Below are 142,965 nucleotides of genomic sequence, written 5' to 3'. Positions count from 1 at the left end.
ATGGAACCACCTGTAAAACAACAAGTGAGTTAAATAATGTTATAATTAGAGGTAAACAAAAAATTGTTCAATTAAGACCAGTAAAACTAATTTCAGGTGAATAAATATTCAATAAACACAAGCTTACTTCATATGAAAATAAATCCTACTTTGTTAAAATTTGACATGAACTTTTCGTGTAAAAGATTTATCTAAACAATTCATGAATGTTCATAAAGAAATAGATTGAAACACATTTCACACGACCTTATCATGTCAAATCTCACAAGAAGGACCCGTTCACATCTCACTGTACGATTAAGGGAATCACACAGGAAGTATCTGTGTAAGTGAAGTGTCTCATATTTTCCAGAGATGCATAGAAATAGTGATATCTCTGAAAATAAATGGAAGCAAAATGCAAGCCTTCCTCTTAAGACAAGATCAAGACATCAAGTACATACAATTTTTCCTGAATTGATTGTGACTGTTAGAAGACGACTGACCTTAACAGAATTGGGCACCAGACCCTTGTATAATGCACCGAATCCCTCGTGCCGAACAGTTTTCCTAAATGCATCAACCATTCCAGTATATTCAAGTGGGACTTTGCCTACTCCATCCCCAGTTATAACAGAAGCAGCATTGTGCCAACCGGTCATCTGCATTCTTCGACGAATGACATCAAGAGGGTAAGCAACAGTTTGTCCAATAGTTCCGGCAGCAGCACCACAGGCAAGGCGTGTTGTCACACTCAACTCAGAATCTTGGGCTAGACCAAATGGTTTAGTTTTAATCAAATAATCTTTCAGAGACTCATAGACAGCAAAGTTGAGACCTACATAAGGAATCTGCGGAAGAGAGAAAGAAAAAACAATAACAGTCAATTATAAATATAATCATGAAACATGCAAAGAATGTTGCATAACAGTAACCTTGCATGTGATCATATCTCATAGTTTAATTTTAATTGCACCAATATCAGGTAAAGGTTGATACAATTAACCACATTTTTGTTCCAAATTATAGGAATGTTAATGACACACTCACGTTAACAGTCTCATCCATTGAAGCACGTCATCCAATTTGTCAACCTCTTACTTGATTACCGGTTATTCACCTTTTAACATGTTTAATTTTGTTTTTTTTTAGCCCCTTTGGTCAGAAAAATCGTCATACCCTACAAATCTTGAATGCCCCATTTGACGTGAACATATGGTATTGTACTGCTTTTATTTTGCTTTTGAAATTTTTCCTTCTAAAAATCATAAAACAAAGACAAACTATTCTATCTATCTCTAAATTCTTGACTACGTACAGAAGCCAAAACCACCAACAGGTCCATATCGACTTTTCTGTTCTCTTCAAACTCCTTGACGTCCTCATCAATGATCTTGAGAATCACTGGATGTCTCATTTTTCAGTGGAATGAAACATTTGGGAACTGTACATGCTCTATGCTTCTCGAAAATCCCAACAACTTCACTCTATTGTACAACCCCCGTGTCTATCCCACTTGCTCCTCCCTCTGTGTTGGCTAAGATTGAGAAACCGATGGAGACATTTGTGTCATTAGCCCCTCGTGTTGAGGGGTCATGCAGGGTAATTGGCAATGCAGACCGTGGAGAGGGAGCAATAATCGTAAAATAAAATAGAAATAAGGCCAACTTGTTTAACGGGTTAACAGGTAAGGGGTTGGTAAACATAGATGATGTGGCCCAATAGATTAAAGTGTGTACGAGGTTAAGCTGCATGGTAGTCCTAACAACAAACTTATGGTAGTCCTAACAATAATCAGAATTTACTAAAAATCGTGTTGAAAAATTGTAAAATTGTGATACTAAATGTAGAGAACATGTAATGTAATGCATTAGCTTTTCACTTTTGGGCCGGTAGGGAATCATGCAATCTGCCTTTCCCTGGATACAGTTTTGAGGTAAGTACTATCCAATGGTATAACATGACTAATTGAATATGTGTATCTACCAATAGATCCTACCATAAACAGCCAAGAACAGAGAACCTAGGGATGCACCCTGCCTAAAATCCTACACCCATTGTTAGAAATTAAAGATCCGGTTTTAAAAAATTAAATGAATAAAAAAGGCTCAACCCACTTATTAAGCCATTTAACAGAGAAACAAGACCAAGCATGTAAATGTTTGCAATAATGAAGGCTAATGAAGGAACATAAGATGGCATAGAACTACACATCCAAGCAACCTTAGCAGGAATTCAGTTTTATATTTCAGAGTTTTTTTTCTCATTCTTGGGATCAACGTCGCTCCCACAAACAAATGTTCTATGTTGCTTTAAAATGCAGTATCAACTTCTCATGAAGATTGTAAATAAAGCATGATTACATAATTGTACCCAAAAAAAGTATGTTCCATAATGGATTCATGGTCATAATTATCATAAAAGAGATATTCAGGAAAGATTACTCACAACTCCAATTACTGAAGGAAGCCAGCCCTTATATAAAGCACGTGGTCCTTCTTCCCTGAGCACAGTACTCAAAGCATGGAACATTCCTCTGTACTGATAAGGGGATTTCTCAGTCTGCCAATACAAGGCAAAAAACTTTCTGTCAAACTTTCTGGCAAAAAACTTTTTTCCAATTAATATTACAACCCCCTTTATATAATCCACAACAACAAAAGCAATCATTTGGTAAAAAGAAAATGGACCTGAACGGTTATCCTGCCTCGGACCATATCCATCGGATAAGTTGCAGACATAGCAATTATTCCAGCACATGCTCCAGCTCCAAGACGTAAAACAGGAGTCAGCTGAGCATCCTCTGCAGAAAGTACAAGGGAATATACTTAAGGTCAGAATATTATCTACTAATTTTTTTACAATTATATACGCATATCTTTTCAGCCAATGTTGCCATATGAAAACTGGAGTTGTTTGATGATTTTAAAATAAAAATGTAAAAGATTACTGAAATAATGTATTTAAGAAACACCAATAAATCATTTGTATTAAAAATATTCACTTTCAGCACTGTATTAGTGTATTGGATATTCAAGCTGGCCCCTAGCCATCACATAGCTTCAGTATTTATGATGCATGAGTATGACTACTATTAAATGGTAGCCATTCCTATACAACCATCCTAGTACTGGTTAGATACACGTGCTTGCATACTCAAGTACTTTTTCCTTTTCATTTACTATGTACACTTAAGGCGGTGGAGCATTTTATTAAGTTGCTAACTTGGTATCACTCAAATACAAGCCAACCCTCACAAAAGACCGCCATGTTTCGCTACAAAGTTCTATTTTAATTTGCCACTTAATAAAACAAACTACTATTTATTGAAAAGTTGATTTATGCCAGCTTTAGGTATGTTGGCTTGCTTGATATATTGTATGAAGTTTTGATGAAAACATTACATTTGTTGTATGATTCAAATACAGCTAATGCAGCGCAATTACTGTCTCAATTTGCAAAGCCATTGAAAACACTGACACTGCAATTGCAGTCCATTTTTAAAAATCTGGAGCAAAGCCGGCTGGTCAAATTCATTAACATTCAAATATAATCTAACATTGCCCTTCATCAATTTTAAAAAATAAATCCAAGCCAACACAAATTAACCACAATAAAGAAGGTAGACGTACCATTTCCAGTTTGCTGCCGATACAAATGCAGTATACCTCTGTCAAAATAAGAAGGAATTGTCAGGGAAATAAAGAGGAGAAAAACAGTTAAATATAAAGGATGTATGAAATGATTGAAAACATTTAGCCACTAGAGTGCCCCTAAAGAAAAATGACAAAAGAGGATTGCAGTAGCCAATTTGCCATCACATATTGCACCTGAATGATAAGTAAAAAAATAGCTTCTAGACAAAGATACAATTAATGCTTCATTTTGTATACATGTAAAACTTACTTAGAAGCTTGCTCATAACTGAAGAACTTCACAGCAGAATTTGGGACAATTCTAGCACAATTAGTACCATTTCCCTTGAAAAGTCCACGGAATCCTTCAGTTCTCCATATATATTTCAGGCCTTGTATTGTTCCACTGTATTTTATGTTATGAGGATTCTGGACCTGCAGGGGGAAAGACCAAGTGACATGCAATTTGTAGAAATTAGGATACATCATAACAAGCATGCTGATATACAGTCTAATGTTGTCGCGGCATATAAACATACAAGTCTAATGTTCGTCGCGGCATATAAAAGCAAGAAGAGATGATACCAGTGTAAATCTAAACAACCAAACAAACTAACCTGTAGCAAAATTTTCATTCGTTCGAGCGGAGCAACAGCAGTTCGTGATCTGCAAGATACAAAAAAAATAATTGGTTTGATACGAATTCATTATAACACCAAAGAAACTATTTTGGAATTATCAAAAAGAAATAGGTTCCAGTCAAATTGGATTATAGGTCGTTGTAATTTTAATTATACCACAGCTGACTGAAATCTAAAAGCAACCCACAGCATACATTCATGCATTGGCAGGATTTGTAATGTTAGCAAGGAATTTACTATCAAGATATGAAGGGAATGGAAATCTTCTAGTTACATTTATAAAACACATACAATCACAAGAAGCCAAATCTAGTTCCAGAGCCCCAAAAAAATTGAAGGTTTTCTTCACAAGTGATTCCATCCAAAGCAAATAATAATCATACACGTGAAAATGCTCAAAAACAGAAGAATACACAATTAAAGACATTCATAACTAACAATCAAATTTCATTGCTACAAATATGCAAGCCCAATACAAAGCAAATAAGTTTTAGAGCGAAATAACCAAAAAGTCCAAAAACATACAGCATGACTATAATGAGGGTTCATTCCACTTTTACAGGAGCTTCACTGTCGGGCTGCTAGAGCCCATATATGGCCACTTCTCAAACGCAACACAGTAGGGTTTTGAATAACAACTAGGGGCTACTTCACAACACAGTGTCTCTATAGCAGCCACTACGACTGCTACTGACTACAGAACCCAAGCGTATCTTACTTTTAATGCAAACAATAGTTGCAGTTTTGCCAATTGGCTAAGCGTTCCTTAATTTTCTGATTTCCTCACCGGGAAAATAATGTAATCAAGGTGGTATAACATTAGTGGGCCCGTTTGGATTGGCTTCTTGTTGAGTTTATGCAAATAAATTAACTTTTTTGTATCATTCATAAGCTTGTCAAGGTAGTTTATGAAAAAACAGCTTATGAAGATACAATTTTTGTTAATGAGAACTTATGAATTAACATAAAAGCTATCTATTTGCATAAGCTATTATTCATAAGCTCAAAAATAAGCCAATCCAAACGGGCTCTTGTAAACATAGACAAAATCCAGACCTAACAAATAAGCTTTTACATTTAAAAGATCAGTTTTTTCGGGGGGTTACATTTAATTTAACAGCTCATGAATCACAATACTTCACCAAATAGAAAAGCCAAATCAACAATTATTCATATCAATCACCAATTACTCTACAAAATCAACCCAAATTCAAAACAAAATTGTTTTTTTTTTAAATAAAAACTGCATGCTTCAGTCTTCATTATTACCAAACAATGAAAACATACACCAATCTCAAGCATCAAAATTATACTATATAATAAATGAATATAACCTCAAATACATCCAATTAATCAATCATTTTTATATAACAAATAAATATTAAATTCACAAATACGTTTCTTCAAATATTCAAAAAATTCTGAGAAATGAGAAACGGAACTGACACTCCTCCGGCGACACCACCAGCAACGAGAGATTTGCAGATGCTACCAAACGCATAGTTAGGCTTCGCTTTAACAACACCTTCTCTAGCGAGCTTAGCTTCCTCCGCCAAATTCACGATCTTCGTCACCGCTGATTCGCCACTCTTCACATCCTCCGAAGCCATGCTTTCCGAAGCCATAATCAAAATCAATAATTTATGATAAAATCAATAAACCCTAAACTAATCGGAAGTGAATAAATTAAGAAAAAGAGAGTAATTTAGGTTGTCGGAGATTGAGAGATCTCCGATTTTCCGGTGATGGTGAATTGCTCCGGTGATTATGCGATCATTTCTAGAGAGAGAAAGGGAGTGGTGGCTGCGGAAAGGTTTAGAGAGAGAGTGTGTGAGAGCTCACAGAGACCACTAATACTGGAGTGTGTGAGTGAAGGAGAGTGACGGCGTTTGGTTATTGTTAAGCTATTTATATGGAGCTTTAGAGAGAGAAGCCTTTAAGTGAGAGAAACAAAAAACATAGAGATAATCAAAATAAATGGATTATAACAAACTCAAACACTTGTCAAAAAAAAAAATTCAAACAAAATCATGTTTATCTATTTTAATAACATCACCCATAAAAATTTGTTTAACATATATTCGATTAAATGAAAAAGCAAGCATAAAATTTCTTATCCTTTAATCTTTTTATATACTGCAGAAATGGTTTTTTTTTTGTGGTGGCTGGGGTTTGAACCCCGGACCTTGCACATTGTCCATACCAACTGAGCTAAGCTCACGAGTAGGCATGGTAACAAAAACCCATGCCCATGGGTACCCGCCCAAACCAATCCTGATTTGACGGGTTTTCCCTGATTTTATTGGGTTTGGATGTGAATTTGGGTTTTCCCCGATTTCAAAATACGGGGACGGGACAGGTAACGGGGATATATGTACCTACCCTGAACCCATACCAAAACCCTACCCCCAATGTAGAAAGGTCATACTTTTGTTTTTGTTGAGGGGATTGATAATGATATGCCATGTTATTTGGTTTGATGACTGTGATGATATAAGAACTTTCACTGATAGTTAAAGGAGAAACCGAATTATTCGGTAAGAAAATGTTAAAATGAATGCAAATTGTTGGATAATGCATTACAACATCATCCTTGAAGCTTAAAAAAATTGATTCTTTGCGGGGATGGAGATGGGGTGGGAATACCCCCGATCCCATTGGGGACGTGTGTCAGATTTAATTTCTCATCCTCGTTGGATATGGGTAGTGTAACGGGTAAGTACATGGGAGTAGGGGATGGGGATGGAGAAGGCAAAACCCATCTCCACCCGGCCCCATTGCCATGCGTACTCACGAGGACAAACACAAATGGGTATTATGTGTTCGTCTGTTTGTTTTGTATTAATGCGTATAAATTATGATGAGGGGAGATATTTTGACTCCAAGAGTAAGTGTAATAACTTACTCCAAATCTTGACCTTTAATTACAATTTTGATTAATAGCTAGGATTAATTGATATGGTAGGCTTTAATTCCATTTTCTACTGTAGTCAACACTTATTACCGCAAAATAACAAAACAATAAATGTCATTCAATTGATTGATTTTTTTTCTTATCCCATTGTTTTTTTCACGTTAAAAGAATTTTTTAGGGTTAGTGGTAAAATAAGCATCAAAGTTTTTTATTTGATCACAATTTTCTTTTTCTTCTCCCTTTAATTTTTTTTACGCTAAAAAAAATTGTATATATATTTTTTTTAAAGAAAACAATAGTAAAATTTAAAGAATTGTATATTTATTTTTCTCCCTTTACTATTTTTTATACGACATATTTTATTTGGTTTCTTCAATATAATCATGATCTTTTCTTATATTGTTTGTAAACACACATTTTTGTACTAATCTATCACGAAAAGAAAATATGATAGATGAAGTAATCCTGGTCTTTTCTTATATCCAATTTATTTACAATAATTGCATAAAAAATAAATAAATTGGTGTATTTTCTTATATAAATAACGACAAATTAAAATAATCATCTCCGTTTTAATTAGTTTTTGTTGTCATTTTTTGAAGAGCTCATGATCGTAAAAAAAAGTGTATACATAGGAAAAACATACATCTAAAAAAAAGGATTAAAATGCTTATTTTACCATTAACCCTCACAAACTCTTTTAACGTGAAAACAAAAAACAAACAATGGGAAAAGAAAAAAAAAATCAATCAATTAAATGACATTTATTGTTTTGTTATTTTGTAGTGATAAGTGCTGATTACAATAGAAAATAAAATTAAACTCTACCATATCAATTATTCTAAACCATTAATCAAAATTGCAATTAAAGGTCAAAATTTGAAGTAAATTATTACACTTACTCTTGGAGTCAAAATATCTCCCCTCAATTATGACTGTGGTTAATTTTGAATGTTTCAAATTAAAAGTATGTATATTTCTCTATTTTCGAATTGTAAGAAATCATACTTATTTCTTTCAATGAAACAAAAAATATAGCAAATACAATTTGCATTTTTATTTTTCTTTTCTTTTTGTTAGTTTCTTTTCCAAAAAAGAAATATATTTTTATCTTTTTGAATGACATCATCGATATAATATTCTTATACACAAATTCGTTTAAAAGTATAGTTAGAAATGAAGGGATATTGCATATCTTATGCAGGGGTCGGAGTTCGAACCCCAAAGACTCCACTTCTCCACAATTAGGGAGATGTATTGGATTAGGATTCTATGGGATTTTAAAAGAGTTTTTAATTATGAAAAAGTCTTGTGGTATTCAATCAAGACTTTTTGCAACTTAAGAAAAGTCTTCTGGCATTCAATCAAGACTCTTCGTCACTTAAAAAAAGTCTTGAGGTATTCAATCAAGACTTTTCATCACTTAAAAAAAGTCTTGTGGTATTCAAAATCATTCAAATTTCGAAGGATTGTTTAATAAATTGGATTTTGATGGATTTTTGTGGGATTTTGTAGTGTAATTTTAACAAGAAAAAGTCTTTCATGAAAAGATGAGATTTCTTGAGATTGTTTTTTTTTTAAAAGTTAATGTCACTTTCTTCTCCTTTCTCTCACCCTCCCCCTCCCTATTCTCTCCTTTCTCTCACCCTCCCCCTCTCTATTATCTCCTTTCTCTCTTCGTTTCTCAATTTCTCCATTCTCACTCTCTCTCTCTCTCTCTCTCTCTCTCTCTCTCTCTCATCCCTCCTATCTCCCTCTCTCTATCTCATAAAAAAAAAGTGTATTGAGAATATTATTATAGAGAGTATGTCGCAATCAATGTTCCGTAAATCGAGTGTTAACTCTCCGAGATTACCGAGTTTACGTTTTTAGGTACAACAATCGTGTTAACTCTGAGGTAAACTCGGTTTCTGGTAAAATCGGAAGGTTTAACGAGTTTGACTGAGTTAACACTCGGTAAACTCGACCGATTTGTAATGGCTGACACAATTTTTTTTTTGAAAGATTTGTAAGTGCTGGCATAATTTTAAATATGTACAATTGAATTTTGTGGGAATAACATTTTTAACAAATAAAAAATGTGTATTGAGAATAATGTGTTAGAGTGTTTTTTAGTTCCTTAAAATCTTATAAAATTCTTAAAATTTGAAAATCAATAGTAAAAGAATTTTTTTATTTGTTTTATTTTTCTTTATTCAAACGCTAGAATTTATTTGTTCATTATTTTTATCATTCACGCTTGTAAGTTTGTTTGTTTTTCCCTAAAATTCATTGAATCCTTTGAAATCCGTAAAAGTCAGTGTGATAAATCCTTTAAAATCTTGAGTGTATAAAGTCTTTTAAAATCTCACAGAATCAATACAATCTCACACAGTCTTTTAAAGACTTTTTTTTTTATTAAAATAGTGTTTTAAAATCCTAATCCAATACATCCTCCTTAAATTGTGTGAATTCTAGTCATTAGACTACTTAATAAAAAAAATAAAAAATGAAGAAGTCAACCCAAATTCTTGTATTTCCTTTTATATATATACTAGACGTCCGCTTTTTTTTTTTTACTGTGCCAACTCCTGAAAATTATAAACAATATTTCTTTTTTCTGAAACAAAACAATATTTTTTTATGAAAATTGGTTTTTATTCAAACTGTATGTAATTTGTGATTTTTAAAATAGTTATAAACTATGATTTTTTTTACCAACAATATAACAAATATAATAAAAATTATTATTTTTCAATAACACTAATAATATACTAGCATTCTTCAAAGCAAATTTGAGACAAAAAATTCAGACTAAAGAAAAATTTGAGACAAAAAAAAAATTCACGTATTCCCTTTATATATTTTATAGATAATACAGCAATATATATATATATATATATATATATATATATATATATATATAATAAATGGATCCTCATAAAAAAAAATGGATATATCTCCCCCTAAAAAAATAGATGGATCCTCGTAAAAAAAATGGATGGATATGAAAAATGGGAATGCCTGAAAAAGTAAGATTCTTATGTTTTCGTATTCATATCTTAGAAGAAAGATTCAATTACAATATTCATGTTTTTGGTCTCTGCAAATATAGTGAATTTAAGTTTTGGTCACTGGTAAAATAAAATTTTGAAATTCATCATTATAGAAAATTTTGTTTTTTAAAATAGTCCTTAAACCCATTTTCTTGCTGATTTGTCTCATTTATGCATATGTGACAGATTTGACCGTGAAATTATGCACACGTGGCATTGACATTGCAATTATCATATTTTATAAATCATTTAAAATGTTTTTATTTATTTTTAAATTAATTTCCTATATTGCCTTTCTTCTTCTCACGTGTTGCTGCACTCCTCTTATTCCTCTTCCCCTTTCTTCATCTTCATTCTATTGTTATTTGGATAAAAGAAAAAAAATTAAGTTCATAATTTCGTAGCCCAGCAACAACAAATCCATGGCAAAATCTTCTTCCCTCACACTCACCCACCTACATAAAATACCCAGAAACTTGCCTCTCTTCAACCCTTTTATTCAAAGTTTCTATCTTTAGAGGTGTAGGATTCAGGATTTTTAGAGGTGTAGGATTCAGTTCTGTCATTTATTTAAGAAATTGTTTGGAGATTGGTTCACAAGTGAATTTGATTATGACTTAGAAATGCAAAATGAGTATCTTTTTGTGAGTCAGATTCATTTTTTCTTGGAGTGGTTTTGAGGGAGATGAATGTATGTGTGAATGGATGAATGCATGTGGGAATTGAAATATGGGAGAGTGGAGGATGAATTTTTTATGCTGCAGATTCTGGGCAGCAAAGATATGGATGAATTTCTATTTCTTATAAACTTTGTTTATTTGTTTTAAATTATTTATTAATTTTTTAATTTTGGAAAAACAATTTATTTTTATTAAAATGATTTATAAAATATTTAAAATATATGTAAATGCCATGTGTACATAATTGCACATTCAGCATGCATACGCAGAAATGAGACAAATCAGCAAGAAAGTGGATCCAAGGATTATTTTAAAAAACAAAATTTTTTGCAGGGATGAATTTCAAAAATTTTTTTATCAAGGATCAAAACGCAAATTCGCTATATTTGAAGGGACCAAAATCATATTTTAGCCTTCATAATATGGTGGCATCTAGCCTACCAAAGTACATCTTCTTTGGTATGGTGCAAAAATAGCCATATCATCATTGATTTAATATTAAAAAATTCAATGATCAAGATTGAAGAAGGGCCACTTATATAGTCGGTTTCTTAATATAGTTTTGGTATTTTCAAAACAAGTCACATTCATAATGCAATTGCAAATTGTATTTATTTATTTTAATGGGAATTCAATTGTATTTATTATGTTATCAAAAACTTAAAAAAAGTAATTTTAGATTTCTGTCCAACTTCATCACGAGAGATACATATATGAGAATATCTTCATCACCATGAACCCATTTTTTTTTTTTTTTTTGTCAGGTAGTCTAGTGGCTAGAAATTCACTTTTAAAGTGAATAAGTGGGGTGTCCGAGGTTCGAATCTCAGCCCCTGCATATAATAATGCATTGTCCCTGCCAACTGAGCTATGCTCACGGGGACTTTTTCATCTTCTACAACGGTATCAGACTGAAGAAAACCATAAATTCCTACATAAACCTCTCTGAGTTCTTCTTTTTTTTTTATTTTTAAAAACTCGGTATTCGATCCAAGAATCAACTAATCCGAAGGGACCAATCCCACCGCCCACTTGTGGGGGCCCCGTTTAAAGCCAGAGCAATCTCTGATGGACTCAGCCCACTGAAATTGGCATCAGAGGGAATCGAACCTGAGACCTCTCTGAGTTCTTAATTCTTATTTTTTGATTTGTCCACCTTACTGTCCAGATCGATGTTTTCGTCTTTGATTCCAACTCCATTCTTCAATTTTATTCTTCAGCAGGGATACCAATTTGTGTGTTCTTCTTGTGATTGTTTGTTACTGATGTGGATTTATTTGGAGTTGGAAGATGAATTTTGTTCCAGATCTACAAATTTTTCTTTCTCAAACTCAGATCTGCTTTAGTTGATCAAATTGAAAAGTTAACTATGTCAATTGTGGAAACATCTATATATGGTGGTTCCAAGTCCAAATAAATACTATGTTTATCGTTAACATTGCTATATAACAACCCTTATCACAATTTCGTTTCACCTTCCAATCTCCGCCGTCGTTATCTCGCCGCGCCACCGCTGTTCGGTAGATTTCCGCCGTCAAACATTCCTCCAACATTTCAAAGATGTAACTTTCGTCAACAATCAAATGTTTTAACCCCGTTTGTTTTTGTAAGAACCTTAAAAAAATTAACTGCGATTGGGTTGTCGTGTATGTTCTTTCTCTTTGCCATTCAAATCCGATCAAAACTACATAAAAATTGTTGAACATAATTGGGGTAAAAAAAGCAAAAAAAAATCTGGAAAGTGCACCCCGCAAGTCTATTTTGCGGGGCCCAAGAACACAATAGGACAAAAAACAGGGTCTTCCTTCCAAAATAAAATTGCTGGGAAAGACACCCCCCAAACCTGTTTTGCGGGGAATAAAGAGAGAGAGAGAGAAAAAAAGTAGGGTAGTTTTGGACTTTCTTTTTCATGTAGGGCAGATTTGATTTTTTTTTTTTTCATTATAGGGCAGACAAAAAAAATTTCGTCATACTCACATGATGTTTTTATCCTCTCTCTTTATTTTTATCTCTCAATTGTTTTTGATCAATAAAAAGGGAGAAAAACATGATTGTCACTAAAGTTGTCATGAAATAGATGTACATTTTTTTTTTGAAAGGATGAAATGGATCTACATATATCATTGCTCTTATGTTTTTACATATAATATGTATTCATTTTGAAAAAAAAATATTTATTATTTTGTATCTGTGTTTGAACCGGATGTTGTTTTATCCCTATGTTTGGATTCAAATTATAACCTATAATTAAATTAGAAAATATCTAAGTTTGGATTAGAATCATAACCTATGATTAAACTTAAAAAGATATGTCATCGTGAGCTTAGCTCAATTGGTAAAAAAAGATATGTCATTATGAGCTTAGGGTAAAAACAATACAAAATATATGCAGGGTCTGAGGTTCGAATTCCAAACACCATCAAAAATACTAGAAAAGATCTATTACCTTTTTTTCCCGTCAAATCACAAATGTTAGTATTAGTTTTTATCCTTTATTCGATTTTAAATCATGATCTCCAACTTCTTATTATTATTTTTTTTTTTAAAGTAAGCTTAACCTACTAAAATTGACATTGTGCGGATCGTACTTGAAACCTTATAACCAAATTTTAATGTCTTAAACTAACACCAAATCAAACTCAAGTGAGCTCAACTTCTTTTTCATTGGTTTGGTTCAATACCAATCTCTGTTGTCAAAGCGGAAACGCGGCGCGACGCGGCCACCTCAAAAATTGACGTGGCGCGGTATGCGGGCGCGACGCGGGCGCGATTACATGACGCATACACTAATATATTTAATACTAAAATACTATAATGTTGAAAAAGAAATACTAAAACAACTTAAATATTACTCAATTCATAATTTGAAATAAAACATGTCTTAGGCAAAACATAAGAACATACTTGCAAGAAATACTAAACATGAAATAAAACTTCGAATTCAATAATCATGAAAATCTTCATCATAACTTCCACTTCCACCATCATTCATGTGCTCTGCCTCATCCTCTTTCTCTTCATTTTCTTCCTCTTCATCCTTTTTTTCTTCATCCCCCAATCAGTAACAAACTCAGGATCATATTCGTCAACTACAAACAGTAGGACTATAGGATATATACAAAAATTGGAATTAAAAAAGAACAAAAACAAAAACAAAAAAAGATGAAAAAGATTGAACAAAAACGAAAAAAAAAAAAACAGAAAGAAAGAAAGATGGATGGAAGAACAAACCTAATAGAGGTGAAGAGATGAGCAGCTGAGATATGGAATGATGGATGAGGTGAAAGATCTGAGCAGCTGAGAGATGAAGTGAAGAGATGATGGAATGAAGTGAAGATCTAATAGTGTTGTACGATTGAATTGGGAGAAGAGGAGAAGAACTTTGTGCTGTACGATTGAATTGGGAGAAGAGGAGAAGAAGCGGCTGTTCTTGTACGATGGAATGAAGTGAAGAAATAGGGCTTTGAAAATTACAAAATTAACCCTTCTAATGTCACTTAAGTGAGGGGTAATTTTGTAATTTTGTTTCGACCCGGAAAAGCGGGCGATTTGACCCGCTCCCGCTCCATGAAAAGCGGCCGCAAAACCCGGTTTAGGACCGCTTTTGCCTAACGCGCGTTGCGGTCGCGTTCTAACGCGCTAGGCTGTTTTCAACCGCTCCGCGCCGTGTTAGACCGCTATTGACAACAGAGATACCAATACCAATTGAACACAACCCCATGAATAAAAGTACTCCAATATAATTTGGGGAATTAGTCACTTTAATCCCTAAATGGAAAATGAGTAGTCACTTAGTTCCTAAATGCAGAGAAATTGTAAAACAGTTCCTGAATGTAGACTCTAGTGGTCAATTTTAAGGGCTAAAGTGACTAACGAAGTTTGCATTCAAAGACTAAATTGATTAAGAGTCTACATTCAAGATTAAATTGACTAAGAGAGTTTGCATTCAAATTAAATAAACTATTTTACAATTTATCTATATTCAGAGACTAAAATAACGACTCCTTTTCTATTGGAATAAATTGACTAATCTTCCAATATAATTTCTACTAGAGAATATTACTCCAATGTACAAGTCAGGTGTTTTGTTTGTTTTCACTTTTCATTGCGACCATTTTCACAGTCCACGGAACAGTGTGGTGTCAGTGGATGATTGCGTAGTGCAGCATCGCACGCACGGTCCCGAAATTGGAAGAAGGGGAATAAAACGATAAAAAAGAGAAAAAATGTATCCTAGTTTTGTTTTGCCAATTCTGATGGAAACCTAGAAATATTTGACGGCGTTTATTATGTTGTGGTGGCTCGACCTCGTTGGCTAATAGCTAGGTCACGTGTACTGTGTAGCGTGTCATTCACCTTAGTTGTAACATGTATGTCACCTAATTTTATCTTATTTTTTTTATGGAACATGTCACCTAATTGCTCCTATTTTTTAAGATTTTTTTTTATTCTTCAAACAACCCAAATTACAAAAATGATCTTGTTAACATGTGTTCCAGAACTATAGTTAAGAAATTTAAAAATAAATATTTTATCTTAAGAATATAAGTTATTATTAAAAAAAATTACATTATTTTTTTAATGAAACTTACCTTTTTTATTTGCTTAACCACCTCTGAGATACTATTTAACATTATCCAAAGTTTTTTTTTTTTTTTTTTATATCAAGATCTGGCTAATGAATATCTCAAAATGTTTTAAGGATTACAAATTTAAAAAATTATTAAAAAAATTAATTTCTAATGTATTGAATACATAATTTTAATAAAAACTTGCCATTTTAAATCATTAAAGAGTATTGGAGAAAATCGTTAGTATCTCTTATATCAAACAATCTTATTTTTTGTCTTCGTCAAAATGCTCTATTTTTGGGTCAAAATGTGGGGCCTCATTAGTCTAAATTGTTAGGCAGACTATTTAGATTGAATAACAATATTTTCTACTTTGGCAATTCACTATTTCAAGTAGCAAGGTAAGACCTCTTAAATTGCACTAAGAGCATCTACAATAAAGACCCTCACATTTGAGGTCTTAAACGGGTCTCACATGGACACATTATTTTTTATTTTATTTTTTAATAATAGTACCTAATAGGTACTCAACCACTCCAATGAAGATCCTCTATCAAAAGGTCTAAATAAATTCCACAAATAACTATTTATTAATGCAAAACAATTAAAAGCAACTCAAATAATAATTATTTTATTGAAAAGTGGTGTGGGGTCCATTTAAGATTGGGGTCTTAAGTAAGATCCTGGATCTTAAGAGACCCCAAATTTTTCTCTCACATTGAGATACTTATTAGGTACCACCGAATCTTAAATGGTAAGACCCTACCAATGTGGATGTTCTAACAAGGCTCCATGTGTTGACCCCAAAAGTTTGATGTTTTGACAATTTTTAAGTAGGGTAAGTTAATATAAAACTTTTTAAAATAGGTTTTTTTTTATCCTGAATCATTTTTATTTTTTTTGGAAGTTATATATTTTGAAAAAAAAAATTCGGATGAGAATATATATTTGGTTTGGCTAGACTAGAATATAAGATGCCTCAGTCTCAAGTTTATAGCCATTTATCTAATTTATATTTATATTAGAGTTAACTTAAACATTTTAATGAATTTGTTCTAATTTTTTTTAAGAAGATAAATTAGCCCACCTAAATTGATATAAAGGAGAATTGAACCTGAGACCTCGAGGAGAAGCACACTTCCAGATTTCAAGCCAATACTACCAGACCAACCCCAATGAGTTTTTGTTCTAATCTTAAATATTTGATTCGTCTTTTCATTTATGTTATCATGATTGGTGGCAACACCCGTGCATTGTATGGGTGTTTGCTTGTAATTATCTTGATTTTGGTGGTGCCTCAGCTTTATTTGACCTTTCCTATGTACACTTTTGAGCGTTGTTTTTCTTTAGCACACCTTGTGCGGGAATTGCAACGTCTTTGCTTATATTAATATCGTTTTGATTTGTTAAATTTTTTTTATTTGATTCGTAATAAAAAGAAAGTGTTGTTGGATTTTCAAAATTTTATACATTTACGAAATAAGTATCCATAACTAAAAATTGGTGCCTCAAAATTGAGGTCATGTGTTGTTGGCTCCTTGCACACACTGATATCTCTCTCTCTCTATTATTAAACTTTAACTAGCAATGAATTGTTTAAGATAATATAAGTTTAATTTGGATCATGATCGGAACAACGATTGAACAATGATTGCAACCAACTCAGGTTTTGGTCAATGGTTGTTTCAAATGACTTGTTAAATTTCAAATGAATTCAATTTAGTCAATATGATGTTAAATTATAATTAAAAATTATATATTAAAGTGTTTTAAAAAAAATTATAAACTGTTCTAAATTCATGAATCAATTTTTCTCTAATTCGTTGGTCAAAACTTTTTTTTTCTTTAATTCTATATTACTATTTATTTTAAAATGGTATATAACTCAAAATAGAAAAACATAAAATTGTTATGTATATTAATACAATTATAAATTTAGCAAATATAATTTTAAAAAAGACCAAAGGATAAGAATCAATTTTTTGGTAATGGTACTAATTATCCACAAACTATGTCAAACTAATCTCTACAAATAAACTTTTTTTTTCCCGAAGGAATCTCCATCCAGAAGTCCTAGCTCAACTGGCAAAATGTCAAAATTGTTAGACCGAATACCGTGATTGGGATTCGAACCCCGGTATCTCCACTTGTATGTGTGAGTTTATAATGACTTTGTCATTTCGTCTATCCTTCTCGTTGTCTTGTCTCGGACAAACAAATTTGTGTACGTCTCTCTCTCTCTCTCTCACACACTTTTCTCTACATGAACTTGATTTGATTGTTAATTATTTTATTGTTGATTTAATCAGAAGTCTCGAATTTATCGGGTTTTGATTTCAACTTCAATAGTCTTTGACTTTTATAAAATAAAAATATTAATTACTTTAATAATAATTCCAAACTGAAAAAACTTGCTAACTGATTCACTGTATAATTGAGTAATATTTTTTATTTTAATATCTTGGTTCATAATAGGTGCAATTGAAGGAGTGTGAAGATGAAGGAAAAAGTTGAAGTATATGACTTGGAAAAGGTGGTAGAAGAATTTGAGAGGCTAACAAAGGATGCTGAAAATGTTCAAAAGGAAACATTGAAAAAGATTTTGGAAGAAAATGCATCATCTGAATATTTGCAAAGTTTAGGGCTGAATGGTAGAACTGATCTTGAAAGTTTCAAGGGTTGTGTTCCATTGGTCATTTACAAAGATTTGGAGACTTATATCGATAGAATGGTTGATGGTGATGTTTCTCCTATTCTCACCGGAAAACCAATCACAACTTTTTCCATAAGGTATGGGACACATTTTTTGTTTTCTTTTTTACTAGTTTGAATGTGGAAAAGTTAAATCTGAATAAAATGTTGTGTTTTTGTAGTTCTGGCACTAGCCAAGGGAAGAGAAAATATTTACCATGGAGTGATGAATTTTTTGCAATCTCGCTGCAAGTATATAAAACCTCTTTTGCTTATAGGAACAGGTATTAATATTCATTATTATTATTATATAACGTCCAACATACTTCATAGTCCGACGCCGATACGATACTGATCTATATGGTTACGCTCAATCAATTTTTTAGAAATACTATCCGTGTCTAATTGTCAATGTCAATGCTTTATTGATTTTTTCTGTATATATAAAGTAGGCTTAATTACACTTTTGACCCCCTAACTAATTAAAATACAAAACAGCCTCCTATGTATTGGATCTTTGGCAGTTTTGGACCCCAAGGTCAATTTTAACTTGGTCTTCACTGATGTGGCAATTTAAAATAAATAAATAAATTTTTTAAAAAAAAAGTAATTTTTTTAATTAAAAAAATATACTTTTTTAAATACTTAAAAAAAATTTATTTTATTAATTAAAAAAATATTTTTTTAATTACAAAAAAAAAAAATACATGTGGCGTCCATGTGTGCGTTGACCGAGTCAAAATTGGTCTTGGGGGTTAAAACTGCCAAAGATCCAATACATAGGGGCTATTTTGCATTTTAATTAGTTAGGGGGTCAAAATCGCAACTTTTAGAAAGATAGGGGCCAAAAATGCAATTAAGCCTATAAAGTATTGACAAAATTAAATACACTATCGCATATAAATAACATTAATAGCTTGACGAAAAAAATAAAGATAACATTAATAGTTTGAGAAAATTAAAGTAATTGAACTTAATAACGTGTCGGTGCATGTAGGTGTCAAACACCAACGTGTGTATGATACGAGACACAAGTTCAATCTGAAGTGTGTGGTGTCTAACACACGTAAATATTTGACATTGACACGACACTAACACATGAGATTACATTCAATCACTTTCAGTTTTCAAATATTATTGGTATTTACATGTTGGTATCCATGCTTCATTGATTTTTTCTGCATGTGAAGCATTGATAATGACACGTCTGACGCTAGTAGTAATTCAATCTAAAGAGTTATGATACATAGACACCCTTAAGTGACAATACACTCTTTGACACCCACACAAAAATTTGACACGTAGTCACGTGGACCCCGCACAAGCACACTTTCTCTTTCCTTTCATCTTCTCTCTTCCTAGTGCATGGGGTGTACAAGGTTGTATAAGAATAAAAGGTGTCTATGTAACATTTTCCCAATCTAAATTGTAGTTGCTTCAAAATTTTCTACTAGTTAGAATGGACAAAAACTAACACAATTCCATTGTGTAGAGAGTTTCCTATCCAAAATGGAAAGGGCTTAAACTTTATCTACAGTAGCAAGTCATCACAAACAGAAAATGGTGTAACATTAGCAACAGCCACAACAAATCTATTCACAAATCCAGGATACAATCATATGATGGAAGCACTTCAAATTCCAAACTGCAGTCCAGATGATGTAACATTCAGTCCTGATTTTCAACAAACACTCTACTGCCACCTCTTATGTGGACTACTTTTCAGAGAAGAAGTTCAATTGGTTTCGTCCACATTTGCACATAGCATTGTGAATGCTTTCAGAACATTTGAACAAATTTGGGAAGAACTTGTTACTGATATCAAAGAAGGTGTTCTTAGCAGTAGAATCACACATCCATCCATTAGAACTGCTATGTCAAAATTGCTGAAACCAAATCCTGAACTAGCTAACTTGATCCACAAGAAATGCTCAGGATTAAGCAACTGGTATGGATTGATACCAGAGCTTTTTCCAAATGCTAAGTATGTTCTAGGGATCATGACAGGTGCAATGGAACCTTATATGAAAAAGCTGAGACATTATGCAGGAGAAGTTCCTTTGTTAACTTCTGATTATGGTGCTTCTGAAGGTTGGATTGGTTCAAATTTGAATCCTAAAGTGGCTCCTGAGTTTGCTACTTATGCTATTCTTCCTCAAATTGCTTACTTCGAATTCATTCCTTTTGCACAAATTGATGGAACCGAGGTAGAGCTTGAGCCAGTGGGATTAACTGATGTGAAGATTGGTGAGGAGTATGAACTTGTTATGACCAATCCTGCAGGTACTACAATTCCTTTTGCACTTGTCGCTTTTACTAAAGTCTAATTATGTTAGTGACAATTGATCTTGGACAATTTGTAGGCTTATATAGGTATAGGCTCGGAGATGTGGTGAAGGTTATGGGATTCCATAACTCAACTCCAGAAATCAGGTTTCTTCGCAGGAACAATCTTATGCTTACGATCAACATTGACAAGAACTCAGAAGCTGATCTGCAACTATCGGTGGAAACAGCATCCGAGTTGTTAGCTAAGGAGAAAATAGAAGTGATTGACTACACTAGCTACATTGATTTATCTAAACAACCAGGACACTATGTTATCTTTTGGGAAATCAATGGCGAAGCAAGCGATGAAGTGCTTGGTGAGTGTTGCAGCTGTTTAGACAAGACTTTTGCTGATATTGGATATGTTGGTTCTAGAAGAGCCAAAGCTATCGAAGCCCTTGAACTCCGAGTTGTTAGGAGAGGAACATTCATGAAGATTCTTGAGCATTATGTTGGATTAGGTGCATCTGTGAGTCAATTCAAGACACCTAGGTGTGTTGCTCCCACAAACACAACTGTGTTGCAAATGCTGTTGGAAAATGTTGTCAAGAATTGTTTTAGTTCTGCTTACAATTGATTTAAATTCAGTTAGAGAATAATAAAATAAAATCAGCAATCTAATAAATAGTTTAAAGAAGATGCACAAATATGTAGAAATATTTTACTTATTCATCTAATCAAATCTCATCACATAGATGTTTTGTGAGGTATTTTAAGAACAAAAAATAGCATAAAGTGATGTCTTGGTAAAATATGATTGAATAACTTTGTAACACTATTTTTACAATATTAATGCATTATCTTTAAACTCTTTAGTTTTAAGCATTTTTGAGCTCTTTTCTACCTTTCTTGCATTGCCCAATTCTTGCATTCACTACATTTTTTTTTTCGTCAGAATAAGATCCGATGGGTCAAATTTAAAATTCGTATTTTTAGTTAGATTTAATAAAAAGAACAATTTTTTTTTATATACAACAAGCAAGCAAACTCATTTATGATAAAAGAAAAATAAAAGACTGGAGGACATAAATCTATATTCACGAATATAGTCATTTTCCGTCACTACATCACTTCAGGCGTCAACAAGATACATATCAGAAAATGTATTACCTTGCCGATCCTCTATTTGTTTCTTGGTTTGATTCTATTTCTATGTCAAACCTGCAACATATATTGTACTGGAGCATGTAAAGGAATATCTTTCTATTTGTTGTGAATGCTGATTGACAAGTAGATATAACATAAATTTATTGAGTAAAGATCTATTGAGTTCGACAAAAGAAATTTACAACTACTAAGTATTCACTTTGTTGAATAAAAAAACTTGGTTTGTTGGTGCATGCAACTCAATTGATAGTTGCAAAGATAAGAGGCTCGAACTCTGACTCCACATTTTTTACATTTAAAATGCGCGAACACTACCACTAGATTACTTTACCAATGTTTTTTGGATTACCATGATATATTGGTACGAAGTTATCACCGCCGTTTAAAAGTGATTAATCTCTATCGAAAAACCTATAGGGCACACATATATGGTGGGTTCTTCCCTGACAATCAGATTTTTCCATAGACATGAGTAAGCAATCGAACCCGCTTACCACATGTTTAAAGGGCACAAATCCATCACTATTTGGAACAATCCATTGTTGGTAACTTAATTTATTTTGAGCTTGTTAACAACACCTAATATATATATTGACAAATTAATTTTCAAATAACTAGAGATACTACCATTTTTAACTCAATGAATAGATCAAAAGCTTTTCGAACACCTATATATGAAAGTAATGACACTAATAAAAACAAACTTTAAACCATGTCAACAAACAGTCAAAGCAAAATCAACACACAAGACACAACTAAATAATTTAAAAATTCCTCAATGTAATTATTATATATTTGAGGCATAACATGAAGCTATTTTGGCCGGTGTAGCGGTGATCGGTTGAAGATACTAACTACTATTCATATAGTGTACTAATTTTGTTGTTTTCCTAGAATTGCATTTGCTTTAATGGATCCAACGAAACAAACTGAAAAGATCTTATCATGGATAAAAGCGGCTACTTTGCTTTTGATGTTAAATGACAACATTTTTCATATTCATATAATAATAATATAGTATTTATATGTTGACTTTTGTTAGATGACGTGATCATTGATTTCAGTATAGTTTTATTACACATGGTTTAATTTAAGTATATTGATGAGTGATGCCATTTGACTAAGGCATGTATGATCCAACATCATCATCAAGCCATCAGACTCCTTCAGGCTTCAACTAAAATTTTGGGGCAACTATTACGGACTGTGATAAGGACATGTTCAAATAAAGGAAACGGGTCATTGGTCAGAAATTCATTACGGACCATGCTATATATGGGCACGCTTTAGAGACACATTTAAGTGTTTGGACTTTAAATAATTGATTCTAGAGGTATAGAGGATCTAGAAATGCAGAGGATCCAGAGATACAAAGAATCTAGAGTTGCATATAGGATCGAGAGGTATAGAGGATCATCAGAGAGGATATATTATTGTATAATAGTTATGATGTATATACTTTATATTAGGACAAGTTTGTCATTAGTTTGTGACTATCTAGAAGTTAGTTAGAGAAGGATGAGTTAGTTGGTTAGAGATTAACTCACCTTAGGGTTTACTTTATGAGGATTTCTATGGTACACCCGTGAATTACGGTGTATCGGTACTCTCGTTTATAATTTTTATAAATTAATTATCATTTTTTATGAAGAAAATAGGTGTTTGTTGACATATATATTTTAGAAAATATCATTTTATATGAAAAAAACATCATTTCATTTTTTATAAAAATCATATTAATTTTTTTACATTTTATTGTAAAAAATACTCAAAATTCTCTATTATGAGTAATAAGAATTCAGAAAAATCAAATTTTATTGCGTTGACGTTTTTGGTAAATAAGATTTAGTTACTATAATTATAGGTGATATAAAATAATTTTTTCCTACAAAAAATAACTCATTTAACTATTAATTTAAAGATTTGGTGTACCAATACACTCAAATTGTTGGGTGTGTACCTTAAAACTTGCCATACTTTATAGTCAAGTGACCATATATATGTAGATAGAAGTTTTGATTTATGCATATAGTTAGTAAGAGATTAAGACATATGTATATATGAGTCATTTCACTTATATGTTTCTCACAATCTACCCTTGCATGTAATGTGAAACTTCAACTCATATCTGATATATTGACGTCTCTCTTTAAATGTGAGACTCTTTGCCTCTTCGTTATGGTAACATAACAAAAAAAAAAAAGATCAGATGAAGGCATAACAGGTAAAAAAAAAAAGGGTTTGTGGTGATTTAATGGTAGGAGGTTTTGGTTCCTTTCTTTCATGAGAAGAGAGAAAATAAATTACAAAATGAAAGAAAGATAAAAATGAATTTGATCATGAGAGAAATGATAAAGAAAAAAAGAGTGTGTGCTTTGTATATGAGTGTATATGGAATATGGTGAGTTGCTTATAATTTTTTTGGGTTGTTAAAGAAGTTGGAGATTTTTGGGTAATTATTTTAACATAAAACTAGACAAATAAAAGCCACATTATTTTAAAATTTCTAAATAAGCATGTATTTTATCAACTTAGCGAAACACATCAACATTTTTCTATTGTCAAATTCCACCAAAGATCAAAAGTGAAAGAATTTAAAATAATAGTGGTTGAATAAAAAAATATAGCATGAAAGTAAATGATATCCACTAACTAAAATTTAAAATAAATTTATTAAACTAATACAAAAAACTAACAAAACAATTTATCATAATGTTGTGACTTTTGGTTGAGCTTACATTGGGTTGGATCGTCATATTAGGCAATAACAACCATACAAGTGAGATTGACATCACATCTTTACAAAAAACCTGAAGGCATTAGACATTTGGACCATCTCATTTATATGTTGTTGAAAATCTACTCTTTCATGTAATGTAGAAGGTTAACTCACACTTGACACATTAACATCTATTAATCAAGTGTGCGACTATCCACGTCTGTAATTATGTGACGATAAGGAATTTAAACATGAGAGAGACGATAAGGAAAAAAAAATGTAGTGTGTGTTTTGTCTATTAGAGTGTAGGGAATAAAGTGAGTTGAAGATATTTATATGAGTTTGTTGAAGGAGTTGGAGATTTTTGGGTAATAAATTTACACCAAAATTAGACCTAATTGAAAAAAATGATACATCATTGTAAAAGACCAAAATTGAAGTAATTTCAAATAATAGAGGTTGAATAAAAAAGAGCATCTAAAAACTAAAATTTAAAATAAAATGTTAAACAAATTACATAAAAAATTAAGAAAATAGTTCATCATAATGTTCGGACTTTTGGAGAAGCATAAACTCGGTTGGATAATCACATTAAGCTATGAACAACCACAAAAGTGAGATTGATGTCACATCTTAACCCAAAACCTTACAACATTAGGTATATGGATCATCTCACTTATAATTTTCTCACCATCTACTCTTGAATTGAATGTGAAACTTCAACTCACATATGATATATTAACATCTATCTCTTAAGTGTGAGACTCTCCGCACATATGTAATTTGGTGACATTGTCAAATAAGGTCAGTTTGAGGCACAACATGGTAAGCAAAGTGGATTGGTGGTAGTTTCAAGGAAGAAGACTTTTGTTCATTTCTTTCATGAGAATAGAGAAAATAAACTAGAAAAAAAGAAGATGAAAAAGTAAATTCAACAGAGAGAAATGGTAAGAAAAAAATAAGCGTATATGGAATATAGTGAGATTCAACTAACAAATGCCTTATAATTTTAAATGTCTAATAAACGTGTATTTCGTCAACTTATCATAATATATTTTAAGATAAAAAATTAAGCAAATGACATCCAAGAACTAAAAAAATAGTTCATTATAATATTGTGACTTTCAGAAGATCCTCCATTAAGTTTGATCATGACATTATATTGAGAGAAACCACACCAATGAGTTTGATCTATAACTATAGTAGTTTTTATGATTTTATATAATTAGATTAGATACCGTACCTATGAAACTACTACTAGTATATTAAAAGTTCTAATACTACTAGTATTCCATTATTATTCTTATGATTCGAGGTCATTAATTTGGAGCATCTAATCTAGAGACGCTGTTGCATGCTAAAAGTTGGATTCAAACCCATGACTTTGATTAAGCTATAAGAGACTCAACTATCTCATCTAAGCGCTATTGAGTTGATGTTTATTTTTTTATGATACACTTTATAATTTAATACTCTATAATTTCATTTCTTTTAATCCCTCTTTTCTATGGAATTTTATAAAATTAATCATAAATTATCTTTTTAATACAAAATTAATTACATTTTTTAATATGTATGAAAATAGCAAAACGACTTATAATTAAATACAGAGGAAATATATATCGAGTTGACCCAGATATGTGGTGATTCAAACAATTCAGGACACAAACATTCATAATACAAATTTCTTCCATATATATTTAAATTTAAATAAAATAGTAAATTCAAACGAAATGAATTCAGCCAAAATGATTTTTGCATTAATTTTTTCCTTCAAAAACAATATAATTAAAAACTATATATGCAAAATTTAAAAATTATAATCTGTTCTAAATTCATGAATCATACGGAAAGGATAAGAATGATTTTTTCCCCCTTCAAATCATATATAAATATGTGAAGTATCCCTTGACCAAATAAATATATATATATATATATATATATATATATATATATATATATATAGGAGGGATACTTTGACTCCAAGAGTAAGTTTATAGACTTACTCCAAATCTCCACCTTTCATCTTATTTTAATCTAATGGCTTAAATGTGAGTTTTAATTGTTAATCATGTGACCATTTTTGTGGATCTAAATACCTTCTCCAATTATTCTCCCTTAATTAATTCTCATAAAACAAATTTCCTTTCTCTCACAAATGCACTCTTTAAGTTTTTTATTTTATTCTCATAAAACAAATTTCCTTTCTCCCTTAATTACTTTTTTTATTTATTTTAACTCAGAAAACAACAAAATTTCCTCCTAATGCTTTGTACCCTAACTCACCCAATGGATTTTGTATACACCCAATTTCTTTGATTGGATAATCGTATAAATCACAATAGGATATAGAGCGATGGCTCTCCGTTTCACTCCAACCTCAGTTCTACATGATGGCTCTCAATCCCATTTCTTTCCTTTTTGATTTAGATTTCAATAAAAAAAATCTTCTCATCCATAGGTTCAAGAGGTGAGAGTGAAAAGCTTACATTTTAATTTATATTTCAAACTGCAACCTTGCTCTAATGTTGGAGAGAAAGATTAAAAAACACTTTTTGAATTGGCAAAGGTGCGCCAAAAAGAAAAGAAAAAATTGGGGAGGTATTTATTACATTAATTAAAAAGGGAGATTAAATGGAGAAAATATTTCTAAAAATGAGATCCAAAAAGATGGTCACATGATTAACAATTAAAACTCACATTTAAACCATTAGATTAAAATGAGATGAAAGGTGGAGATTTGAAGTAAGTCTATAAACTTACTCTTGGAGTCAAAATATCCCTCTTCATATATATATATATGAAGTATCCATCGACTTTGTTATTAAGCTATGTCAGAAATCTCATTAGCTATACAAAATTAATTATATTTTTTTAATATGTATGAAAATAGCAAAACGACTTATAAAATACAGAGGGAGTATCGAATTGACCCAGATATGTGATGATTCAAACAATTAAAGACACAAACTTTCATAATACAAATTTCTTCCATATGTATTTAAATTTAAATAAAATAGCAAATTCTAATGAAATTAATTCAGTCAAAATGATTTTGGCATTAATTTTTTCCTTCAAAAACATTATAATTATAAACTATATAAAAAATATTTAAAAATTATAAACTGTTCTAAGTTCATGAATCATACGGAAAGGATAAGAATGATTTTTTTCCCCTTCAAATCATATAATAAATATGTGAAGTATCCCTTGACCAAATAAATAAATAAATAAATATATATATATATATATATATATATATATATATATATATATATATATATATATATATATATATATATATATCAAGTATCCACCGACTTTGTTATTAAGCTATGCCAGAAATCTCATTAGCTATACAAAATTAATTATATTTTTTAATATGTATGAAAATAGCAAAACAACTTATAAAATACAGAGGGAGTATCGAGTTGACCCAGATATGTGATGATTCAAACAATTAAGGACACAAACTTTCATAATACAAATTTCTTCCATATCTATTTAAATTTAAATAAAATAGCAAATTCTAATGAAATCAATTCAGTCAAAATGATTTTGGCATTAATTTTTTCCTTCAAAAACATTATAATTATAAATTATATATAAAATATTTAAAAATTATAAACTGTTCTAAATTCATGAATCATAAAAGGATAAGAATGATTTTTTTTCCCCTTCAAATCATATAATAAATATGTGAAGTATCCCTTGACCAAATATATATATATATATATATGAAGTATCCACCGACTTTGTTATTAAGCTATGTCAGAAATCTCATTAGCTATATAAAATTAATTATATTTTTTTAATATGTATGAAAATAGCAAAACGACTTATAAAATACAGAGGGAGTATCGAATTGACCCAGATATGTGATGATTCAAACAATTAAAGACACAAACTTTCATAATACAAATTTCTTCCATATGTATTTAAATTTAAATAAAATAGCAAATTCTAATGAAATCAATTCAGTCAAAATGATTTTTGCATTAATTTTTTCCTTCAAAAATATTATAATTATAAACTATATATAAAATATTTAAAAATTATAAACTGTTCTAAATTCATGAATCATATGGTTCAAATCATGTAATAAATGTGAAGTATCCCTTGACAAAAAAAAATATGTACATAATATCCACCGACTTTGTCATTAAGCTATGTCGGAAATCTCATCAGCTATTTTTAATGAAACTTTGTTCTAATGTACAAGTTACAAGACTCAAATGTAAAAATTTATGTTCAACATAACACAACGATACAAAATCGAGTTTTAAAGTGTTGATTGTTATCACTTATGTAAGAACTAGGTAAGAAATATTGTCGAAAAAGAAAGAAATAAAAAAAATAAAGAAAGTGATAATTTTTTTTTTTTGAAGAAAAAGTAATCAAAATTTGATTAATATAAAATAAAATTCATGTACAGTCCCTCATAATTCCGTCCAGATTCTATGTTCATTAAAATTTTCAAACACAAACTGTTGCCTATAAATACTGTGACACATTTAGGTGAATCTTTGACCTAAGCAACTCACTTTCCCTCTGTCCTGTCTCATACAAACTTGTGTACGTTCCTCTCTCTCTCTCTCTCTCTTACACATCATAAACATAACACACACTCTCCCACACTGTCCATTCTTCATAATTCAGAACCATTTTTCCACCTTTCTTTCTGTTTTGACAGACCCTTTTCTTTTTATGTCCCCTACTCAATCATATAGCTATTCATTTATTCTCAAATATTTCATTTTTCAACCCAAAACTAGAAGAAAAAAAATATTTTGCACAATTTCATTCCATTAGCTTCTGGGTCATTCTAACTAGTCTAGTAGTCCTATATAGTTAGTTATTGAAAACCCAGAATACAGAAAACAAAAATTAATTCTCATGAATAATTTTATTTTCAGGAAAAAAAAACTTTTATTTGAGTGTTGATTGTTTTTATTTTTGATATACTCAGAACTCAAAAGTTTGGTCTTGATTTCTGTTTCAGTATTTTATTTTATTTTTTGTAAATTTTTCTTCTTTGTTTATTTTATAATAATAATGATGATGACGACGACGAAAGAAATTGTAAATGAACGGTTAAGTTTGGATGACACATTTTGCTTATGTAAGCCAAAGTTTATTTCCACTTCATTAGTCTTTGGCTTTTTATGAACTTTTCTTTATCTAACTTCATTTTATCATTACCCTATTTCATTTGTGGTGGCACAAAAGCTCGGTAACAACGACCTTCGTTACCGAAGGTGTGTTCGGTATCTGATATATGTCTCATGCCAATACTAACATATATGATTACATGTGTTGATCTATCAGTATCATATGTGTATGTCCTTCAATACAATAGCATAAACGTAATAAAAATTTTATTATAATAATAATAATTTCAAACTAGAAAAACTCACTCATTGATTCACTTGATAATAAGAGTGTTTATTTTTTATTTTTTAATATCATTTTCGTTCATAACAGGTGCAGGTGAAGGAGTGTGTGAAGATGAAGGAAATAACTGAGAAATTTGACATGGAAAAGGTGATAGAAGAATTTGAGAGGCTAACAAAGGATGCTGAGAATGTTCAGAAGGAGACACTGAAGAGGATTTTGGAAGAAAATGCATCAGCTGAATACTTGCAGAGTTTAGGACTGAATGGAAGAACTGATCCTGAAAGCTTCAAGGCATGTGTTCCATTGGTCACTTACAAAGATTTGGAACCTTATATTAATAGAATTGTTGATGGTGATGTTTCTCCTATTCTCACCGGAAAACCAATCACTGCTATCTCCTTAAGGTATCAAAACACTCTTATTTTCTATTTACTTTCCCATCTGAATGTGAAAAGGTTACAAGTTTATGCATCTGATAAAAGTGTTGTGTTTGTGCAGTTCTGGTACTAGTCAAGGGAAGCAAAAATGTATACCATGGAATGATGAATTGTTTGAAACCACAGTGCAGATATATCAAACCTCTTTTGCCTTTAGGAACAAGTATGATTCATAATTATTATTACTCAACTTCTTGTCATGTATTTTTTCCCATGTAACACATAACTGAAGGTGTGTCTGGTGTTCAACACATGTCTATATTTGACACCGACACGATATTAACGCTTGTGGTTATATTCAATCACTTTAATTTTTTAAATTACTATCGGTGTCTACGTTAATTTTTTAAATTACTATCGGTGTCTACGTATATGTATAGGCGTTTGTGTCTATTGTAGTTCTTCATAGATATTTTCTGCCCATGAAGCACATATACAGTAGTGACACATTGACATCAATGATAATTTGAGAAAATGAATAGTTAAAACTCGTCATAAGTATCAGTGCAATGTTGTTGTAGGAAACCAAATACATCTTCAATCTTAAGTGTCAATGCAATATGAATTTATTTTTATGAGGCATTATCACATACATCGAATATGACACTGACACGTCAACCTCGATAATAATTTAAAAAAGTTGAAGTAATGAATATCGAGGTTGACATATCAGTGTCGTATCGTTGTCGGACACCAATACATATGGGACATCAGACATTTCTTCAGTGTGTCGGTTCTACATAGTTTTCTCCTAGTTAGTTAGAATGGACAAAAACTAACACAATTACATTATGTAGAGAGTTTCCTATCCAAAATGGCAAGGCCTTAAGCTTCATCTACAGCAGCAAATTATCACAAACAAAAGGGGGTGTGACAGCAGGAACAGCCACAGCAAATGTGTTCAGTCATCCAGGATACAGGCATACCATGCAGGCATTAAAATCCCCTAGTGTCAGTCCAGATGAAGTAATATTTAGTCCTGATTTTCAGCAAACACTCTACTGCCACCTCTTATGTGGACTACTTTTCAGAGAAGAAGTTAGTTTAATTTCAGCACCATTTGCACACAGCCTTGTGAATGCTTTCAGAACATTTGAACAAGTTTGGGAGGAACTTGTTACTGATATCAGAGAAGGTGTTCTTAGCAGTAGAATCACACATCCATTCATTAGAACTGCTATGTCTAAACTGCTGACACCAAATCCTGAACTAGCTAACTTGATCCACAAGAAATGCATAGGATTGAGCAATTGGTATGGATTGATACCGGAGCTTTTCCCTAATGCTAAGTATCTTCTAGGGATCATGACAGGTTCAATGGAACATTACTTGAAAAAGTTGAGACACTATGCAGGAGAGGTTCCTTTGGTGACTTCTGAGTATGGCTCTTCTGAAGGTTGGATTGCTTCAAATGTGAATCCTAAAGTGGCTCCTGAGTTTGCTACTTATGTTGTTCTTCCTCAAATTGCTTACTTTGAATTCATTCCTTTGAAACAACTTGATGGAACTAAGGTGGAGCTTGAGCCAGTTGGATTAACTGATGTGAAGATCGGCGAGGAGTATGAGGTTGTTTTCACCAATCCTGCAGGTACTATAAATTCTTTAATAGCATTTTTTTTCTTCTTACAAATTAGAATAAACCTTCAATTCAGTCTTTAGAGTACTAGTCTCGCCTCAATTTTGTCTCTAAAGTATATAAATATAATAAGTAATCTTTAATGTATCTTTATATTTTAAATGATTTCTTCATGATGCTTTTCTCGGATATTGTAAGTGTTAAAGTGACATTGCATCCACCAATTTACTGAGATTCAATCTTTGTTACTTCAAATATAAAATATTACCACATGATATCTTTTCAGATTTATTTAAATCTAATTTTGTTTATGATAATTAATCTTGTATAATTTGCAGGCTTATACAGGTATAAGCTAGGAGATGTAGTAAAGGTTATAGGGTTACGTAACTCAACTCCAGAAATCAGGTTTATTCGCAGGAACAATCTTATGCTTACAATCAACATTGACAAGAACACAGAAGTTGATTTGCAACTATCAGTGGAAACAGCATCCAAGTTGTTAGCTGAGGAGAAAATTGAAGTGATTGACTACACTAGCTACATTGATTTATCGAAAGAACCAGGACATTATGTTATCTTCTGGGAAATCAGTGGCGAAGCAAGTGATGATGTGCTTGATGAATGTTGTACATGCTTGGACAAGTCTTTTGTTGATCTTGGCTATGTTAGTTCTAGGAAAGTCAAAGGCATTGGAGCCCTTGAACTCCGACTTGTTCGAAAAGGAACATTCCAGAAGATTCTTGAGCATTATGTTGGATTAGGAGCATCTGCGGCTCAATTCAAGACACCTAGGTGCATTGGTCCTACAAACACCAAAGTGTTGCAAATATTGCTGGAAAATGTTGTCAAGAACTATATTAGTTCTGCTTACAATTGAATTAAATTCAATCTAGAAATAATAATAATAATAAAACAATAAAATTAGCAATCTAATAAGTAGTTTAAAGAGTATGCTCTGATATGTACAAATATTTTACTTAGTCATCTAATCAGATTTTGTCACATAGGTTTTTATGAGGTATACTATGAAAAAATATAATGTGGCACCAAGGTTAAATCTGATTGAATAACTTTGTAATACAGTTTTAAATATTAATGCATAACCTTTAAACTTTTTAATTTTATCATTTGCCTCAAGCACTTGCCCAACATCCAAGTTCATCTTTGCTGCAGCCTCTCCATAATATTTTAAGAAGTGATTGACTATAATGCTTGATAGAAATCCACATGCTTGGTTGGTAATAAAATTAAGAATGTTTATTGAATTGGATACAATGAAGGCCAAAGTTATCGGGAATAAAAGTGGAAGATCATATAAATATGTACCTCTATATCTTTGAAATATTATAATTTTATTTTGAAGAAATGAAAATGGTTTTGTAAGCTGAATATGGCATTGGATAAACTTCTTTCATAAAAAAAAAAAAAATGATATTGGATAAACTCGTTTCACATTTAATTATTTTTCACTAAGAAAGGAAATTATCGATGCCAACCTTGCTATTAAAAAACAAACGTACTTGTTTTTATGGTCAAAGAACTTAATATGAGTTCCATCAAACTTACATGAAGCCCATAATCATGGGAATTTTAACCAATAAAACAAAATGTGTTGAAGAACATGTATCTACAACTTCTCAAACTTTATAAATTGTCAAAGTCTCGTTAAAAATACACATCTAAAAAAAATATACAATTTTGCACCATATAGATGTCTCCTTCCAAATAAAAAATCGATTTTTCAATCAAAATGTACACTTTCACAATCATGCGTGACTTTTTAAAAACATGGGAGTGTAGAAGATTTGGATTCTCTCATCATGTTTGAATCCGACGTGCAAAAATCAATTTTATTTTAGCAAAAAAACGTGAGAATGCATGTGGGTTACAACCAAGCGTTAATTAATTAATATGCTATGAATAATATGATAATATAACGTGTCAAAACTACATTTTTCAAATTCCTAAATTATTGGTATAAAAAAAAAAAAAAATTAGATGTAGATATGCTTGTACGATATCATGCACATGATATGAAAAGAATCTGACTATTTAAATCTCCCAAACAAATATTTTTATTTTATTTTGTTACAAAGAAGAGCATTGGCACCATAATATAGAAGTGGAACAAGCCCTTGAAGAGACCAATATAACGTAGGTTACTCTCTTTGAGGCAAGATGAGTAGTACTAGCTTATATGGATTTTGGAGGAAGAGAAAGATGCAAGAGCAATATTTCCCAGACAAATAATGGAGTGACCATATCCTGGTGAATCAAAACAAATCATCACAAAGTTTTATAATCTTGACGAAGTGATAATTAATTCCAAATGGAAATGGTAAAGATATAATCTTCCAAGTGGTTCAATTTGAGTGAACTTTTTGAGAAGATCATATGTAGAAGAGGAAGATAAAGGGAAACAAAGCACAGGAAAATATAAATTGGACTAATTAGCTTTTATAGTCGATTTGTTTGTGGAGGAAATAGAGTACTCACATGAACAAAATAAGGTGCTCAGAATTTCTGTTTTTACTCCTCATTCTTAATATATTGCATCATCAACTTTCATCCTTTTCATTGGTTGACAAATAAGTCTATATTTGTTTTCTTTGTGTGTGTTTATATATATAATATATATAGATCGATAGAAGATAGAGAAAAAGAGAGAGGAAGAGAATGTTAACACGCACTCACTAAAAAATTAGTGTGTATTAACAAACTACACCTTTTTACTTTTGACAAAAATATCGATTTTTTTAGTAGTTAAATCCATGTCTCTTTATGTAATTTTGCCACTTACCAACTCAATTTTTTTTTTCAAAGTAAACGTGAATCATTAATTCCATCCTTGAATTTGTAACGATCAGCTAAAATCGTTTTCCAATTATACGAAATATCAAATTAGTTTCTGAACTTGTCATATGTCAACCAATTTATTCCCTCCGTCCAATTTGGGTGTTAACGGTGCTGATGTGCCCGTTAACCTTTCACATGAGTCTCCATGTCAGATGTCACACAAGCAGGGACTAATTTGGCCATAGTGACCAAAATTTTTAAAGACTAAATTGATTGATTTGCATAAAATGTTTTGCTTTTTCTTCCCCAACAGCTATTTCTTTCCCAAATATATAAAATTGGAAGCCTAATTTTACAATCTACAATCTACACACCAAAATCCCCAAAATTTCTTCCAATAATTAGTGGTAACGTTCTTCCCCAATTCAAAAAACTTCAAACGCTAATTATTTGACAAACTATCAAATCGGTCCTTACATTATATTAAAAACCCGTCAAATAAGTCCTTGCATTATTTAATCAGATATCAATTTAATCCTTGAAGCATGTATGTGCATAACAAAGTAAAAAAGTCACAAGACACAACTTGATCCTGAAATATTACATAGACAAAAGCAATCCAACTATGGGGCATAATTGAAACAAGTCTAAATATTACATTTCCAAAAGCATATTTTAAATACGTTTCCATCAAAAATCACTTCTTTGGAAATCCGAGGGTTGGGATAAACTCCATGAATTTAGGTTGAGTCGAACCAGATGGACCATAACTTGGATATGGTACTCTAATAACGGCAGAAGCAGTTGGATGTGCTGGTGCATGACCCCTCACTGGTGTTTTCTTAGGTCTCTCATTTAAAATAATAGGTCCTCTAATGTCATACCTCCTTGTAGTAACACCCTGCAATTACATTTTCAATCAAATCAGTCCCTAAATTATAACATATTCAATCAAACCAGTTCTTAAATTATTACACATACTAGCAAATCGATCCTTAAAATTTAAGAGTTATACTTGTCCATGCACTACTTCATTTGCAACAACATTGTCAGCATTTTGAGCATTTGCAACAACATTTCCAGCACTTTCTGTATTTTTTGGCACAACATTTCCAACATTTTCTGCATTTCCTGGCACAACATTTTCTGCATTTTCAACATTTTCTTCTTCTGGCTCAGTATCAATCCAGTCTTTTGGTCTCCTATCAACACCCCGCTTCACACAACTTCTTGAGTTATGACCAATCAATCCACGCCTTTCACATTGAGTGTCATTGTAAGTCTTCTTCATGTTACTCCCATAAACATGTTCCTCATTGACATCCTTTCTCGTGTTCTTCTTTGGTCTTCTTGCAACCCTTCTCACCAATATAAGCCTTCTTCATGTTTTCAATATAATGTAGGGATCAATTTGATAGTTAGTCAAATAATTAGGGTTTGAAGTTATTTACATTGGGGAAGAATGTTACTACTAATTATTGGAAGAAATTTGGGGGATTTTGGAGTGTAGATTATAGATTGAAAAATTAGGGTTCCAATTCTATATATTTGGGGAAGAAATAGTCGTTGAGGAAGAAAGAGCAAAACATTTTCAGTAAATCAATCAATTTAGTCATTGGAAATTATGGTCACTATCAGCCAAATTAGTCTCTGCTTGTGTGGCATCTGACATGGAGACCCATATGAGAGATTAACGACTACGACAACACCGTTAACACCCAAATTGGACCGAGGGATTAAATTAATATTTCGCATAATTAAAGGACGATTTTGACCGATTCGTAAAAATTCAAGGATGAGGTTGATGATTAACTCTCAAGTAAACAAATACTCTTTTGAAAATTCACTTTTAATTCAGATATAATTTCAAAAAGAATCAGATTTATCTTCCTAGCTCGAATATTGCCCCAACTTTTCTCACCCAAAAAAGCAAGGTATCCTCAATAAATTATAAGTGGGAGACTCATGATGTAATTCGTCAAAACATCATAACTTGTTTTTAAAGTAATTCCTTTGGCACACCTTGTGCTAGAGGAGTTATTTTTGGTGATTATTATATATTCCATTTTTTATTGTTAAAAAAAAAATTCATTTTTCCTAGTCAGGGTCTTAATTTTATCATAGAGCTCAAATTCATTACCAAGAGTTGACGGGTCATCTTGATTAGTCATTAATTATACAAGTATTTAATCGGATCCAATATCCTTTAAACTAAAACCCTAAGGAATTAGGTGATCAGAATCAAAATGCAATAAATAACATGTCAATTACTATGACATTCTCAGATCAAATTAAATCATTATATTCTTTCTTGAGAATTTTTCTTCGACAATTTAAGGTAATATCGATCATTAGAAATTCTCAGGTGAGTCAGTTCAATAACCATATCACTATATGCATCATCTATATATGTAATTTAATAAATGATACATATTAATTAATATTTATCCAATAACTATTTAAAAATAATAAAAGACTTATTTCTCATTATCATAATCTCTATCATGATAACAAGTCCATAATTTTAATCAAGGACGTTATCAAATTAACTATTTCACTAAATAGTAAACAAGATAATGAATATTTTATTAAGTCTAAAATTGATTACATAATTGATTGAATCTTATGCATCTGCATCATTCACAACCCAAAACAAGAACAAAAAAAATCCTATCTTTTTTGTTTTTGGGTCATTCTAACTAATCCTATATAGTTATTGAAAATCCAGAAACCAAAAAACAAAAAATGAACTCTCATGATTTTTTATTTTATTTCAAGAAGCAAACAATACATACTTTTGTTGACTTTTTACTTATTTATTTTATTTTTTTATCTTATATCATCTTGACTTCATTAGTCTTTGGCTTTTTCTGAACATTTCTTTATCTAACTTTATTTTATCGTTACCCCATTTCATTTGTGGTGGCTATCTGATATGTGTCTGACACTGATGCTAACATGTGTTGGTTGATGTGTCGGTGCCATATCTGTATGTCCTTCAAACTGAAAAAACTCACTCATTGATTGACTTTATATGGTTGAAGGAGGTGTGAAGATGAAGGAAATAATTGAAAAGTTTGACTTGGAAAAGGTGATAGAAGAATTTGAGAGTCTAACACAGGATGCTGAGAATGTTCAGAAGGAAACACTGAAGAGGATTTTGGAAGGAAATGCATCAGCTGAATACTTGCAGAGTTTAGGACTGAATGGAAGAACTGATCCTGAAAGCTTCAAGGCATGTGTTCCATTGGTCACTTACAAAGATTTGGAACCTTATATCAATAGAATAGTTGATGGTGATTTTTCTCCTATTCTCACTGGAAAACCAATCACTGATGTTTCCTTAAGGTATGAGACACACTTCTTATTTACCATCTCTTTGAATGTGAAAAAGTTAGAAGTTTCTGCATCTGATAAAAGTTGTGTTTTTGCAGCTCTGGTACTAGTCAAGGGAAGCAAAAATATATACCATGGAATGATGAATTGTTTGAAACCACAGTGAAGATTTATCAAACCTCTTTTGTCTTTAGAAACAAGTATTATTCATAACTATTATGTCAACTTCATGTCATGTATTTTTTCACATCATTGAAGGTGTGTCCAACACATGTCTAAATTTGACACCGATACGATGTTGACATATGTGGTTACATTCAATCACTTTCATTTTTTAAATTACTATCGGTGTCTACATGACGGCGTCTATTTAGGTGCTTCATAGATATTTCCTGCCTATGAAGCACAGATACGACACTGACACGTTGATACCAATGATAATTTGAGAAAATGAAAGTAATTAAAACTTGTCACAAGTATCGGTGCATCGTCGTTGCTGGAAACCAAACACATCTTTAATTTGAAGTGTCTATGCTATATGAATTTATTTTTATGAAATACTATCACATACACCGAATATGACACTGACACGTCGACCTGATAAAAATTTGAAAAAACTGAAGTAATTGAATTTAATCATAAATGTCAGTGTCGTATTGTTGTCGGACACCAATACATATGTGACAATAGACATTTCTTCAATGTGTCAGTTCGGTTCTACATAGTTTTCTCCTAGTTAGTTAGAATGGACAAAAAGTAACACAATTCCATTATGTATGTAGAGAGTTTCCTATCCAAAATGGCAAGGCCTTAAGCTTCATCTACAGCAGCAAATTATCACAAACAAAAGGGGGTGTGACAGCAGGAACAGCCACAACAAATGTGTTCAGAAATCCAGGATTCAAGCATGCCATGAATGCATTTAAATCCGATAGTGTCAGTCCAGATGAAGTAATATTTAGTCCAGATTTTCACCAATCACTCTACTGTCACCTCTTATGTGGACTATTTTTCAGAGAAGAAGTTAGTTTAATTTCATCAACATTTGCACACAGCCTTGTGTATGCTTTCAGAACATTTGAACAAGTTTGGGAGGAACTTGTTTTTGATATCAGAGAAGGTGTTCTTAGCAATAGGGTAACACATCCATCCATTAGAACTGCTATGTCTAAACTGCTGAAACCAAATCCTGAACTAGCTAACTTGATCCACAAGAAATGCATAGGATTGAGCGATTGGTATGGATTGATACCAGAACTTTTTCCTAATGTTAAGTATGTTCTAGGAATCATGACAGGTTCAATGGAACATTACTTGAAAAAGTTGAGACACTATGCAGGAGAGGTTCCTTTGTTGACTTCTGAATATGGTGCTTCTGAAGGTTGGATTGCTTCAAATGTGAATCCTAAAGTGGCTCCTGAGTTTGCTACTTATGTTGTTCTTCCTCAAATTGCTTACTTTGAATTCATTCCTTTGAAACAACTTGATGGAACTAAGGTGGAGCTTGAGCCAGTTGGATTAACTCATGTGAAGATTGGTGAAGATTATGAGATTGTTCTCACCAATCCTGCAGGTACTATAAACTCTTTAATAGCATTTTCTTCTTCTCACAAATTAGTATAAATCTTCAATTCAGCCTTTAGAGTTTTAGTCTCTCTTCAATTTTGTCTCTAATGTCTATAAATATAATAAGTAATTTTAATGTATATAAAACTCTTCAATTTAGTCCTTGTCATTAAGGTGTTATGGACTAACATGACGGTTTATTTTATTTAAGGGAAATGTTAACTTGTACCCTTAAGGAAGTTTAGAAGTCAAATGTATAAATTATATATTGGAGTGCGTGCATTAAATTTAATTTTTAATGAATTGAATGCATAAAGTTTAAAGGAATGTTTTTTTTTTTTTAATTTCTTAACTTATGCCCTTTATTTAATTATTTTTAAGTGTTTTGACATGAATTTCATAATATATTAGTGTTTTAGGAAAGAATGAATGAGTACTGGTTAGTAGGTGGAAAATTGTGGAGGATTTGATTGGGAATTTCACTTTGTGACAAAGCTTTTAGCCTAAATGGTTATAAAAAAAACAAATGTTACTAGTTAAGTGGTTACTTTGCCTTTTATATGCTTGATGACATATCCAACATGGGACCAAAGTTAGGTAATTTGTATCCCTAAATAAGGAACATAGCACTACCTAATCACATTAAATATGTACCTCTTTTTCAAACTAACTTTTCTATTTGCCTTCAAATGACACCATGTCACAATCCCATTTTTACATGCAATTAGTAATAGTAGTACATATTATGCTTATTCCTTTTTACATTTGTTACATCATTTTATCTCCTTTTCCCTTTTCTAATTTGCAGGCTTATACAGGTATAGGCTAGGAGATGCAGTAAAGGTAATAGGGTTCCATAAGTCAGCTCCAGAAATCAAGTTTCTTTGCAGGAGCAACCTTATGCTCACAATCAACATTGACAAGAACACAGAGAATGATCTACAAATATCGGTCGAAACATCGTCCAAGATGTTAGCTGAGGAGAAAATGGAAGTGATTGACTACACTAGCTACATTGATTTATCCAATGACCCAGGACACTATGTTATCTTCTGGGAAATCAGCGGTGAAGCAAGTGATGCTGTGCTTTATGAATGTTGTACATGTTTGGATAAGTCTTTTGTTGATGCTGGCTATGTTAGTTCTAGGAAAGTCAAAGGCATTGGAGCCCTTGAACTCCGACTTGTTCGGAAAGGAACATTCCAGAAGATTCTTGAGCATTATGTTGGATTAGGTTCATCCGCGGCTCAATTCAAGACACCTAGGTGTATTGGTCCTACAAACACCAAAGTGTTGCAAATATTGCTGGAAAATGTTGTCAAGAACTATATTAGTTCTGCTTACAATTGAATTAAATTCAATCATGAAATAATTCTAATAATAATAATAAAATTAGTAATCTAATAAGTAGTTTAAAGAGTATGCTCTGATATGTACAAATATTTTACTTAGTCATTTAATCAGATTTTGTCACATAGATGTTTGTGAGGTATTCTATGAAAAAAAAATATTAAGTGGCACCAAGGTGAAATCCGATTGAATAACTTTGTAATACAATTTTAAATATTAATGTATAATCTTTAAACTTTGAACAAAACTATAGTAACTCCCTCTTGACATTCCATGCACTCTCTAGTAACTTCCTTGTTTGCTCTTGGAGATTGGATTATGGGTAGATAAATAAATACAATCCTTTTTTATTTTTTGGAATGAACCAAAAGTAACGCTTTTGTGAGGCTCTTTACCAATAATTTCATATGTCAATTCCAATTTAAGACTGGAGTTTAGGACATGGAAAACAAAAGTACATAAACCTTGCATATGCACACACATGATAGCGAAAACAAACTACTAGTATATATTAATTATACTTACTCCCACATGTCTTTTTAAGACAATGCAATTTTCTAATTACGGTTAATTTGGCCGAATATATTGAAAATAATCGTGCAAAAATCAATTCTAGCAAAAAAACGTGAGAATGCATGTGGGTTTACAAGCAAGCACTATTAATTAATATGCTATGAATAATTTGATAATATAACGTGTGTCAATTTGAATAATTAAATGTATATTTTTTTTAGGGAAAAAATTAAATGTATCTATCATATATTAAAATAAAACTTTACATTTTTTAAATACCTAAATTATTGGTATAGAAAAATCTTTTTTTAGATGTAGATGCTTGTATGTTAATGATCCTCATCATGCACATGATATGTGTAAAGAATCTGACTATTTAAATCTCCCAAACAAATATTTTTATTTTATTTTGTTATAAAGAAGAGCATTGGCACCATAATATAGAAGTGCATTAACAAACTACGTCATTTTACTTTGGACAAAAAATATCATTTTCTTTTTCTTCAAAAGTAGTTAGTTAAATCCATGTCTATTTAATTATGTCATTTTTTGCCACCCATCAACACAAATTTTTTCTTCAAGTAGCCAAACAGAATTTGATCTACTTTACAGTTTAAAACCATGGCAGCTTCTAATAACCAAGACTTTCCAACGTTAACATCGACTAAGAGGCTCTTTTGAATATTGCCCCAATTTTTCTCATCCAAAAGCAACGTATCCTCAACAAATTGTAAGTGGGAGACCCGGATGATGGGAATTCATTTACAAGGAAAACCCATTTGAAATATAAGCTGGTACGAATTTGATCAAAAAATATGCAAAACAATACGTGCACAATTTATAAAGGGAACCAACATTGAATTCAGTTCTTAGCACAAACCAAAAAAAACATGAGTTAAAAGTGAAAAGCTTTTTAACGACAAACATCATTTACCATTTTTTTTTTTTTTTGTCAAATAGCACCTCTTAAGATAAATAAATAAGGAATTTGAGGTTTGAATACCAACCCCTAGATACCGCAACGTTTATGTCAACTGAACTATGTTTATGGGAACAACATTTTCCATAATTTAATAGGTTCAAATTTTGTGTTATGCAATTAAACATCAAAAGTATCATTAATATAGAGCTTATAAGATGACATGCTTAGATATTTTCCGTCCTCAAAGTCAAGGGAAAGGGTGTCTTCCTAAATCTTACTTTTTTTTTCTTCTAAAAAACCTCAATATACAACAATGGATGAGTAAATCATTTAACATTTGAGAAATTGAAATTATTCGACCGTCCATTACGTAAAATGCACACATAATCCACTTAAATGACCCACCCTAAGTGCATATAATTTTTTTTTTTTTTTTTTTATAGGTAAAGTAAGCTCATATGATATTGTCTTTAGGTAAAGTGTTGATGGGTGGTGGGTTTGTTTCCGACTTGGTTTGTTCTGGTTTGTTTGTATATCTTGATTCTGGTTTATCGGAGTTGAGATTGGGTTCTCTAGTTTGTTGATGCTTGAAAGGGCTAGGTGCGTAGAAGCTCCGTATTGACGGTAGTTTTCGCTAATTGTACCTTAAGATTTTATTTGTCACGGTTGCGTTGCGCGTCTTTGATGGACTGTGTTGAATTTTCGTCGTCTGTTCATCCCTCGTCTGGACTACAGCTGAAGTTTGATGACCGATGCGACTCCGGGCTTCGGTTCGTATATGGTTAGATTGGCCTGAAAAGGCGTTTTACCTGCTTCATTTAGATGGGATTTGTGGAACTTGGATCGTTTCTGTGTTGGCAGACGATCAATACGCCTACTCAATACTCTGAATGATCACTCTACGTTTTTTTTGCAATTCGGTTTCACGCTCATACGTATGTTCGCTGGATTATCTGTGGTAGTGATTGTTTAGGGTTGTTTTTTTAATACCACTATGTACTGAATCGTTGTATCACCCGTTTTGGATTGTTTTTCTGGTTTTACTAGGTCAGGTGCATGTCCCCCAGCCTTATACTTCATGTATCTTTTTTAATTAATTTGCTTTTTGGCTTTAAAAAAATATGTATAAAAAAAAATGATATTGTCTTTCATGATAATAGGACCGATATATATTTTTCTAGAATAGAGCATCAATGTCTCTTTCACATAACATTAATTGTAGGATGCATAAGAGAAATCAAATAAAAAATGAAAAAAAAAATTGAGAGGAAATAAAAGTTAGCAAATTGTTATATATTTTTTTGACAAAGTAGTTTTTTTTTTTAAGGAAAGAAACTTATATCATTTCATTACTTAAAAGTGTTCAATACAATCTGGTATTTTTACCAAAATCTAGAAACTAGTCAAGGATGTGGCCGCCTTAGCAAATCTATGGGCTACCTCATTTGCTTGTCTCTTCAGAAACTCAACACTAGAGTTGACATAGTATTGTTCAAAGATAGTTTTACAATTATGAATAATCATCCCAAATTATGTAACATCATGATGTGCAGATGAAAAACTATCCACCACTTTTTTAGCATCAAGCTCAAAATCGATAGGTCCTAATTATAAGTGATGAACCCATTCTAAAGCTGGAAATAGTCCAAGAGCTTCGCCAACATGTACCTCACAAACTGGAGTAAACCATTCAGTTTTTACCAAAACAAAAGTGCATGTATCATCCCTTATACAAACTCCTATTCCCACTCTAGTAGAAAGTTAGGAGAAAGAAGCATCAATATTGGACTTAAATCTTCCTTCAGCTGGTTTGATCAATTTCACATTTCCTTCTTGTCGCGGTTGTGCACAAGATGTATTACAAATCCTACGTGCATCTTGCCAATCATAAAGCATAACTTTTGCTCTCTCGACAACATAAACTGGAGGATCAATTACCTCATTCCACACTTTGTTGTTTCTTTGTTTCCATATACTCCACAACACAGAACAAAATAAAGTTACATCGTCCTTAGATAAATCATGTAATGCATTGAAGATAAGATTCTTGCTATCCATATCTTGTTGTAGCAAAATAGAAATAGAAGAAAAGAAAGGAAGCATACTCCAAACATGTAAGCTACTTGGTCATTGAAAAATAAATGAAGTGTATCTTCATTGCTCACCGTATACAGTGTACAATTCATAGGGCATGTGACGAAAAAAAAAATTACTACCCTACTTTTTAAAAAAAAAAATGAGAAATACCCTACATTTTTTAGGCCACCTTACACCCCACAACTCCAAGTTGTGGGATACCCTTAAAGTTGGTGAAAATTTTGTCTATATTATACCCCACAACTCCATGTTGTGAGGTACTTTATATAAATTTTTTTTACTTTCTTAAATACCCCACAAGTCAAGATTGTGTGGTATTTTTCTGATTTTTATAAAAAAAATAAAATAAATACACCACAACTCCAAATATATCAGTATTAATGCCTAAATTAACATTATTAATATATTGTCCAAAATAATGCAACAAATTATTAAAAATACTTGCTATTAAAATGTAAATAACATTTTTTTTTTAACCATATTAAAATGAAAATTACACAATACACCATTAATTAGTAGAACACGAAATTAAAGTTACAAAAATTAAAATTCATAAAACATAAGATTACATTACCTAACACAAGATGACTTAACATAATCTACTCAACATTAATTTCACAAACAGGTCTCCTGTGTTTGTTCTCCACCGAAACATGTGTTCCAATTCAATGTCTCTTTCAAGAGTCTTACAATCATACCTTAACTTCCGGTCATTGTGGACTTCATCCAACGAGTAGTACAGCTCTACATGTACAATATGTGTCACCCTTCGAGTAGGATCATTTGACAAGTAGACAAAGTAGTTGAAAACATCTATTAATTCTGATAACGTATCAACATGATCTAACATCCAACCAGTGAACTGTCGATTTATATGCTCAAATTTAACGGTGGAACATATTGCATTCGGCATTGTCAAAATGAAAAAAAGAAAGTTAAGAGAAGAAGTAAGAATAAAAGATGAAATTGTGTGATAAATTAAAAGATTAAAGGAAGTATTTATAGTAGATGAAATAATATATTTTAATTAATTTATTAAAACTAAATTTCAAAAAATTTAGTCAAAACACGTTACCCAAGTTGGTATGCGCTGACAGGACACAACCTCATGGTACCTCACAACTTGGAGTTGTGGGGTATTTAAATTTAAAAAAAATAAAATAAAATACCACACAATCTTGACTTATGGGGTATTTAAAAAAGAAAATATATAAAGTACCTCACAACTTGGAGTTGTGGGGTATAATAAAGACAAAATTTTCACAAACTTTCAGGGTACCCCATAACTTGGAGTTGTGGTGTGTCGGGTAGCCCATAAAAAGTAGGGCATTTTTGGCAAAAAAAGTAGGGTAGTAAAAAATAAATTTCGCATGTGACTCTTTTATCTTTTAAATGTACACAAGTTGGTAAGCAATTCCTACAAATCTGCCAAATTTTTTTACCTTTGGAGGAATCTTGAGCTTCCAAATTAGATTCCAAGAGCCTTGTACCTTGAAATGGGATGTATCAAGTAATTCTTGCACACAAAAATGGTATGCACTATGAACATAGTATTCACCATGATTTTCTTTTTTCCAGATGAGTCGATCTTCCATCACTGATGGGTAGAGCGGTGTCTTCACTATATGTTCAACCACCTAGTGATCAAAAATTGACTGCAGGAAAGGTAAATTCATTCCTTGCGGTCATGTAGCATACAATCTGAGACACTTAGATCAGCTAAAGGAAAATCTCCATCAACATGTGGGATAAGTGTAATATCATTTGCAATCCACTTGTTATAACAAATCAAGATATCATCATGATCGCCTATCCTCCATCTGCTTCCAGCTTTGAGAATAAATTTAGAGTTACATATGCTTCGCCATACAAATCTAGGCTTATGTCCTAAAGTCGACTCAAAGAAATTACACCTGAGATAATATTTTGCCTTGTAAAGTCTAGCTACCAAAGAATCAGGATTTGTCATAAGTCTCCAACCATGTTTTCCTAACATAACTAGATTAAAGGTAGGTAGATTTTTGAAACTCATACGTCCATTATTCTTGTGCATAGACAGTTTATCCCAAAAAAAGTCGGTTAATATCTCTATTTTGACCTCCCGAATGGTTCCACCAAAAGAAATTCACCATTATTTCAATTTCATCACAAAGTAGTTAACATGATTTTATTTTGGTATATCAATAAAGTCGATTGTTTCCAATTTTGGTATATTTCCCATGTGGAAGTCTCTATAAGAATGATGAAATAGTCCCCATTTGAATAGTGGACTGCAATGTACTCTGTTCATCAATATGGGGATGGTGCATGTCAAACGCAAAAATGAATGGTATGGGCAAACATGGACTGGGGTATGAACCATTGATGACGTAAGCACTTTATAAACACGTTTATTCCAGTCCAGTCCTATTCATATTACCTATTTCTACTTGACTTGTTAGTTGTTTGTTAGTAGTGACCATTTTAGAGAAGTGGGAAATTTTGATGGAGATTGGCTAAAGTTCAAAGAAATAATTTTGCTAACAACAAGTTGTCAAAAAACATTGCATCCAACAATAATGGACTGTTTCTTCAAAAAAAAAAAAAGGACTGTTAAAAATAAAATAAGTGTGGCTATGGCATTATGATTGTTCGACTGAATAGAGTCTTACCTTCTGTTTGGTGAAAATAATAAATATTGATAAATTAATTGATAATGGTGTGTTTGATAAAATTAAAGGTTCAATCAATTGATAAATATAAAATGCCATGAACGAACATTCTTCATTCATAATAAAATTAATATCAATTAATATTTAAACATTTATAATTTAGTAACTTAAATTTATTAATTTAATATATCTTTGTTATTATATACTAACACTTATTTTATATTTATTTTCTATTTAACTGTTTATACTTTATTTTATAAACAATTAAGATGGACGGAGGTTTTTTGTTCGATGAAGGTATTATATATTGTTAACACTTGATTATGTTTTCCTTGAATTCTTATATTTACCTAACAATCAAAATATGTACATGTTCAACAATTAAAGTAACTATATCAATTATTTTAAATTATATTAAATTATAAAAGTTAAAAATGAATTTTAAATAAAACAATAATGATAAAATGAAATAAATTATTAGTTCAAATACTATTTAAAATAATGTATAAAAAATAAGTTATACACTAGTGAAATACTCACGTTAAAATGGTCATTACCAAACAAAACTTTTTTAATCATACATGTTTATAAACTAGTTTATTGGACTTTTTATAATTGAGTGTGATAAAAACTTTCACAACTTCGTTTTATTTCGAGCTTTAAAGTAAGCCACACCTCATGATATTATTAACAAACTTTAAAATAACTCAAAATAGTGTCATTTTAATTTGATTTTAAACTATAAATGAATAGTTGATAAGGACAATGCATAATATATACAAAGTATGATTCGGAGTTTAAATCCTAAACAACAAAAAAAACTATGAATGAATAGAGAACACCTATATATGAAAGTAGAGACACTAATAAAAGAAAACTTTTAGGCATGTCAATAAACAGTCAAAGCAAAATCAGCACACAACTATGGCCGGTGTTGCGGTGATAGGTTGAAGATACTACTATTCATATAGTGTACGATTTTGTTGTTTTCTTAAATGGATCCAACAAAACAAACTAAAAAGATCTTATCATGGATAAAGGAGTGCTACTTTACTTTTGATGTAAATAAATGGCAACATTTTCCATATTGAGAGAAAAGAAGAAGAAAAATATTGTGGACTTTTTAGATGACGAGATCACTGATTTCAGCATATTTTTTCCACACGTTTTATGCGGCGCTAGCTTCAACTTTATACGTTTAGAGAAAAATTAAGGGACTCGTCGTCTTAGCTTGCCACCGCTTGTCCCCTCCTGTTTCAACTTATTGTGTCGTGTATACTGTTTAACGCTTCATTTAAATTCTTTTCAGCATTATAATGAATCAGAACCATTGTTTTCAACTTATCCACGTGTCTTGTTTTTATTAAAGGAAATAGGATTGCACAATGATTAAAATAAAAAAAATAGAGTGTTGGAAGGGTTGATTTTGGACCATTTAGTTTTTTTCGATAGTACAAAAGTTCCTTAATTTTGTGAAATTCAATAATTGTATTAGAGAGGGTTTATGAATTCTTCAAATTTAATTTAATTTGTTATAATATTCTTAAAATTGAAAAATATATTAATTATAAAAGTTAATTTATGATTCTCTACAAAAATAAATAAAAATTTAAAATGTAAAATATTTCTCAATCTTTTTCCTATACATATTCTATCCTACACATGTCCTCTCTTCCACTCCCCTCCAAAAAGTAAAGTCTATTAATTTTGTCTCAGCCACATTTACAAGACCAAGTACTATAATACTCTATCATGGAGCTAAAACTTAATTATGAGTATTACCTAACATGGAGCTAAAACTTTATCTCTCTAGATACTAGGATTTATTTTAGATCAAAATTATGTCTTTTAATGTACATATCCTTACATACAAAAAAAGACATTTGACATGTGAGCCGTGGATAGAACCCACATTTCTCTATTCATAACTTATTTTGTGTTAGTTTTGGCATTAAACTCTTTAGGAAGAAGAAAGAGAAGAGTAAGAATCAAATTAAGAAGACGACTAATCTGAAGCAAGAAAGTTGGCCCTTTGAGGAGTTTGGACCGTTTAACATAACATAATATTGTACTAATTATAGGGACTAGACTTTCTGACACAAACCTCTCAAAGGTTTGTAGGCATGTGGGTATATATGTAACATTTATTCAATTTATAGAGAAGAGCTATCTCAATTCCTGTGACGATCGTTTTTCAAGATCTTTGCCATTAAGTTTTAACTCTTTTAACTTTCCTTGTGTCGTAATGTACAAATTAATCACATGACCAAAGCCTTAAAAAATGGTTCGAGTCAAGTAAAAGTTCGCAAATTATCTGTCACTATCTTTCTCATAATAAAAATCTACTCACACAAATCACTAACATAGTACCACTTAGTTGTGGATTGCAAAGCTTTGTTAGTAGTATTAATTTATTGGCAAGTGGCATTAGCTATTTGGCTTCATAAAATGTACAAACAATTATTGGTTGCAATTCGGTATTATTCCTTCACCCTAATGAGTAAATTGTGTGAGCAAGTGCTTATAATCAATTCAAAACTTCAATTATAGGAAAAGTTTAACTAGTAAATTATAAGTGTATTTATATAAAAAAAAATGGATTAAAAGAAATTATATTTATTTGATTTGAATTAGTAGAGTATATCATAATCAAAAACAAATTCATCATCGTTAAAATAAAAAAGGATGAAATTGTAAAAAAATTAGTGGCATCCAAATTAATAACATAAGACAACAAAATGCGTACAAATAATATGACAAAATTAAAGTGATTGAAATACCAATGTCTTCAGATTTGTAACGTTGAAGACCAGTCATTTGATTGAATTTATAATTGATTGAAGTAGATATATCAGCTATCTGAATCATACAAACATCGTACGAATGTGATAAATCAAACAACGATGTGTCAAGACGACGGACAAACAACGCCCCACCGCAACGACGAAATCACAAAAGAAATTTTTTATATCTATGTGAAAATCACTTATCTAGATTAAAATATGAAGATGAGTGATTTCAGGTAAAAAAAACACACACAAAATCATCTCTCCATAAGAAATGAAAGCGATGGCCTAGAGATAAGAAATTAGGTTCAGATGTCTTTATTGGAGAGGAAGTATTTTATTTTATATTCTGTGTTGTACCTTCAATTTTTATGAGAAATGGGTCATGATAATTTGGAGTTCGGCTAAAAGGTAAATAAAACCTAGAGAAAAATATTTATTTATTTATTTCTTTAGAGGAAAAGTATTTATTTATAATTGTTTTCATTACTTTTCTACATATTTGTGATTAGGCTGACTTGAATTATTTTTTGTGGTTATTGCAAAACATAGTGCCTAAATTGATACTTTTATATATCTTTGATCATGTGGCATATTTGGTGCAAATAAACAAGTTATATGGGGAAGATTGGACCATAAATAGCTCTCACTACAAAAATAATGTGTATTTCCTAACTATTTTATTGACAGGTCCAACCCTGTAGACATTAAAAAAAAAACTCCTTTACGATCAATCAATCATCTCTTAGAACAAATGAAAATTTGTCCTGTGGGGTTTTCAACAACAACCGCCATGCCCGATAAAATTAGGGTAACGAATAATTTTTTCTATTAAAATTTTAAGGGAACCTAATGTGTGGAAACTAAAAATTCATATTGTGAAGGTCTCACACGCCCAAAAAAAAAAAAAAAAAAATCATGTATGGGCCATTGCAATATATATGATTGGAGTTCGAATTCAGAATTTTTCATTTATTCATTTTAAAAAGTGAGTTCTAAAGATCCACTAGGCAACTTAATCAAGAAAAAAAATCATGTATTTTTACTTTCTTGATAGTTAAAATTTCGAAGACGCATTTGTTCAGGTTCTTGCTGACAATCTGTCGCACTGTATAGCATTGCTCTTAAATATATTGAACGATCATCCCCCTGCACTCTTTTTTTCTCCCCTCTCACTCCCTCAAATTGTTTAACTTTTTCCATAGTCATTCTCCAAGAACTTCTATAGTAACACATTGAATGACTATTTCCCCTTTATTTTCCATTTTCTCATTATTCTATTTTGTTTTATCTCCTCCCACTACCCTCAACATTTCAACCCTCCTCACTAGCTCCCTTTCATCTCTTCTGTGCGAGACCTTCTCCACACTTCCTCTCCCGACCAGCTCCACTCCTTGTTGAACCAAAGTAGATTTTAGAACAATGTCTTTAAGGTTTTGATTATAACAATGTATAGAAGAAAAATTAGATACTCGGAATTTTATTGAAGTGTGAATAACCGTAGAATTATATTCCGACTCTGAAGTCAACATTCTAGCCCTAAAACACTAAGCTCTGAACACAGTTAAACATATTTGGTACCTAAGACGAAACTCTGATGACAAAGCTCTGATCTGAAGATGATGAACAAAAAGTCAAAGCTCTAATCAAGTGTGCATCAAGTTATGAAAACAAGCTCTGATCTGAAGGCAAAACTCTGAAGGATAAAGTTGGTGGTCAACACTCTAAAGAATATCTGACTAAATTGGTCTTCTTTTGAAGAAACATCATTGTCCAAGTTTTGTAGTACGTTCTGACATTGCTGAATTAAATGAATAACACGTTGCAGAAACAGACAAAGCTCTTATAAGACAAAGTGGATGCAACAGATCATTCTAAAAGAACCAAAGAAGTTTTGAACAGTTGTTCATTTTTTAACAAATCAAACGCACCTTTAGAGTTAAATTTTTCAAACTTGAAGAAAGCTTTTGATAAGCTGGAAATATCTTCAAACAACCTTATGATTTTGAAGACAGAAAATAACTACACGCTTTCAATTGTGCCAAAACTTTGATTAAATTTCAAGCACAAAAACACTTAGGAAAACAATTCTTACGAATTTTCTTAAATTTTTTTAAGTGTTTAGAGATCATTTGGGCTTAATTTAGTTTACCACTCTTTAAGTCTAAAGTGTAAACAACAATCAACTTATTGTAAACTCTGATCGCAGAAAATCCTCAAGAAGAGTTAGGAAATATTAGACTTGTGTGTCGAAGTAAAAGTGAGTAAGTGAAGTGTTTGCGATTCAAACTCCGACCCCTACATATATTATACAATGTCTCTATCATCAACTTAGTTAAGTTCCTCTTAAAAAAAAAAAAAACTTAGTTAAGTTTATAGGAGAGAAAAAAATAAAGAATCTAATACCATCGGTAGTTCATTATTATTATTCTAATATACGTACGATCCATTTGTTTGGTAAAAACACCACAGACAAAAACAATAAAATCTTACATTGCACCAAACAAATTTGATTGTTTTGCATTGAATTTGTTTTGTTGATTGATTTATCAAGTTGACCTCTGTGATGGTTTGAGGAATTCAGGACTTCAAACATTCTTAATACAAGTTTCTTCCATTTGGATTTGAATCATAAACAAATTTCAAATGAATTGAGTTTAGTCTAAATAGTTTGGTGATAGAGAAGCACGTTTCTCTCTCTTCGAAAATTTTCTCTCCCTTCTCTCTAAGTTTCACTTCCGAGCCGTACTCCCTTTTTCCCTCAAATCCAAAAACCTGTTTCCATCATGTAGATCTAGTAGAATGGTGGTGTGAAGAGATGATTCAACAGAGTCTCCACATCATCGGAGTACTGCACAGAGCTGTCGCCGGTGGCTACGGCGGCGAGTGTGTGGTGGTCGTTTTTTGCAGATCTACGAGTCTGGAGCAGTTTTTGACATTAACCAAGTTCTCTTCCTTTCTCCCTTGTTATCCAAACTCCGTTTACCTAAGTTGGAGCCTTGATTCTGATGGTCAGGTGTAATGTCCCGGATTTTCATCCAAGACATTAATTAAGATTATTTACTCTTGAAAAGGCTTTTAAAAAATATATTTATTTACTTTAATTTTTAATGGAATAAATATCAACTCTATAGTAAATTTCAAAAATATTTAAATTACAATTACAACTAAATAAAGACTAGTCTTCTTTTTCATTGAAAAATCCAATTTGTTCCCGTACGCGATTCACCGCACATCAAGCTTCATATATCAAACTTTGGTACCTACAATATTATATTAATGTAAGAGTCAATTTCCTTATCCAAATTGGTTCATACTAAAAGCACAAGAAACAATGCTCTAAAATAGATAGCATGAAATCTTCTCGATAAAAAAGAAATAAAATTATACTCGAGCCATGTTTTAAGAAAATAACTCAAATAAAATTATGCATGAGATGCATGCTCTTAAGTACTACATGATCCGAATATACACAAGTCACACAGGCTAAGTACGAGTCGCACAGGCTAAACAAGCCACACAGGCTAAAACGAACCACAAAGGTTAAACAAGCCACACAGGCTATGCAAATGTGATGATAATGAAACAAGCCACAGAGGCTATGCATATGCTATGCCATGATGATTAATTTTCAAAAATATATATTCTAGCCACTTAGGCAAAATCAAAGTATAACCCAGCCACTAAGGCAACCACACAATGAAATCTTAAACAAAATACATCTTTTTACATTCTCAAACATCACAAAGCTTATAAAACATAATAAAAATCGATACCACATTCTCATATATAAATTTCATAAATAAATCCAAACTTTATTAAATATATATTTTAATTATTCGTATTATTTTTCTTTCAAACGACAAAAATTTCTACCACTATTTTAAAACACGGTCCCAACACTTAGTAAGAACGTATGCGGAAAAAGATCTTACTTAAGGCGCTTTCCTTCCAAACAAGACAACCCTAAAACTGAATTCAAACCAAAACGCACAAGCAAGCTTTGAGATTCTTTAAGACTTTGCACAAAGTTGAAGTAGTAAGGAGAGGTGGCCGATGACTGTTAGATGGGAAAGGATTATTTATTTTTCTTTCAATTTTGCTGTTTTGGTACAATATGAAACTAGAGCTTTTGGTTCTTTTGTGGCATGACTGGATTTGGCAGCAAGGGGTGTCTTAAAAAGAATGTAAAGATCGATGTTGAAGGTACATGAGAATAACACTACAATCTTAAAGGGAAATAACAGACGCATTGATAAATAATTAAGACATAATATTATTTTCTTAATGACAATTTGCATGGAATTAAAAGCAGAGCATACAAAGGTCAATCATCCCTTAATGAGGCAAGAAAATGAAATATATCACCAGCTCCTCATGGACCATGAAAGAAATTAAAAGCAAATAATTCTTTTGATTCTTACACCTAGTCGTGGCACACCAAATGGAAATATACATAAACTTCGACTAGAAAAAGGAATTAAGAGAATTTAAAGACAATAAAGTTTTCCTATTTCTTGTTCTAGACATTTTTAATATCATAACTTACTAATAGTCCCAAAATTAATTAAGAATAATAGTGTAGCAAGAAGCATTTAAGTCGGTCACGTCCCTATTCCTAATTTACCAATGAATAAATAAAAATTATATAACTATTGCTTCATTAGTAAAATAAAATGGACATATATAATATACACAAAATACTGGGTCGTTACATCCGGCGTCCTTCAAGGCCGCACCACCGCGTGTCCCTTTGTCCTCCGGCGAGCTGCCCACTCCTCCTCCATCATCGGTTTCCGACGGTGTCTGCTAAGTCGGCGACCTCTGATGTTTGGGCACGAGTTATGTGGTTGTTGGTTTTAGTGTGGTGGTGAGAAGGTGTTAATATGTGGTGTTTATGGTGGTTATGTGGTGGTGGTGTCGAACAAAGTTGGGGTGGTTCTGAGGTGGTGGTGGTGGTGGTTTTGTGGTGGCTAGGAAGGGAGAGTGAGATGTTTGAGTGGTTTTGGGGAGGGAGCCGAAGTGGGTGGTTAGGATGTGTGGTCCGTTTTCCGGCGGCGGAAGGTGTGTCGGTTGTTGGTTAGTGGTTTGGTTTGGAGTGTAGGTGGTGACGAGGTGGTCGGTGGTGGTGACGGACGTGTGGTGTGGAGGGGGTGATGTGTGGTGCCGATAGGTGTGGTCCGTTTCCGATGACTACAGTTGTGGCGGCATCTCTTTCATTCACGATTAATCCTCCTTCAACGAACTCCCAAATCGTTTGTGATCGTAAGGATCGTGGTGGTTGGGGTTTGTTCGCACCGGTGGTTGTGGGCTTCAGATTTTGCTTGTTCGCGCCGGTGATTGGTGTTGTTTAGGTGAGGAGGAGGGTGTTTGCTGGGGTGATTTCTTCTGGAGGTTGTCGCTGTTACTCGGGTCCTTATTCGTCGTCACTAGCTCTTGTTTGAGTTTTTTGGATTGTTAAGGTGTTTAAGGTGTTTGGAGGGAGCAGGTCCCGTTGAGCTTAGTCTATTCCTTTTGATTGGTTTGTTGTTTGCACCACTACTTGCCTTGTCGTTTGTCTTACTTTTGTGTGGTGGTTTCCGGTGGGCCAGTTACTTTTGCTTCGAGATCGGGAGTCGGTGTCTAGCTGCAATTTTGTTTGGCTTGATTTGGTGTTTCTCTGGTGTACCGGGGGTGAGGGGTGTCCTTCTAATTTTGTCCTAAAATTTGGTGGACCGATCACTTTTGATTCAAGATCGGGAGTCAGTTCTTTGGCTCAAGTTTGGTTTTTTGCTTTATATGGTTTCTTTTGGTGGATCGGAGGCCGCGAGGTGGTGGAAGCTGATTGATCTTTTCGGATGTGGCTCAACTTTGGTGTTGAGGACTTAGAGTTTAATTTTGACGGGTGTTTCGTTGGGGGGTGAGTAGTGACGATGGGTGTTGTGGGATGTCGTTTTTACAGTGGTCGTTTTCGTGAAGGAGTTTGTTTTAGGTGGTGACGTGTATTTTGGCGGGTGTTGTCCTCAAGGGTGTTTTTTAAGGTGTTTTTTTTTAGGGTGTTCCGCCTATATACGACGCCTTTAGGTTGTATTCTCAGTTTCAATGATTTCAGTTCGTCTTGAGCCCGGACCTGATGGTTAAATAAAATTTGTTGTTTCAAAAAAAAAAAATTGAGTTTAGTCAAAATAATTTTGCAATATTTTTTTCTATCAAGAAAATTATAATCATCCTCTCAAAATAAATTCTAATTATAAATTGCATATAAAATTTGAAAAATTATAAAGTGTTAACCGACATAAGTACCAAATTGTCAGGTCGGACGCGTGATCGAGGTTTCAACCTCGATTCATTCACTTTTATGTGTAAATTTTTAATGACTATTGTCTCGTTTCATCTATTTACTAAAAAAAAATCATGAATCATATTTTTCTATAAATCGTATATTATAATTTTGGTATGCAAGTGGTATGTGGCTTCTCTCAAAAGAAAAAAAAAGAAAAAAAAAGTGGTATGTAGCTATAAAAATAAAACGAACATGAACGATGTAAAAAAAAACCATGAACGTTTTTAGATAGTAATACATTTTTTTAGAGGAAATTGTAAAACATTTTTTTAAAGGTAACATTATTAATGTGACTAATTCACTTGAGTTGGTTTAGTAGTGTTAGCTTGTGACCTTAGAATGTGTTACTTTTAAGATCTCAAATTTAATTATTCACGATACTATCTTAAGTGGGTTAATTTTGTTTTTGAAAAAAAAATATTAGTGTAACCAAAGAAAGTAAAATATATTAGGAAAAAGGCGGAAAGGATAAGAACGGTGTTGTTTTTAATAAGAATGGATTTTTTTTTCTAACCATGTAATGATTTGCAAATATCCACTGAAATAGTCAATGAATAAGAATGTATTTTTCTTCTTCTGACCATATAATAATTCGCAAATATCCACCGATGTTGTCAATGATAATCTATTCGGTCATTTTAAGCTTAACTCAGTAGACAGAGATAATACATAATATATGCAATGTCTATGTTCAAACTCTGACCACCACAAAAAAAAAATGATAATCTACTCGAAAATCCGAATAGTCACTTTCAATAGGTTTTACCATTTCAATCCTTTTTTTCAATAAAGAAAATTTAAAATGAGAAGATAATATCTCAGTTACGGAGACATTAAGATTTATAAATTATTTACAAAAACATTTCTATTTACTTCATTTTCAATGGGTTTTACCATTTCAATCCTTTTTTCCAATGAAGAAAATTTAAAGTGAGAAGATAATGTCTCAGTCATGAAGACATTAAGGTTTACACATAATTTATAAAAATATTTTTATTTACCTCAATTTAAGAACACTGATCGATCGAACTTGAAATCTTCATATTCAAAGCATGTCTTTTTACTATTTGATCAAACTTAGAGCTTCAATCACATTTTTTCATTTACATGACTCGCTTCAATAATACATTATTTAAGAAATTTAAATTTAGTTCTACTCAACTTTATTTTTTTGTCAAATACAATAGTTGTTAGAATTCATCTCTTAAGATAAATAAGTAACCTATGCGTAAATTACTTAATATCCTTCGATTAAACTAATATCACTATTACTATTAGTCTTTTTTTCTATGATGGTCGGGGTTTGAACTTCAGACCTTACATATTTTTATACATCATATATATCAATTGAACTAAATTCAGGAATACAGTGTTACTACCTGTCTACTACTACATACTAGAGCCAAATTTAATATCTAAAATAAGAATGGATAAGAATCAAGTACAAAATATAGGAAATAATATTTTGATTAATTGGATGGATATTCACCAACACACACTCTCTTTGCACTTTCTCTCTCTACCGTAATTCCGTCCATATTGTATGAGCAAACATGAATTTGAGATGAACCTTAATTTAATGTGCCTATATATACTATTGCATATTGAGGTGAATCTTGACCTCAGCAACTGACTTAAACTTTCAACATCTTTAAGTTTCTCTGTCTCTTGTCCCATACTACAAACTTGTGTACGTTCTTCTCTCTCTCTCTTTCTGACTCTCTCACACACAAACACAAAACACACACTCTCACACACGTCTTTGTTTTTCTTTCTTAAAAAAGAAACTGCATCAGAGTTACTGAAGGGCAAAACAGACTGTTGCCTCCACACGTTGAGCTTCAGCCTCACCACTCCGTTGACCACCGTCATCGATGCCGCTTCGACCACCGAATTTCATAAACAAAGAGATTGTTGTAAAATCACATGAATGAACAATGGTGTGGCGACGACGGTGGTGAACGGGTGGAGATGTTGCTGTTTTTGCTCTTCTAATTGTTGCAGTTTTTTCTTTAATTAAAGAGGAAGAAATAACAAGTAACACGTGGCATGATATCAGACCTTGGATTAATCTAACGGCCCTTGTCATTTGAAAGGTTGGACTTTAGAGGATTTGGCTCCTTTATCCTCCTATCTTTCTGTTTTGACAGTCATTCTTTTTTTCTGTTCCCACATTCATGTATCACACAAATGGTCAGTCAAATAGTAGACTCTCTCATTTATCAGATACATATTTGCGGAATAAAAGTTGATGGATCCGATTCAAATATATTAACTCTGCTTCAAATACATTAACTTTTATTTATTAAATATCTCTTATAATTAACATATGAGAATATTATTTTAGGTACTCCCTCCGTATCTAAATATAAACAAATTGTTCATTCAATTTAAAAATGGAGGGAGTACCTCATTGAATGTCTCTTATTCTTTTTTTTTCTCACTATTTGCTTCTATTGGTTCTACGTTATTCTAACTAGTATATAAAGGTATGGAAAACCCAGAAACCAGAAAACCAAAATGAATTTTCATGAATTTTTTTTTTTTTTTTCTTTTTCATTTTGCAAAGAAACATACTTTTGGCAAAGGGGTGTTGTGTTCCAAGAAAATAATCTTCAGTGTGGGGCACACTTTTTATTATTGTCCTTTTTACCCTTAAAAGACTACCTTATACTTCCTTCCTTTGACTTATTTTTTCTATTTGCCTTTTAATCTTCATAAAAGTTTAATACTCACTCAATATTTTACATTTTTTATTGGTTCTGGAATTTTCTCTTGCTAGTAATTTTTTTCTTCTACATGAACTTGATTTGATTGTTGATTGTTTTTATGTTTTACTTCCACAGAAGAAGTTGGTTCTTTTTTATTTATTTATTTTTTAAAATTTTCTTCTCCACTAGCCAACTCTGTTGTTTTCTATCACTGTCTAATGTTTTTCTAAATTGTCCTTTGCTTTGTTCTTTCTTATGGTTCAGAGTATATGTATTACAATTTGTATTTGACTAATTAACATGTTTCTTCTGTTAATTCATTTTCAAAATCCATTTGCTGGGTCCAGTTGGAAAACAAAGACAGTACTGAACCTCATGGGTCATAACACCATATTTTTTTTAGTATTAATAATAATAATAATAATAATATACAGTAGTAGTAGTAATAATAATAATAATAATAATAATAATAATAATAATAATAAGGTCTCCAACTTCAATAGTTTTTGGCTTTTTCAGAACTTTTCTTTATGTTTATTATAATAATAAAGTATTAATTATAATAATAATTCCAAACTGAAAAAATGTCACTCATTGATTTGACTACATAATTGTGTGACACTTTTTTCTTGTTGATAATAGCAGCAGGTGAAGGAGGTGTGAAGATGAAGGAAATAATTGAGAAATTTGACATGGAAAACTTGATAGAAGAATTTGAGAGGCTAACAAAGGATGCTGAGAATGTTCAGAAGGAAACACTGAAGAGGATTTTGGAAGAAAATGCATCAGCTGAATACTTGCAGAGTTTAGGACTGAATGGAAGAACTGATCCTGAAAGCTTCAAGGCATGTGTTCCATTGGTCACTTACAAAGATTTGGAACCTTATATTAATAGAATTGTTGATGGTGATGTTTCTCCTATTCTCACCGGAAAACCAATCACTGCTATCTCCTTAAGGTATCAAAACACTCTTATTTTCTATTTACTTTCCCATCTGAATGTGAAAAGGTTACAAGTTTATGCATCTGATAAAAGTGTTGTGTTTGTGCAGTTCTGGTACTAGTCAAGGGAAGCAAAAATATATACCATGGAATGATGAATTGTTTGAAACCACAGTGAAGATTTATCAAACCTCTTTTGCCTTTAGGAACAGGTATTACTATTATTCTTATTTTCTTTTTTGAAGGATACTATTATTCATATTATTATGCAGCTTCATGTCGTTCGACATGTGTCAATGTTCAACACGACGCTCAAATGCTACATTCAATCGCTTACATTTTATACATCATTATCGGCATCTACATGTCAATGCTTTATTGATTTTTGCTGCCTATGAAGCTTTGGCCCAAACACTGACACGTCAACAACAATGATAATTTGAGAAAATTAAAGTAATCGAACATAACCACATGTGTCAGTGTCATGCAGACCTCGAACACCAACACATGTTAGACATCTGGTATTTACGTTTAAGTGTCAATGCTTCATAAAATTTTTGTGCCTATGAAACATTATTGACACATCTGACACCAAAGCATGTCGTTGTCGGACACCAAACAAACTTTCAATATGAAGGGTCGGTTCGACATGAATTTCTGCTAGTTAGAATTTACAAAAGCTAACAAAATTCCATTATGCAGAGAGTTTCCTATCCAAAATGGCAAGGCCTTAAGCTTCATCTACAGCAGCAAACTATCACAAGCTAAAGGGGGTGTGACAGTAGCAACAGCCACAGCCAATGTATTCAGAAATCCAGGATACAAGCATGCAATGAAAGCACTTCAATCTCCTGGATGCAGCCCTCATGATGTGATATTCAGTCCTAATTTTCACCAATCACTCTACTGCCACCTCTTATGTGGACTGCTTTGCAGAGAAGAAATTCAATTAATTTCATCAACATTTGCACATAGCATTGTCTATGCTTTCAGAACCTTTGAACAAGTTTGGGAAGAACTTATTACTGACATCAAAGAAGGTGTTCTTAGCAGTAGAATCACACATCCATCCATTAGAACTGCAATGTCAAAACTGCTGAAACCAAATCCTGAACTAGCTAACTTGATCCACAAGAAATGCATAGGATTGAGCAATTGGTATGGACTGATACCAGAGCTTTTTCCTAATGTTAAGTATGTTCAAGGGATCATGACTGGTGCAATGGAACCTTATGTGAAAAAGTTGAGACACTATGCAGGAGAGGTTCCTTTGTTGACTTCTGAGTATGGCTCTTCTGAAGGTTGGATTGCTTCAAATGTGAATCCTAAAGTGGCTCCTGAGTTTGCTACTTATGTTGTTCTTCCTCAAATTGCTTACTTTGAATTCATTCCTTTGTCACAACTTGATGGAACTAAGGTAGAGCTTGAGCCAGTTGGATTAACTGATGTGAAGATTGGTGAAGATTATGAGGTTGTTTTCACCAATCCTGCAGGTACTAAAATATTTATTAATAGCCTTTTTTTCTCTTCTTACGAATTAGAATAAATCGTCAATTTAGTCTTTAAATATTAAACTTTCTTCAATTTAAAATCTAAAGTATATAAATATAATAATAGTTTAAAGTATATAAAATTCGTCAATTTAGTCTATACTATTAAGATGTTAAGGACTAATACGACGGCTTTTCATACTTTAGGAATTAAATAGTTATATTTCATAAACTTTAGAAACTACCTAAAATATTTAGGTTTTCATATACTTTTAACACTATACCTATCATTTTCTAAATTAGTTAATGTGTCAGGACTTAAAATCACAATTCCACCAACCACTGTTACTTTGTTCTGTTACAATGGGAAATTTTGATGCTAGCACAATTGACTATTTTCTTTTTATGTTTTGTTTTTGTCTAGGGTGTAAGGTAGAGTGGTTATTGTGAATTTTGGTAATGATTATTTTGTGTATTTTTGTTACTACGAAGGTTTTGATTCTTTTGAAATGTTCATGATGAACTTAAGAATATATTAGTGTTTTTGGAAAGATTGAATGGTTACTGGTTAGTTTATATTGGGAATGTAATTAAATATTAGTATGTGGTTAGTGAGTGGACAATGATGGAGGAATTGATTAGGGATTTCACTTTCTGACAAAGCTTTTAGCACAAATCGTTATACATAACAAATGTTACACAAGGTAAGTGCTCTAGTGGTTACTTTGCCTTTTATGCTTGGTCACATGACCTTTATGGGACCAAATTTAGGTAATTTGTATCCCTACATAAGGAACATAGTACATACATAATCACATGACATATGTACCTTTTCTCACCTTTATTAAGTCTAATTATGTTAGTGACAATTAATCTTGGATAATGTGCAGGCTTATACAGATATAGGTTAGGGGATGTGGTAAAGGTTATGGGATTCCATAACTCAACTCCAAAAATCAAGTTTCTTCGTAGGAGCAACCTTATGCTTACTATCAACATTGATAAGAACACTGAGAATGATTTACAATTATCAGTGGAAACAGCTTCCATGTTGTTAGCTGAAGAGAAAATGGAAGTGATTGACTATACTAGCTACATTGATTTATCCAAAGAACCAGGACATTATGTTATTTTTTGGGAAATCAGTGGTGAAGCAAGTGATGAAGTGCTTGGTGAATGTTGTACATGTTTGGATAAGTCTTTTGTTGATGCTGGCTATGTTAGTTCTAGAAAAGTCAAAGGTATTGCGGCCCTTGAACTCCGACTTGTTCGGAAAGGAACATTCCAGAAGATTCTTGAACATTATGTTGGATTAGGTGTTGCTGTGAGTCAGTTCAAGACACCTAGGTGTGTTGCTCCTACAAACACCAAAGTGTTGCAAATATTGTTGGAGAATGTTGTTGAGAATTATTTTAGTTCTGCTTACAATTGATTAAATTCAATAAGAGAATAATAATAATAATAAAGTTATCAATCTAATAAGTAGTTTAAAGAATATGCACTTATATGTATAAATATTTTACTTAGTCATCTAATCAGATTTTGTCACATATATGTTTGTGAGAAATTCTATAAAATATATATATATATATATATATATAAATGGGGTCAAGGTGAAATCTGATTGAAAAACTTTGTAATACAATTTTATAATATTAATGCATAATCTTTAAACTTTTTAGTTTTTAAATAGTGTGCAACTTTATTTTATCTATTTTCTACTTTTGATCCATTGTTCAATTAGTTTTATCCTCTGCCTCAAGCACTTTCCAACATCCAAGTATGTCTCTGCCATATCTTCATCATCTTTGTTGCACCCCCTCCATCATTTCTAAAGAAGTGGTTTACCATAATGCTGGATAGAAATCCACATGTTTTGTTGGTAATAAAATTAAGAATATTTATTGAATTGTGGGAAATAAAGGCCATGGTTGTCGGGAATAAATATGAATATGTATCCTATGTCTATGAAATAATATATAATTAAAATTGAAGAAATTAAAATGGTTTTGTAAGCTGAATCTGACATTGGATAAACCCACAATGTAATTTCGCGCAGAGGGATACTAGAAGATGCTCTTTGTCTACATACATGGGATATTTTCGCTATACTAGTATTTCTCTTTCTCTTTCGCAAAATAATAACAAAAAAAGTGCGGTGCTATATGGCACGAGAGGCCCTATAGCATGGCAATGCACGGCAAACACATTTATTTCCCTTAAATCCATCAAATATTTTGGATTCATTTTGATCATTTAAATTATAAACATAGATCAAAATGAAACAAAAAATTTAAGAGATCAAAGGACTAAAATGGAAGAAAAATAAATATCACATGTTTTTTCTTTTGACTAAACATAAGTATCTAACATTGTTGTGAATTCGGTAACTCCAAATTTCACATCAATGTAATTTAAATTTGTGGAGCAAATATCAATAACTAAAATAGCCACAAACAATAACAACAATCTAGATCTAATCTAGAAACGAAATGTAAAGCAAAACCACAATCGAACCAAAAAAATAAACAAGATAAAGAGAGTGAAGAAAAGAGAACAAAACCAAGAAATGTTTACCTAGTTTGATCCAACAATGACCACTATCAATGAGTTCTTTACAAAGAGATCCAACATGGTTACAAGAAATTAGATTCAACAAGCTCACAAAGAACAAACCCAAATTTCTATCTTTGTCCCAATCTCCTCCCAAGAACAAGAGACTCGATTTCGCTCACCTAAGATGTTTCTCAATTGTTTCCCAAATCTAGAATCTAACCCCAAAGAGAACCAACTCTTAGCCTGATTTTTTAAGGATCTTCTTTTTTAGTAGTCCAAGATTCATCCAAGTTACTCACAAAGACTTTCATTTGATGTGTTTTCTAACCCCACGAATCTATCCCAAAAAGGCAGCAACACTTTCCCAACGACCCTCAACCTTTAGTATCTAAATATGTTTGGTTCAATTTTTAGAAGGGGAAGGGATGGGAGCAAAACCCTTGTAGACTCGTTTAATTAAAATATTTCCCTTTCTTTCCCCTCCTTTCCCCTCCCCTTCCCTCCTATCTGTTGAACCAAACGGACCCTAAAAGTTCCCTCTATTGATTTCCATGAGATTCGTCAAGCTTACTCAACAAAAGGGTCAAGGAGTTCTTAAATAGTGTTTCAGATCCTATCAAAATCGTGTCATGATTTCCAAAATCGTGCTACGATTTTACGTTAGTACACAGTATAGTACTGAACGTTATCTAAAACCGTGCCACGATTTTATCTTCTCGGACCATGATTTTCGTCGAAGAAAACTGTTTTAAAAGCAAAATTGTACCACGACTTTGCTAAAACACAAAGATCAAATTTTAAGTCAAATGCAACACATATTAACTACAACGCCAATTTTTCTTAGTAAGAGTGAAAAAATCAAAAAGTAATTATATATAAGGACGGAGGGAGTACATTATAATAACTCCCTTGTTTTGCTATGGGAGATCGGAGCCAACACCAACAGATGAAGGCAAATGAGTTGCAAATTTCTAAATATGATGATGATTCATTTGGCCTAATATTGAAAATTATCATAGAAAAATCAATTTTAGCATAAAATGTGACAATGCATGTGGGTTACAAGCAAGCTCTTATTAATTAATATGGTATAAAACAAATTCATAATATAACTTGTGTCAACTTGAAAAATTAAAATGTAACCAAAAAACGTGAAAAAATAAATGTCTATCTCCTCTCCTATGTCCAATATAAAACAAAATTTGATATTTTTAAATTATGTATCCTTATGGTAGGTTAACTACATTTTTTGGTGATGTGGTTACAAATATGATCCATATTCGAGACAGCAATATAGCAAATGGTTATTATTATTATTATTATTTTGAGGGGAGCAAATGGTTTATTATTCCTAACCCAATATTTAATTCACCCAATCTGTCATTTTCTTGGACAAACTTGAGCAAATTATTAGTATAGAAAAAGCCCTTTTTAGATGTAGGTTCTTGGATGATAATTATCCTCATCATGCACATGATATGTCAAGAATCTTGCGATTTTAAATCTCCCAAATAAATATTTTATTTTGTATTTGTTACAAAGAACAGCATTGGCACCATATTATAGAAGTGAAAGACCAAAATAATGTAGATTACTATCCTTGTGGCAAGATGAGTGGTAGTGTAGCTTCTAAGGATTTTAGAGAAGATCAGAAAGATGAAAGATCAATATTTCCCATATGGGATTGTGGTAGTCCATTATATGACTCATGTGAATTGGTCACACTTTCTCATATAATTGAGAGACAAATGAGGGAGTGGCCACATCTTGGTGGATCAAAACAAATCATCACAAAGTTCTCTAATCTTGATGAAGTGATGATTTCAAATGGAAATGGCAAAGGTTCTTCCAAGTGGATCAATTTAAGTGAATTTTTTGAGAAGATCAAGTGGAAAGGGAAGGTAAATGGAAAGAAGCACAAGAAAATAGAAATTGGGCTTTTTAGCTTTTATAGTCGATTTGTTTGTGGAGGAAATAGAGTACTCACATGATCATAATAAGGTGGTGAGAATTTGTGTTTTTACTCTTCATTCTTAATGTATTGCATCATTGAACTTTTATCTTTTGAAATTGTTTGAAAAATAAATCTAATTTTGTTCTTAGTTTTTTTTTTAAGCAAATTATGTTCTTAGTTATTCTCTTTTGCAATTGTGATATATATAGAGCTTGTAAGATGACATGCTTAGATATTTTCAGTCCTCAAGTCAAGAGGGAAAGAGGGTCTTCCTAAATCTTACATGTTATTTCTTCTAGAAAAAAACTCAATATACAACAATGGATGAGTAAATCATTTAACATTTGAGAAATTGAGATTATTCTACCGTCCATTGGATACAAAGCACATAAAATCCATTTAGATGACCCACGTTAAGCTCAAATAATATTGTCTTTTATGATTATAGGACCCTCTCTCAAAAAAATATAATTATAGGACCCCATGTATTTTTCAATAATAGAGCATGAACGTCTCTTTCACACATTAAGGAGGAATGTATAAGAGAAGTCAAATAAAATTTGCAAATTGTTATCAAGATTTTTTTTTTTAACAAAGTAGAGCTACCAAAAAAGTTGTTTATTTTCAATTTTGGTGTATTTCCCATGTGTAAGTCTCTATAAGAATGATGAGTCACTATTTGAAGAATGTGCTGCAATGTGCCCTGTTCACCGATGCGGGGATGGTGGATGTCAAAAAGGTAAAAATGAATGGTATGGGAAATTTGGCAATGACAAGGACTGTGATAGGGACCATTGATAACGTAAGCACTTACATACGGGAGTGGTTATGGTGCATAAGGAAATCCTTATGCACCGTGTATAAATCCCAACATAATTGCTTTCTACACCCCCAAAGTGAGCCAAAACCATTTTTGTTCAAAATAAAAAAAATCTGATGGTTGTGATGTGTTTATGCACGGTGCATAAGGAAATAACTTATGCACCATAACTTTTGCCTTTACATGCACATTTACTCTACAGTCCTATTCATATTATCTGTTTCTATTTTACTTTGTGGTGACAACATTTTAGAGAAGTGTCCTTAAAAAAAAAAACATTTTAGAGAAGTGGGAAATTATGATAGAGTTAGGCTAAAAATTTAATATATAATCATGCATAGCTAGGGATGACAACAAAAGAAATGTACTACATATATCTATGAATAAAATCTATCACAGACACAATGTTGTATGTAGTTTAACAAGTATTCGTAGATAAAATAAATATATATACTTAAACTAATCAGAGTAATGATATCCGTACCCATTGGTAAATTTTTAAAATTACCAAAATATTTTATTACTTGAATATAAAACTTGTCCATGTGAAAGAAAGTCTAACTTAATTTTCTTATGTTTTATTTATTGATTGAGTAGGAATTTTGTTGTGTAAGTGAGAGTGCAATTTTTAATATTTTTATGTGCTGATACTCTTTTGTGTTGTCAAAAGAGGATAAATAAATTTGACTTAAATGTACTTTTGATCTCTTATTTTTTTTAAAATGAAGTTTTGATCCTCCTATTTTAAATGTTAACTTTTTGGTCCCTCAATTTTAATTTTTCTTGAGTTTTTGTTCCCCTACTCATTTTGAAGTAAATTTTGATGAAATGGCACTATCATTGATGATGTGGGAACACTTAGGTTGACAAAATTAAACTACATATCAAAGAGCAAATGCGTCAAATAATATTTCCAAAGACGATGATTATATGCCAATATTTAGAGGTGATAACGATTTTCACAAGTGTACGAAATTGTACAAGTTATAAAATTAAAACAGTAAGACCAAATGTCAAACTCAAAAATGGCGACATAATGTTGAATTGTATTTGCAGCTTAACTAAACAAAAGGTTACATTTTTTTGTTTATTGCAAAAGCAATTTTAAACAACTAGATTGGATTAAAATTAATAAGAACAAAAATGTCGGGGACGAGTAATACTTGAATTCTAACCTTAAAATATTAATTTGATGCTACATGATAAATGCATTACCCGCGTTGTTATCAAATTTCCAGAGTGTTTAATTATCATCTTTTAGTGATTAAACCTTTAACCTCAGCCTCTAATCTCTTGGTCAATTTAAAATAAAAATATAAGCTTTTGTATATGTTATGATAATTTTAAGGGTCCGGTCAATCTCTAGACTATGAAGAAAAGAATATTATTTCAAGCATTCACAAATTCCACTCTCTTTCAAATCATGAAATGTAAATTAATTTAAAAGCCAATTAATAAAAATCGAAAAGAAAAGATATTAGATAAAAAAATGCATTTGAATTCATCCAGATAAACATCAAATCACAAAACAAGGTTTTCATCCAATCTCAACTCATCCCTAAGTTGGAAGTTTATCTACTCATAATAGTTAACAAAAGATAAAAGAAAGTTAAAAATTACACATAAAATTGCAGTTTTTCTCTCACTAATCCCCGTAGCTCTTATCAGTGTTTTCTTTTTTCTTTAATTGTTGTCATTAATCCTCTTTTGTTGATTGTCCATTTATATAAGAACAAACCAAATGATGCTTACTTCTTAATAATTGGTAATTTATCATATATATGTCTTTGTACAAAATGATGAGATTCAAAATTGACAATTTTGCACCCTTACTCTCTCGGTAACGCTTCACTTTCGATGATCAACCTATTTGGCCGGTTAGAGAGAAATTGAAAGCAAATACTTTTTTTTTTAGAGCAATTGAAAGCAAATACTTAAGTGACTGAAATCTTGCAAAACGATAATTTATTTAAAACAACTCTAACTTCAACAATCCCCTTTAATTAATATAAGAAAGGAAGATCATGTGGAAAACCCACTTATGCCCTAAGCTCTTTTTCTGCCACGTCCTTCATTAATGGGTAAAAGTTGTCTAAATTTTTTTTTTTTTTTAACTAACTTACCATTAGTTTGGACCAATTGTGTAATGTAACTTTATTAGTTACCATTAGTTCAAACTTAACACTATATATCTAACTTTAATTGGTTACAACAACTGAACTTTATTGACAACTATTTGGTGGGAAAATATATCAATACACATTTTGTTCAAATCTCAAGTTGTCTAATTCCAATGAAATCAACTTACACTATTTACACATATCTGGTACTATATCCTTTGTTTATTACTAACATCATAATCTACTCTTCACATTTTACAACCATCCGTTCCCTCTCTCAAACACCGGTGAGAAACTGCTTTTCATTTTCACTTCTTCCCTCTTTATCATTCCTACCCTCTTTCATTTACTGGTAAACATCATTAACTAATGCTTTTAAACATCACAAAAGTAAGAAGATTTATGTTCTTCCATTTTTTCAGTCATAACTTATTGTTTCTTAAAAATCACATGGTTTCCAGATCTGTTTTTTCCAACTTGTGTTTATGTCCAAATCTCATTTATTATTTTCTTCCTTCAAGTTTTTGTTCACAATCTTCTCAACTCCTTAAAATTTAGCTAATCCTTTCCTTATGACTTTTTTTTTCCCTTTTTTTGAATGAAGTTCTGAAGATGGAAACACCTATTCATCAAGTCCTGAAAATGGAAAGACCTAAAGAGTTCATTGCTGCTATCACAGATCAAAAAGATTTGTGGAAGCTGTCAGTTCGAGTCAAAGATAAATGGACAGTAGTGAAGGATGGAAAAGAACATTTGGAATTGCTGATTGTTGATGCTAAGGTATGGGAGATAACATTTGAACATAATACCCTACTGCTATTTTCTGGTCACTGATTGGTTTTACTTTTGTTTATGAAAACAATTTTTTTTTTTACTTATTAACTTTAAGCTTTTTTTTTTTACCTTATTAGGGTAATGATAAAATACTTACCTCAATACCCTACTGATTTTGGTTTCAGCTCTTTGGTTTATTTTTGGTTTCAGTTGCTTGTTTGTTTTTTTATTTTTTTAAAACTTTGTTTTTTATTTTTTTGTTACTTATTCACTTTAAGCTTATTTTACCATATTAGGGCCATGATATTCAAGTACTCATTCCAACTGCATACAAATCTGTTTATGACAAAACACTTGAAGTTAATTCTACATATACCTTAACTAACTTTCATGTGGTCAAGAATGATGTGTTGTTTAAAGTTTCTGATCATAAGTACAAGTTAATATGGACTGGTGGAACAACTGCTGTTGATGTCAACCTCAATGACATCTCTAATACGCACATCAAGTATAAGCCTTTTGCTGAAATAGTTTCCAGCAAATGGCGACCTGACCTATTAGTTAGTAAGTTCACTCACCAAAGTTATATTCATGTCTCACATTTTTTTTGCCTTTTTGTGTTTCCTTACGTAACTTTGATTTGTCTTTTTTTTTTTTTTGTAGATGTCATTGGAGTTGTTCAGGACATGGGTTACTGTCAACTAAATGAAGGGAAAAAGCTTCAAGTCAATTTCACTATGAAAGATATAAGGTTTAGTTACACTTTAGTTATCATATTGCAATACTTATTACCTTATAATTTTTTCCTTAGAGTTTTCAACCAACTTAAATTCCTTTCGTGTTATGATTCTTTGTGATATTGTTCTGAACTGTACTCTGTGGGAGGAGTATGCTCCGAAGTTTGTTCAATATAACAGTGATAGGAAAGAGGCTGGTCTAGTCATTGTTCTACTGAAGTATTGCAAAATCAAGGAAGAAGGTTTCAATAGTTTACTGGATTTTTCGTGTTTCTTTAATTAACTACCTTTTTACTAACATTATTTTTAGTATTATATGTTTATTCAAATATGATTCATGTGTTTTTTCCATTATCATAAACTCAGGACGCTACCCACTGAGTGTTTCGAACACTTACTCCTTCACTAAATTGTTTATCAATGATGACATGCCTGAGATCAACATGTTCAGGGAAAGGTTGGTTACCCTTAATCAATCATGTGTTTTTCTTTTGTATTCTGTCTATAATCGTTGTCGTAACTGACTAGCATATGGTTATATACCTATTTTCAATAGTTTGCCTAAAGATGACCAGACTATGTCTTAGAGGATGGAGAGCATTTTGCTTGACCAATCGGATATATCCAAATAGCATACTTGAGTTTAAGTGCGACTCTATCATGGCTAAAAACATTGTTTCCGTCTCCAAATTTTCTAGACGTTATTAAAATTTCAATAATACTACTATATGTAATATTATTATTATTCTCATTTTTCAATTCCATGTACTTTATTAGAGGTTTTTAATTGTAACTTTAAACTATATATATATATATATATATATATATATATATATATATATATATATATATATTTATCGAGTGTATCTTAGCTTATATATAAATTATTACTAATTTTGTTAGCTGATAGCTTTGAAAAAATATATTCACCAATAGATAATATTCAAGTATTTAATGCATAATTAATGAATATTCAAATTATCATTATCAAAGGCAATTATACATAAATTCTATATATCAACCCGTGCGTTAGCACGGGTATTCTTACTAGTAAACTAAAAAAAAAATAGATTAAAAACTTAATTAAAAAGACTCTAAATATAGTGATTGATGAGGAATCATTTCAAGGTGAGGAACATTTTCAATATATCTTGAATGGTTTGTACCTTACATCAAATAATGAAATGGCACTAAGAGAGAAGTGATTAACGTTATTAGATATGAGTCTCATTATTGCAACTTGCTACAATAAAGTTGTGGTTAAGTTGACTAAACGTGAAACATGTATTTCTAAAACTTTTTTCCCAATTAGAAGACAACCACCACTAAACACAACTACTCATATTATGTGTCGTGTCTCTATCCCGGATCACTTTGTTCAAGTATTTTTTAAAGACGTGTGTCCAATTAATAGGTCCATGTACGGAGTGGAAACTACACAACAAAGATGAATCTGATGTAGCTTCTAAAAATTTATCTTAAGTTTTGATGATGTCTCAGGGTTTAGGATGGTTTTAGATTATATTGTTTTGTCCCACTAAGTTTAGAACTTATTCTCACTTTGCATAAAACTTTTGAGCATGCATAACAATCTTTGGTAATAATCATTTTTCAAAAGTCATGTAGTGGTAATCATGTTTTGGTGTTAACTTGAGCGCCGTGGTCTTGGTAAACTCCTTTTTCAATAGTAGTTTTTTTATCGGAAACCTTTGGATTTTTTCCAAGCATTTTTGTACATTTTAAACTCTTTTAAAAAACACTTTTTCACTACTCAAATCGACTGAAAATGGCACAACCGACAATTTGAATCAATTAAGACAAGTCAGAGAGTTTGTTGGCACATTTTGAATTAATTCGAACTGTTGCAGAAGGATCACCCAATGGATTCAATCTTCATAGAGTTCATGTGGAATCGACTCAATCTTCATATGTTTCCCATGATCCTTTTTTAGTCTCTAAACCAATTCGGCATTTGTTCCAATCGATTTAGACAGTATATTTTCACTAAAAGTATGATTTCTAAGATTAGAGGGACAAATGTAGGCTGTGTATTGGTTTGAATCTTTCGAAGAATTTAAGGTGCTCAAAGTTCCAAAGGCTACAAGAAGTAATCAAAGGAATCTATGCAGGAGAAGGAATCTTGATGAAGATTTCCAAATGACTTGATAGAATAGAAGATTTGAAGGGTTGAAGTATCAAATTTGTGGATCTCAGATTTGGATCAAGTTATAGGTAATCTTGATACACATAGTTTAGGACCTTGGTAATCTTTTAGGTTAAAGAGTGACATAATTCGTTAATTGCTTGTAATCAAACGTTGTAGCACACTGTGCAAACATTCAATCATAGTGGAAGACCGTGGATTTTTCTACAAAGAGTGGATATACTAGCAAGGACGATTGGGGGAACCACTACAACTTGTTTATTATGGGATTCAAATTTAACATAAAAAATACAAATATTTTATTCAATCCAAAAAAAAAATATTAAATTTGATTGGATCAAATAATATTTTTTGTGAAAACCGGCCCAATCCATCTAACTCGCAAACAACCCATCGAGATCGAGATGTATCTATAAATTGCTTTGGAAGACTTATGGAGTGACAAAAAATGTGAGTGAATGGTAGCTACATGATTACATGTATTTTAGAGAATAAAGCATGGTTGTGCGTGTTAAGTACTAAGAGCAACTTTAGCGCTATGTTCCACAGTGTTCTTAAAATTCAAAAACATGTTCTTAATTTTTACTCCATTGGAGGAGAGGGACATGGTAAGCCAGGTTGGAGAACAGTTCCTTGAGGAGAACATGTTCTAGCAGGTTTTGTGTCAGGAAAAGTAGAAGAGGGAGAGAGAAAATAAAAGGGAAAAAAATAACAAAATGGAACAGATTGCCACTAAAGCTTTTTGAGAGAAAATAAAGGGAAAAATAACAAAATGAAATATGTGAGGTTTATCGTGGGACTCTAAAAAGTAATATAAGAATATAAATATGGTTTTTGCATTGGAGTAAAAATAATTGATAATTCTTAAATCTTATGTGTCATCCATGAGTTTACAAAAAAATGATTGAAGAATAAAATTTTGGTTCTAGAATTGTAGATGCTCTAAGTAGTATAGGAGAGACAAGAGAAAAAGAAAAGTTTTCAATTGAACGAAAAATGAAAACGGAGAGAAGAAGGTGTAAGAGAGAGGTAGAATTATTTGATCCAATTAAATGTAATTATTGTGGATTGAATAAAATATTTGTACTTTTTATGTTAAATTTGAATCCAACAATAAATAACTTGGTTCGAGTTAAATCAATCAATTGTTTAAACACTTGAATCAACCAATTTTAGATTGAATAAAAATTGTCTTAAATAGTTGTTCAAAGTTGTCTTTATAATTTTGTCAAAAACAATCTTATTTCTATCACAATGACTCACTTTAAAAGTCTATTTTCTATTTACTAACAAGTAAAACTAAAAAGAATTAAAAATAGTAAATATTTTCTTAAAATAAAGGGACGCTAAGGTTTGCAATTTATTTAAAACAATGTTAAAAAGAAAAACAATATTGACTTTAGGTAATCATCATACCCCATCCTCGTTTTGTTTTCTCCTACCATTCATGGTGGTTAAATCATTTACTTTGCCTGAGAATATTTTTGTAACAGGGCAGCTTTCTTTGTTTTTTGAGCTTGTTTTGGCTCCCCATTTTTGTTATTACTTGTAATTGACTCTTTTAGTTGAAGCTTTGACACTTCTTATGCTGAAATCTCCAGACTTTCATTGATTTAATCAATTTTAGTTTCTTAAAAAAAACCTCAGGAAAAAAAAAAAGTTAATCATCATATTCTAGGGCATTCGAAATATGTATTGATCTTATTAAACCTTAGTTTGCATATAAGTATTGATGAATTTCTACATAAAAATTATTTATTTAGTAATTAACCAAGCTTTTTGCTGAGCTGGAAAAGAAATAAAAGGACGAAAGTGCCCCATCTTTTTCAAACTGACATGCAGGTGTGGCTATTTATGTTTTGTACCTGTTTCTCTAAAGGGTCCAAAAATTAGAGTTACCAATAATCCTGAAAAAGCTCAAACAGACAAAAGGGAAAATGAAACTTCCCAAATGCATTAACACTTTGGTTGCTAAGTCATGAGATGATGCATCAATGCATCATGCATATAGGTTTGTACAAAACACTTGTTACCAATGGTTGTACTTAACTCACATTTTAAATTAGTACTATTTGTCATTTTCGTCAACAAACAAATATATGAGTCAAGATCATAACCATTTACATTACTTTTCTATACATTAATCAAACCATTTTTTTGACACAATACTTTAATACACATAACTCAATTTTGAAGAAAAAATTAGGTCATCCCATTAATTATATTGTGACATGGGTTGCAAATACTTTTAGAAGTCAAAGCCAAAATAAAATGCAAAGAGGTTTGGTGTTTTATATATAGGAAGCTCCGTCCATACCAATCAAAGGATGAATATAAGAAAATTGAGATGAAAAAAACCAACATGAATGGAAAAGAATTTGAAAATGATGAACAAGAAGCATTGAAGGGCAAAGTTGATGAGAAAGAAGAAGAAAAAGCTAGGGCAATGTGGGATTGTGGTAGCCCTTTATATGATTCATATGAACTGGTCTCTCTTGATTATCACATCAACCGGAATCTAATGGCATTTCCATCTCTCCATGGATCAAAACGCATAATCACAAGATGTATGCATGATTCTCATGATATGGTCCATATAGAGAAAGCAAAAGAGTCTTTTTGGGTCACAAGCTTTAGGACATTTTTTATGAAGATGATGAAGAGAAAGGATAATGGTGACGAAAAACTAAAGAAGAACAAGGAAATGAGAAGAGGTATGGCTAGGTCTATAGTAGATTTTCTTTCTTGTGAAGGAAATAAAAAATTACATGAATAGAATGGGAAATGTGAGGATAATTATCCAACATTTCTTTTCATTCTTGAATGCATTGTAATAATACATGATCTCCATAATACCTATAAGAACTTTGTTATTGATTAATAATCTTTAAAGTTTAGTGTGATAAACTGAAATCATTCCTAGATTGAAATTTGTAAATTGTAATTCCCAAGAAAATGGGCTGTTTTGTTATAAAATTTGGGCTGTCATGTGCACCGGATCCACGGAAAGATGGGCCTGCCCAAATAATGGAGAAATTTGTTGTTTCCAGTTCAGTTTTTGCTTGAAAACACATGGAAATTAGAATTACACATTTAACCTCAACGATAGCTAACTACTATTCGTCTTTCTTCATTTTCTTTATTTTCAAACGGTAGTTAGCTACCGTTGGATTTAAATGTGTAATTCTAATTTCCATGTGTTTTCAAGCAAAAACTGAAGTGGAATGATCAATAATGGAAGAATTTGAAGGAAATTTCGCTTTAAGGTTGCTAATTTTTCATAAGTTTCTCAGAGCAGTACTTAAATGTCGTTCGCTTATCCAGCAGTAGTTAAGTGTTGTTCGATAATTTTTAGAACCATTCAACCACTTTTTAAATCGGTTTAACCAATTTAAAAAGTCTCTCGAACGGAAGTTAACTACCGTTGAAGGTATTTTGACATTTTTAGGGCGGCAAAGAGAAAAAAACGAAAGCCTAAAGAGTAATTTTCGAATCTGAATGTGGTATTTGATCCACCTACTTGGATGAATATGTTAGAGCTGGTTTACTTCTTTTTTTTATGGTTGCTCAATAGACACCTAAAAATTGCTCACTTGATTAAAAATGTCGAGTTAAGACTCACTCAAATTTTATACACAACAAAAAACCGATTTAAAGTTACGATCAAGAGCGAAATTGATGTGCCTGTTGAATTACTTTCCTCTCTCTTTTTTTTTACTGATGCGGTCAATATCTTTCAATATACTCCAGAAATTGGAGACGTTATTGATATAGTGTATATCAATTTACAACATATCGAACTCCAAACACCTACTTATTCACCTTAAAGATGAATTTCTAATCAATAGAATACTTGATAAAAAACAAATTATGTAGTCAATCAACAATAATACTCATATTATTAAAAAGTTCTATCAAAGTAAATTGAATAATTGAATTTTAAAATTTAAATTGGGACCTCTCACACCAAAATAATGAAATGCTACAAGCAATTTTTACGAAAGAAAAAGGTGCAAACTCTAATACATGTATCATTGATTTATTTTTTTACTGTAAAACAGTAATTAAAAAATTAAAAATACAAAAAAAAAAAAGGTAAGGTCATGAACTAAGACTTAAAAGAAAAGAAACCAAGTAGATAATTAAGAGAGTAATTCAAAGTAAGAAAATGGAGTAGACAATTGGGATCCCAGAATAATTAAAGATGTGAAAATGAGAGTTATAGTTTTTAATTTATAATTGATGAGCGGCAAGATTAGCTCTAAATTGATTAATTGCTCCTAGCAAACTTTCTAGGGTGAGAATTATGGGCATGTGTCTACTGTCTCTAGGGGTGGGCAAAAATATCCAAAAACTGAACCGAACTGAACCAAACTAAAATTAACTGAACCATTACATTGGTTATTGAACCGAACCGTTTTTTAAAAAAAGTTCATCAACTGTACCGATGGCTTCTTCTTCACTACTTCTTTTGCCTCTGGTTCGTAACCTTTCTCTTCTCTTTTTCATTTTCATCATTTTTTCACAAGCACCGCTTTTTTTTTCTTTTTCAAATGTTTGGATTGTTGTGTAAATTTTTACAGCTTTCATGCATATGCAGTACCGTTTTATTATTGTGTTGCGATGTGTGGAATTTAGGGTACTTTTGATTGATTTTTCTTTCAAAAAATAGGGTACTTTTGATTTCATTGACTAATTGAATTATTCTTCACAAATTTACTCGAATACTTACCTAAAATAGCTTATGAATATGATGTATAATTTGATTTTGGTTCGGTTAATATGGTTACCTAAAATAGCTTAATTTTGGTTCTGGTTCGGTTCGGTTAATAGGCAAGAAAACGGTTAACCGAACCATAATTTTGGTTCAGTTCGGTTAGTTCCAAACCTTAAACGGTTTGGTTCGGTTATTCCTCATTATGACAGCTGTTGATGGATTCTTTTTTCTTCCTTCTGTAGGCAGGCCCAGGGACAATTGCAGAGGCCATGATTCGAGGCCTACCTATTATTTTAAATGATTACATTGCCGGGCAGGTAATGTGGTTCTTATTATTGCCATTTCTTGACCTTGTCATGAATTATTATTTGAAAAAAGTTAGCTTGCACTATTGTGGCTAATCGATGAAAGTAATTTCAGAGTTGTAACCTGACACCGAAAATACCCCTTATATGCCATGAATGGAAGCTTGATTTGGAATCTTTTCCAAAGTAGATTGGTCTGCATATACACCAAAGTGCTTGAATATGATTGTGAACTTACATCATTTCCTTTTATTTCAGGAAGCTGGCAATGTTTCCTATGTAGTTGAAAATGGATGTGGAAAGTACTCTAAATTGCCTAAGGAGATAGCGAAAATTGTTGCGGACTGGTTTGGTCCGAAGGCCGATGAACTAAAAGAAATGTCCCAAAATGCATTAAAACTAGCAAGGCCTGATTCTGTGTTCAGAATTGTCCATGACATGCACGAGCTAGTTAAACAAAGAAGCTTATTGAGAGAGTATTCTTGTACAGCTTAATCACACTGAGGCTAATTTTTCAAAGGAGTGTTTTGTTCAAAATGTAAAAGGCAGCAAAGGTTTAGCTACTCATTTGAAATTAATAATAATAAAATTAATAATTTTGATGTTTAGCTACTCATTAGTAAAAATGAGGATATGTTTTCCCGCCAATTGGATATTGATGTTTAGCTACTCATTTGAAATTAATAATAATAAAATTAATAATTTTGGTTATTTTATTTTTTAGCATTCTTTGTTCCCTTGACTTTTTCAGTTCATGTTTATATTATTGCCTGTTAGGTAATCTTAATATTGTAAAGAAAAATCTCATAGCCCAATGACAAGGTAACACTTATGCACACTTTATATTAAACTTAACGGAAACTTAACTAACGATACGAAAAAAAAAATTAAAGTACTCAATTAATCTTTTTTTAGTTAAGTGACCTAAGCGAGACCAATTAAATTCTTCCTCAAAATTGTAAATATAAAATGAACACTAGTAGTGCCATGGTAAAGTAGTTGTGCAGCATGTTAAAATTGGAATGAAGTTAAAATAACAAAACATGAATATAAAATATCTTATAAAATGCAAAGACTGTAATTTTTTCAAAAATGAATATAAAATATCTTATAAAATGCAAAGACTGTAATTTTTATTTTTATTTTTTATAATTTTTAACACATTAAATACTATAACTATATGACATTTTATTTATGTTTAATTCACAAAAAAAACTAGATTTTTATTAACCACCGTAATATATATATATATTTTTTACAGTGGCCGGAATTTTAATCCCAGACCTTGCATATTCTATGCATTGTCCCAACCAACTGAGCTAAGTTTACGAGGATGTAATAATTTTATTTTAGTAAACACTAGTTGTTTTTAATTCACCTATAAAAAAACTAATTCTTCTATTCCAAAAAAAGCAGTGTCTAATTGTTTATCAAAAACAAACTGTTTATCAAAAACAAACTGTTTATCAAAATTAAATTATGATTCGACCAAAAATAAATGAATAAAAGTATAATAAGATAAAAAAATTTTGCCGGTTTTGTATTTACCGTTATCGTCTCTATATAAAATCACGGAGTTACCATATTTCTCTTTCGTAGTTTGTTTCATCACTGCGAAGTATTAAATTTCGCGATCTGAATAAACCCTTCTTCCTTCTTCAGCGATTCAATTCAATGGATAAAGGAAAGGGTGTGATGGGTTCTTCAGGACGAAGATGGGCCGTTGATTTCTCCGATAACTCAACTTCTCGCGATTTCATCGATCCTCCCGGTTTCTCACGCGCTTCCCTCAATCAAGACGATTCTACCCTTAGTCGCCAAAAGAAAGATGCTGAATCCAATTGGAAATCTCAGGCATGCTTCCCCTCTCTTCTTCAATTCAATTTAGTGTAACGTATGTATAATTTCTGTATTTTTTATTTTATTTTTTTATATTGTTTTGAATTTATTATAATCTTTTATTCACGATAATATTAGTGTTATAATGATTAGTTATATTAGTAAAAAATTTAGTTCAGTCGGTCTCCTTCCATTCCTTTCTTATGAGTTGAGTTGTAGGTGATGGAGGTGACGGTGGTGGTGGTGGTGGTGTTGGTGGAGGTGAGGGTGAGGGGAATGATGTTGGTGGAAATGGGAATGGGGTTGGTGTGGAAGATGAAGGATTGGGATTGAAGAGTGGTGAGGGGAAGAAAGCGAAGAAGGTTTTGATTTTGATGAGTGATACTGGTGGTGGTCATCGTGCTTCTGCTGAAGCGATTAAAGCTGCTTTTTATCAAGAATACGGCTATGATTATCAGGTGTTTTAATTTAATTAAGTTGATTTTTATGTAATTAGCTTTGAATCACTAAAACATACATCGGACATGACACTGACACTTTGATGGTAATAAATTACTAATCAAATGTAATCACATGCGTCAGTGTTGTATTGGTCTTGGATAATGACATGTGTCAGAAACCACGGGACAGGCTATAGTTTTGGTGCTATTGAGGTAATTAAAGGAATAAAATATGATGCTTTTGTTTAAGAGCAAGGGGATTTTTAGGCAAAAAAGTTAGGGTGTGGTTAAATGAACTGTTTATCATATTTTGTGCATTGAGTAATGTGGTTAAAGTGTTTCTATAGAACGTTTGAGTTGTTTTTGTAAGCTATTTTAGAGAGTTTAGTAGAGTGAGATGGAAATAGGTTATGTGGATGTTTGGTTATGCAGTGAAAGAAATTGAGTTTGAGTGAATTGATTATGTAAAATTGATTCCAGTTAATAGCTAGTTGTAATTAATCTGCCTCTACAGTGATTTGATTATGTAAAATTCTTGTGTTTTGTTTACACTTTGGAGTTTATGCCATGCAGGTATTTATTACTGATTTGTGGTCTGAGCACACACCTTGGCCGTTCAATCAAATTCCCAAAAGCTATAGCTTTTTGGTGAAACATGGACCGCTGTGGAGGATGACCTACTATGGAACTGCCCCACGTCTAGTTCATCAGTCAAATTTTGCTGCAACTTCAACATTCATAGCTCGGTGAGATTCTGGTTTATCCTTTTCACCTAGTAGTTCTTTTCAAATAACTTCAATGAAAAAATAAAAATAAATTAATTAGTATCCACCCTGGCGGATAACTGATAAGTTTATGTAACTAATTATTGTAACTAACTATTACTATTACATCTGATTGTAATTGTTATTGATTAATTCTATTATTGGAAACAGAAAGCTTGGGAAGTTGCACAAGCACCATTTAAGAACTTGTTAATGATGGGGTTTATGATGTGGATGGCTGGTAACACTGTTCACTTGTTTAGTATTGGTATTACCTTCTCAGCTCTTTGGCAACCCATAAGTGCCTTACAGAGTGTTGGAAAAAGTAAGTATCATTTCTATCTCTCTCCACCTCCTTTTTCGTTGTTTGATTAAATAAACAAAGTGACAATCACCACCTGAAACTCCTACACACCTGCGAGATTTCAGGTGTAGATGTCCAGCTTAACAATACCGACGGTGCCAGTTGAGCTAGACCTTACTAAATCTCCGCCTCCTTTCAATGATTGTAATTGTATATATAAACTGGTGTTGCTCATCATAATTAATATAACTTGATATCTCTAGATAACGAGGTTGATTACATATAACTTGATGTCTCAAGATAACGAGGTTGATTATTTATATTGTGGATGAAATTTGGTCTTGTTTTGATAAATAACTTATTCAAGGGTTTATATTCTAAGTGTTGTGCTTATGTATAAGAAATTTATATAAAAATAGATAAAATAAAGTAGAACTGGTTTCATATAAACTATAAGTTGTTATCGTAAGCTATCATAGAGATTTTATGGATATAATAAGCTGAAAACAACTATGGACATGTCATAAGCTCTTTCAATCAGTCTCATAATTGCTTTTGCTAGTAGATAAGCTCAAATAAGTCAATACAAACAAGGTTTTCATATGTACTGTTGAATAGAACCATTGATCTTAGATAATCCCAGTTCTCTTCTCTTTTGATTTGTTGTAACTCATTAGGAATTGATCTGATAAGATATGTAATTGCGTGTTTGGATGATGAACTTATTTTGTGCTCAAAACAGCTTTTAATCGAACACTTCATTTTAAATTGTGGCTTGCGATGTTAAATCTTTTAGGACCTTTGCAATTGGAACTGTGGATACATCAATAGCATTTGTATGCAATTTCAAGAATTTTGATGCAATTACAATACAACCATAATGTAAAACCTTTATCAAAAGCATTTGAGACCTATAGAGCTTTTGAAGGAAAAAAATATTGTCCCCCCCACCCCCACCAATCCAAAAAAAGCGTTGCCAAACATACCATTAGTTTTCGATTAACTTGTTGTCTTCTTCATTCTACATGTACGTGTAAAGATGACATGTACATGTTTCTGTTTGTTCTGTAATCATTCACGTATGCTTATTATTATTTTTTGCAGTGTTTGAACCTTACAAAGATGCTAAAGTGGAGCTTCTTGGGCCTAAGTTGGTATTCATTGCCCTTAATTTGGGAGGCATGTTACTAGGTGTTTGGAAGGTAATATTGTACCTTGAAACAAAAATGAGTTAAATTGCTTGTAAACTCTGTTCTTTTTATAAGTCTTTGAGTTAAATTGCTTGTATGAGTTCAAGTTAACTCTGAAAAATTGATAAACTCTTGATTTTAGCAGTGTATTTATCAGCCTAAGTATATACATGGTTTTGTTTATCTCAAATTTTACAGTTTTGGTTCATTTTGTTGGATAGTTGGGTTAAATTAGTTATGTTCTATAATGTATTTGAGGTTTAGGAAGCTAATTTAATGTCACGAGTTTGTCTAGATTCATAAGTTTGAAAATCTTGGTGCCATATACTTATTATTATTTTTCCCCATTATTCATGTTACTGTCCTCTTCTGCAGCTCAATTCATTGGGACTGCTTCCTACCCACACATCAGACTGGGTGTCATCCTTAGCACCTGCTCAGGTTGGATTTTCTTTTTAAGTGCATTATACACTTTTATTTGTTGTCCAAAATATTTGAGTCCTCTGAAACATTAATTAAAACGTTGACACATTATCTTACTGTCTTCAAGGTATTATGACAATCCTAGAGCATTTTCTAGTACCTCTTCATGATTAAATGAAATATTTCAACACTTTGTTGCTCTATTCCTTTAACTTGCAGCTACATGCTTTATAAGTCTGAATTCAATTTGATTAATAGTTGTCATGTTATCACTATCTCATAGCGTAAAATTCATGGTGGAAGATTAATAGAAACCTGTAGCGAAAAAAACCTGTGGGGGCCTTAGCCAATCTTGTTGAATTCTAGACAGTTTCACGTGAGCATTAGCCAGTGGGTTATATGGGATTGAGCTCTATCAAGAGGGAACCTGAACTGTGTTGGTGCTTCATCTCTATCCATCAAATCCTGGGTAATTGCATCTACCAACATCCCCCCCTCGTATGAACTTTGATAGTGATGGAGGTGGGCATTCATTGTCACTTCAACTAGAGAGCAGCTTGATGCACTCTTGAAACTGGTTATACTGGTATTTTCCCAATGTAGAACCTCATACCAAGTCCTTAGTAGCCCTCCAATGAAGTAACACAATCAATTTTCCTCCAGTGTACAGTTTAGCATTTCTGTCTATAGCTCCTAGTAATTGAAACCGTTAACTAAAAAACATGAACAGATCCATTGGTGCTAGATTGGAACGAACCAAATTGGCTAATGTGGTGAGTGAATCCACCTCTAATGAGTTGAAACCTTGCTCTGTTGACCTGAATCCAACTCCAAACAGAACCCACTCCCACAATTTCTCTTTCTGTGTGCTGAGAGTTGTGTCGTGGTTTGTGAATTTGGCCTTCAATTTTGAATGCTATATTCTACATGCTGTGATTTTTTTTTTTTTTTTTGTGCATATCTTGTACTTTTTATACTTGTATTAGGCATTACATGTTACATAGTAAATTTATGCTACACGTATCATGTTTATGTGTCAGTCTACCTATCCATAGCATTATATGCTATTAAAATGTTTGGGAAACAATACCTGTAGACCCAGGAAAAAAAACCAGAGGCATGCTTATTGATATAGATTTAATAAGTTTTGATTTATTGAGATGAAATGGTAACATTAATTGCAAAGTAATGCTTTCTACAAGTAATTTCTATGGCGTTGAAGCCAGAATAATATAGATGAACCACAATCATTCGGTGTATAAATAAAAGAACATATGCCATAGTGAAGAATTGGTAGATTTTAGTCAAAAACGTAAATGCATGCTGTGTTTATGTGTTTGCTGCATAAACTTTTGACCACTTTAATTTCAGAAATAATGCTTCATTTTGAAAATAAATCTATAACTGGTTTTGTCCACTGAAAAAAAATCTATAACTTGTTGGCATCTCTCCTACTTCAGCCTTTTGTGATTTCCATGAGCTGCAACACCCTTGGTTTCTTTTCTTTTAAGTCTTAGTTCATGACCTTACTTTTTTGTATCTGCAGGAGGTGGAGTACTCAGGTGGGGGTCTAAATTTCCGTTGATGCTCCAGTTCTTACGTTTTTTTGTCTTCTCTTGGAGTAATTTAAGGAGTTGGTACTGTTAGCATGTTGTAATGGTCACACAGGATCTCATTCGGCCTGATTTGTTTCTTATTTATGATTAATGTTACCAATACTTGCAGTCACCAAAGATTAGACATGGTTTGTAGTAGACTGGGTGATCTGAATAGTTAATAACAACATTTCTCTTTTTATGTAGGATTTGAATATTTGCACATTTATAAATCTATATCTTTCTTTTACTGCAAACCTGATGTAAAAGGAAATAGCCTACTAGAAATGTTAGGGGAGGAGAATTTTTTTAGCAGTGGGGATCGAACCCGAATTCTTCCTAATGTTCTTTCAGACTCCTTTCTTTTAAATGTCTATGTTGATTCACCTGTAACCTTCCCAATGTGAAGTAAGTATACAAAATATGGTTACCCTTAAGGTGTCAAGATGTATTTATTATCATAACGTATGAATGGACAATATTTGGGTAGAGTATTATAGTTTTGTTCTTATACAAACAATTAGATAAAATTCATGCACATAAGTTCTTCAAGAGCACGCTTAATTTCTACTATTTTTCCGAGTCTTTTATAGTGATCAAGAGACCCAATGAGTTCACTGTCTAAGGTGTTTCCCAACTCTAGAATCCAACCCAAAAAGAAACAAACCCTTAGCCATTGATTTCCTAAGGATCTCCTCTTTTGGTACCCTAAGATTCACCTAAGTTGCTCACAAGACTCTCCTTTCATGTGTTTCCCAACTTTCCTAAGCAATGAATCTCTCCCAAAAACGACACGAACCCTTTCTCAAGAGCCCCCTCTTTTGGTTCTCTAAGATTCACATATTGATCATTTGAATCTCATCTAAAGACCCTCAAATCTTAACCTCTAAATTATCTTAAAGTTCCTTCCTTTGGTTTCATGAGATTCTCAAGATCCATCAACAAATGGGGTCAAAGACTTCTTTTATAGTATTCACATCCAGACAAACTGCGCAACGATTTCCCAAATCATGACATAATTTTCCAATTGTACTTTTGCCAGCTGCAAGTCAAATCACGCCACATTTTCCAAAGTCCCACCATGATTTTTGAAGAATTGAAACCTCCAAATAATAACTTCACCAATCACATCACGATTATTCTAAATTGTGTCACAATTTGGCAGAAACACAAACATTAAATTTTGAGTAAAAAATTAACACTATTGTTCGTAATTTATAAACATTAATGTAATAAAAAAGATCAATTGGACGAACATGTGTCTACATGAATACTAGTAACAATATCCCGATGCTAGTAACATTGACAAATATATAATTTTTTGTTTGTTTTCACCCTAGCATATACCACAAATTATTTTATCCTATGATATCAAACTCTGTTATCGGTCAAATCCGTAAATTTAAATAAAACACATTAATCATTTGAGTCCAATGTTGTGTTAAGAAAAAATGTATTTACTTCCTTTCCCCAACTGTTGGAGAACATTAAGCTTCTCTCTTTTTATTGCATAAAGCAAAATTTGCTAGTTTTAATTATAAGTTTCATGATTGGTGCAAAAACTCGTTTTTGTGTTTGGGTTGGGTATAGGCTAATCATTGCTCATTCTCGTTGATACTTTGTTGTAAATATTTGTTATCCTTCTTGGCACACCTTGTGCTAGAAGGATAGCCAGTTGAGTATTATATCCCATTTTGATTTCTTAAAAAAAAAAGAATAAATATATTTAAAAAGATATCAGTATTATTTATTTAAAATTTTAATAAATTAATGTTATATTTATAATGAATTTTTTAAAAAATATTTTGATGACTACCAAGGTTAAATTGGCCGGTAACTGAAGTAGCACTATATTGTTCCTTTTTACAGCCACATGTGATTGACTAGTGTTGCTAGTGCTCCAAATCAAAAAGTCACAACACAACTTGAGAATATCCTTATTGTATGCCTTATACATTCTTTATCGTAAAGTTAAATGCATGATATATCCATATTATTTAGGTTGTGATGTGGTGAGTGACAATGTGTGAACTTGGAAAATTGGGTGGACTGTTTCAAGTTTCAACTTCCAATTTCAATATGGAATGAAATTCTTTTTTGGCCGGCAATTTGATCAATGAGTCATGACTCATGAGTCGTCTATTATGTTACTTATACTTGTACATGCAATTATGAATTATGCATATTTCTATGTACCAATTACCCAGTCAAAAAATAGAACATGCGAATCACATGGAGGCTGATAGCAAATTAAGTTTCTTGTTTATAATCAAATAATCTTCTTACATAAAGTGTACGTTTAAAACGCGTTTAGTTGGACAGAACATGGAAAAAGATAACCAAATCCTTGTAGTAAGTACATAAATAATTTATGTTGTATAATTACTACTACCACATTACTAGTATTTTTTTTGTTGGAAGTATGTTCTATAACAGGAATATTGTTTTTAAGAACAAAATTTCTTCTTATTCATATTTAGGTATGGTGGACTTCGCAAACCTAATTTGACAAATTACTCGGAGACTCTAATATTATATGGGAGATTTCAGATAAAATTTATGAATAATTTTTAAATAAATGTTAGACTTACGAGATAAAGTCATGAAAATATAGGATTTTAACTCAAAATATAGGAGTTAGATTAGATGACCTAAGTTTAAATCCTTAACTAATTTTATTAATCAATGCAAAATTAATTATTTTTACTTATAATAGTGACTCAAATAAATAGTCATGTTCCATTACAAGATAAATTATTAAAAAAAAAAACTAATTTAATCGTTAAGGAAACAAGTTTTAGACAATCTTTATTTACTTAACAACTTTACACAAAAAAAAAAGTAAAGTGTTTTACTCATAACCTCGTACTCGCCTTGGTGAAGAAAGTGTTTCAAACTTCAAAGTTTGAGAATCAACTTTTCACCCACATGACATGGCAACTTTTCATTGGCCCAGTCGACATAAACCAGAACAATAGTAGGACCCACTTTTGGCCGGTATCACCCATTGTAGTCAAGTTAGTAGTCATCATCATAAACTCATTCCATTGCATCAACCAAAAAAAAAACCCCCAATCCACTTACTGAAAAACCCAACTCAATTCAACTCAACAAAACTCGTCTCTTCAAATTCTTCAACTTATAAAAACCTCTGCAATAAACAAACAAACACAACAACCTAGGGCTGGACAAAATAACCGGAACCGCCCATAAACCGAAAAAATCGGGAAAACCGCAACCGCTACGGGCGGGTCGGAATGGGTGAAGGGTTGAAAAGGAACAAAAAATCGGTTAACAGTGAGTTCATATGGGCGGGCTCAGTTTTCAAATTTAGGTCCAACGGTGACTGAACCCGTCCGTTCATATGAAAGCCTACCGTGGTACTCTAAAAAGATACTGTAATTACCTGTGTACTAGTACTGATATTTTTGCCTTGAGACCCACAAAGTGAGATAATATTTAATTTTTTTAGACATATTTTAACCTTTCACGTGTCTATTCCACCAACCTAGTGGCTACCTTATCTTTCTTCAACTTTCAAGACACAGCCCCACCTTTTTTCAGAAACAAAAAACACCACACCACCTCACTTCTCTCTTTTTCTCTTGTACTACTACATATTCACAATGAAGTACAACTTGGATGAGTTCACCATGATACACACATACTAGGGCTGGACAGAATATCCGTACCCGACCGAAAACCGGCCAAACCGGTGAAACCGTGAACATTCGGGTCGGGTGTATATGAACCGCGGGTTGGTGATTCATGCTTTTTCAGTTTTATACAGTTATGAACGGTCGGATTCGGATTGCAAAAATCAATCCATCGGCACCCAACAACCGATCGATTTTATGCCAAGAATGATAAAAATGAACACTTTTACAATGTGAAAGCTGGCTTGCATAGGGAAGACGTGTTGTCTCTCTCTCAATTGTCTTGGAACTCTCAAAAACTATTCAATTTCAAGGTATTAATTTATATCTATTTTTAATATTTTATATTTTCAAATCACTATTTTATGACCATAGTCATTGCACATCAGAATACACATATCACCATCTCCTGCTGGAACTAGTAGTCCACCACAATTCCTTCAGATCGAGAGCTTTTCCTCAATAAGCTCCACAAATCTCAACTCTTTCTTCTTCTACTTCTTCCTTTATTATCAATTCATACAACACAATCCTTTTCATTTTTCACATGTAACAAGTTGTGAACACCCACCAACACTGTTATTCCGTTTTTTTTTTTTTTTTTTTGTAATTTTTGTACCAGATTTTGTTTAATCCAAAACCGGCGGAGTCCGGCCGACCACCCGCTAAAACCGTTGAACCGCCGACTGTCGAAACCGTGGACTCAAACGGACGGAAACGGACTGTAATATTCACACCGTCGGTTTGAACGGTTCCGAATTTTGAGACCGAAAACTGCACCGAACCGCCCGTTGTCCAGGCCTAGCGGCTACCGGTGTTGTGGGGTCACGGGTCCTACAAACTCACTTCCATGTTTTTTTCTTCTTCTCATTTTGTGGGGAGAAGACGGGTCATAATAAATATGAACTTGTTTTATAGGAGTATATGTTAATATTGATATATGCATTAGTCAACAAATAAAAGTGTATACTTTCCATATCTTGATTTTGTCACTTCTTCACACACGTAAATGAAATTGTCATTCAAGCAAAGCCGCGTATTGAATTATCGAACGCTCTTTCTAACTTCAGTTACCAACTCCGATGGTCAAAGGAGTGGAGATGAATCCAATGCATCTAATGAGGCCAAAATAGATTATTCCAGAAGCGTCTATTTTGATTAGCGTTTGATGAACAAAAAATATACATGTACACTATTTTATTTTATGTAAATTTATCGTGATTTTAAGAAGTTGAGCTTCTACGATAAAGTGGTTTTTTTCTGTGATTTCAAACAGAACGTGATTTACAGCCGTCAATCAAAACAAATACTAACAACATTGTTTCACTTTCACTTTTTTCACTCCAACTCAAATCATGTCTGTTGTTTTTTTCTTTCTTTCTTGAGGATGTCTCTCATTTTTACTAGTATAATACTCCATCCGATCCTATATATAAGAAACAATTTACTTTTTTGATTCATTAAATAGTTGATGTATTTGGTCTATTTTACTTTATCTCAAATTATTTGTCCATTTTAAAGTTACTCTATGTGTTACCAAATTTTGATTTTGCACTCTTATGAAGTTTAACGGTATAAAATAAAAGTTTAAAACCAAATAATCTTTAAATTACATGATTGTGATAGAAAGTTTTTTTAAAAGGTAAATCAAAATTCGCACAAATGACGGAGCAAACACCTTTTAACTCTCCTTTTATAATACCAACATAATACGCCTATAGTTCAACTCAATTTATATGAACGTCTTCCAAAATAAATTATATAAATATTCAAACATAAATATTTTTAATCAGAATTCATTTTTATCAAAATCAATTTTAGATAATGGAAACTCAATTAGGAGTATCTGCGTTACAGAACTAAAAACGTTAATACATGTGGACTCATTCATTCACACCCTTTTACTCCTTTCACAGTTCACATTATGACTCAACAAACACCATTCCGTACAACCTTAATGAATGTTCATATATTACCTCTCTCTCCTTCTCTCTCTGAAATCCAACTCACAAGATAAAGTTTCAATTTTTCAGTATAATAGGGTAAAAGTTTTCAACTTCACAAAGTTCTAAGATACCCCAGAAGAAAATTTGTCCCCACTCAGTTGTTTTGCTGAAATTTTAAAGTTACTCTATTTGTTCTTTTGCTGTTTGGATGCTTTAGTAAAAACAAAACAAACCCAAAAAAAAAAAAAACCACCTTGACTTCATTTTTTTTTTCTTGTGTAGTTGAAAGTTCTTCAATTATCATATCTTGGTTTAAGAGGTTTTTGTGTTTTTGCTTCTTTGTTTTGTGATGGTGTTTTGTTAGAGGTTTTTTTGTGTGTACTTGTGTTGTTTATGTTCTCTTAGTTTAGCAATGGAGGATTCAGCTAAGCTACGTTTGGTGAGGTGTCCCAAATGTCAAAATGTTCTTCATGAGCAAGCTAGTTATTCTATTTATCAATGTGGTGGTTGTGGTGCTGTTCTTAGAGGTACCCTTCTTTTTGTTTTGTTTTATCTTTATGTAATTTTGCTAAAAGGTGTTGTTTGACTTTATATTGTTTAGAAATGTTTGTTTTTATTTACTGTTTAGTTTGTTTTTTTAAGAAGCGAGATTATGAATCAAGGATTTAATTTTCAGTTTGTTTACCTTTGTTTGTGTTTGGTTTTTAATCAATTAGTTAAGTAGGATGTTTTGGATTTAACTCAAGGGATTGGAGATTTTGATGAGTTATTGTGGTTTTCGGTTTCAATTGCAGGAAAGGTTAATAATGGTAATGGAAATGGTAGTTTGTGGGAGGCTTCAGATGAGGGACAAGGTGGAGGAGTTTCTGCTAAATTAGGAAGTTCATTTAGGAAAGATGTAGGTTTTTTGAGTGATAATTCGGATGTTGATGTTAAGTCCAATGCTGGTTTCTCGAGGGAAGATCAAAGGGATTCAGGAAGGTTGAATAAGGAACGACGTGAGAGGATTCTGAATCGTTACGAGGATGGTAGGGAGAAAGGAGTTCCGGGGAACGGTTATGATGTCAATAAAAGTAGAGATGAAGGGGGTAAAGCAATAAGAAGGGAACAACATGAATCGAAGTTTCAAGTTGGAGGGTCTAATTTTCCAAGGAGAATGTCGAATTGGCCAAATGAGGAGAGAATTGATATGGAAGGGTTTCAGAGATATCCATCAGCTGATATAGAAGGTGTTAGATTTTCCAATTTGAACTTTCCTAATGAGGGAACTTCAAGATTTTCTTATAATCATGGTGAACAATGGAGTAATTATGAAGACATGGATGGTATGAGTAGGGTTCGGCACCTAGAGCAAGATCGAGCCGAGCTTCTACGGAAGCTTGATGAGTTATCAAAGCAGCTGAGCAATTCTTCTGAAATGGTTAACAATCCTAAAGAAAAGGGCCATCCTGATTCAAAGATGGTTCCTCCAGATCCTCGTGGTGGCCCTGATACTCGGTTTCCAGATGGGCCTTCTGGGTCGGACTGGACGACCTCGAGGCAATTCTTTGGCCCTAATAAACATTTGGCAGGTCCTCCTTATTCCAGTTATCATCATGATCCATATGGTTATACGAGTGGTCATGAAATGGCCATGCACAACAACTTTCAGTCTTCAATGAACAACCCTAACTATTTTCCTGGATATGGGGATCCTTTTGGGTCACAAATGTCAAGAGGTCCACATTTGTCATCTCGCCAATTCACGCAACAACCTATGCATCCCTACTTTCCTGGACGCTATACTGATACCGGTCCAGATTCATATGAACAATACACACACAATCCTACGCCGCACTTGCCTTCTTGCTCTTGTTTTCATTGCTACAACAACAAGATAAGAGGTTCAATGCCGGTGCCACCTGCTACGTTCCTTAACAGCAGATTCCCTCATACCTCAAATGATCCTATGTTGTACCGTAATGAGATCCCAGCTGCAGTTAGCCAACATGTTCATAATTCCAGAACTGGTGTTCCTGTTGCCAATTCTCGTGAAAAGCAATTGCATACAAGATTGGTTAGTGACTTCGATTCTGAGAGGGGTGGATTTGTCACGGGCCGTTCTCAAAAAGTAATGTCAGCTAGTGGTAGTCAAAGGTGCCATCCGATAGCTGGTGGTTCTCCTTTCATCACATGTCATAATTGCTTTGAGTTACTGCAACTTCCTAAAAAAGTACTGGCTAAGGTGAAAAATCGAAAGCAGAAAATGCGATGCGGAGCTTGTTCTTCTGATATAAATGTTTCTATCATCAATAAGAAGCTAGTTACTTCTCTTCATGGGGAAGTGGAGGGAACTACCACAAGGATTGATGATGATGCCTCTATTGAGGTTGTGAATAGCCGCGTGTCGCATTCTCATGGTCATGTGAACACAAATCGTGTTAACTTCTCCTCGGACGATTATTCTGGTTATGATTTTCAATCAGTTGATAGAGGATCTCCTGTCATGGCTTCAGACCCAAGCTTGAACTCCAGCAAGCTGCAGGAGATGCAAAGTTTCCATTCTTCGTCTCAGAGTATCTCAGAAGACGAAAATATTCCAGAAGTTATGACTGCACCAGGTGAAGCCGCAAAGTCCATTCAGCCAACTAAAACCTCAGTTTCTCCACCTGCCGGTTCACCACTTCAAGAGTATCTTGATTATTCTAGTAGTAACAACCATGCAGTGAATCGGTTAGGGAAAGGCAATCAAAGTGGTCGCTCAGAACCCGAGAAGGTGAAACTAGAAAAGAATACCTCGAGGCAAAATTCTTTGAAAGAGGTAGTGCTTGCATCTGAGATGGATGTCCACGATTATTCCAACTCCGGGATCTCACAGGATTATTGCGACGCAAGCCAAGAACATGACCATGCTGGATCTAACAAAGGAGGTGAATCGTTTTTCGCGAACATTTTCAAGAAAGGCTCCCGAGGTTCATCCCAAGCTGATAAAGTTGATGATCGTGAAAAATGTATTGTTACCGTAAATGGACAACCTTTATCAGACCGTGTAGTTAAGAAGGCTGAAAAGATAGCCGGACCAATCCAGCCAGGAAATTATTGGTTAGTATGATTTATAGCCTATGCTGACATATATCAAAGTACTTCAAAGGGATCAAAATTAGTTAAGCTTTTGAAAAGGGATTCCATTCTTTTAGGCCGACAAGCTTTCTAAAACAACCTGTCTGACAAAATTTGCCAAATTACTCTTTTAGTGGACTCAATTAAGTTCAGCGTTGTCGTATAGCAGCACTATAATGTAGCATAATTTTAACAAACTGCTATTGTTCAACCATAGCAATTTAGTATAAAGTGTTGTGAGATTGTAGTGCAGCAGAATTTGCACACAGCGCTATTTTCCACGATCTGATTGATAACACTGGTTAAATTTTTATCTACAGTATGTTCAATTATGATTTCTAGTCATTAATTGATTTGTTTTTATAATCTTGTTTCATTAGGTATGATTCTCGGGCTGGATTTTGGGGTGTCATAGGCGGACCATGTCTCGGAATAATTCCGGTAACTTTAGTCATTCTAGCAGACTCCAATCATCATATATATGATTATGGTCTGATCAATGTAAATGATAAATTGATTTATTTTGCAGCCCTTCATTGAAGAGTTTAATCATCCCATTCCTGATAAATGTGCTGGTGGAAACACTGGCGTTATTGTAAACGGAAGAGAGCTTCACCAAAAAGATTTAGATTTGCTTATTCGTAGAGGACTTCCAAATGATAGCGATAGATCTTATATCGTTGAAATTACCGGGAGAGTCTTGGATGTAGACACAGGTGAAGAGCTAGACGGGCTCGGCAAACTTGCACCAACGTAAGTTCTGAGTTTCTGATGATTCTGTTGCATTTAAATGCCTGTCTACCTCTTTTGTTTAAATGTCTTAGTTTTTTCTACGTTCTACTTCAAGAAAATAACAAGTTGGGTACTTATTTTAACTAATGTCCTAGAAGTCAATATATTGATTGCAGATACTTGTCATCTTTGGCTCTATATCAAGTGAAATTTTTGCAGATACTTCATTCTCGTTTGGGTCTTTTAGATTATTTTGACTTCGCATAGAGAGTTTGTATATTAGAAAGAAAAATGTGTATGTTTAGCAAATCACTACGAATTTATCTTAGGGGTTCGGTTGGTAGCTCTCCTGGTTTGAGCTAAGATTCAAAGGAGTTGAAAGAGTTAACTGACCGGGATTCAAACCCGGTTCAAAGGAAAGAAAAAAAATACTAACATAACAATTGATATATTAATATTGGCATGGTTTTGTAACCGGCAATCTAAGTTATTTTGCATCATTTTCATGTAGCTGACTTCTTGCATTACAGTAAGTAAGTATATTCTTTTTGCATCACTTTGGTGTATATTGCAAGGAAGAGAATGTTCAATTCTTTTATGCAGTTGCCTACCTCATAGGCTATGACTACCTCATCAATGTTACGTTACGTTTTTAGTAGTTGACTTGCACTATTTTAAGATTTTCTCATCATGTAATAGTAATATATGTCAATATTTAAAGAGCATGTGGTGTGTTTATGGTTGTTGTTTGTTAAGTCTTCTTGACAATATGACAGGGTGGAGAAAGCAAAGCATGGATTTGGCATGAAAGTACCAAGAGCAGCAGCTTCATGATCAAAGCGTAGAAATAAATATTCTATGAAGATTTGACTTTAGTTCCATTCTTATGCGGGTTTGACTTTGTATCAGATAACGGGGAATTTTTTTAAATGTTTGCAAATTTCTTTTGTTTATTGCTTAGGAAAATCCAAATGATTTGCATTTAGATTATATTTGTAAATTATTCATTCTTCTTTGGTGGAACAAATATTTTTGTGCTCGCAGTTTCGCATGAGTTGCATCAAATTCAAAATTTGAGGAACAAAACAATGTTATATATTCCACTATTAGTTTGTAAGGTAGTTATGTTTTTTTCATGAGTCCTAACATTGTTGCATTTAAATGTTATGTATTCCACTAGCCCTTTTCTGGGATTTGTTTCTCTGTAATTTAACCATATGGCTGGACACAATGTCACGCAGTGGATGTCATTAGCACCGACATCAAATAATCCCAAAATATTCCTTAAAGCTGAATTATATGAAGAAAAATATTATTCTGTCAAAAAACAAAGAAAAAATATTACTACTATAACAAATACTAGCAGAATCAACTTTCCTAAGAACAGGACTTTTTTAAAGCAAGATTAGAAAATGTAAGTTGTTGGTGGGCTAGAACTGTTAAATTTATTTTAAAGAGAATATATCTCTTCCTCTCCCTTCCCAACTCCTAAACAAAACCTTAAAATTGGAAGTTTGTTTTAGACCTTCGTATGTATTGACTCAACCCTAGAAGCTTCCAAACATTGTAACAGTCCAGAGCAAATAGCACATAAATTAAAACTATGTATATAAAACTTACAAAGGTAAAAAGTTGAATAAAGTTGGTGATATTCATTAATCAGATGCATAATCAATACGCAAATATATGCCTTGGATGTTACTCAACCAAAGTGATGAAGCATGTTTCACCTAAATAATCAAAAGCAATTAATTTTGACGGCCTACGAACATGAAACTACTCATTCTCTTATGTGTACGAGTATATTTATATATACTCCATTCGTTTTTTAATCATTGATGTTTTAAACTTTTTATTTTTTTCTCCAAAATTTTAGTTGTTTTTATATAATTTTTTTTAATGATAAATGTTAGTATTTTTCTTCCCGTCCTCGTGATTTTGCAGTAATACAAATGAAATTATAGTCGTTCTACATTATTGATCGAACTACGTTAACAAAGATCGACCGTATCCGCTGTTGTTTTTGTTTACTTTAATCTTCAGTTATCGCTTGATGTTCTAACAGAGATATTGATGTCCCTTGAATTGGGATCAGAGACTCCATTTTTCAAACTTGATATTTTAAATTTTTTAAATCATAATATACATTAAAATAATGTATCGCTCAATCTAACCGATAACAATATGTATGATTTGATAATCACAACAAATCTAAACCAGAACAACACAACGTTTGAATACTTTTACATACCTATTCGAACTTAAGTATAAACAAAATATTAATTGTATCTGATCAAAATTTTAATTAAATATGTTGTACAGTTAGACATAGACCAAATGACACATATTCTTCCCTCACTACCACGGTGACATTTTTACCATTTATAGCACCCACATGGCCCATGTAATGTCCTCTATCTATTATTACATCACCACATTCAATGTTCCTAACTAGCTGCATGAATAAAACAGTTTGCTTTTATCATAACCAATGGTTTCCATTTCCCTATACTAATTACTACTTCTTGACAACACCGTTTGGTTTGTAGTCATTATTATGTCAAAGTAGCTTAATCCAAACTCCAAAACTTGTTTCTGTTTCCACCTTTTGGTCACTCAAGATGAGGTCTGAAAATATGGGATCATTGTTTTCACTGCAAAATCACAACCTTTTCTGTGTTAAATTTGCAGCATCATTTTTCTTAGTTGGTCTTGCTTTTCGTCTTCTCTTTTGGGATTCTTTCAGTTTATCATCATTTGTAGTGATACAGATACCTTCTCCTCCTCCTCAAATAGAGACAAAATCAGAGTCCCATGTTGTCTCTTCCCCTCTTAAGGCTCCAGAATTTGATGATTTTCAAGTAAACAATCAGAATCAAACCTCTCTTAATGGTAAGGGACATTTTTTGTGAATATATTGTTCATTTGTGACATTTATGTGCTGCATAAATGTTACTTAAAATTTTCAAGCATGCATTAAGTAATGTTAAGTGTTTATGCTGGTGTTTCAAATGGTGCTAATAATGTACTTAACAATTGTTTAGGTACAAGAAAATGTGACCTTTTTGTGGGAGATTGGATTTCTGATCAATCTGAACCAATCTACACAAATGAGAGTTGTCATGTGATTGAACCTCATCAAAATTGTATGAAAAATGGAAGACCTGATTTAGGGTACCTTTATTGGAGGTGGAGTCCAAAAGAGTGTGAATTACCAAAGTTCAACCCTAAGAAGTTTCTTAGTCTCATGAGGAATAAAGCAATGGCCTTTATTGGTGATTCCATCTCACGCAACCATGTTCAGTCCCTACTTTGTATTCTCTCACAGGTATTGTTAACTTTTTTGTTTGAATGATTAAATTTAATCTTGATTAGTACTAACTAACTAATTAATCAAGATTGTGCTTCACTCCACCTTTTTTGGCTTGTAAAATTTTAAGAATTCAGCATGAGAACATCTTTTTTGGATTTTTCTATGTATTCAAACGTAGTGACAGGCATGGTTCCAAAATTTTAAAATGAGGCCATGTGATTCTATGATGTAAACTAACTTGTTACACATTCATTGTTTGAGTCAATCGATCATGAAGCATGGTCAAAATCATTCATCTAATTTTTATTTTCAAATTATAATTTACAATAGATTGCATGTTATGATGTCATTTTATATAGGTAAAATCCTTGTCAATGTCAACAAATTAAAGCTGTTGATTATTGAAGACAGCTGGTGCTAATAACTTATGGTTGGGTTGGTCCACTGTCTTTTCCATAAAGGTTTACCTACATTGAATATGGAGTGACTTGCAACCAGATGTTCATGATAAGCTTTTTGATAATTAGTGTGAAAACCTTAGATGTTCATTACTTAATTACTCATTTCAAGTGCATATTCTGATGTTTTAAACAAGGTGGTAAGATATGAATGAACATCTATGTAAAATTGGTTTACAATGTTAATACATAGTTATTAAACTTTAAAATAAATGGTATCTATTCACATAAAAACTATATAACATTCTACTCATTACATATATGGTTGTACAATTTGACATACCAACTGAAACTAACAAATACAATACTATCTTCAGTAAATTTATTATAAATAATTTTTTATGAAAATTATTATAAACCATTGAAACAATAAAATTGGTGTGCATTCTTTGAGTCGTGTCTTGCACACATTGTTATGTCTATATTCTTTACTTTGATCATCTTTGTCCCCACAAATACTATTTGTTGCATCATGTATTGTCTCAAGAATTGGTCCTACAAAATTGTATTAAATCAACTTCCAATGATTTTACTCTAACAGGTGGAACCAGCTGTTGAGGTCTACCATGACAAGGAATATAGATCAAAGATATGGAAATTCCCCTCTCACAACTTCACACTCTCAGTAATATGGACTCCTTTCCTTATCAAAGCAGCTATTTATGAAGACATGAATGGAGTTTCATCTTCAATGGTACAGCTTCACCTTGACACTCTTGACCAAAATTGGACCAACCAATTCAACAATTTTCATTATGTTGTAATTGGTGGTGGAAAATGGTTTCTTAAATCTGCAGTATTTCATGAAAACAACACAGTATCTGGCTGTCATTACTGTCCTGGAAAGAATTTGACCGATCTAGGGTTCGACTACGCATACCGAAAAGCGCTACAACTTGTTTTCAACTTCTTCACAAATTCTAGCCATAATGCAACTGTTTTGTTTAGAACTACCACACCAGATCATTTTGAAAATGGTGAATGGTTTAGTGGAGGGTATTGTAATCGAACTGTACCCTTCAAAGAGGGTGAAATCGATATGATAGATGTAGATTCTATCATGAGAGGTATTGAAGTTCAAGAGTTTGCGAAGGCTTCATCACTAGGATCTGAGAATGGTGTGAACTTGAAACTTTTGGATACAACTTTTCTTTCATTGTTGAGACCAGATGGACATCCAGGACCATATAGACAATTCCAGCCATTTGCAAAGGAAAAGAATGCTAAAGTTCAGAATGATTGCTTACATTGGTGTTTGCCAGGACCAATTGATTCATGGAATGATATAGTAATGAAAATGCTAGTTAATGCTTAGTAATGTGACAATAATATGTCCTTGGTTACAATAATTATCGTTTCGAATTCAAGATTTTTTGCTATATGGTAGTGTGATCCAATACTTCTATTAGGTTGAGCTGCATTGTGTACATGGAATTGTGCAGCATAATCAAAACTTGCAAAAGACCAATGAGGTGGCGACATGTAATCAGTTTGTTGCATAGCAATATCACCATAATTACTCATGTAAAAACCCATTTCAGGTTTTTTTTCACCATAATTTTTATAATGAATATAATATAATATATGCCTATTTTATTTAGTTTATGTTCAAATGAGGAAACAAAATTGAAAAATGATAGAGCTGCTGTACTCCCTAAAGTCCACAGATCAGTGCAAATTTCATTTTCATGTACTACAGTCTACTGCCTAGTTTCTTGCATACATGTGCAAATAAAACATGTAAGAAATGGCATTCTTGTGAAAAACAAAAGTAAAATACTTATACTTGTTGCATTATTGCAAACTGAATTTTCATCCTGAATTTTGTACTACACTGTTGAATGACATCAAACTTAGGCATAAAAAAGGGTCAATGGCAGATTGCAGCCAATTCAAATGCTCAATATCTGAAAATGTGTCACATTTCTGTCTTGGATGTAGTTTGCTTGAAACTAAGTTAATTAATCATATGTGCGAACAGATAAACATCAATCATGCACATCTTTGAATTTTATAAGCAATCTCTTTGAGATTTAACAGTCAATCAACACAAACACTAAGCAGAGAAAGGTGGGAACTTTGGCGTAAATAAATCAGAAAAGCAAAGCAAACTTTTAACAGAAAATTGATAAGGATAAAAGATATGAAATGGAAGATTATTACACATTTCCTCCATGTGACAATTGTACAAAAAAAAAAAAGTAAGGATCTCTGATATGTGAACCAGTTCTCTAGAACTTTTGTGGGTGGGTTCTAAACTAGGGTCCATACTCCAGAGTCTAGACTTCATTTGACCCCTCATAATTTATTAACTGGCAAGCATGTCTTGCAAAGAGGCATACAAGGCTCATAAACCAATTGTTTAGATTACATCAAAACACAAACCACTGTGAAGTCTTTCCTACTACTTGGTTGCAGGTTGGTCTCCAAACTTCCTCTCGTCTGGTTTGGTAAATGGGTCCTGGAAAGTACAAAAAAAAGACATAAATTACAATCACATAACAATATTTAACTCTTTCGGAAAAAAACACAGCCAGAATATTATGGATACGAGAGACGTAACAACTTCAAAACATTAGCATGTAAACCATTCAAAGAACTGTTATTATCCATCTAAGCAAACAAAACCTAGCAGAATAACAGCTATTGTTGGTATCACTGCAAAATGGACAGTCCTTGTCCTTGCATTGGACCTTACTCACTAAGATAGCCAACACTTTCAACGGAAAATGATTCAATTGAACAACATAAAATCAAGAACCAAGTCCCTATTTGGATTGGTTTATTTGAGCTTATTACCTGGCATAAGCACTTGTGAGGCTGTTTAGAAGAACTTGTAAAAACAACTTATCACATGTTCATAAACTGTCTTCGGCTGATATCAACTAGCTCTCCACAATAACTTATAGCTTATACAAAAACAATTTGACTTTTTTTTTTTGGTGCACAGTTTGACTTTATTTTATCTTTTGTTATGGAAACAGCTTATAACAAGAGCTTATATATGATAGGTCTTCCTTCACACAAAACGCAAACTGTCTATCTCGGTATCTCCCCCATTCTACCTGTGATGATATTGACCGCAAATGCAGGGACTTCATATGGGGAGATACGCCGAATCAAAAGCATATGCACTTAGTTGCCTGGAGTTCTATTTGCACACCAAAAGTGAATGGATGGTCTTGGCTTACGGTCTGCTAGAAATATGAGTATGGCCATGATGATGAAAGCGGGTTGTAATGTGTGTCATCGTAAACAAGACATGTGGGTTAAAATCGTTTGAAATAAGTACAAGTGTGGTAAAGACTTGATGCCTAGAGTCCAAACAAAGAAATCTCAATCTAATTTTTGGAGCGGGCTTTGTGAGGGATGGGAAAATGTTAAAAGATAATTTATTATGGAAAGTGGGAAAGTGCTCTGAGGTAAATTTCTGGACAGACCCATGGCTGCCCAACTGTGAAAGGCTACAGGACAATGCTTTAGGTAAAATAAGCTTGGTTGATTCTGCGACTCCATTAAAGAATTTTGTGTTGACCAAAGGTGACTGGGATCTTAATAAACTACAAACACTTCTTCCAAGTAACTTCATTGATAAAATCAAAGCATACCCCCCCGCCACAAAGCAACAAAGAGGGTGATATTATTGCTTGGAACAACACTCCTAATGGAACTTTTGATACAGCTTCAGCTTATGCTTTTCTTATTCAAAGCAAATCCTCAACCAAATCCGTTGTTCAAGTTAATTTGGAAATGGAAGGGGCCTGAGAGGATAAAGCTTTTTCTTTGGAAGATTGATGGAGGTCTTTTAATGACTAATGCTACTCGAAAAAGCATGGCATAACTGATGATGACTCTTGTCCTTTATGAATGCAAGCCCTGGAAACAGTGCTCCATGTTTTCAGAGATTGTGATCAAGTTAAACCTGTTTGGCTGTATTTTAAGAAGTCGGCAACAGGCAGTTTTCTCTGTGTAAACAATAGCAGCATTTGGCTGGTTGAGAATCTGGTGAAAAATGGTGCAGATGTGATTCTGGAAACATGGACAGTTCTGTTTGCAGCAGTGCTGGACAGAATCTGGAGTAATCGTAATGAGTTTGTTTTCTCGAATGGGAATCACTCTATCAAGCGTATTATCCATCAATCTGAGGATATGGCTAGGGATTTTTAGACAACAAAATTTGAACTTGAGCCTGTCAATGCTCATACTTCTGTTAGCAGATCGATGCAGCCTATTGTGTGGCCTCCACCTTTGCCCGGTTTGCTTAAAATTAATTGTGACGCAGCAGTTGCACAGGTGGGTTTGAAGGGAGTAGGTTGTGGCGTTGCAAGGTACTCAAACACATGTTTTCTTTGGGGCTTGGCTGTAAATTTAGGAAAGCACAGCTTTGGCTGTAAATTATTGTTCTGTGATTAAAGCAGAGCTTTGGGAAATTGTTTGGAGTCTACTACTTGCAAAGGAGAAAGGGATAAAACCGTTGTTATTAGAATCAGATTCTCTGTTAGCCGTTAATGCCATCAGCTCAGGTTGTGTGTTAGCCCACGTTTGTCACGGCTTGGTCAGGATTGGTGAGGATTTGATGGTCAATTTTGATCATGTCAAAATTAACCATGTTTTGAGAGAGGCTAACCAAGTGGCGGATAGTCTAGCTAGAAGGCCCCTGTAGAATGTTTATGTCGATTGCTGCTTTTATCTCTAACTCTCCTTTGGGAGATGCTCACTTTGTAACCTTCCCAAGGGGACTTTAATTTAGTTTTTCTTCTGGTGGGGCTTTGCCCCTCACCATTCACCAAAAAAAAAAAATGATAGGTATTTATGCGATAAACTTCAAATTAAGGTACTTATACATCTAAACAGGGCCTAAATCAAAGACTAAAATCAAACACGGTTCTCTTGTATAATCCTCCTATTTTAGCGACTAAGAATCCTAATATGCAATCCATTAAGGGACTAAATCACTCCTTCCATTACTAGATATTAAAACTATGCTTACACTCCAGCTAAAACATTAATCAAATTCACTTAATTAATCAATAAAATACTTGTATTCAACAAATTCAGCTATTGCAATGGAAATAATATAAGGTTGTCTTAAAAAAACAATAAAATACATGTCTACACCCAAACTCCAGCTCAATAACGATAATGGCAGATAACATAACGAAACAAGCCAAATTACACAATCTCAAAAATCCAACCCTCACAACCCCAAGTGAAATTGATTAAATTACTGGAAACCCAGATCATGAATCATCATTTACATCTATAAAAATCAATCTTTTTCAACAAATATAAACAGGGATGAATCAATCGCATAAAAGGGGGAGAGAGAGAGAGAGAGGAAATTACATTCTTGACCAATACGAAGTTGGCGACGGCGACGGTGGCCACTACACCAGCGACGAGAGCCGTCGGACCCGTAAGGAGACTCCACCTCCGATAGATCATCTTTTTCTTCTTCTGCTGACTTCTTCCTCCGGTTTTGCTCCTCTGTTTTGTTTCTCTACCCAACTATAACTATGCTTTGTTTTTATTTTTATTGAAGGTTACTTAAACAAAGGCTTCCTTTATCTTTTCTTTTTTTAAAGACATTAGTCCTTTATATTTTTTTTTTGTTTTATTTAGATTTTTCTTTGAGTAAATTACACTCCCCTCCCCTCAAAGATGCTTGAATTACACTCCCCTCCCCTCTTCAGTTAAAATATACACTCCCCTCCCCTCTTATTCAAAACATATTAGAAAAAATTTCACTTTCCACCCCTAAGAGAAGCTTGAATAACATCTCCCTCCCCTCTTATGTTAAAATCTACACTTTACTCCCTCAATATTCTTTTTTATTATTTCTAATAATCTAGAAAAAATAATAATTTAACACAATTAAAAAAAAATAGTATTACGGGTCTATTTTAATATAATAAAAAATTGAATACATATTTTTCGCTATTTTTTATTCACAATTTCATTAACATGTAGTTTTAAACCCTATTATAAAATATGAAATAACACAAAACAAAATTAAAATATGTGAAAAATTACTAAAATCATTAAAGCATGATTATTTAAAAGTTAATTTTATACTCTTATTTATAAAACCAATAGCAATATATTTAAATTTAATTATCATTGACATTTAAACTATAAAGAAATAAATTAATTTTTCTTAAATAGTGATTCAAAATTAATATATATATTATAAGAATATTTATTTATGTTCAAATAGATTAAAATGTAGTGCATATTTAATTATTAAGGGAGTGGTTTGTAATTCAAATATCTTATAAGGAAGGGGAGTATAAATTTTAATATAAAAAAATATTGAGGGAGTAAAGTGTATATTTTAACTTAAGAGGGGAGGGGAGTGTAATTTACTCTTTTTCTTTTTGTAGTGGTCGGGATTTAAACTCTGACCTTGGATATTATATACATTGTCTCAACCGAAAGAACTAAGCTCACGAAGACTTTTTATTTGGTCTTCTATCTATTAAAATGTGCACAAGTAAAAGGGTTTGAATCTCGAACGCCATCAAAAAATTCTATTAAAATGTGTACAGGTTAATCATTTTGTTCATTTTTCTATTAAAAAAAACATAAAAATATTAATTTTATTAATAACTTTATTTTATAAAATATTTTTTAATATAAATAAATAAATTCATAAACCATTTCATTCTCTTCCTTGAATCAAAAAATTTTCCATCTAAATAAACCTTCAAATTCCTTAAATATTTTCACCTCCATCTTCTTCTAAGCATAAATATTGATTTATGAAAATGATTATCCAGTTGTTGGAATATTGATGAATTGACGTCTAGGTCATTATGGTTTCTATGAATCACATCTTCAGGTCCAAAGTCCAAAATCCAAATTTATGGGTTTGGTAAACTTAGGGTTTATGTAATTTATAGGTTTGGTCGTCTATACTCTGCAGAGGAATTGAATTGATTGAACATTATATAATTAAGGAACATCCTATCTATTTCGGTTAATTGGTGAATAAAATTTGCCAATTGATAAAAATTTAGTGACGAACAAGGATATTTACATTTGTAAAATTGAGTTTGAATTCACATACAAAAAGAATAAAAAGTATGTAATTAATTATGAATAATGTCATAATTTTTTTAATCTATCAACTCAATGTTAAACGTTCAATTAAATACTTTTCAATAGAATGAATTATATGGAAAATGGGTAACAATATAAACATTTTAGGACGGAGGGAAGGAGTATTATTTAAACTTCTAACTTTTCTTTTTTGAAGAAGAAAAAACTTCTAACTTTTCTTAAAAAATAAACTTTTCTTATAAATTTTGTCAAAAAAAAAAAAAAAACTTTTAATTTATTAGAAACATTTTTTGACCATAAAGAGAGTGATGAAATCGACCTATATCCCTTTATTTTTTAACTCGATTTCATTTTCCAAATCAGATTCTTCCCGGCGGCCCTGTCACCGTTTGTCCACCGTAAGAATCTCCGACGATCATGCACCACTCTTTTTCTTTCTCCTCTTTCATATTTTCTAACACTTTCTCTTACATTTCAGAATAATTCGTTGCTGTATTCGACCTGAATACCTTCAATTTCTACCGCATTCGCTCCACCACCTTTCTTGGTTAGTTAATTTTTTTAAATTTATAATTCTTCAATTTCATTCTTGATTTTGAATTTTCTATGCATTTTTCTTAAATTAGCGATTAAGGTTGATGGATGCTTTTGTTAATTTCATTTTTCTCTCACTGGATTATGTTTCCCCAAATCTCCCAAGAACCCTAATTCCCTTTATGTTCTGATCATATGAATGAATGAGATCAAAAATTTCTTTAATCTGATGTGAATATGACTAATCTTGACATGTAAATTTCGATGTATTTTCATCAATTTCCAATTTCCCTCTCTATTTTCGGTTCAAATTTTTTGAAATTGAATATGATTTTCTTAAACCAGAGTTCCTACTGAAAACATTCATTCATATAGAGTCTGTTTGGATTGGATTATTTTTGAGCTTATGAAAAATAGCTTATGCAAATAAATAAGCTTGTATGTTAATTCATAAGTTCTCACTAACAAAAATTGTTTCTTCATAAGCTGTTTTTTTACATAAAAACTTATTTATTTGCATAAGCTTAGAAATAAGCCAATCCAAATGGGCCCGTAGTATACCCCAGTATCCTACAAGGCTACAACTTAAATTTGAATTTTATTATTGAGTATAGAGATAGTACTTATCAATCATATAATAATTAATGGATGGATTTAATTCACATACACCGTCGGGGAATTTAAATAGTTTTTACACTGTCAATCAATCATAACATTGAGATCATTAGAAACATTTGACTTTTATTTTAATTATCTGATATCTTTATAGTCATGCACATGAATGATTGTGATGTTGCTTACAGTGTATTTTACATTGACAGTGCATGAAAATTAATTTGATAGAAATTATAAGTTATAACTTTATGTATGTATATGTAACTATGTAATGTAAGTATATATATAACGTATACAACTATAGATTGAATTGAATTTTTGTTCTTTCCATTCTTTCCTATATGGCAATGAATTGTTGTATATGAGGCTAAGAAGTTTGTGCTGACTTGTTGTGAAATATAGTTGCTGTGGAGATCGAGACAAATCCCAAGGTGGTTGGAGGTTTGCGTGTGGAATCAGTTGGGGAACCTATGGTTTCCAATCGTCTGATAGCGTCTAGCTTAGTTGCTTATGTGATAGTTGCATTCTTGTTTGATGTTACTGGTTGGAAGAGTTTGTTTTTGAATCTCCTCGTAATGTTCTTGGTTTATTTTGGGTTTAATCCGAACAACCGTCTTAAGTTGAAAATGGAGTTCGCTATTGTAAGAAGGAAGTACACAAATGGAGAAGGAGATAATGATGATAACAACGGAAACCTACATCGTAGAGCAGCTGGTACACCTGATCAAGCTAACTGACTTTTTGATCACTGCTACTGATGAGGTTTTGCTTCTTTTGACTGCATGGGGGTTTTGTTATGAGACGGGGATTTTATTTTGTTGTAGTACTTATTTTGGATTAGGCTTTGAGTTTTTCCCCTGATTTGTGTGTACTCTTGTGATGCACAGTCTAAGTGGAAGCACCTGTGGATCAGCTAAACTCTTTTAAACACCGATGTTAAAAATCTTCTGATGAATGCTTATAAACTTTCACTGACTTTTGAAATTTCTTGATGAATGTTGTATAAATTTTGATTTTTAATTTGAGAAATGTCTGCTGGCAGTGTTTGTGGAGCTAGTTGAGTTGATTTTCAATGTAGTTTTGTTTTAAACGTTTTATGAGACAAGATTGAAATTTTTTTGTAGGTCCAATTTTTAGATATTCTTATGTCGAAATTGTTAGAGTGGCTGATGATTTACCTCAGGTTATATTAACCGAGGGGTTTAGTTTCTAGTTAACTAATATTTTGTTAACTAGTATTAGCGGTTAACTGGTTTTGTAATCTAAGAACAGTAGATTTTTTTTACAACTAGTAACAAAATCAGTTACTGAGTGTGTGCAGTTGAGCTAGTATATAAAGCTCTTTCTCTCATGCAACACAATACAATCAATAATAGAGACTACTTCCCAGAATTTCTCTCTTTTCATCCTATTATTCTTCTCTGAAAACTCAACTAGAAAACATTTGATATTACAACTAAATTTGTTGGTTAACTTATATCAAATAGTTTAAATAAAAATGCAAGTGTGAGTGAAAGAAGAATTCAAAGCAAAAACATAGAGGGTTTATGAATTGATGGTTTGCTTTATCCAATGTTCATCTCTCTAATGGTGTGTGATACCCCTAGTTTGTATATGCTTTCATGGTGTTTTGGATTTGAATCTATATAGAAGATTTTGGTCTTTAAGGTTCATGTGCGATCCTCAAATTTGGGGTTATTTTTATCAATTAAAGTGACCCTAATGACCGTTTTAGATATATCCTTAGAGGATTTGAACTCTGTACTTGGAGGTTATACCGCCAAGCTCTGACCACCGAGCTAGCACCTCAAGTGTCATTTTGAGGTTATTTTGAATGAAGGTTTAAATGGGAAAATCTGAGCGAGGACTTAGCTTAATGTGCTGGTGTGTTTCTAGTTTGAATGTAGAATGTTTGAGTAATTAGTTTGTTTTCTGGTTGCATGAATTATTGATAAAATTAATCTACCTTGTTTTTTATGCATGAGTATATGTAATATATGTTTGACGACCTTATGGTGTTTGAGGAAATTCTAGGAGATATTACGAACAAAGTATGCATTTGCTAGGTTTATAGAATGTTTGTCTCCTTGCTTATTGATTTTAAGCAAGTTAAGATTCGATTTACAATATTAAATCTTATAATGGCCAGTTGTTTCTCAAGATTGTGTTATATATCAAAAATGTATCTTGGTTTTGGTTTAGAGGTAGAAGAGGGAAGAATAATAATTATGCTTTTCTTATTGGTGGAACAATCCATTAGGTTGGATGCAAAGTATTTGAGTATTGCTGTTTTGTGTTGGTTTATTTGTAATATTTTGTAAGGGTTGGCGTACCCTTTGTACACTTCATAATATTACATTAGTCTGAGTGGAACAGAACTCGAATCTCTAAAACAAAGTTTCATATTCGAGTCTTCTAGATGGATACAATGTGGTTGGAAGGGAATACTCCACTAAAAGTGTAGAGAACTCAACAACAGAATAGTCATTTAACATCATTTTTTTCTCTATGCCTCTCCTTTTGTGACTATGCCTCTCTTCTTTTCGTTGCAATAAATCCTCGTGTTCCATGAGATGATTATTCTCCACCACATACTTACACCATATCATTTCAAAACGTTAGTATTTTGTTTTCTTTCGCTGTGAATTATTTGCTTCAGCTCCTTGAAATTGTAGTCATATAATAGGACATACATATATGTCTCAATTGGAGGATAAGGTGAGAACATGTCTCGGTGCATGTAAGACAATTCCAATACAGCTTGTGATAAGAATTCGTTGTGGAGTCGTCGTGGTCATCATCGTTTCATTTCTACTATTTTTTTTTTGAGACTATGAATTTTTTTTATTTGAATCAATAATTGCTTGAGTGTATTATTCATTTCGGGTTAAAATTGATTCTAAAAATGTTGAATTGGTTCAGATATGTTTAGTTGTTTTTGGTATAATTGATTTTGCTTTCAAAATAAAATTTAGTTGAAGCTAGAAATTAGAGTTTTTTATTATAAATTGGATTTTAACATTCAATTTACTTCTAAAATGTACAACATAAACTCACTTTTGCACAAAATCACTTTATTTTCTATACACTTTTATCTAGAATTAATTTAAACTAGTTAGAATCATTCCTATATATCATTTAAAGCACAAACAATTTTGTGATCTAATAAATATTACACTCGTTCCGTATTATAAGAAATAGTTCATTTTTTAGATTCATTTTATAAATGATATTTAATCTAATAGATCAAATACATCTGTTATTCAATAAACTCAAAGGAAATAGAAGGTAAGTTACTATAAGACTTGTATATAACCTAATCTAGTTTATTTTTTATTTCTGTCCGAATTCACCCACATTTCACGCTTCCCTCCTTTACTCCTTCCATCAATTCTCACCAATACATGCATCCTGTTCCACAATACTCCTGTTTTCCAAACTCAATAGCAACACGACCTTCACTCCAACCAAAAGCACAAAAACATATATAAAATCCTTTCACTTTTTTTTTTTATCATAACCATTATCACCTTCAATCTTCAATATGGAATATCAACAACAATCCAGGACCACACCAAAACAAGAACTACCACCTCTAGTAGCCATGTTTCCAACTCCAGGAATGGGACATCTCATTCCAATGGTCGAATTCGCCAAGAGACTCTCCAAACATAACCTTCCCATCACCTTCATCATCCCCAACGACGGTCCACCTTCAAAGGCTCAAACAACCGTACTCACCTCCCTACCTCATGGCATTTCCCACGTCTTCCTCCCTCCGGTCACCCTCTCCGACCTCCCACCCAACACCAAACCTGAACCACTCATGATAGCCACCATCCTTCGTTCTCTCCCTTCTCTCCATCAAACCCTACTCTCTCTCATGACTTCCCACCGTCTCTCTGCTCTCATTATCGACCTATTTGGTACCGATGCCTTTGACATGGCCGCTGAACTAGATATCCCTTCGTATCTCTACTTCCCTTCCACTGCCAATATGTTGTCCTTTGCCTTTTATTTTCCCCAACTCGACCAAAAAGTTCAGGGTGAGTTTAGGGATATCCTTGAACCGCTTAACATCCCAGGATGTTTTGCGGTTCACGGGAAAGACTTACCAGACCCGGTTCAGGATCGAAAGGACGAAGCCTACAAGTGTTTTCTCCACCAAATGACAAGACACAGGTTGGCTAAAGGAATAATAGAGAATAGTTTTTTTGAACTTGAACCGGAGGCTATTACTTTTTTGCAAAAGAATGAACCACCGGTTTATCCGGTTGGACCGTTAGTGAATGAAGACTCTATTAATAATGGATCTGAATTTGATATGTGTTTCCAATGGTTGGATGAGCAGCCACGTGGAAGTGTAATATATGTGAATTTTGGTAGTGAGGGGATCCTTACTAGTGCTCAAACAGATGAAATTGCTTATGGGTTGGAAATGAGTGAACAAAGATTTTTGTGGGTTTTAAGGTGTCCTAAGGATAAAGTTGAAAATGATTCTAATTTTATTGCTAATAGTAATGTTGACCCTTTTGAATTTTTACCAAATGGTTTTACAGAGAGGACTAAAGGGAAGGGTTTAGTGCTCCCATATTGGGCCCCACAAGCACAAGTTTTGAGTCATATCTCAATTGGAGGGTTTGTGAGTCATTGTGGTTGGAATTCAACTCTTGAGAGTGTGGTGAATGGTGTGCCTTTGATTGCATGGCCACTCTATGCTGAGCAAAAGATGAATGCTGTTTTATTGAGTGAAAATGTTAAAGTGGCTATTAGACCTAAAGTTGGTGAAAATGGGTTGGTTCAAAGGGAAGAAATTGCAAGTGTTGTGAAGAGGTTAATGGTAGGAGAGGAAGAGCAAAAGATTCGTTATAGAATGAAGGATCTCAAAGAAGCAGCTATTAATGCTCTAAAGGAAAATGGGTCTTCAACAAAGCAAATATGTGAATTAGCTCTCAAATGGAAAGGTGTGACAATACCAAATTGAAGTTGCATTTCATTTATTCTTCTTTCAATGAATTTCGTCCTCTTGCCCTTTGCCATTATTTTTGTTAGTTATAATTTGGTTATGTCATTTAATTTGTTAATCATAATTTTATTACTAGATGAAGATATTTTTAGTCTTGCTTACCATTTAGATATGTTTAAATAGAGATTTTATTTCTTTATTTAATAATATAATGGAATTTAAATAAAACATTGTTTAAGGTTAGGATTTAATGTGTTTACACCAACCGTGTAAAACTTTTTAATCAAATCATATTGAATGATGCCATATATTTAAGTTGTTCCTAAAATATATTTAGAAATATATACTTTGTGTGATTTGATTGAATTTCTAGAAGAGTTTTATAATATCATTCCATATAAATTAATCTTTTCCTTCAAAAGAAAATATAAATTATATTTTTCTATTTTTTTTTTAATGATTTCATTATGATACACAACATGATACGCTTAGAGATAACCAGGGGGAATTGGCTTCATGTCAATGGGCAAAAGAAAACATAATCTTATAATTAGTATAATTTTGTATGTAGCTACTCATTGATATATTGTTTGACTACTCCAAACAATTTTGTTGGTTTAAAGAGAGATACTATTAAAATATTGATAATTTATTTAGTTTTGTGCCAATTATAAATTTGACTTCTTAAAACTTCATAGGGCTTAACTTTTTTAAATAATTATTGTTAGATTTTATTTGCTTCGCTTTCTCTTCATTAAAATAAGAAGGTTTTTGTTTTTGACATGGTTGAGATAGTATCTAGCATGCTGCTGATTTAAGAATGGAAGGTACTAAATCACTTTTTTGAGTTTTTATCAAGTTGATTTACAAATTTTCAGTAGTTGTTAATCGAACGGGAATTAGAACTTAAAAAATGCAAAAAAACTGAATTAATAGTTTATATTGTTTAATTAATAGTTATTAAACAAAGAAACATGTTTATCAAAACTAGGAAAGTACTAGTAGTACCAGTTGGCCCTGGGATTTCTTCGAGATGATAGAAGCAGAAAATAAATAAATAAATAAATAAAAGTTGAATAAATTGAACAGGTTATAGCCGGTAACTGGGAGAGGTCTATGGCTGGGCCCTTAACCAAAAGGACAATATTAAAGGGACCCTTAAGTTTAATATATTAGTTTTAAAAATATATTTTATTTCTTCTTTATATTTGACCATCTCATAAAGATTGTGGTAGCTTCGCCGTTGAGAGTAGTAAATTGTGCACAACACAAGACTCGACTCAACTTATAAAATATATGGGCCCTTCCATTTGTGTGTGTAAGCTTCATAGTTAGTTTGCCATTTCGTCTATTAAAATAAACATTATCCAAATTGGCCATTAGTCAAATGGAAAATACTCTGTCAAGAGAAATTCTTGTGTAGAAACGCACTTAACACTTGTCATTTACAAACAACGAATAAAAGTGTGACACCTAATTAAATCAAGCACATCTTTAAAAATTGAAAAAGTAATTGTTTAGTAAAAAAATGAAAAACTGCTCCTTCTCTCTCCCATCATCTATTTTTTCTGGCATATATGGTTCCCCAACAATAATGCTATTTAAGGAACAATGGTGAAAGAAATGTATTTTTGGGTTGGATTTAAGGATAGTCTTGATAGGAAGAAGATGAAGATTTTTTCTTCTTCTAAATAGTAGTCTGTTCATTGATAACGGCAATGATCTTGAGCCGAAAACAATGGTTGAAGATAGAGAAACAGCGGTGGAAGAAAGAGAAAAGAGGACTCTGATTTTTAGTAAATTTATTTTACTCTTTTTTTTAAGTTAATTATGTGTCACACTCTTATTCGTTGTTTGTAAATGACATATGTTAGATACGTTTCTACACAAGAATTTCTCCTCTGTCAAATAATGTTAGGCCGACTCAACCTATTATGAGGCGAAAAGTATGCATTAGAAATGAGGCTTTCATATATGCAAGAAACAGTAACATAAAATTTTTACAAAAAATAAAGTGAAATTATTTTTTTTAGTAGGAAAATTTAAAATCTATCAATTCACTAAAGTTAATAATTATTTTTTTAGTTCTCCTAATATGATTATTGGGAACAATTTTTATTAAGTTAAAATAAATAAAATTCTCAAACTATATATATATAAAAAAAAACACTTAAAAGAAAATGCATCCGTCAAAAGTATAACATAACATCAAGGTTAAAATGCTTCTCTAAAAAAAGAGAGAAAAAAAAATCAAGGTTAAAATGCTACAAAGCAGATTTGATCCTAAGACCGTGGACATGAGTGATGGGGGGAAGAAAATTGTTTAACCATAGCGCAATTATACTGAAAATTGTTTGAGGCAAGGGTATTTGTGTTATTTCTTTGAGGCCTTTAGATTTTTACTTCTTAAGCTAAAGTGGTTAAAGCCCTTACTTTAGTTCTTGAGAAGTTTGATTTTTACTTTTCAAGAACTAAAAGATTTTAGATTAAAGTAAGCGCTTTGACCACCTTACCTTTGGGTCGATCCAGAACAATGTTCAACTATGGTCAAGGTGAGGGAACTCCCAACAAAAAACGCTCCCTCCCAACTGAAATGATCAAAGTACCCTTGCATGAGTTAACTCACGCACTTTTGGCTGAGCGCGTGACTTAACTCACGCACCTTTGGACGGTGGCGTAAGTTAACTCGTACATCTTCTGCACCACATAAAACACGTTTTTTGGACGGTGGTCAGATGGTAAAACTTTTTTACACGTTTTTTGACTCACCATAATGCTTAGATACAACCTAGAAATCCATTCCCCTATAAATACCCTTCTAACCTGTACTATTTCTCACACTCTCTCCTCATCTTCCTTCTCCGATATTTGCATTGTGTAGATATGTCTAAGAATCAAGGTGATGCTCAGTTGAAAAATGAGTGTGAGAAGAAGAAAGCAAAATCGACTCTGACATGGCACAAAATCGAATGTGATGGTTCCGTAAAAAAAAGCAATTCGAAGGTGCCGGTGTACAATCATTCTAGGCCGAGGAGGAGCGGAAGGACTTGTTATTTTGGTCCTGACCCAAAAGCAGGTGCCCTGTCAATGACAACCTAATTGACTTAAGCGACAAAGGAGATAATTAAATGTAATGGCTTGTAATAAAGTTGGATGTTTTTTTTTACATTCCTTTTAAATGTAATGACTTGAATAAATTTGAATAGAGTTGCGTTTTGAATAAAGTTGCGTATTGAATAAATTTGAATAAAGTTGCACAAGTACACAAAATCAATTCAACAAATACACAATTTTATTTAGTTTTAATTTCATCTACATTACATTCTCCCTAAATATATGTGGTATCATCATGATGTTGGGTTTAAATTAAATTCTTGAAAGTTTGCTCAAAATGTTGGTATTGAACTGTCTTACACTTAACGTAGTGATTTGAAGTGCCTTTTGAAAACTCAAAAGAATGAAGAGAACACAACACTAGTATTCTACCAAATCAACTATATATGTTTTCACATCGAATCTCTTCATATAGGACGAGCCATCACAGAAAGGAATGCATTCCAAGATGTTGTTTTGAACTTAATTGTACTGCTCTGCCAACTGACAAGTTTCAATATAATTGACAAAGTAGGATGATCAAGCTTAAAATAACCTCTTAGAGGTGCATTCCCTTCCGTGACACTCATCCTATACAATGGAATTCGATGTTGTAACCTATATAGTTGATTCGGCAGAATACATGTTGTGCTCTCTTAATCTTTTGACTTTTCAAAGAGGCTTGCAAATCACTACATTTAGTATAAGACAATTCAATGCCAACATCTTCAGCAAACTAACTAGAATTAAACTTAAATTCCAACAAAATAAAGACACTACATCATAATGATGCTACCTAAACATAATTTTTGGCAGAATCAAATTGTTTAGAATATCTTCAGGCGATCTCAGCAACGTAGCTTCCATCTTAATTACCAGGAACATGCATTCCTTATAATATCTGGAGAACATGCTCCTCACACAGCCATCGTCTGTCAGCATTATCTTTTCTGTCTGCAAATAACCAGGACATGCATACGGAAGGTCCTCAACCCTCCTTGTGTCTCCGGGGTAGTTCTGTAAATGTATGTAGTTCAATTAGTAGTTTTATGAACATTGAAGTGCAGGGGTCAGAGTTCGAAGATCTCCACTTTTCCACACTTATAATGGGTGAGTTTAGTAGCCTAGTTATTAGATCCAAAAAAATCCAGATGGATTATCTCCACTTATGGAACATATCAAAATAGGGATGAGAAATACATGAATATTAAAATACTAATATTTATATTTGAATGTTTGTGTTTTTCTTTCCCCTATTTGAAATCTCCATTGAAATCTTAAAGTTTCTATATTTAGTGAATCACAAATTTAATTCAGGCACATCATCTTGTTATGATAAGATGACCTACATTTTGACTTTAGGTTAGTAAACTGTCTTAAACTAATGACTCCATAATTGTCTGAATTTATATTAATGGTTCCACTTCCATAGCTGTGTGAATCAGTGAATTTGGCTAACATGATATAGACTATACTAAAAGTGTAGCAGACTCCACACAAAACATGATAGTCGTCGTTTAGCAGCATTTCTTTTCTCGTGTTCCATGAGATGATTATTCTCCACCACATACTTACACCATATCATTTCAAAATATTAGTATTTTGTTTTCTTTCTCTGTCAATTATTTGCTTCAGCTCCTTGAAATTGTACTCATATAATAGGACAACTCCATTACAGTTTGAGTCGTCGTGGTCATCATCGCTTTTATGAATTTTTTTATGGAAAAAGATAGGTAGACACCCTTTTTCATACATCTCTTATGTACACCCTCATGTATTAGGGATATTTTAGTAATTTTATATCATATCACCACCCTTTTTCATCTCTTCTTTCAATATTTTTGTCACGTGTCACAAATGTGTGTGGATGTAAAAGGATGTATGTCACCTAAGGTGGTTCATGTATAAGAACTCTTTTTTTATTTGAATCAACAATATTTACCTGAGTGTATTCTTCATTTCATTTTTAAAGTGGTTAAAATTGATTTTAAAAGTGTAGAGTTGATTTAAATATGTTTAATTATTTTCGCTAAAATTGATTTTGCTTTCAAAATAAATTTTACTTGAAGCTAAAAATTAGAGCTTTAAATTATAAAATTGGTTTTAACATTCAATTTTTCCTTAAAAAAAACAATCAATTTTATTATTCAACAACTTACTTCTAAAATATAATAAAACATAAACTCACACTTTATTTTCTATACACTTTTATATAGAATCGATTATACATAATTAACGAACTCACAGTCAATTTTGTGAGTTTAATTTTGATATACAACTAGTATAATTTTTTTTTAAATTATTGTATATATTTAATCTAATAGATCAAATACATCGGTTATTCAAGTGGAAGAATTCTCTGTCTGAATTCACCCACGACTTCACACTTACTCGTTTACTCCTTCCATCAATTCTCACCAACAGGCATAGTGTTCCACAGCACTCTTGTTTCCAAACTCAAATAGCAACACGACCTTTGCTCCAACCAAAAGCACAAAAGCATAAATCCTTTCACTTTTTTTTTTTATCATAATCATTATCACCTTCAATCTTCAAATATGGAATATCAACAACAATCCAGGACCACACCAAAACAAGAACTACCACCTCTAGTAGCCATGTTTCCAACTCCAGGAATGGGACATCTCATTCCAATGGTCGAATTCGCCAAGAGACTCTCCAAACATAACCTCCCCATCACCTTCATCATCCCCAACGACGGTCCACCTTCAAAGGCTCAAACCACCGTACTCACCTCCCTACCTCATGGCATTTCCCACGTCTTCCTTCCTCCGATCACCCTCTCCGACCTCCCACCCAACACCAAACCCGAAACACTCATGACAGCCACCACCGTTCGCTCTCTCCCTTCTCTCCATCAAACCCTACTCTCTCTCATGACTTCCCACCGTCTCTCTGCTCTCATTGTCGACCTATTCGGCACTGATGTCTTTGACATGGCCGCTGAACTAGATATCCCTTCATATCTCTACTTCCCTACAAATGCCAATAACTTGTCCTTTGCCTTTTATTTTCCCCAACTCGCCCAAAGAGTTCAGGGTGAGTTTAGGGATATCCCTGAACCGCTTAACATCCCTGGATGTTTCGCGTTTCACGGGAAAGACTTAGCAGACCCGGTTCAGGATCGAAACGACGAAGCTTACAAGTGTTTTCTCCACCATGTGACAAGATACAAGTTGGCTAAAGGAATAATAGAGAATAGTTTTCTTGAACTTGAACCGGAGGCTATTACTTTTTTGAAAAAGAATGAACCGCCAGTTTATCCGGTTGGACCGTTGGTGAATGAAGACTCTATTAATAATGGATCTGAATTTGATGTGTGTTTTCAATGGTTGGATGAGCAGCCACGTGGAAGTGTTATATTTGTGAATTTTGGTAGTGAGGGGATCCTTACTAGTGCTCAAACAGATGAAATTGCTTATGGGTTGGAAATGAGTGAACAAAGGTTCTTGTGGGTTTTAAGGTGTCCAAAGGATAAAGTTGAAAATGATTCTAATTTTATTGCTAATAGTAATGTTGACCCTTTTGAATTTTTACCAAATGGTTACATAGAGAGGACTAAAGGGAAGGGTTTAGTGCTCCCATATTGGGCCCCACAAGCACAAGTTTTGAGTCATATCTCAATTGGAGGGTTTGTGAGTCATTGTGGTTGGAATTCAACTCTTGAGAGTGTGGTGAATGGTGTGCCTTTGATTGCATGGCCACTCTATGCTGAGCAAAAGATGAATGCTGTTTTATTGAGTGAAAATGTTAAAGTGGCTATTAGACCTAAAGTTGGTGAAAATGGGTTGGTTCAAAGGGAAGAAATTGCAAGTGTTGTGAAGAGGTTAATGGTAGGAGAGGAAGAGCAAAAGATTCGTTATAGAATGAAGGATCTCAAAGAAGCAGCTATTAATGCTCTAAAGGAAAATGGGTCTTCAACAAAGCAAATATGTGAATTAGCTCTCAAATGGAAAGGTGTGACAATACCAAATTGAAGTTGCATTTCATTTATTCTTCTTTCAATGAATTTCGTCCTCTTGCCCTTTGCCATTATTTTTGTTAGTTATAATTTGGTTATGTCATTTAATTTGTTAATCATAATTTTATTACTAGATGAAGATATTTTTAGTCTTAGCTTACCATTTAGATATGTTTTTTTTTTCTTAAAAAAAAAAAAGATATGTTTTTTTTTATCAAGTAGCTTAACGGCTAGAGAAATTCACTTTAAAGGTGAATAAATGAGGTGTCCGGGGTTCGAACCCCGACCCCTACATATATTATGCATTATCTCTTACCAACTAAACTAAACTCATGGTGACCTATTTAGATGATACTCACGGTGACCTATTTAGCTACGTTTAAATAGAGATTATATTTATTTATTTATTAATATAATGGAAATTAAATAAAACATTGTTTATGGTTAGGATTTAATGCATTTAAACCAACTAAAACTTTTTTTTTATGTATTTAATCAAATCATATTGAATAATGTCATTTTTTGATTTGTTCCTAAAATATCTTTACAAATATCTACTTTATGTTGTTTGATTGAATGTCTGAAAGAGTTTTACAATAACAATCCATATAAATTAATCTCTTATGGTTAAATATTTCTCCTTTCTTTCATTTTTTTTTTTTGTGATTTCGTTATGATACACAACATGATACGCTTAGAGATAACAATTGTAGCAAAGTTTGCACAAATCCTAACTCAATTGGTAAAAATACCCCGATCCCTCAACTTGTGTTTGAGTTTCAATAATTATTTTGTCCTTTCGTCTGTTAAAAAAAACAAGAGTAGAAAATTAAGAAGACTATCCTCGTGAGCTTAGCTCAGTTGGTAGAGATATTGCATATTATATGCAGGAGCCGGGGTTCGAACCCCGGACACTCCACTTCTCCATAATTAAATTGTGTGAGCTATAGCCACTAGGCTACTTGACAAAAAAAAATTAAGAAGACTACCGTTTTTTTTAGCTGTTTGTAACTAATGGGGAAAAGCGTTAATACACATCCACATATATTCATTTAAACTCTCTACATTATGATTTGTGAAAAGAAAGTTAAAGAGATTGAGAGATGAATGGGAAGTGATGAAAAAAAAAAGTAGTAATGATTTTTTTTATTTAATCAAATCAATTTAGTAATGATTTTGATTTATAATAGGAAGCAAACACCAATGAGACTAAATTTTATTGATATTGAGCTTATGTGTCCTGATAGATAATTCATTGTTGCTCCCTCTCTCGTGGAATAGGTCTCAAATACAGAACCACACATAATTTTTTGGTGTTTATCTTCTTCTCTTAACTTTGTTTTTATTGCTTTAATAATTTTATTAAATTTTTTATTTATTGTTGTTTTATTATTTGGGTGCGCCCTAAGCTCAAATAATACAAAACAACTTATTTATTTGTATAAATTGTTTTGCATAAGCTTAAAATAAACCTTATTTAAACGGGCTCTTAGTCAAAAGAAAAAGTCTCGTTGAATAATGTCATGCCGGCTCAACCTATTATGAGGCGTAAAATATACGTTAAAAATGAGACTTTCATATATGTAAGAAATATTAACATAAAGAAATTTTTAGAAAAAATAAATTAAAATTATTTTTATTAGTGGTAAAATTTAAAATGTATCGATTCACTAAAGTTAACAATTATTGTTTTAGTTATCCTAATATGAGTATTGGTAACAATTTTTATCAAGTTAGAATAAATCATTTAAGGTCTCGTGAGTCTAACTCAGTTAGTAGGACAATGCATTATTATATGCAGGGGCCGGGGTTCGAACCCCAAACACCCCACTTATTCACCTTATAAGGTGAATTCTAGCTACTAACATTACCAAAAAAATAAATAAATCATTAAAGCCTAAATAAAATTCTCAAACTATAAAAAAACCAAAAATAAAATATATCTATCAAAAGTATATAACATAACATCAAGGTTATAAAATGCTACAAAGCAGATTTTGATCCTAGGACCGTGGACATGACCCATGAGTGATGACGGCAGAAAATTGTTTAATTATACCGAAAATTATCCTGAAGATTGTTTGAGGTAAAGGGTATTTCTATTGTTTCTTTGAAGCCCTTAGATTTTTACTTCTTTAAGGTAAGGTGGCCAAAACTCTTTAGTTCTTTAGAAGTTAGCGTTTTACTTCTCAAGAACTAAAACAAGAGCTTTGATCACCTTACATTTGTGCCGACTCAAAACAATGTTCAACCATGGTCAATTTTTGCGAGGTTGGTCTTCTTACACGCTACATTTTTTCGAACTTATTAGTTAGCCATAGAAGTAACTTGTATTACATTACTTAAATATTTGCTTCAATATCTTAAGGATCACGCTAGACTCTTTTGTTTATTTTGTTCTATCGTTCTATCGTTTATGAGTCAAACCTTGCTACCATCAGAGGAGTTCAATATAGGTGGAGTTTAACATGGGAAAGGTGAATCCTTTCCCACCATGGACCACTTCTAATAAACCATCAGATTTTGGAGTATATTATATCTTATCATGTGTGTCTCACACTAGATCCAACTATCTATCTTCTACAACTCATCTCCCTCATTTCACATCTGCTCCAGTTTTAAATTTGTACAGTTCCCGGTTCCTTTACAGATTCACAACATGCAGTAAGAAAAGCGAGATGAAAAATTATTTTAGAAATAATAAAACAATGAAACAATGCCCAATTTCTCTTCACTGTTGCTAATCTATTGGATTTCCTCATGTTCCCAAATTCTGGTTGTTAATCCACAATCAATTGAAATTCACAGCTGTGTTATTAATACTATGAATTCGTTATATATGCATCAGACTCACCGTCGCTGACTCGCCGTCTTTCTTCCTTGCCGTTTCACAGTCGCGGTGTCCCTTTTTAAATTTTACGAAAATAGGAGATAATTTTGTTGTGCATGTTTAATCTTTCCAAGTGAAGGCTTGGATTTTGCAATTCATTAATTAAGTGTTTTAATTTCCCATGTTTAACGAGGACGTTGGCGGCGAGAAATGTAGTGGAGGATGGAGACAACAACGAGATAGGCGAACCAGTTGCAGATTCGTCTTCATTTTCTATATATTTACCAATTCTAAATGAAATTTCCAGCCCCAAAACAATTAATCATACATGAACATAGCGTACTTGGGCAAGGTGGTGTGAGTTGTAGAGGTTGAAGATAAAGGGTGGTGGAAAGTGTAATAGAAATAATCTAGTGCTGACAGTGTATGATAAGATTGTGTTCTTCAATTAATCTAATGGTTTAAGTTAACTTTCCCATGGTGGAAAAAGATTGACCTTTCCCATGTTAAACTCCACCACTAAGTAAACAAGCAAATAAAAGTTCCAACAAGTTCAAAATTCTGATCAAAACAAACAAGCATATTTAAATATCAAGATGAGCAATAAAAATTGAATAAAAAGTAAATTAGCAAGAAAAGGACCATCTACCTTTAGGGATGGAAAGGTTGAATAACTTTAGACGAAAGTTTGAGAAGTTAAGAGGGATAATGATGTTCAAAATGGTGGGAAAAGAGAAGAAGAGAGAGATATGAATAAAACTTTGTCTTTAATTTGACATGTATTTGTGGGCTAAGATGAGAATATGGGACCAGAGGAGTTGTCTCTTAATATAGCTGCTTCGAGGAGTGTTAGAAATACTCTTTTTTCAAGACTCTATTTTACACTCACTCTTTTATTATGTGAAATCAATACAAGTCTCATCACTTTATGTGGGATCTATTTCTAAAGTGTAAGATCTATATTGATTTCACCCAATAAAAAAATGAATGTTAGAGAATGTTGAAAATAATTTTCCTAACATTTCTCTAGTTGGCTCATATAAGCCTCAACAACTCAATGAAAGGATGATTGCCTATATGCTCTTTATATTGCTCAACCTTTGAAAATTAGTCGATTGAGGGTTACACTTCAGTTCAAAAAACAATGATGGATTCATGACTCTCAATAAGTTTTGTGAGATTGGGAGGTATGATTTGATAATTTTGAGTCACCTATAAAGCAATTACGCAACGAAAGACCACATCGTGTGAAGAAGAAACACAAGTGGATGGAGAATTTTCAATATGAGAGAAGCTTTCTGCAACCCCAACATCCCTTCAAATGCACACATCTGAAAAAAGAATATTAATCATCGGTAGAGAAGTGGATTTTCGGATAACCCCACTCTACAGTTAGCCATTGTACAACAAAGGACCCCCCTTGAACACAGTACACCTTCACAGAAAGGCAAAGCCCATGCCAGGGGTCGAGAGGAGTCACCCTTTGGCAAAGGGCAGACCTTCCTCGAGCAGACCTAGACGAACCACAAACAAATTTGCGCTCGTTATTAATGATCCTCTCATGTCTGGACCGCAAAGTCCCCAACGAAGATCGCCCGAAAGGAAAGCTCCTAATTTCGTGCATGGACCCAACACCGGGTCAAATCTTCTTTAAAGTATAGACTCAAGCTAAACTCAATTGAAGTAACACCACGAAATATACTTCAAAACTCAAGTTTAAAGCTAAATTCCTTAAGGGAATACAACAACAAGGCACTAAATCCATCCATCAATATTAAAATAAGTTTGGAGTAAATAAAAGGCAAGGAAATTGACCCAAACACACGGTATTAAAAATCTTGATTGAATACAACAAAACTTATTTTATAATCAAAATGTTTTTTTTTTAAAATTATTTGAAATCTAAATCCAATACACCCCCTTAGGCAACAACAACAACCCAGACTTCCAAAATCCTCAACGGACCGACAATCAAGGAAGACATTGATAATAATTTTTGTGAAATGATGCATTAATAATAACAACTTTAGACAGCAAATATAGGGTAAACCAAAAACTATTTATTTCGCAATTTCTTCCTCGGCTTGAACAAAAGAAGACATATGATAGATGGATGATGACTAAGTTACAACAGAACAAAGAAACCTCAAAATAGTGAAATACAATAGCCAACTACAATATAAAAAATATTTTCACATTACATCCTAACTAACCCGAAAAACTCTCCTAACTAACTTAGAAAGGAAGTTTCATTGTTCTTATTTTTGGACACACAAAACATGATTACTACATATTGTAATCCTCCTCTTTGCCATTTTACTAATCTTGATCTACAAAACTCACAAGTTAATCCATGCACAAAATTTCTAAGTGCTATTATTCATCAATAGCAAAGTTCTTGTGTGTTGATAGAGAAATCATCCATGTCGAAATTTATGTCATTATAGAGATCAAAATCCATTGGGGAATTGGCAATAGAATTTGGGCCTGAAATTATCTCAGTGATGTTACTCTCGCTTGGGCCTAGTCCAGTGCTGTCCAAATCCAATAGTGATGACAAGCAGAAAATGTTTGAATCTGAGAATATATTGTTATCCTCATTTTCCATGAAATTGTTTTCAATCATGGTCTCTAAAAATATGTTGTTATCTTCATTTTCAGATCCTATTGATGGAGAGGAAAAATTGAATGATTGAAATATATCCTCCTTGTCGTCAATAGAGAAATTATTTTCTAGAGGTGATTGTATTTTCTCTTCTTGGGGTTGAATTTTTTGATTGAGTTGTGATTTATTTTGTCCAAATTTCAACTTTGTTTTTGATGGGAGTGCCTTGTTAGATTGAGTACATGTGTGTCTTCCTTTGTAGGTTATCTCACATATCATTTCATCTTCATCTGATTTTTGCACTTGCTTAGTAGCTAGACAACCTTGTGCATGTCTATGTGTGCATCTGTAGTATCCTCTGCATTGCAAAATCACTATCTGTTAGATAAATATAAAAAACATTTTGCTTCAATAGGAAAAATTAATAAAATAGAAGAAAACTAAGAATAACAAAATGTCCTTAGATTCTATGCTCATGTAGGAAATATAAAAAATGATATTAAATTTTTTTGTGGTATTGATGGCCCTGCACTTCCAATTTTGTTTTAAAAAAAGTAGTGTTAAAGGTTTATATTAAAACGTATGTGTAAAATTATTGAAGAATTAAAAGAAGGGTATCTAAACCCAGATGTATAGTCATGTAAATACAATTTAGTTGGTAATTTCATGGAGATTGAAATGTAGAGGTCGGGTCAGAGTTCGAACCCCAAATTCCTCACTTCTCTGCATTTATAGTGTGAGTCTAGCCTAATTATTCGACCAAAAACAAATCTAGATGGATCATCTTTAATTATGGAACATATCAAGTAGGGATGAAAAGTACATGAATATTAAAATATTAGTAATAATATTTATATTTGAATGTTTGTATTTTTCTTTCCCCTATTTGAAATCTAAAGTTTCTATGTTTAGTGAATCACAAATTTAATTGAGGCACATCAACTTCTTTTTTTGAGGAAACCAGGCACATCATCTTGTTTATGATAAGATGGCCTACATTTTGACTTTAGGTTAGTAAATTGAGCTCAAAATGTGAATTGTCTTAATCTTAATCTGACAATTTAACCTAATGGCTCCATAATTGTCTGAATTTATATAAATGGTTCCATAATTGTATGAATATTGTACATGTTATGATGTTGTCTATAAAAGTGAATTTGGCTAACATGCTATAGTATAGGTATTTAATGCTAACTTAAATTGGTGCATGAATGGTAAAAAAGTACAAGTAACTTGATTCAATTGTTAAATTTTTCCAATGTCCTTTCCCTTTTAGTAATAACAACTTAGTACAGCTACCTACCAGAATTAAATCTTTCTAACTTTGTCCTTTGGATAACTTTCATTGTCTTTTTAAAAGCATTTTTGTCCTTTCACATCATTTGATAGTATTTTTTTATTTTCCCTCCTTCTTATTTTAGACATTATTGGTTGATTGGCCAATGATATTTTAATCAGTGGGGTACCCAAGGCCACTTGCACCAATCAAAAAATTTCTTATGTACTAAAAAAAGCTAAAATGAACAAATAAAAAAAAAAAAGTTCCTATATCAGGTGACAACATTACAACTTTCACTTTTAGAAAGTTTGATGAAAAAAATTCTTTACAGCATGGGGTATTGCGGTATCTCAAGCAAAAGTAATTAATTTTTTTAGTACGAATCTAATATTTTAAGCGTGTAATTTCACGTATTAATCTTTCGAGTCAGATAATACTTTAATAAGCAACAAAAATTTACTATGAATTTAAAGAAGCATTAAGCATATGTTTGCACAAATTAAACATAGATGATGTAAAAAATGATTGTTACCTTGGAAACTTAGCTCCAAGAATATCCTTTTGTCCATACTTTCTCCAGCTATGACCATCCTCCACAGACCCTTCAGCTGCTGTTCCAGAATAAACCTTCACTTGCTCTGTCCACTTAGGCACGGTTTTTCTGCACCACAAAATTCCAAAGAATAATGAAAATTATGAGATAGTGAACCTTGAAAATTCACCACTAAGTTCAAAAGGAAACAATAATTTTGTAATTTAATCCAATATACCTTTTCTTAGACACATGTTTGTGCTTGAACTTTGAGTCTTGGACCTCACTTTTAGGGCTTCCATTTGAACAATGAGAATCCATCATGTTGACATTGTTTGTCTTAATTTTTCCCTCATTACCCTTTGCCATGGTTATTGCTGTCTCAATGGACAAAATTAATTTGTCAATTAAGACTTGATGTGATGAAGTTGATGTTGATGATGATGATGATGATGATGTTGATGATGATGGTGATGATGGAGAGAAAATTTGGTCATAAAGCTTCTTTGCTAGCTCTTCACCTTGGATTAGTTCACCAATGAGACCAATTTCTTCACACTTAATGCTCTCTTTCATTTTTTGAAAAATAATTATAATAGCACAAGAAAGGTTTATTTAGTAAAATAAGCACTATACTACTAGCACATGAAGAACAAGGATTTTGAAATTTGTTGATAAAGCTAATGAAATGCCAAATGGAGAACTAAAAGAAATAAGTTTTTTTTTTTTTTTTTAAGTATGAGTAGGATTGTTGAAGATGTGATGAGTGAGGAGGAGATATAAGGGATGAAAGATAGAGAGTGATGTGTGTGAAAATAGAAAGGGACATGCTCAAAAATGAAGGTGAGAGGAAGGTGGTATTTATTAAGAAGAAAAGAGAAGGAAAAGGGGAAAGAGGATGATGGGTTAATGTGTTTTCTACAATGTGGGTCCTTTTTTTGGTATGGTATATTCATATTACTTTCTTGTGTTAGAAAATAAAAAGAAACCTTTTCTAATGTGAAACCTTGAAATTATTTAATTTCTTATGATGGCCTATTGAATAGGTCTAGAAAAGTTGCAAAAGAGAAGGACACGTTGGTGCTATGGTCTCCCATAAGGGTAGTGAGCAACAACGCGGAAGAAAAGTTGAAAATTCTTGGTTGCATCTCATATATCATATTATATGTTTAAAAATATATCCAATATTTCTTGGTTTATGATTATGATTTTGAATGAATTATTACACTAGAAAACTTTTTTATTCAAAGTTTAAAAAGTGACGTCGCCTTGCTTACGTTGATGTTGATAGTTTATAAAAACGAGTCTCTTTTTTATTTTTGCTAATAAAAAATGAGTCTCTAATCAACAAGGCAAAGTGGGGAGTTAAGAGTTCTAGAGTTAATGAATTTAATAATGCCTTGCTGATATGTGTAGTTGAAACTTTGAATGCTTAAATTAAAAGCCTTCAGGCATCAGTTGGCAATGTACTAGTTGACAAAGGTATTTTTAATTTTTGTTGATTAACAAACGAAAAGAACTTACCTTAAAACTTAACTAAACAAAATTGTTTTATTTAACTGGATAAACTTAAATATTTTGATAAATACTAGTAAGTAGTACTAAATAAAAAGTTGATAAATGTTAAGAACACTCTATTTATAATTTTTTTTTTATTACGCATTTTTATTGGATAAAATTCCGTGGGTATTATTAATTTATATGAGATTCACTCAATAAAAAAGGTGATGGTTAAAAATATGTTACAGAGATATCAAAATACTTACGTTTATCACTTGACTTGTCACACAAAATAGATTATATTCATAGGGCGGAAAATGTATTTAAAAAACAATTTTATTTTTTACAGAATCAAAACAAATGAATATTCGGAAGAAATAAAAATTTAAAATTAACTTCTTCTTCTTTTATAAAAGTAACACTTATAATGGAAATGAAAGAGTATTTTTTTATTAAAATTATTCTCAACTGAAATTCTAATGATTTTATTGCTCTAAATTTAAAGGTTTGATCAACAATGCTTATTGTAGTTCCTTCTAAATCTAATTACAATTATTGTTAGGTCGAGAATGGATACATGATGTTGGTATTGTTCTATCTACAATACATCAACAATCGGTACTTTGGAATGAAGAAAGGTATGTTGAGCATGTAAAAGCAGATGAATTCATCTACAAAGGAGCAAATGCTGAGATTTTGAATACGAAAAAGTTACTCAAAAGCTTAAATCCTCATATGGAGTTCAAGTAGAACAATGATTGGAAAGTAACTTCGGTCGCTAGATGGCCAACGAATGGATCCTCATATCATCCGCTCGAGCTTCATTGCTCGAATTTTGGTCTGTGTGGCCGAAAATATATTAAACCTAAAGATTGTTTTCTTTTAGATGAAGATCTTAAGAAATAAATCATACAAATTATCCGAAAGTCTAAAGATTGTTTTCCTTAGAATTACAAAGACATGTTACTAAATAGGGATGGCCATGATTATAAACATATAGAACTCGAACCGTCATCGTGGATATAATCATGAGATTATCTAATTATTTCACGTTATGAGAAAGTTAATAATAACTTCTTGTTTCACTTGAAAATGTTTCACTTATTTGCATTTTCAAATATAAAATGTCAATGTCAATTTCAAATCCTTTTGAAAAACGACATTTGGGGGCACCTGTTACATGAAAGCTTCGATTTAAGCGTTTTTTATTTGATTGATTACATATACAACATTATTACTTGAAAGTTCAATATTCAAGTCAGAAACGTCTTGTCAAGAGTTCGAGGAATATTATTTCAAAGACCAAGAGTGAAGGAAATTCAAAAACAACGCCTAGAAATATTTGAAAAATCAAACTTCACAACTTCTAAAAATTGTCATAGTGAATTGTATCCAAGAAGTATTTCCAGTAAATTGTTGAATTTTTAGCGCCAAGGATTCAAATACAAGAGAGGAACTAGTAGGAAAAAAAAACTTGAAAGTTAGAACACCCATGAAATTCATGCATGTTAGGAGTTAGTTTATTTGTTAGTCTATAAATTATAAAATCAAACTCGATGCAAAAGAGTTCATTTTCGTTTCATAAAACTAAGCCTACTAGATGACACATTCGTCCTCACATGACAATACATTATCATTTCATACAATCGATTAATTCTATTAGCGCAATTATGGTTTCTTCATGCACAACCAAACTGAAATTAGGGTTTCCAACGGAGAAGATGAAGTTGGTTATGGTGGTTAGAGGTTGTTATAGGTTTATGAAAGAGAGAGAAGATAATATTGGAAAGTTGTTATTCTCATTAGATTTTGAAATTGAGTTACAATTATGTATTTATACACAATGACTTAGAGAGCAAGTATCTTGTAACTTCCTAACAAACTTATCCAAACAAAACAAACTAAACTCTTAAGCATTTGTTAATCATGATTATGGATTAAAACACACAAACTAATAAATTCAACCGCTATTTTTTCAAACACTGCAAATTCAATCTATTAGTTTATCTACTATCAACTATCGACTAATTTATCAAATTGGCCCTTCTTTGTTTATCCTTTTTTTTTCCCCACTGTCACAAAACTCCACATGTATAATTATATTGACTGTAGACGTCATAGAAGAAGGAAGAAACAGCGGCAAGTCCAATGGTTTTGTTTGCTGGTGTGACTATTTCATTGTACTGTAAACGTGTACTTCACAATTCAACTTGGTAATAACTTTCTTCTCCAATGGATCAATGATATGCCACTATACGGGAGTTATATTTAATTCAGTTATTCAAATTTCCATTTTGGGACCAACTTGACAAAACTTATACATCAATGTTTATTTATTTAAATGCAGCATTTGGGTTGTTTATGTAATCCTTCAAAATTAAATATCAAAGAAATTCAACCATGACATCTACCGTGACTTGAATTCAAAACCAGAATGTTGCACTTGGTATGGTAAGTTATACATAAATTTCATAGTAAATTTGAACGATGTTTGTGGTGCTCTCTTACCTCGTATGAGTTTGTGTCTCCTTATGTTTTGGATGGTCATTGTGGTGTGATTCTGGATTTTGAGATTTACCTACAATGACATCGTCTTTCCTAAAGTACAATATGTTTTCACAATTTCCCTCTTTAGGAAAATTGTTTAAGATATAGAAGTTAAGTTTGACATGACCATTAAACGTCTAATCAGTTTTAGGGTGCTTGCAAGTAACACATGTTCATGATTTTCTTCTAACTATCCTTGTTGATGAGTTAGGTAAGCATATATCATCAGTGGAGTATCGTAATATCTGCAGATATTGTCTTATGATTCTATTATTTCATATTGATGACATGCACCCCGTTTGCCGTAAGGTGTGCCTGGATACTTTTAAGGAGCATGCAGTTCATTGTAAGGAGCTTCACGGCTTTAAGTACAAACATGACTTTGTTAAGAATGTCATTTTTGATATATCCAAGCGGGTGAGAGTATCAGTGAAGAAGGATGGGCATGTGATCTTTCTAACTGACTCACTAGATAGAAGATTGAAATATGGGCTTGCAAATGTTATGTTTTACGGATTGGTAGGAGGAAAACATGTATGTGTGGACTTGATTGGGATTTCACCGCTTGTGAGATTAGGGGTTAAGGCTTTTATGGTAGGACATACATTCCTAAAAGTTGCGCCAATTAAAGTAGTCAAACAAGAGAAAGCATGTTCTGACAATCAACATGTTTTTATATCATTTGCATTTGACATTTTTGGCTTCCTAGCACTAGAGTTCTGAGGGTCATGCATAACATAGTCATGTCACATAGGTCCATGAATAATATATTTACTAGGATTGATTTTGTCATCCTAAAATGCCTAATGACGGTGTTTGTTGTATGTTTACCTTCTACTAGGTATATAACCCGTGCGTTGCACGAGTTTGATTAAAATATTGCTTGCAATTTGCTCAAGAACCATACCCAAGCAATATTTTTAATTTGATCCACCAGTTTTCCCACATTATCCATCATACCTTAAAATATAATATTGTTTCTAATATTTTAAATGCATCATATTGTTGTCAGTCAAACCAATTGTTTAAATATCTTTATGTGACTTTGCGATAACAAAGCTCTAAAATGTTCTCTCTAATTGCTATGCATAGAACCTGAAAACAAAATTAAAAGAAAACCAACATCAATATTGTTAAAAAATAATGTATTCTCTCTAAAAATAAAACACAACATCAATCTTGTTAAGAAAACAATGTGCTCTTTCAATATATAATGATACAAAATTGAAGAGTATCATCCAAGAGTTGATTGAAGAAAGTTGATTGAAGAGTATCATCCAAGAGTTTATAGAAGGCATGGTGGAAACATCCCGGATTGAGTGAAAATGAATGTGGCATAAGATGTGGTTATAAAGGGTGGGTGGGAATTCAAAAAAAAAAAAGTACACTTTAAAATTTTCCATTTTGTAGGTTATAATTGAAGGAATGTTAAAAGATACATCCAATGATGATGTTGTAAGAAATTATGGAATGTTTTAATAGTTTGTTAAGTGCATAAATTGTTACTATTAGATTCTTAAAACATGGCTATAGAAAAACAATGATGTTTCTATTCATTAACGTAACTTCTTTGTTATTTTTGTCTAGAGTGAGATCATAACCCATTGTATTCTAATGTATTGTATGATTGAGTTAGCATGATTGTGAACAAAAATATGTGATAAGTTACATATTAGATTAGTTTATTAGATAGAATAATTAGAGAATAGAAAAGCCTTTTGAAGAGGTGCCACATAGGCACAATCCTTGCATTAGAGTGAGTCAAGTTTAGTTTACATAGAGAAGAAGATATAGATAGATAGATGCCCCAAAGATGCGACACCCATCTTGTTCCTCAGCTCCTCAAACTTGTCATGCTTCACAAATTTTGTTGGAAAGTCCGCTTCCATATATAGCAGTAGGACAATGTAGCGGTTTCAGTCTCCCTTTATTTACTTGATCTCTAATACAGTGATTCCTTGTCTCAATGTGTCTACGCTAAAATGTCACAATATTTTTTTAGATAGTTAAAGTTTCATAGTGTTTAATTTAAGTTTAACAATTAGATTGGAGAAAAATATGACAACTTATAATTTTTTTTCTTGATTTAAATTGTATTTCAAATAATTCAAGTAAAAAATAATAATTTATTTAATATGGCTCCTAATATTCACATACTCTTTTTCCATAACTTATAATATATTAAAATAGACCCCTGAAATTATTTGTTTACAACTCATCAATTATACGCTATATAATTACACATAATTACCTCACATCCTCCTCTAATCCAACACTGCACTCCAAAATAATCATTCCCAACACTTCTTTTAATTCATTTCTCATTCTCATTTTCTTTCTCTTTTACTAACTCTTTCTCACATTTTCTACCCTCTACGCCTTTTTGAATGGAGGATAAATAATAACTATAAATATATTATGAAAGGATGATAAGTTTTGTAACTTAAAATTACTTGCATTGTTATAATTATTAGATTAGATAGAATGAGAAAGGGTAAGAAGTTATACTATATAGGAGAATGTTTTTTTTAGAGGTGACACATATGCATAATCATAACTTGAGAATGATGAGTCAAATTTAGGGCCTGTTTGAAACACTTTTTAAAAACAGTTTTTTAATTTTTAAAAATTAAAAAATTAAAAACTTGTTTGATTACCTATTTTTAAAATATATTTTTGAAAAGTGTTTTGGGTTTTTTAGTTTTGGAAACTAAAAAAGTGAAAGAGCTAAAATGGGTTTTGCTTTTCTATTTTTAGTTTTAAGTTTTTAAAATAGAGTAAAAAATAAGAAAAGTGAAAACACGGAGAAAAGTGTTAGGGCTTGTTTGGAACACTTTTTGTTTTTAGTTTTTAAAATATGTTTTAAAAACTAATTTTAGGAAAGGGATTTCAAGAAGAGTAAAAGAAAAAACTTGTTTGGTAATGTGACTTTTCAAAACTGTTTTAGAAATGAAAAAATTAGAAAATCCATTTGGTGATATAATTTTCAAAAACAATTTTAAAAAATAGAAAATTAGAAAACTTGTTTGGTAATCAAATTTTTAATTTTTTTTTTAACCTATATAAATTATATTACCTTTTATATAATTGTATTTTTCTTACAATTTTATCCTTAGTTACCAATCAAATTAAATTTTAAGTACTATAGTTAAATGTAGAATTTAGTCATAAAATAAATAATTTTTTTAGATATGAAGTCATAATTTGTTCAAGCGATACAAAATTGTAAAATGTGAAACATATAAAAATATTATAGCATATTAATGTCGATAACATAAACATCAAATAAGCAAACAAAAACAATCATCCGCAAAATAACTAACAAAACTCCATACTCCATTGTTGCATATAAGAAAATTTTAAAAAAAATGTAATTAGTTCGATTAATTATGACGATGTACCCACATCCTATCTCTAAGATGATTCCTATCCATTGCCATCTCAGTTGCACCTTCATTAGATAACCTTGTTAAGTTTTCAACATTCGAGCTCCCTTCAAGGTTAGGAACCTCGTTCACCGCCTCAAGTTCTATATCATCCATTTCCTCCCATATCCTAAACAACTCATCAGGCAAATTCCACTTGCGTATGTAATTGTGAATAGCACAACAAGCAGTTACTATGAGTCTTTGCCTTGAAGGTTTGTAGGAAGGCATTAACTTTAAAATAGGAAATCTGTTTTTCAACACCCCAAAACAACGCTCTATTGTCATCCTTAAAGACGAGTGCCTGTAGTTAAATAACTCTTCTGGACTTTTTGGTTGTCTACCTTGACCTCGATATTCTTGTGCATGATATCTTTCACCTCTATAAGGGGGAAGAAAACCTCCGGTACATGGATACCCAGAATCAACAAGATAAAATGAACCTTCATCAAATAAAATACATGTTAGCTCTACTTGTTAATTTCCTCAATATGATTGTATAACTTTATGTTAGATATTAATACTTACCTTTAGGTGGCCAAGGAAATCCTGCATTTGGATTTGTAATTGCATCAAGTAAAACTTTAGAATCATGTGCACTTCCTTCCCACCCCGAATATACATATGTAAATATCATGTTGAAATCACAAGCACACATGACATTCTGAGTGATTGTTGCCTTTCTACCTCTACATGAAATTTGTTTCTCAGCAGGAGCCCATGCACTTATTTGTGTACCATCAATTGCACCTATGCAATTCTACAAGGCATAATCCAAATTATACGGATAATTAAACAACAACCAAATATCTTTGATAATATGAACGCATAAATGATTAAATTATGTGAAATAAAGATACAACTACAATAACAATAATATGAATTACACACATACCTTGAACCAAGGATAATATTTTGGATTATTCTTAATTCTACTAGGCAACTCCATAGACTCTTGCTTTATCAGTTCTTTTCCTAATCGACACACTGCCCTTAATACTTCCTTGAAATTGCGTGAGATTGTTTCTGTGGAATGTTGAAAACGGTTTGAAGCAACTCTATGACGAACATTATGACCAATTATGAATAAGAATGTAGCAACTTTCTCTTCAACAAGCACATCCCTCGAGTCACTTAAGTAGTTCTTGTCTCTTAGTTCATTACAGAAATTAAGAAAACACTCTTTCTTCATTCGAAATAGATCAAAACAGCTAGTTCCAGAACCATTTAACACTTCAGCCACAAACTCGCGACCAGACAATGAAGATGTCAAAACCTTTGATTTGTCAAAGTGTTTCTGATGATAGTCATAAATGATACCACATAAGACAAAGTCCAAAAATTCATCATCACTTGTATCAGAAGTAGAATCATCACTTTTTTCAATATCAGTTATAGTTATAACCTGTCATACAAAGTAACAATAAAACTTAAAAACACGATACTCGATAAGAGGAAAATAAAAGGTTTTACAATATCAATTCTCAGAAACATCATGTAAATAAACACACAAGCAATTGTTCAGCAAATACTAAGATAAGTATGTCCGATCACTAAAGATGATAAGTATGTCTCATCACTAGAACCTAAACAAATACAGGTTATATCCTTAGAGCCTAAGTATCCATCCACGCTTCCTCTCATTAGGCATGGCGATAAACATTTCCCTCCAATCAGAATCCTTAAACTTTTCCAAAGCTTTTCCATAGGTATCATCTGAAATGTCTTCTAGTCCATCGAGAGCAGCCACACACTTGGTAAGAGAACAATCCGAAGTTACACGCGAAGTAGCCTCTGCACTCCTATCCCTTCTTAACCTATCAGCTCTTACCAAAGAAACTTGAGCCCATGCTGCAAGTGCCTCATTCATATGATGTGATGTAGACTCCTTCTTGGATCTCACATGAATCTGTTGCTTTTCACTGCGCGTGATGCGCTCAACTTCATGTAGATCATCATATGAACTATCCTTATCAACATGCACATGATTAGCACTCCCATTCCCATTGTTAATGTATTGATCATCAAGCTCATTTTCGTCATCTGTGTTTGGTGGGTCTTGGGTAGATGAATGATGAAGTACTCCAGCTGCATTATTTTTGTTGAATATGATATCCAGCAACTTGTAATGGTCACACCCTTTCTTTTGAAACTGTGCAGCTTTGGGATGTACCTGAAATGATATATGCATATCATCAATATTGAATTTATCAAGAATGAGCAAGAAACCAATATGTACCAAATGATTATATACCGTATTCAATTAAGTCGTACCTTCAGATAATTTTTCCAGACTTCTTCAGTTGCAGTAACAGTGTTTGTTTCAGCATTCCAGCCAAATCCTGTGTTCTGCTTCAGTGAATAGAACTCACGATACATGGCTCGCAACCTATGCATCTTTGCCTTTAGTTTATCAGCTTGATACAGTCGTTCAGTTATGGTATTCAACTTATACGTCATTGAGGACCATATTCTAGTATGAAACACACCATTTGGCATATTTCCTTTTGTAACTTCATCAACCATTATGTCAATGAAAACTTTCGTTACAAAATCAGGCCAAAGCTTTGTCTCATTAATGTCAACATTAGTTGCCATCTATCATAAAAATACGCATTACAATTTAGAATAAGCATTGAGTAATATTAGTTCTCATAACAACTTATGTCCTATAAAAGTAGCAGCAGAGAGAACAAATAAAATCAAGGTAGCAACAGAGAGTTCATTTCTGTTCTATTCCTTGTGTGCACAGTTTTATTAGAATCATGGAACCAAAGTTTAACGTACATTTTATAACTAGTTCATAAACAAACAAAAGTCTCATAATCAAATTGCTTGGAAATCGAGACTCAAGGGACTAGTTCATAAACATTTATCTGCTCTACTCAACCAACTAAGGCACATTTTAATTAATGACTAAACTGTGACGCCTCACTAAAACAAAATAGAGTCGGTGTAGTGCAACTGCAGTAGATGAATGAGAATATTTTGCATACATGGGGCTGAGATGAAGGTAGGTTACCTGTGTAGCATCAGCAGCAGTGGCAGGCGCACCAGAAGAAGCAGGAGCGACGACCGAGGAGGAGGCATGCGCGACTGATGAAGAGGCTGCAGGCGCAACAAATGAGGAGGCAGGAGCAGTGAAACGTGGACGGTGGCTAGTGTTTTTCATACTACTTCAAATCCTTCTACCTGCACCACTTCAAATAATTAATCGTGATTCATGATGAGATTCATGTCTAAAACAGATATGCAAAGAGAGAGTCATATCAATAAGGTTCAGTTAACAAATTATTACATGTCTATGTTAACAAATGATTCAACAATACATGGATCAAAATTCATATGTTAAGTAAGCCAAACAAATATGTAGCCATCTGTTAGGGAACAAGCATATCAATGCACACAAGAACTAGAAAAAGGAATATTATGAAAACTTGAGAATGATCTCATTTTATTGATTGTCTATCTGAATGACTGAAAATCAAATGCAGCACTATTTATAACTCATATCAACTCACTAATAAGTACAATAAGTTACACTTGACTAACTAACTATCAGTATTAACAAATTAATTAAATGCCACACTAGCTGAAATCTAATTACACTTAAGAACATCAACAGTTCAAATTGAAGTAATGTCCATTGTCTAGCACTAACACAACATTGACTCATGTTACGTTCAATTACTTCAGATTTTCAAATTATTTTCCATCGGTGAGTTTTGTATCTGGTATTCGTGTGAATATTGTAACTTATTAATGACATTGAAAGATACAAGTTGATAGAAGCCATAATTAAATAATGTTAACAATTTTCATGAGTTGATTTCAACTTATATTCATAATTTCTTAGTTCTTTAATATAGCTTATAAATAGCAATTAGAAAAATAATTTAACGTTATTTTCTATTTTGCTATAAAAATAGCTTATGCTTATAAATAAGTGCTTATTATGATAAGCACTTATACTATAAGCTGCAAATAAGTTTTTTTATCTAGACAGGAACTTAATCCAGATCTATAAGCTGCAAATATCAATCACATAAGCTACAAATAAGTTATCAAAATGAATCAGAGTTTATCAAACACAACAACATATAAAAAGCATTACAAATTTCGAATTCTACCACAATCTCAAATTTACAAATTAACCTAATATTGAAAATCATAGATCTAAAAACACAAAATCAAGTAAGAAATCGCTATCTTAGGTGCAAAATTCTGAATCAAAGAAACAGAAATTAATTTAAAAATGAAAAACAATTAGATGTGAGATGTAACCTGAAAAAACCACAGAGAAGAAGAAGCACGGTGGAGAAGAAGAAGCGCGGTGGAGAAGAAGAAGCGAGATGTAGACCGAAGAAAAATCACGGCGGAGATCGGAGAAGAATCGCCGTGGAAATCGCCATTTCGCTTCTCACTGTTCTCACGTTAGTTTTTCTGTAAAATGAGGAATGATTTTTGATCCAAATTTTTTTGATAAAAAATATGGAAATGCCCCTGAACTTCAAACATAATTACAACTATGCCATTGGAGAAAACTAACACTTTTCTCCGTGTTTTCACTTTTCTTATTTTTTACTCTATTTTAAAAACTTAAAACTAAAAATAGAAAAGCAAAACCCATTTTAGCTCTTTCACTTTTTTAGTTTCCAAAACTAAAAAACCCAAAACACTTTTCAAAAATATATTTTAAAAATAGGTAATCAAACAAGTTTTTAATTTTTTAATTTTTAAAAATTAAAAAACTGTTTTTAAAAAGTGTTTCAAACAGGCCCTTAGTTTTCTCCAATGGCATAGTTGTAATTATGTTTGAAGTTCAGGGGCATTTCCATATTTTTTATCAAAAAAATTTGGATCAAAAATCATTCCTCATTTTACAGAAAAACTAACGTGAGAACAGTGAGAAGCGAAATGGCGATTTCCACGGCGATTCTTCTCCGATCTCCGCCGTGATTTTTCTTCGGTCTACATCTCGCTTCTTCTTCTCCACCGCGCTTCTTCTTCTCCACCGTGCTTCTTCTTCTCTGTGGTTTTTTCAGGTTACATCTCACATCTAATTGTTTTTCATTTTTAAATTAATTTCTGTTTCTTTGATTCAGAATTTTGCACCTAAGATAGCGATTTCTTACTTGATTTTGTGTTTTTAGATCTATGATTTTCAATATTAGGTTAATTTGTAAATTTGAGATTGTGGTAGAATTCGAAATTTGTAATGCTTTTTATATGTTGTTGTGTTTGATAAACTCTGATTCATTTTGATAACTTATTTGTAGCTTATGTGATTGATATTTGCAGCTTATAGATCTGGATTAAGTTCCTGTCTAGATAAAAAAACTTATTTGCAGCTTATAGTATAAGTGCTTATCATAATAAGCACTTATTTATAAGCATAAGCTATTTTTATAGCAAAATAGAAAATAACGTTAAATTATTTTTCTAATTGCTATTTATAAGCTATATTAAAGAACTAAGAAATTATGAATATAAGTTGAAATCAACTCATGAAAATTGTTAACATTATTTAATTATGGCTTCTATCAACTTGTATCTTTCAATGTCATTAATAAGTTACAATATTCACACGAATACCAGATACAAAACTCACCGATGGAAAATAATTTGAAAATCTGAAGTAATTGAACGTAACATGAGTCAATGTTGTGTTAGTGCTAGACAATGGACATTACTTCAATTTGAACTGTTGATGTTCTTAAGTGTAATTAGATTTCAGCTAGTGTGGCATTTAATTAATTTGTTAATACTGATAGTTAGTTAGTCAAGTGTAACTTATTGTACTTATTAGTGAGTTGATATGAGTTATAAATAGTGCTGCATTTGATTTTCAGTCATTCAGATAGACAATCAATAAAATGAGATCATTCTCAAGTTTTCATAATATTCCTTTTTCTAGTTCTTGTGTGCATTGATATGCTTGTTCCCTAACAGATGGCTACATATTTGTTTGGCTTACTTAACATATGAATTTTGATCCATGTATTGTTGAATCATTTGTTAACATAGACATGTAATAATTTGTTAACTGAACCTTATTGATATGACTCTCTCTTTGCATATCTGTTTTAGACATGAATCTCATCATGAATCACGATTAATTATTTGAAGTGGTGCAGGTAGAAGGATTTGAAGTAGTATGAAAAACACTAGCCACCGTCCACGTTTCACTGCTCCTGCCTCCTCATTTGTTGCGCCTGCAGCCTCTTCATCAGTCGCGCATGCCTCCTCCTCGGTCGTCGCTCCTGCTTCTTCTGGTGCGCCTGCCACTGCTGCTGATGCTACACAGGTAACCTACCTTCATCTCAGCCCCATGTATGCAAAATATTCTCATTCATCTACTGCAGTTGCACTACACCGACTCTATTTTGTTTTAGTGAGGCGTCACAGTTTAGTCATTAATTAAAATGTGCCTTAGTTGGTTGAGTAGAGCAGATAAATGTTTATGAACTAGTCCCTTGAGTCTCGATTTCCAAGCAATTTGATTATGAGACTTTTGTTTGTTTATGAACTAGTTATAAAATGTACGTTAAACTTTGGTTCCATGATTCTAATAAAACTGTGCACACAAGGAATAGAACAGAAATGAACTCTCTGTTGCTACCTTGATTTTATTTGTTCTCTCTGCTGCTACTTTTATAGGACATAAGTTGTTATGAGAACTAATATTACTCAATGCTTATTCTAAATTGTAATGCGTATTTTTATGATAGATGGCAACTAATGTTGACATTAATGAGACAAAGCTTTGGCCTGATTTTGTAACGAAAGTTTTCATTGACATAATGGTTGATGAAGTTACAAAAGGAAATATGCCAAATGGTGTGTTTCATACTAGAATATGGTCCTCAATGACGTATAAGTTGAATACCATAACTGAACGACTGTATCAAGCTGATAAACTAAAGGCAAAGATGCATAGGTTGCGAGCCATGTATCGTGAGTTCTATTCACTGAAGCAGAACACAGGATTTGGCTGGAATGCTGAAACAAACACTGTTACTGCAACTGAAGAAGTCTGGAAAAATTATCTGAAGGTACGACTTAATTGAATACGGTATATAATCATTTGGTACATATTGGTTTCTTGCTCATTCTTGATAAATTCAATATTGATGATATGCATATATCATTTCAGGTACATCCCAAAGCTGCACAGTTTCAAAAGAAAGGGTGTGACCATTACAAGTTGCTGGATATCATATTCAACAAAAATAATGCAGCTGGAGTACTTCATCATTCATCTACCCAAGACCCACCAAACACAGATGACGAAAATGAGCTTGATGATCAATACATTAACAATGGGAATGGGAGTGCTAATCATGTGCATGTTGATAAGGATAGTTCATATGATGATCTACATGAAGTTGAGCGCATCACGCGCAGTGAAAAGCAACATATTCATGTGAGATCCAAGAAGGAGTCTACATCACATCATATGAATGAGGCACTTGCAGCATGGGCTCAAGTTTCTTTGGTAAGAGCTGATAGGTTAAGAAGGGATAGGAGTGCAGAGGCTACTTCGCGTGTAACTTCGGATTGTTCTCTTACCAAGTGTGTGGCTGCTCTCGATGGACTAGAAGACATTTCAGATGATACCTATGGAAAAGCTTTGGAAAAGTTTAAGGATTCTGATTGGAGGGAAATGTTTATCGCCATGCCTAATGAGAGGAAGCGTGGATGGATACTTAGGCTCTAAGGATATAACCTGTATTTGTTTAGGTTCTAGTGATGAGACATACTTATCATCTTTAGTGATCGGACATACTTATCTTAGTATTTGCTGAACAATTGCTTGTGTGTTTATTTACATGATGTTTCTGAGAATTGATATTGTAAAACCTTTTATTTTCCTCTTATCGAGTATCGTGTTTTTAAGTTTTATTGTTACTTTGTATGACAGGTTATAACTATAACTGATATTGAAAAAAGTGATGATTCTACTTCTGATACAAGTGATGATGAATTTTTGGACTTTGTCTTATGTGGTATCATTTATGACTATCATCAGAAACACTTTGACAAATCAAAGGTTTTGACATCTTCATTGTCTGGTCGCGAGTTTGTGGCTGAAGTGTTAAATGGTTCTGGAACTAGCTGTTTTGATCTATTTCGAATGAAGAAAGAGTGTTTTCTTAATTTCTGTAATGAACTAAGAGACAAGAACTACTTAAGTGACTCGAGGGATGTGCTTGTTGAAGAGAAAGTTGCTACATTCTTATTCATAATTGGTCATAATGTTCGTCATAGAGTTGCTTCAAACCGTTTTCAACATTCCACAGAAACAATCTCACGCAATTTCAAGGAAGTATTAAGGGCAGTGTGTCGATTAGGAAAAGAACTGATAAAGCAAGAGTCTATGGAGTTGCCTAGTAGAATTAAGAATAATCCAAAATATTATCCTTGGTTCAAGGTATGTGTGTAATTCATATTATTGTTATTGTAGTTGTATCTTTATTTCACATAATTTAATCATTTATGCGTTCATATTATCAAAGATATTTGGTTGTTGTTTAATTATCCGTATAATTTGGATTATGCCTTGTAGAATTGCATAGGTGCAATTGATGGTACACAAATAAGTGCATGGGCTCCTGCTGAGAAACAAATTTCATGTAGAGGTAGAAAGGCAACAATCACTCAGAATGTCATGTGTGCTTGTGATTTCAACATGATATTTACATATGTATATTCGGGGTGGGAAGGAAGTGCACATGATTCTAAAGTTTTACTTGATGCAATTACAAATCCAAATGCAGGATTTCCTTGGCCACCTAAAGGTAAGTATTAATATCTAACATAAAGTTATACAATCATATTGAGGAAATTAACAAGTAGAGCTAACATGTATTTTATTTGATGAAGGTTCATTTTATCTTGTTGATTCTGGGTATCCATGTACCGGAGGTTTTCTTCCCCCTTATAGAGGTGAAAGATATCATGCACAAGAATATCGAGGTCAAGGTAGACAACCAAAAAGTCCAGAAGAGTTATTTAACTACAGGCACTCGTCTTTAAGGATGACAATAGAGCGTTGTTTTGGGGTGTTGAAAAACAGATTTCCTATTTTAAAGTTAATGCCTTCCTACAAACCTTCAAGGCAAAGACTCATAGTAACTGCTTGTTGTGCTATTCACAATTACATACGCAAGTGGAATTTGCCTGATGAGTTGTTTAGGATATGGGAGGAAATGGATGATATAGAACTTGAGGCGGTGAACGAGGTTCCTAACCTTGAAGGGAGCTCGAATGTTGAAAACTTAACAAGGTTATCTAATGAAGGTGCAACTGAGATGGCAATGGATAGGAATCATCTTAGAGATAGGATGTGGGTACATCGTCATAATTAATCGAACTAATTACATTTTTTTTTAAATTTTCTTATATGCAACAATGGAGTATGGAGTTTTGTTAGTTATTTTGCGGATGATTGTTTTTGTTTGCTTATTTGATGTTTATGTTATCGACATTAATATGCTATAATATTTTTATATGTTTCACATTTTACAATTTTGTATCGCTTGAACAAATTATGACTTCATATCTAAAAAAATTATTTATTTTATGACTAAATTCTACATTTAACTATAGTACTTAAAATTTAATTTGATTGGTAACTAAGGATAAAATTGTAAGAAAAATACAATTATATAAAAGGTAATATAATTTATATAGGTTAAAAAAAAAATTAAAAATTTGATTACCAAACAAGTTTTCTAATTTTCTATTTTTTAAAATTGTTTTTGAAAATTATATCACCAAATGGATTTTCTAATTTTTTCATTTCTAAAACAGTTTTGAAAAGTCACATTACCAAACAAGTTTTTTCTTTTACTCTTCTTGAAATCCCTTTCCTAAAATTAGTTTTTAAAACATATTTTAAAAACTAAAAACAAAAAGTGTTCCAAACAAGCCCTTAATCTATGAGAAGATCTTTAAGGTACCATATCATCACAATGCTAGATCAAGAGTAACTCAAACTTACTTTACAATATAAATATAGAAGACTAATATATAATGGATTTAAACACTTATACATTCAACATTAACCTCATACTTTCATATATATAAAATCCATATAAACTTTATGAAATTAAATCTAAAAACATTGCTAATAAATTCATTAAACTTTAATTAAAAGAAAACAACTAAATGGCAATAAAGTCATTTAATTATCCTTAAAATAATGTAATAATAAAACTTCCTCAAAAGAATGTGAGTATAGTTAGACAATTTCATCAGATGCACCCAAATTTACTCTTAGTTGTAGGAAACTCAATTGATGGAAAGTATGAAGGTCAGCCAATTCCATGGTCAAGGGTTAAATTTCCATGTAAATCATCAAAACATGATTTTGACTCTTCAATTTCACGAAGATTTAGAACATTCCATTAGAATTTTGAAAAGATGTGTGCTTCTACAATTATTTACCTAGGATACTTGATCTTATAAGAAACTATTCAATTAAAAATATAATAAGAGTATTTTTTCGTATTACAAAGGCACGAATACTTGATCAAATTAAACTAACACCTATGGATAAAGATTCTTACTTTCTCTTGTTCGACCCTTTAGGAATTTTGGTGTTGAGAGTTTTGAGTTTCTTGTAAGATCCATCCTAATCCTCCTCCATCTTATGGCAATTAGTTGAGAAGGGAAAATCTCTAATAGTTATAGCAACAACCACATGTTAGCTTGAAATAAAAATGAATAAAAAAATATTCATTTTTTTTATGGATTTTTAATATGTTTCATTCTACATGTTTAGTGAACTCTTTATCTCATAACAATGTTAAATAAAAAATAATAATGAAAAAATACTTTAATTTCAATGAAAAAATACAACTACCATTTCATATATGAAGTGTCCTTT

General features: G+C 32.3%; 14 protein-coding genes and 2 long non-coding RNA genes across 29 annotated transcripts in view; 12 read left to right on the top strand and 4 right to left on the bottom strand.

Moving 5' to 3' along the window:
- LOC25500740 (mitochondrial adenine nucleotide transporter ADNT1) overlaps positions 1-6,185 on the bottom strand; it is a 6,654-nt gene extending 469 nt beyond the window's left edge. Inside the window, exons 1-8 of the mRNA XM_013589225.2 lie at positions 5,702-6,185; positions 4,232-4,280; positions 3,886-4,049; positions 3,612-3,649; positions 2,670-2,782; positions 2,428-2,541; positions 486-830; positions 1-10 (exon numbers count right to left, since the gene is read on the bottom strand). The exon at positions 1-10 is cut by the window's left edge and continues 469 nt beyond it. Of these exons, the coding sequence (XP_013444679.1) occupies positions 1-10; positions 486-830; positions 2,428-2,541; positions 2,670-2,782; positions 3,612-3,649; positions 3,886-4,049; positions 4,232-4,280; positions 5,702-5,880 (1,012 nt within the window). The 5' untranslated portion in view covers positions 5,881-6,185. The remainder of the gene's footprint in view (positions 11-485; positions 831-2,427; positions 2,542-2,669; positions 2,783-3,611; positions 3,650-3,885; positions 4,050-4,231; positions 4,281-5,701) is intronic.
- An 11,767-nt stretch (positions 6,186-17,952) lies between these two features.
- On the top strand, positions 17,953-21,108 carry LOC25500739 (jasmonoyl--L-amino acid synthetase JAR4). Its single transcript, XM_013589224.3, has 4 exons — positions 17,953-18,245; positions 18,329-18,430; positions 19,639-20,429; positions 20,510-21,108. Exons 1-4 carry the CDS (start codon positions 17,953-17,955, stop codon positions 21,049-21,051), a joined length of 1,728 nt encoding a protein of 575 aa, XP_013444678.1. The 3' UTR covers positions 21,052-21,108.
- A 7,669-nt stretch (positions 21,109-28,777) lies between these two features.
- Positions 28,778-32,837, top strand: LOC25500738 (jasmonoyl--L-amino acid synthetase JAR6). 4 transcript variants are annotated; one of them, XM_013589223.3, is made up of 5 exons: positions 28,778-28,875; positions 29,785-30,101; positions 30,196-30,297; positions 30,932-31,722; positions 32,049-32,837. In XM_013589223.3, exons 2-5 carry the CDS (start codon positions 29,809-29,811, stop codon positions 32,588-32,590), a joined length of 1,728 nt encoding a protein of 575 aa, XP_013444677.1. In that variant the 5' UTR covers positions 28,778-28,875; positions 29,785-29,808; the 3' UTR covers positions 32,591-32,837. The 4 variants fall into 4 exon arrangements, with proteins under 4 accessions (XP_013444677.1, XP_039685612.1, XP_039685613.1 ...); XM_039829678.1 differs by lacking the exon at positions 28,778-28,875 and adding an exon at positions 29,473-29,558; XM_039829679.1 differs by lacking the exon at positions 28,778-28,875 and adding an exon at positions 29,491-29,638.
- A 4,547-nt stretch (positions 32,838-37,384) lies between these two features.
- LOC25500734 (jasmonoyl--L-amino acid synthetase JAR6) lies at positions 37,385-62,772 on the top strand. 4 transcript variants are annotated; one of them, XM_039829680.1, is made up of 5 exons: positions 37,385-37,857; positions 37,944-38,045; positions 38,628-39,418; positions 40,220-40,645; positions 62,512-62,772. In XM_039829680.1, the coding sequence occupies exons 1-5, from the start codon at positions 37,544-37,546 to the stop codon at positions 62,625-62,627; spliced, it is 1,749 nt and encodes a 582-aa protein (XP_039685614.1). In that variant the 5' UTR covers positions 37,385-37,543; the 3' UTR covers positions 62,628-62,772. The 4 variants fall into 4 exon arrangements, with proteins under 4 accessions (XP_039685614.1, XP_013444673.2, XP_024629502.2 ...); XM_013589219.3 differs by lacking the exons at positions 37,385-37,857; positions 37,944-38,045; positions 38,628-39,418; positions 40,220-40,645 and adding exons at positions 57,559-57,742; positions 59,409-59,721; positions 59,816-59,917; positions 60,408-61,198 and having other exon boundaries at positions 62,086-62,772; XM_024773734.2 differs by lacking the exons at positions 37,385-37,857; positions 37,944-38,045; positions 38,628-39,418; positions 40,220-40,645 and adding exons at positions 57,559-57,742; positions 59,406-59,721; positions 59,816-59,917; positions 60,408-61,198 and having other exon boundaries at positions 62,086-62,772.
- A 6,046-nt stretch (positions 62,773-68,818) lies between these two features.
- LOC25500732 (uncharacterized) lies at positions 68,819-70,867 on the top strand. 4 transcript variants are annotated; one of them, XM_039828597.1, is made up of 7 exons: positions 68,819-68,932; positions 69,250-69,425; positions 69,716-69,983; positions 70,083-70,170; positions 70,274-70,398; positions 70,523-70,613; positions 70,713-70,867. In XM_039828597.1, exons 2-7 carry the CDS (start codon positions 69,258-69,260, stop codon positions 70,741-70,743), a joined length of 771 nt encoding a protein of 256 aa, XP_039684531.1. In that variant the 5' UTR covers positions 68,819-68,932; positions 69,250-69,257; the 3' UTR covers positions 70,744-70,867. The 4 variants fall into 4 exon arrangements, 3 of the variants coding, with proteins under 3 accessions (XP_039684531.1, XP_039684532.1, XP_039684533.1); XM_039828598.1 differs by having other exon boundaries at positions 68,861-68,997; XM_039828599.1 differs by having other exon boundaries at positions 68,893-69,035.
- A 6,365-nt stretch (positions 70,868-77,232) lies between these two features.
- Positions 77,233-78,044, top strand: LOC25500731 (probable monogalactosyldiacylglycerol synthase, chloroplastic). The gene is made up of 2 exons (XM_024772204.2): positions 77,233-77,354; positions 77,601-78,044. Exons 1-2 carry the CDS (start codon positions 77,307-77,309, stop codon positions 77,835-77,837), a joined length of 285 nt encoding a protein of 94 aa, XP_024627972.1. The 5' UTR covers positions 77,233-77,306; the 3' UTR covers positions 77,838-78,044.
- Positions 78,045-78,924: 880 nt separating this feature from the next.
- On the top strand, positions 78,925-84,290 carry LOC112417114 (ER membrane protein complex subunit 4). The gene is made up of 5 exons (XM_039829254.1): positions 78,925-79,196; positions 80,557-80,710; positions 81,794-81,891; positions 82,255-82,320; positions 83,849-84,290. Exons 1-5 carry the CDS (start codon positions 79,017-79,019, stop codon positions 83,885-83,887), a joined length of 537 nt encoding a protein of 178 aa, XP_039685188.1. The 5' UTR covers positions 78,925-79,016; the 3' UTR covers positions 83,888-84,290.
- A 4,480-nt stretch (positions 84,291-88,770) lies between these two features.
- Positions 88,771-94,499, top strand: LOC25479727 (protein ENHANCED DISEASE RESISTANCE 4). Its single transcript, XM_013587818.3, has 5 exons — positions 88,771-90,026; positions 90,294-92,580; positions 92,979-93,039; positions 93,128-93,351; positions 94,107-94,499. The coding sequence occupies exons 1-5, from the start codon at positions 89,912-89,914 to the stop codon at positions 94,162-94,164; spliced, it is 2,745 nt and encodes a 914-aa protein (XP_013443272.1). The 5' UTR covers positions 88,771-89,911; the 3' UTR covers positions 94,165-94,499.
- A 1,200-nt stretch (positions 94,500-95,699) lies between these two features.
- Positions 95,700-98,684, top strand: LOC25500730 (protein trichome birefringence-like 25). The gene is made up of 3 exons (XM_039828877.1): positions 95,700-96,222; positions 96,375-96,658; positions 97,643-98,684. The coding sequence occupies exons 1-3, from the start codon at positions 95,952-95,954 to the stop codon at positions 98,414-98,416; spliced, it is 1,329 nt and encodes a 442-aa protein (XP_039684811.1). The 5' UTR covers positions 95,700-95,951; the 3' UTR covers positions 98,417-98,684.
- Positions 98,685-99,186: 502 nt separating this feature from the next.
- On the bottom strand, positions 99,187-102,641 carry LOC112417498 (uncharacterized). Its single transcript, XR_003008019.2, has 2 exons — positions 102,448-102,641; positions 99,187-99,562 (listed from the first exon to the last, which is right to left on the bottom strand). It is a non-coding gene; the product is annotated as an uncharacterized lncRNA (long non-coding RNA).
- Positions 102,642-104,419: 1,778 nt separating this feature from the next.
- Positions 104,420-106,364, top strand: LOC25500728 (uncharacterized). The gene is made up of 3 exons (XR_003007611.2): positions 104,420-104,561; positions 104,642-104,710; positions 105,715-106,364. It is a non-coding gene; the product is annotated as an uncharacterized lncRNA (long non-coding RNA).
- A 2,229-nt stretch (positions 106,365-108,593) lies between these two features.
- Positions 108,594-110,434, top strand: LOC25500727 (hydroquinone glucosyltransferase). The gene has a single exon (XM_013589212.3). It carries the CDS (start codon positions 108,857-108,859, stop codon positions 110,294-110,296), a length of 1,440 nt encoding a protein of 479 aa, XP_013444666.1. The 5' UTR covers positions 108,594-108,856; the 3' UTR covers positions 110,297-110,434.
- A 5,300-nt stretch (positions 110,435-115,734) lies between these two features.
- LOC25500726 (hydroquinone glucosyltransferase) lies at positions 115,735-117,508 on the top strand. The gene has a single exon (XM_013589211.3). It carries the CDS (start codon positions 115,930-115,932, stop codon positions 117,367-117,369), a length of 1,440 nt encoding a protein of 479 aa, XP_013444665.1. The 5' UTR covers positions 115,735-115,929; the 3' UTR covers positions 117,370-117,508.
- Positions 117,509-122,223: 4,715 nt separating this feature from the next.
- Positions 122,224-125,433, bottom strand: LOC25500724 (probable WRKY transcription factor 53). Its single transcript, XM_013589210.3, has 3 exons — positions 124,838-125,433; positions 124,600-124,728; positions 122,224-123,146 (listed from the first exon to the last, which is right to left on the bottom strand). Exons 1-3 carry the CDS (start codon positions 125,173-125,175, stop codon positions 122,567-122,569), a joined length of 1,047 nt encoding a protein of 348 aa, XP_013444664.1. The 5' UTR covers positions 125,176-125,433; the 3' UTR covers positions 122,224-122,566.
- Positions 125,434-131,952: 6,519 nt separating this feature from the next.
- On the bottom strand, positions 131,953-136,534 carry LOC120575740 (L10-interacting MYB domain-containing protein-like). 3 transcript variants are annotated; one of them, XM_039828432.1, is made up of 5 exons: positions 136,356-136,534; positions 135,094-135,263; positions 132,967-133,257; positions 132,600-132,831; positions 131,953-132,514 (listed from the first exon to the last, which is right to left on the bottom strand). In XM_039828432.1, the coding sequence occupies exons 2-5, from the start codon at positions 135,241-135,243 to the stop codon at positions 132,030-132,032; spliced, it is 1,158 nt and encodes a 385-aa protein (XP_039684366.1). In that variant the 5' UTR covers positions 135,244-135,263; positions 136,356-136,534; the 3' UTR covers positions 131,953-132,029. The 3 variants fall into 3 exon arrangements, with proteins under 3 accessions (XP_039684366.1, XP_039684367.1, XP_039684368.1); XM_039828433.1 differs by lacking the exons at positions 131,953-132,514; positions 132,600-132,831; positions 132,967-133,257 and adding exons at positions 133,490-134,244; positions 134,346-134,669; XM_039828434.1 differs by lacking the exons at positions 131,953-132,514; positions 132,600-132,831; positions 132,967-133,257; positions 135,094-135,263 and adding exons at positions 133,490-134,244; positions 134,346-134,669.
- Positions 136,535-136,926: 392 nt separating this feature from the next.
- LOC112421309 (L10-interacting MYB domain-containing protein-like) lies at positions 136,927-141,519 on the top strand. Of its 3 annotated transcripts, XM_039828437.1 has the most exons (5): positions 136,927-137,116; positions 138,209-138,378; positions 140,215-140,505; positions 140,641-140,872; positions 140,958-141,519. In XM_039828437.1, exons 2-5 carry the CDS (start codon positions 138,229-138,231, stop codon positions 141,440-141,442), a joined length of 1,158 nt encoding a protein of 385 aa, XP_039684371.1. In that variant the 5' UTR covers positions 136,927-137,116; positions 138,209-138,228; the 3' UTR covers positions 141,443-141,519. The 3 variants fall into 3 exon arrangements, with proteins under 3 accessions (XP_039684371.1, XP_024638328.2, XP_039684372.1); XM_024782560.2 differs by lacking the exons at positions 140,215-140,505; positions 140,641-140,872; positions 140,958-141,519 and adding exons at positions 138,803-139,126; positions 139,228-139,982 and having other exon boundaries at positions 136,938-137,116; XM_039828438.1 differs by lacking the exons at positions 138,209-138,378; positions 140,215-140,505; positions 140,641-140,872; positions 140,958-141,519 and adding exons at positions 138,803-139,126; positions 139,228-139,982 and having other exon boundaries at positions 136,938-137,116.
- Positions 141,520-142,965: the final 1,446 nt, after the last annotated feature.

This window comes from Medicago truncatula, chromosome 8 (assembly GCF_003473485.1).
Source record: "Medicago truncatula cultivar Jemalong A17 chromosome 8, MtrunA17r5.0-ANR, whole genome shotgun sequence".
In the NCBI taxonomy this organism is placed as follows: Eukaryota; Viridiplantae; Streptophyta; class Magnoliopsida; order Fabales; family Fabaceae; genus Medicago; species Medicago truncatula.
This window is presented reverse-complemented; position numbering and strand designations above follow the sequence as displayed.

Coding starts and splice junctions, on each gene's coding strand:
- LOC25500739 (XM_013589224.3), top strand. CDS start 17,953: ATGAAGGAAAAAGTTGAAGTATATGACTTGGAAAAGGTGGTAGAAGAA. Junction 18,246..18,328: donor ATCACAACTTTTTCCATAAG/GTATGGGACACA, acceptor GTGTTTTTGTAG/TTCTGGCACTAGCCAAGGGA. Junction 20,430..20,509: donor TGTTATGACCAATCCTGCAG/GTACTACAATTC, acceptor GACAATTTGTAG/GCTTATATAGGTATAGGCTC.
- LOC25500738 (XM_039829677.1), top strand. CDS start 29,586: ATGCCAATACTAACATATATGATTACATGTGTTGATCTATCAGTATCA. Junction 30,102..30,195: donor ATCACTGCTATCTCCTTAAG/GTATCAAAACAC, acceptor GTGTTTGTGCAG/TTCTGGTACTAGTCAAGGGA. Junction 30,298..30,931: donor TCTTTTGCCTTTAGGAACAA/GTATGATTCATA, acceptor TACATTATGTAG/AGAGTTTCCTATCCAAAATG.
- LOC25500734 (XM_039829680.1), top strand. CDS start 37,544: ATGGTTGAAGGAGGTGTGAAGATGAAGGAAATAATTGAAAAGTTTGAC. Junction 37,858..37,943: donor ATCACTGATGTTTCCTTAAG/GTATGAGACACA, acceptor GTGTTTTTGCAG/CTCTGGTACTAGTCAAGGGA. Junction 40,646..62,511: donor TGAGCATTATGTTGGATTAG/GTTCATCCGCGG, acceptor ATGTTGGATTAG/GTGTTGCTGTGAGTCAGTTC.
- LOC25500732 (XM_039828597.1), top strand. CDS start 69,258: ATGGAAACACCTATTCATCAAGTCCTGAAAATGGAAAGACCTAAAGAG. Junction 69,984..70,082: donor GCGACCTGACCTATTAGTTA/GTAAGTTCACTC, acceptor TTTTTTTTGTAG/ATGTCATTGGAGTTGTTCAG. Junction 70,614..70,712: donor ATCAACATGTTCAGGGAAAG/GTTGGTTACCCT, acceptor TATTTTCAATAG/TTTGCCTAAAGATGACCAGA.
- LOC25500731 (XM_024772204.2), top strand. CDS start 77,307: ATGATTCGAGGCCTACCTATTATTTTAAATGATTACATTGCCGGGCAG. Junction 77,355..77,600: donor ATGATTACATTGCCGGGCAG/GTAATGTGGTTC, acceptor CTTTTATTTCAG/GAAGCTGGCAATGTTTCCTA.
- LOC112417114 (XM_039829254.1), top strand. CDS start 79,017: ATGGATAAAGGAAAGGGTGTGATGGGTTCTTCAGGACGAAGATGGGCC. Junction 81,892..82,254: donor TGTTACTAGGTGTTTGGAAG/GTAATATTGTAC, acceptor CCTCTTCTGCAG/CTCAATTCATTGGGACTGCT. Junction 82,321..83,848: donor CATCCTTAGCACCTGCTCAG/GTTGGATTTTCT, acceptor TTGTATCTGCAG/GAGGTGGAGTACTCAGGTGG.
- LOC25479727 (XM_013587818.3), top strand. CDS start 89,912: ATGGAGGATTCAGCTAAGCTACGTTTGGTGAGGTGTCCCAAATGTCAA. Junction 93,040..93,127: donor CATGTCTCGGAATAATTCCG/GTAACTTTAGTC, acceptor TTTATTTTGCAG/CCCTTCATTGAAGAGTTTAA. Junction 93,352..94,106: donor CTCGGCAAACTTGCACCAAC/GTAAGTTCTGAG, acceptor ACAATATGACAG/GGTGGAGAAAGCAAAGCATG.
- LOC25500730 (XM_039828877.1), top strand. CDS start 95,952: ATGAGGTCTGAAAATATGGGATCATTGTTTTCACTGCAAAATCACAAC. Junction 96,223..96,374: donor GAATCAAACCTCTCTTAATG/GTAAGGGACATT, acceptor ACAATTGTTTAG/GTACAAGAAAATGTGACCTT. Junction 96,659..97,642: donor TACTTTGTATTCTCTCACAG/GTATTGTTAACT, acceptor TTACTCTAACAG/GTGGAACCAGCTGTTGAGGT.
- LOC25500727 (XM_013589212.3), top strand. CDS start 108,857: ATGGAATATCAACAACAATCCAGGACCACACCAAAACAAGAACTACCA.
- LOC25500726 (XM_013589211.3), top strand. CDS start 115,930: ATGGAATATCAACAACAATCCAGGACCACACCAAAACAAGAACTACCA.
- LOC25500724 (XM_013589210.3), bottom strand. CDS start 125,175: ATGAAAGAGAGCATTAAGTGTGAAGAAATTGGTCTCATTGGTGAACTA. Junction 124,729..124,837: donor AAACATGTGTCTAAGAAAAG/GTATATTGGATT, acceptor TTTGTGGTGCAG/AAAAACCGTGCCTAAGTGGA. Junction 123,147..124,599: donor CTTGGAGCTAAGTTTCCAAG/GTAACAATCATT, acceptor TTTGCAATGCAG/AGGATACTACAGATGCACAC.
- LOC120575740 (XM_039828432.1), bottom strand. CDS start 135,243: ATGAAAAACACTAGCCACCGTCCACGTTTCACTGCTCCTGCCTCCTCA. Junction 133,258..135,093: donor CTGCTGCTGATGCTACACAG/GTAACCTACCTT, acceptor TTTCGAATGAAG/AAAGAGTGTTTTCTTAATTT. Junction 132,515..132,599: donor ATTTCCTTGGCCACCTAAAG/GTAAGTATTAAT, acceptor TATTTGATGAAG/GTTCATTTTATCTTGTTGAT.
- LOC112421309 (XM_039828437.1), top strand. CDS start 138,229: ATGAAAAACACTAGCCACCGTCCACGTTTCACTGCTCCTGCCTCCTCA. Junction 138,379..140,214: donor CTGCTGCTGATGCTACACAG/GTAACCTACCTT, acceptor TTTCGAATGAAG/AAAGAGTGTTTTCTTAATTT. Junction 140,506..140,640: donor AATATTATCCTTGGTTCAAG/GTATGTGTGTAA, acceptor TATGCCTTGTAG/AATTGCATAGGTGCAATTGA.